Source organism: Podarcis bocagei, assembly GCF_964188305.1.
Source record: "Podarcis bocagei genome assembly, chromosome: 13".
Taxonomy (NCBI): domain Eukaryota; kingdom Metazoa; phylum Chordata; class Lepidosauria; order Squamata; family Lacertidae; genus Podarcis; species Podarcis bocagei.
The window spans coordinates 53772626-53914073 of record NC_138138.1 but is presented as its reverse complement, the minus strand read 5'-3'; the positions used below and the strand labels follow the sequence as shown (position 1 = coordinate 53914073).

Here is a 141448-nt window from a genome sequence, read left to right as displayed (position 1 = left end):
AGGAAGAAATTCCGACGAAAGAAGAATGGCAGACGAAATTAATGGACTATGCAGAATTGGACAAAATAACTGGAAGGATTTGAAACCTGCGAGACCAGAGATTCACAGAATATTGGAAGAAGTATATGAATTATTTGAAGAGCAACTGTAATCAACAAATTACGCTGGTATGACTACAAGAAGTTTTGTAAGGAGAAATATACGAAGTGCTACAAAGTAGAAAAAGATAGAGATACTGGTTATGAGTTTGAAATGTAATAGGGAAGATAAGGAATGCATACTGGGAGATTAGATTGGGATATTTTCAGACAGGATTGATGGAAGTCAAAAAAACTGCATAAGATGTAAAAGTATGTATAATTACTGTTGAGAATGATATGTTTAAAAAGTAATTAAAAACTTATATAAAAGTGTTCAATGTGCGGCGCGAGGCAGTCAGGAGGACTTGCCCAGATCCTGCCTGCCGACGTGCCTAGGCAAGGAATCTGAACCCAGGCATCCGAGGCCGGAATTTGGGTCTCTGAACCACGCCAGCAGTCTTGCCAAAAAGCCTAAAGGTTCCCGGTGTTTGTTTTCACAAAGGCCTTTGGAGCTGAGCAATGGCTTTGGGTGCCTGGAGCGGTGCTGCATTTAGTACCCAGGGTGACCCACATTTAGCCAGCGCTTCCTTCCTTCCCGGGGAATCTGGGTCGAGAGTTTTTTGCAAAACTGGCTCCCTCCCTCCTCTCCCTTAAGGAGAAATCAGGAAGCCCTGCGGGGACTGGAGTTCCCTGGGGGTGGGGAGAGGAGTCAGGATTGGAACCCAGAGCTCTCCAAGGCCACCTCCTCAACTCTAACCCTTCAGTTCCCACACCCTTGTAAGGTTGAGCTTTGATGATGTTAACGGAGAAATCTGAGGGCTCCCTTGGACGAGAAACAAGGACCCCAGCCAGGAATACCAGAGCAAAACAGGAGCCATTAGGCTTTGTCTTTATGGAAGACTGTCGCGACAGGACTCCCACCTGCCACCAGGTGGAACAAGATGGAAGCCCCAAACAAAAGAGCCCCCAAACTTTTAATATCTGCTCACCCCCATGTTACACCCCCCCAAACTACATCACTGATACATCACGGTTACATCATGAAAGGGGAGGTCTGGTGGCAGGAATCGGAGCATCCTGGACCCTGCCCCATGGTTCCCCTTGCCCTCCACCAAACACCCATCAAGTGTAACAAAAAAGATATTTACATTTCCCTGTTTCCAAGCCAAGTTAATCCCACCCTTTTCTCTTCATCTGGGTTTGTTCTTTCTGGAATGGCTTCCTGTCTGGCACTCAGGTATCAGGATGCCAGGGATTATCACTCAGGCAGAGGGGCTGCTGAGGAGCTGAGCTCACAGGTCTAAATGAATTTCTGAAGTTTTCCCTGTGAGCCAGTACAGAGATAAAATTTATCAGTGAATTCTTACATTTGGTATCATGCAGCAGAGGCCCTTTGAATAGGCAGGAAGAAACTGTGATGGGGTGTTTTGTGGGGACAAATCACAAAAGTCACAAAAGAGATTGTGCTGGTTTTGGTAGTGGGCTGCATGTGCATGATATCTGCTGGGGGGCAACCCCCCCAACCTATACATAAATTCCTGCAACAATGAGAAACATTTTGCAGAGTTGGAAGGGGCCCACAGAGTCATGTAGTCCAACCCCCTGCGATACAGGAATTTGTGAACCCCAGAGTCGGCCACGACTGGACCTAATGGTCAGGGGTCCCTTTACCTTTAAAGGTAAAGGTACCCCTGCCCGTACGGGCCAGTCTTGCCAGACTCTAGGGTTGTGCGCCCATCTCACATCTATTGGCCGGGGGCCAGCGCTGTCCGGAGACACTTCCGGGTCACGTGGCCAGCGTGACATCGCTGCTCTGGCGAACCAGAGCCGCACACGGAAACGCTGTTTACCTTCCCCCTAGTAAGCGGTCCCTATTTATCTACTTGCACCCGGGGGTGCTTTCGAACTGCTAGGTTGGCAGGCGCTGGGACCGAACGACGGGAGCGCACCCCGCCGCAGGGATTCGAACCGCCGACCTTTTGATCGGCAAGCCCTAGGCGCTGAGGCTTTTACCCACAGCGCCACCTGCGTCCCTCCCTTTACCTTTACAAACCCATAATAGTTCCCACCCCCCAGGCTATATGCTTTTGGATGAGGCAAAACTGTTCCCTCGCCTGATTCTTTAAAGTTGGGAAATACAGTTTTCATCAGTTCTGCCATAAAATGTTCGAAAGTCTTTTGTGTTGTTTATTTAAATTGCCAAATATTTATTTATAACATGACAAGCATAATAACAGATGCCAAGTGAGATGACGGTAGACAGTACAGTGGTACCTCAGGTTACATACGCTTCAGGTTACAGACTCCGCTAACCCAGAAATATTACCTCAGGTTAAGAACTTTGCTTCAGGATGAGAACAGAAATCGTGTAGCGGCAGCAGGAGGCCCCATTAGCTAAAGTGGTGCTTCAGGTTAAGAACAGTTTCAGGTTAAGAACGGATCTCCGGAACGAATTAAATACTTAATCTGAGGTACCACTGTAGAAGCAAACGGGTGGCCGTTTGACATGGTTGCTTTAGCTGATATTCCTTCTGATGCTACAATTCTGTGATCCTGTATCGAAACAAATTTCCAGACCAAAATCAAACAAAACAAATGAACCCCACAAGGTTCCGTTTAACACAAATGGGTTGACATTGGCCTGTCCCTTATTCTTGCGCTGTGTTATAAAAGAAACTCCATTTCTTGATAAAGACGCTATCTTCTGAAGGCAGCCCTGTTTAGGGAAGCTTTTAATGTTTGATGTATTACGGTATTTTAATACAGTGGTACCTCGGGTTACATACGCTTCAGGTTACAGACTCTGCTTACCCAGAAATATTACCTCAGGTTAAGAACTTTGCTTCAGGATGAGAACAGAAATTGTCTTCCCTTTGGCGCAGCAGCAGCAGGAGGCCCCATTAGCTAAAGCGGTGCTTCAGGTTAAGAACAGTTTCAGGTTAAGCACAGACCTCCGGAATGAATTAAGTTCTTAACCCGAGGTACCACTGTATTTTGTTGGAAGCCACCCAGAGTGGCTGGGATAGCCCAGCCAGATGGGCGGGGTATAAATAATAAATTATTATTATTATTATTATTATTATTATTATTATTATTATTATTATTATTATTATCATCATCATCATCATCATCATCATCATCATCTTGTTGTCAGCCCTCTCTGCTTCTCACCGTATATATAAGCATAGCTCTGCTACGAAGGAGTATCTGCGAAGACAACATATTTTGGGCCTCCATCCCTCCCGGTTTCTTCTCCCTAAGAGATCCCCATTTCTCCTTTCAGATCCTGCCTAGAAGCTTCTCTCCCTGCAGCCCCAAATCAGAGTAAACAAGTCCGGCCTCAATAAACGGGTGGCCGTTGCAAAGTTCAAGAGGGGGGTCTCGAAGGGAAGAAGGCTCCTTGGGTCAAAGTCTACAGGATCTGCTTGGAGACTGGGGAGCCGGGGTGGAGAGGTCAAGAAACCAGCTCTTGGCTAAAGGATAAACAGTTGGGGGAGAGAACAGATGGGTGCAAATTCTCTTAATAAGTCTTAAAAGGAGATGCCGGCCGCAGGAGTTCAAAGGTGACCTGGCCAGCTTAAGGGGGGTCAACGTCCAGCAACAGATTTTCCTGCCTAGTCCCCCCTCGATAAAGAGACGCAGGTGGCGCTGTGGGTTAAACCACAGAGCCTAGGGCTTGCCGATCAGAAGGTCAGCGGTTCGAATCCCTGTGACGGGGTGAGCTCCCGTTGCTCGGTCCCTGCTCCTGCCAACCTAGCAGTTCGAAAGCACGTCAAAGTGCAAGTAGATAAATAGGTACCGCTCCGGCGGGAAGGTAAACGGCGTTTTATCCACCCTCAATCTCCTAACATTCTTTTTTTTTAAAAAAGATGATCTTTATTGGTTTTTTATAATTACATACTATACAGTGGTACCTCGGATTAAGTACTTAATTCATTCTGGAGGTCTGTACTTAACCTGAAACTGTTCTTAACCTGAAGAACCACTTTAGCTAATGGGGCCTCTTGCTGCTGCCGTGCCGCCGGAGTACAATTTCTGTTCTCATCCTGAAGCAAAGTTCTTAACCTGAAGCACTATTTCTGGGTTAGTGGAGTCTGTAACTTGAACTGTATGTAACCCGAGGTACCACTGTACATTAAAAAGGTAAAGGGGCCCCTGACCATTAGGTCCAGTAGTGGACAACTCTGGGGTTGCGGCACTCATCTTGCTTTACTGGCTGAGGGAGCCGGCGTCCAGCTTCCGGGTCATGTGGCCAGCAGGACTAAGCCGCTTCTGGCGAACCAGAGCAGCGCACGGAAACGCTGTTTACCTTCCCGCCGGAGTGGTACCTATTTATCTACTTGCACTTTGACGGGCTTTCGAACTGCTAGGTGGACAGGAGCAGGGACCGAGCAACGGGAGCTCACCCCGTTGCGGGGATTCGAACCGCCGACCTTCTGATCGGCAAGTCCTAGGCTCTGTGATTTAACCCACAGCGCCTATTACGTTTTACATTTATTCTTTCTCTCAAGAGCTGACTTCCCTCCTTCCTTCTTCCAGCTTTTTTGTGTTGTCTTTAACTTTTCTCGTTGTCTTTATCTATTTTGTATATAGTTGTTGTTCTTCAGTTTTTGTCCATGAAATGTCTGTAAACAAATAAATCTTTCTATATATACAATTCTTGTTGTCTGTCTGTATTCATCTACAAATACTGTTCAACCTTGGTCATAATATACCGTATTTTTCGCTCTATATGACGCACCAGACCATAAGACGCACCTAGTTTTTGGCGGAGGAAAACAAGAAAAAAAATATTCTGAATCTCAGAAGCCAGAACAGCAAGAGGGATCGCTGCGCAGTGAAAGCAGCGATCCCTCTTGCTGTTCTGGCTTCTGGGATAGCTGTGCAGCCTGCATTCGCTCCATAAGACGCACACACATTTCCCCTTACTTTTTAGGAGGGAAAAGGTGAGTCTTATAGAGCAAAAAATACGGTAATTTTTAAATTCATTTTGATATTATTGTCCAGTAAATTTCTTTGTATTTTCCCGTTATGGGGTTTATTTCAGTTCTAGTGGTTTCCCTATTTCACATCACCTTCTCTATATATAACACAAATTTTCCCCATTCTTTTTGATATGTTTCATCACCCTGATGTCGAATTTTTGCTGTGAATTTGCCTATTTCTGCATACTCCTTAACCTTAAACTGCCACTCTTCTACATCTGGAGAGGGCGCCGGGTTGCCAAAGGACGGTTTTGTGGCTTGGGCCCGGCCCCTGAAATGAAAATCAGCCCAAAGGGCAGGAGAGGAGAGGGGTGTTGATAGATCAACACATTTCCCAGAAGGCTCCCCAGGAAAAACAAAGCAAAGCGCTGCCGCCACCTTGCAAGGTTCTTACGCAACAGGATGGAGCCTTGCCCAGACTTTTCGATTCATCTGAGGATTGCTGCCAGGCTGGTTTTGGGGCAGCCGACCTCTGAAATGCATCCGAAAGAGGAGTGGAGGAGAGAAAGATCGAGGCCTGGAGAAATCTCTCTCTTTTTCTCTGGTTCCATCTCCTTCCCTCGCTCTTCCGAGATTGAGGACAACACGGCTGTTGTTTCTGTGACTGAGCCTTGGCCCCTAGCAAGGGAACAGGGGGGGAAATCGACGGCCTCCTCTGAATCTGCATGGGTGCATGCATTGCAGGCCGAAACCCAACAGGTGGGGTGTTTCTGCGCCGCACCTGTTGCATTTCTGCCTGCAGGGACCTGCCCCAAGGAAATCAGGGGTTCCCTAGAGCTTGGTAGGAGGCTGCTGGGGCGAAACAGCCTCTTGCGGGCTCCCAGGTAACCATCTGCCTTCGCTAAGGATGACTGTTTGTCCCTGGAAGGGTGCCAGGCTGGGCTGGGCGCCAGGGCCAAATCTGCCCCCCTCCCCGGCCAAACGCTTGCATGCCCAGCATCTAAAGGCACAGATTGGCAGAGGCAGGATTATCTGCCACTGCAGGGTGTCGACATGCCCCCTGGTGACAGAAGCAGGAATGGCACCCTATAAATAGAGGATCGGTTGATGTCAGAGAGAAGCAGGAATTATTATTTATTATTATTTGTTTCCTTTCTCTACGGCTTTTTATTTTCAAGAAAAACCTCTAAGCGGCTTGCAGCATATTAAAGCATCAACAAAACAATCTGCAGAAGGTCAAATATAGAGTGCGCACGGTCAAAGCAACGTAATTAACATAAATAATTAAAATATTGTCTTAAAAGATTTCAAAATGAAACATTACAAAGGAGGTCAACTACAGAATGTGTATTTAACACAAACAAAGTTAACCAAAAAAACCCTTAACCATCTAAAAAAACAACCACCATTGCTACGTGAAGTCAAATATAAAATGCACATTTAAAGCAGCATAATTAACCGGAGGAATAAAATGGCAAATGGCAATGTCAGATATTTGCAAATATAGCCTGACAGTCGCTGGGTATTTCCTGTTCCATCCTCAACGCCGTTTCATTTCGCAGCTTGAAATTTAGCAAGGGAGATTTCATGTCTTTGGTGGGCAGCATGCAATGGCATTCGGAACCTAGCTTTTCACAGTTGACATGCAATGGCATGCAGTCTCCGGCTTTTCTTGGTGTGAAATTTCAATTGATGCATGAAAAGCTGGCGTCTGGTGAGTTCTTATAACCGGACCTGGCCGAAATCTGCATACTCAAGAGTTGCCAGCAGGTCTTAAAGAGCTCAAGTGTTTCAGATTCAAAAAGTCAACGTTGCTTTTGAGATTGGAAGGGAGAAATGGGGAAATCTGGGTGCTTTTGAATTTCAGCAGTGGTTACCTAAGAATACCAGCCTTTCCTCACTGGAACTGCTGCTGTGCTTCTAAACAGTCTGCCGATCAAGGCACAGGAGCTGATTGAGATGGGAAAAACTGGCAACCCTATAAGCAGCTGGGATTATTTTCCCCACCAAGATCTGCGGAAGAGTCTCAAGGATTCATGGTTCCTGCTCTAAGCCACTGTTCTCTAAAGGATAGATTTGCCCCCGCAAACTCAGGGGAGACAATGTAGGTAAAATCCCCTGCTCTGTTTGACCGCCCAGGATGCAGACTTTTGAGTCACACAGAACTCAATTTCTGCCTGATGAAGAGTCCTGTGGAACTCAAAAGCTTGCCTCTCTCACAAAAACTCAGGCCGGTGGTTTTTAAAAATGCATTTTTTCCTGGCCTTTGTATTTTGAGCTAAGTACTTGCAGCCCAGTGTAATCCGGACCGAGGGAAACTTGCAACAGCTCCTCAAAAACATCGGAACTTTTCGGACAGTGTGAGCTGTTCGACGGACCCCCTCGGAAGATCGGGGGCTCTCCTTGGCTGCAGATTTTTCAACGGCAATCGGACGGCCTTCTGTTGGGGAATTCTTCAACTAATCCAGAATGCAGCAGCTAGACTGGGGACTGGGAGCGGCCGCCGAGACCACATAACACCAGTCTTGAGAGACCTACATTGGCTCCCAGTACATTTCTGAGCCCAATTCAAAGTGTTGGTGCTGACCTTGAAAGCCCTAAATGACCTCAAAGGCCCAGTAGACCTGAAGAAGCGTTTCCACCCCCATCGTTCTACCCGGACACTGAAGTCTGGCGCCGAGGGCCTTCTGGCGGTTCCCTCCCTGCGAGAAGTGAGGTTGCAGGGAACCAGGTAGAGGGCTTTCTCGGTGGTGGCACCCTCCCTGTGGAACGCCCTCCCTTGAGATGTCAAAGAGAAAAACAACTACCAGACTTTTAGAAGACATCTGAAGGCAGCCCTATTTAGGGAAGCTTTTAATGTTTAATAGGTAATTGTATTTTAATACAGTGGTTACGTACTTAATTCGTTCTGGAGGTCCGTTCTTGACCTGAAAATGTTCTTAACCTGAAGCACCACTTTAGCTAATGGGGCCTCCTGCTGCCGCTGCACGATTTCTGTTCTCATCCTGAAGCAAAGTTCTTAACCCGAGGTCCTATTTCTGGGTTAGCGGAGTCTGTAACCTGAAGCGTCTGTAACCTGAAGCGTCTGTAACCCGAGGCACCACTGTATTCTGTTGGAAGCCGCCCAGAGTGGCTGAGGAAACCCAGCCAGATGGGCGTGGTATAAATAATAAATTATTATTATTATTAGTTCAGCCGCGGTCCCTGCCTTGCAAGGGGGTTGGACTAGATGATCGCCCGGGGTCTCTTCCAACTTGGAAAGTGGGGGGTGGGGGGGCAAGGCCTATGGAGAAGTCCCAAATCCAGGCCTGTACCCTGGGCTGTGGGAACATTTCAGAGCTGCCCGCTGAGCAACAAATGCCCTCTGACTCTTTGACAAAGCAAGGTGGATTTGCTTAATGCCCCTTGACAGGTTGGTGATGTTTTCATGCTCGCGCGCCCCCCCCAAACCACGCTCCTTCCCAGCCTTGCCTTGGCACAGCGGCTGGCGGGGTGGGGTGGGGAGTTAATCCTGTCCCTGGAGGATTGCAAAGGCCCCCACCCTCCCAAGTCCGACTGCTGGGATGCAGGCTGACACTTGGGACCTGGCGCCTGTCAAAGCGTGAGACGCCCCGGGGTGGGGGTTTGGGGGGCGACGCAGGGCTCCCCATCCGAGGCCGCTTTCTCTCCCTGTGACGCCGGACAGGTAAGCAATTTGGGGGACACCCCCCCACCCAGTTCTTCTCTGGAGGGACCCTCACCTGTGCATTTGGGTCACGGATAGGGGCAGATTATTTTGCCAAAGGCAGGGTCACTGGGACTCTGGGGGGCCACTGGGGAGAATTGGGATTTGGGGGGGCATAGCTGTCAACGTTTCCCTTTTTTTTTTAGGGAAATTCCCTTATTCCAAATAAGAAAAGGGAAAAGTTGACAGCTAGGGGGGGGGGAGGATTACGGTAGGTTAAGTCAGGAAGAATTATTGGGCATGTGGGCAGTGGCGTAGCGTGGGTTGTCAGCACCCGGGGCAAGGCAAGTAATTTGCGCCCCCTAACCCATGGATTTGCGCCCCCTAACCCTAACCCCCAGATGTTGCACCCTTTGCGGCTGGCCCCCCTGCACCCCCCACGCCACGCCACTGCATGTGGGTCAGGTGAGATGTTGGGTTGGGAGGGATACCCAGATATTTTCAATGGGGCGGGGGGCTTGGGGAATTGGGGAAGGGTGTGTTGTTGGCACAATCAAGCAAAACCTTTTCCTTTCTTTTTTTGAATTTGCATTTTATTTATTTGTTAACCTTCTTACATTACATTGGTAAACGTCATATTACATTACAGGACTTACTGTAATATGATTTCCAACACGTATACAAAAATTATATACCTAGAAAGAAAATGAAACAGAAAAGAAAGAAAGATCAAAGAGGAAAAACAAAAACAAATTCCCCCCCCCCCAAAAAAAATAATATACATACCAACACACTAGACTTCCTGTCTTTCCCATTGTATATTCCTTTTTTACAAATGAATGTACACTTATTATTGTATATTTCTTCACATATTATCTAATACATTCCTATATCAATATGTGCTCTTAGTCTTATTTCTCAGCTCAGTCTCACGCCAATGTCAATCAAATGCTAGCATATGCTTTGCTATGCGGGCAAAATCCAGCAAAATTAAGGGATGGCAGCTGGTAAAAGGCTCCAGACTTCTGAGGAGTGCGAGCGAATGTCTAGGGCAGCCTTTGCCAACCCGGCACCCTCCAGACCTCTGGCACTACAACTCCCAGCATACCTTGTGAGTCCTTGGACAGAAACCTTGCGTGTCTATATGTCTGGGTTTATATATGCCACATTTTAGCGATGTCGCAAGCCGCTCAGAGTTATTTTATTGTCTTCATTATATATATATATATATAAAAAATAAGAATTCTACGCCGCCGTTCATAAAAGGAAAGCAGAGGGGGTTTGCGGCCGTTATGCGTAAAACTGTACAACGAAAACCAGACGGATAGATGGGTAGATAAAAGTTGAAATCAGAAATCAGCTCACTCGGGTGGAAAGATGCAGTCTTCATTGCCTGGCCGAACAGAAAAGTTTCCCCCAGGCGTTTAAAAGGCGCTTGCTAGATCTTAGTTTGGTGGCATATTCCACAAGGCTGTTCTGCTGGAGCTACAAGGTCGGTTTCTCTTTTGGTGTCAAACGAACCTCGCTAACTCGGAGAATATTTGTGCAAAATGGTGTGTGCAATGAGGCTGGACTGGCAGGTTGGCTGGCAGCTGCGGGGCCTTAATAATAATAATAATAATAATAATAATAATAATAATAATAATGGTAATAGTAATAATAAATTGATTTGCCCTGAGGTCCCAGAGCAGGCCGTGGCAAGTTAAAACACCGCTTTTAAAAACAGTTTGAATTGCAATAGCAAAAACAGGGTGAGTCTTTGAAATATGCCCTTCTTCTTTGGAAGGGACCCCCCGAGGTCATCCAGCCCAACCCCCACCATTGCAAAAACCTTACTCTTCCTCTTCCTGTGTTCTTGGTGGGGAGAGAAGCCGGGGTGAGATCCTGGGTCCATCTAGACTTCTTGGGCACCCGCTGACAGAAGTGGGGCAGAGTAGGGGGGGAGAGAGAGGTTTGCTGGGAATGGGGGAGAAGGAGGAGGGTGGGTTGCCAGCAAGGCTAAACGAGGAAGGAGGGAACCGGCAGCCATTCGGAACAAACGCTTTTCTTCTTCTTAAATTTGCATGCATTTAAATGCATGCATGTGTGCTGATCATGTGCCGCTACTGGCACCACTTTTGGGGCCCAAAACATGTGCCCAACCCACTACCAGTTCCCCACTGGTTTAGCTGTCAAAACAGAGTGAGGTGAGGGTTCGCTGCCTGGCACAACACCTATTTCCTAGGCAGTGTGGTGCAGTGGTTACGATGCTGCAGTAAGACCTGGGAGAGACAGGGGTTCCAAAAGCCTTGGGGATAGTTGCTGCCTCTCTTAGCCTGGCCCGCCTCGCAAGGTTGCTGTTGTGGAGGAGAACCATGTATGCCACTGTCAGCTCCTAAAAGGTGGGCTTTTTTAAAAAAAAATAATTCAATTTATTAATTTTCTAATAACAAAAATCGCTGAAAAATTGATCGCCGAAAAATTGATGCTTTTGAATTATGGTGTTGGAGGAGACTCTTGAGAGTCCCATGGACTGCAAGAAGATCAAACCTCTCCATTCGGAAGGAAATCAGCCCTGAGTGCTCACTGGATGGACAGATCCTGAAGCTGAGACTCCAAGACTTTGGCCAACTCATGAGAAGAGAAGACTCCCTGAAAAAGACCCTGATGTTGAGAAAGATGGAGGGCACAAGGAGAAGGGGACGACAGAGGACGAGATGGTGGGACAGTGTTCTTGAAGCTGCCAGCATGAGTCTGACCAAACTGTGGGAGGCAGTGGAAGACAGGTGTGCCTGGCGTGCTCTGGTCCAGGGGGTCACGAAGAGGCAGACACAACTAAACAACAACAACAACAACATCGCAAACAAAAATGCAAACCATAATCCTTAATTCCACTGTATAAACAAATCACCATACCCTGGGATTTCAAAAAACCCTTGTTTTCCCTCCACTCCCCCTCTTGCTTCCATTGTTTTGTGTTTATTCATGCACCTTGTATTCTTAACAATCCGATTTTAAAACCTTATTCATCTTCTTACAAGTGACTTTTAAAAGTTCTGCTAATGTAAAAATCTATATGCAAAGCTTGAAAAGCATGCATTGAACATTTCCCTTAAAAAAAAAAAGAATATCGGAAAAAAGAGGAGAGTGCAAAATATGGTCTGAAGCTCAACATCAAAAAAACGAAGATCATGGCCACTGGTCCCATCACCTCCTGGCAAATAGAAGGGGAAGAAATGGAGGCAGTGAGAGATTTTACTTTCTTGGGCTCCATGATCACTGCAGATGGTGACAGCAGTCACGAAATCAAAAGACGCCTGCTTCGTGGGAGAAGAGCAATGACAAACCTAGACAGCATCTTAAAAAGCAGAGACATCACTTTGCCGACAAAGATCCGTATAGTTAAAGGTATGGTTTTCCCAGCAGTGATGTATGGAAGTGAGAGCTGGACCATAAAGAAGGCTGATCACTGAAGAATGGATACTTTTGAACTATGGTGCTGGAGGAGACTCTTGAGAGTCCCATGGACTGCAAGAAGATCAAACCTCTCCATTCTGAAGGAAATCAGCCCTGAGTGCTCACTGGAAGGACAGATCCTGAAGCTGAGGCTCCAATACTTTACCCACCTCATGAGAAGAGAAGACTCCCTGGAAAAGACCCTGATGCTGGGAAAGATGGAGGGCACAAGGAGAAGGGGACAACGGAGGACGAGATGGTGGGACAGTGGTCTCGAAGCTAACATGAGTTTGACCAAACTGCGGGAGGCAGTGGAAGACAGGAGAGCCTGGCGTGCTCTGGTCCAGGGGGTCACGAAGAGTCAGACACGGCTAAACAACAACAAATAAATGCAATAGAATCACGGGACTGTAGATTTGGAAGGGACCCTTGTGATCATCTAGTCCAACCCCCCTGCAAAGCAGGAATCTTTTGCCCAAGGTGGGGTTCGAACCCTTGATCACAATAAATAAATGAAAAATTATTTTGACTAGGCCAGGGAAGGAGAACTCTGATGGTGTGTGCGCCTGACGGCAGCCGGATCTGCATTTTCTCTCACTCTCTGCCACCTTTTCTCGAACCCAGAACGTGCTGCCTGCCCAGCAGGCAACTGCCTCACTTGTTGCCCTCTTCTGATGCACCTTTAGTCCTCCAGGGCAGCGAGAGCTGGGTAGCGCGGCCTTTTCCAGGGCAGCCCCTTTTTTGCCCACTAAGAGGGAGAGCAGAGGCATGGCAGACGAAATTAATGGACTATGCAGAATTAGATAAGATGACAGGAAGGATCCGAAACCCGAGGGACCAGAGATTCTCAGAGGACTGGAATAAATATTTGAACTATTTGAAAAGCAATTGTAATAAACAAATCACGCTAGTAGGATTGCAAGAAGTTTTGTAAGGAGGACTATGCAAAATATTGCAGAGATGATTGTGAAGAGAATGGTTAGTTGAGGATAATTAAAAGTAACAAGGAAATGTAGATTAAGTGATAAAGACTGAAAAATCTTCTGATGTGGTTGATGGAAGTTCAAAACACTGTATAAGATAAGAAATTACCATATTTTTTGCTCCATAAGAGGCACCTAGTTTTTAGAGGAGGAAACAAGAAAAAATATTCTGAACGAAACAATGGATGTATGATTTTTGTGGTTCATGCTGTGGCCCCAGACATGATATGTGACTTGCTGGTGAGTTTGGGGTAGCCCAATGCAGAAATCCTGAGAATCCATGTGGATCCGTGCTTTGTAACCACGTTTTTGCGGCCCCATTCACTCCATAAGACACACAGACATTTCCCCTTACTTTTTAGAAGGAAAGAAGTGTGTCTTATGGAGCGAAAAATACGGTATGTTCTATGATTGCTGGGAATGATATGTGTGTAGAGAGAGAGAGAGAGAGCGCAGAAGAGACTGAGGATGGGATGCAAAGCCGGGAGGGAGTTTCCCAGAAGCCTTTGCAGTGGTACTTGGGCCACAGAGAGATGCAGGAGACGGTCTCTGTGGGACGCAGGCCGGCGACTCGAGCCGAGCATCTCCCAGAACCCTTTGCAAGACCAACTCAGTAGGAGACCTCGCCCAGGGAGGCAATCCCATAACTGGGGGGGGTCCCTTCAACATCCCCCGGAGAAGGCGTGAGCCAGGCTTACGCCTCAAAAGCGGCTTACAGGGTGGGGATTATCAAACGTTTCGCTGGCTGTAAGATAATGGTTTTGGACAGCTCCTTCCCAACCTCCAACTCAGGTGCAGAAGGCTTGAAGCAGTTGGGGGTGGCCTTGATCTCCCCTTCCCCAGATCCATGGGGCACCAAGATCGGCACGTGAGGGTCTCCCGCAGTTGCCCCCCCCCCCCAAGAGAGAGAGAGAGAGAGAGACTTTAAATCTTTGAATAGCTTTGGAAATGGATATAGGCTGTAGGGTTAGAAGTAGAAGATAGTGTACTTTAAAATAGTATTATTTGTAAGGGATAAAATGTGAAGTTCTTTTTAAAAAAAGATGGTTAGAAACTATGATATATGTAAACACTTAACAATGTTTAGAAAAATAAGGATAGGACAAGAATTTGTTTATATTGTTTGGGGTTTTTTTGTATGTGTTCTTTCTTTGTGTTATAAAATGAATAAAAAAATTTGAAGGGGGGGCAGCAAACCGGAGACCATCTCAGCCAGCACTCGGAAGGGGAAACAGGGAAGAAGCAAAGCCTATAAAAACACACATTTCATAGAATTGTAGAGTTGAGGGTCTTCTTCTTTTGTTATAAATTTTTATTAGTTTTTTAACATACCATTTCCTTTTTTAAAAAATATTTTTTATTAATTTTCAGCAAAAGAAAAATAGACAAACATTTCCACTTTACAAATTTTCTCCTTTTTTGGACTTCCATCAGCCATTCTGACAATCATCCGAATTAAACTTTTTAGTTACACATTTCCTACATTTCGTATTGCCTTTTGACAAACCTGTCCACACCTGTTTTCCTTTCTTACAATATTTCTTTAGATTTTTACAGAGCTTCTTTAAATGCCGCAAACTTTATTTCATTATCACTTAAACCTCCCCAATATTTTCCCCAGTCCTCGATAAACTTTTGATCTCGTTGGTATCTGATCTTCCCTGTCATTTTATCAAGTTCTGCATAGTCCATCAGCTTCATTCTCCACTCCTCCAAAGTAGGTACTTGTTCCTGTTTCCATCTCTGGGCCAATAATATTCTTGCCGCTGTTATTGCATACTGGAAAAGTTTACAGTCCTTTCTGTTTATTTCATTTCCTAGGAAATTAACATACCATTTCCAACAGTAATTAAACATACTTTTACATCTTATGCAATTTTTCGACTTCCATCAATCCTCTCTGAAAATTTTCCAATCTAATCTCTTAGTATACATTTCTTACTTTTAAATCTCACAACCAATGTCTCTATTCTTTATCTACTTTGTAACATTTCATATATTTCTCCTTGCAAAACTTCTTGCAGTCCTACTAGCGTAGTTTGTTGGTTACAATTGCTCTTCAAATAATTCATATACTTCTTCCAATCTTCTGTGAATCTCTGGTCCCGCAGGTTTCGAATCCTTCCTGTCATTTTGTTCAATTCTGCCTAGTCATTAATTTCGTCTGCCGTTCTTCTTTCGTCGGAATTTCTTCTTGCTTCCATTTCTGGGCTAACAATACTCTTGCCGCTGTTGTTGCATATAAAAACAATTTAACGTCTTGCCTGTTAATATCCTGACCTATAATACCAAGTAAAGATGCTTCTGGTGTTTGTTTTTTTAAAAAATGTATATTTCAACATCTTTTCCATCTCGTTATACATCGTTTCCCAGAAGTTCTTTACTTTCTTACATTTCCACCACAGATGATAAAATGTTCCTTCTTTTTCTTTACATTTCCAACAATTATGATTTGTCTTATACATTTTAGCTAATTTCACTGGTGTAATATACCACCCCAAAGGATTTCTAGTCCAACCCCTTGCAGTGCAGAAATCACAGTCCTGGCCGAGAGCCAAGGAAGGGGATTTCCCCCACCTTCCGACCAGAAAGTCTGTTCCACTGTTGAACGGCTCTTATGGCCCGAAACGTCTTCCTGATGTTTAGTCCGAATCTCCTCCCTTGTAACATGAGGTCACGGGTTCGAGTCCTACCCTCCAGAGCAGGAGAAAACTAGCCGCCTCCATCTTCTACTTGACGGCCCTTCAGGTATTGGAAGATGGCTACTTACTGTATTTTTCGCTCCATAAGACACACTTTTTCCCTCCTAAAAAGTAAGGGGAAATGTCTGTGCGTCTTATGGAGTGTGGTCCCTGGAGCTGAATTGCCCAGGGGCGAAAAGCAGATCATGCTCTCTTTTTTTTAGAAAGAGGGATGGGGGTGTTGAAAGGAAGCAGCTGATCAGCAAGCGATCGGGAAGGGAGATAAGGGACGCTAGAGATAAAGGAGGCTGCCTGGGAGGGAGGAGGTAAAAGGCCATGGATCCTCAGGATTTTTGCATTGGGTCACCCCAAATTCACCATCAGATCACACAGCATGTCCATGGCTACAGCCTGCACCAAAAAACCCACGCACCCACTGTTTCGTGGGGCCGCAGTGGCGCAAAAACGTGGTTACAAAGCACGGATCCACATGGATCCTCAGGATTTTTGCATTGGGCTACCCCAAACTCACCAGCAAATCACATATCATGTCTGTGGCCACAGTACGAACCACAAAAATCATGCACCCACTGTTTCGTTCAGAATATATTTTTTTCTTGTTTTCCTCCTCTAAAAACTAGGTGCGTCTTATGGTCAGGTGCGTCTTATGGAGCGAAAAATGCGGTATATCCCACCTTGAGAGGTCACCGTCCTCAAGCTCTCCATTATTCCATTAACAAAGGGTTGTTATTCTCACAACAACCCTTTGAGGTCGGCTCTCTGTGAGCTCCCTGGGGCTGAGTGGGGATCTGAACCCAGCGCTCTCCCTTCAAAACAGACAGGGTTTCTTGCTTTTCCGCAGGGAGCTTTTGGGACACAGGGGTTTGCAGTTTTACATGCTTTCGCATGGTAACGCCATCTAAAACAGCAACTGGATCTATATTCGCATATTTGCAGTTTTTCAAAAAAGAGAGTTGCGTTGATACCTATCAGCGTACGAAGGCTTCCCAATTTGCCCGATTCTTTCATATTAAGAACACAAGAACAGCCTGCAGGATCTGGCCAGTAACCCACCTAGTCCAGCATCCTGTTCTCACATTGGCCAGACCGCAGGCAGTGTGGTGTAGTGGTTAGAGCAGTCGTTCAGAGGGCCGTACCAGGGTGCGTGTGGAGGTAGAGATAGCAGCTACCAATAGCCCTCTCCTCTGTGAATTTGCCCAGTTCTCTTCTGCAGCCATTTAGGTCGATGGCCATCTGTGTCTCTTGTGGAAAGGAGTTCCATAGTTGCGCTCCGTGAATAAATTCTTTAATCTGACCTGAATTGCCCAACATGCCTTTTTCGGCGGTGCTGTGCGCATGATGTCGCCCCAATGCCATCCCAGTCCTATGTTACTCGCCCACCCAATGAGCATCCTGCCATTATAATCCACTTTCATTTATTTTTTTATTTTTTATTATTTTCAGTGCAAAATTGCAACAAAAATTGCAAACATTGAATCCAAAATAAAAAAGAGAGAAAAGAGAACAAACAAAAAACAAAAACACACATCCACAAATAAAACCATATCATCATTCTAATCTAATCCTTACATACATATATACATATTGACTTACTTCCTTTGCTCTAAGACTTCAAAATTTTTACTCTTTCTAAGTTGTTGTGTCTAATGTAGATTAGTAAAGGTAAAGGGACCCCTGACCATTAGGTCCAGTTGTGGCCGACTCTGGGGTTGCAGAGCTCATCTCGCTTTACTGGCTGAGGGAGCCGGAGTACAGCTTCCAGGTCATGTGGCCAGCAGGACTAAGCCGCTTCTGGCGAACCAGAGCAGCGCACGGAAACGCCGTTTACCTTCCCGCCGGAGCGGTACCTATTTATCTACTTGCACTTTGACGTGCTTTTGAACTGCTAGGTTGGCAGGAGCAGGGACCGAGCAATGGGAGCTCACCCCGCTGTGGGGATTCGAACTGCCGACCTTCTGATCGGCAAGTCCTAGGCTCTGTGGTTTAACCCACAGCGCTACCTGCGTCCCACTCTCATTCGTTACATACCGACATGCTTACTCCAGAACAATGTTTTTTTCATATACTCTTTAGCAAATCCCCATTCTTTTAATAATTTTTGGTCCTATTGTCCCCTTACGAATGCTGTGAGTCTCGCCAGATTTATATATTCACTTTCTGTGGGGAATGGGCTTCTCAAGCCATCGCCGCCCACATGCGACCGCAGAGCGCATTTTCTCAGGCCCCAGACGCATTTAACCTGCAACATCTCCTTGTCTCTTTCAAAAAAACAATAATCTGTGCATTCAGAGACGCCGGTTTAAGCACGAGGTAAGGTTTTAGCTCACCAAAGCATTAGAGGATGAATCTAGAACAGTTTAGGGAGATGTCCTTTAGTGGATCCTAGAACCCTGACCGCCAAAGAATGGATGCTTTTGAATTCTGGTGCTGGAGGAGACTCTTGAGAGTCCCATGGACTGCAAGAAGATCAGACCTCTCCATTCTGAAGGAAATCAGCCCTGAGTGCTCACTGGAAGGACAGATCCTGAAGCTGAGGCTCCAAGACTTTGGCCACCTCCTGAGAAGAGAAGACTCCCTGGAAAAGACCCTGATGTTGGGAAAGATGGAGGGCACAAGGAGAAGGGGAGGACGGAGGACGAGATGGTTGGACAGTGTTCTCGAAGCTACCAGCATGAGTTTGACCAAACTGCGGGAGGCACTGGAAGACAGGAGTGCCTGGCGCGCTCTGGTCCAGGGGGTCACGAAGAGTCAGACACAGCTAAACGACTAAACAACAACAAGAAGAAGAACCCCGACAGCTTTTGCTCCCTGCTCTTCCTGCAACGCTTCGGGATATAGGGGTAGAGAACCCATACAGGGGGCCGATCACCTCTGGCCCGCAAAAGTAGCCTTGCCTTTTGAAAGAACCCAGCAGTCTACATTCCAGGCTAGATTCCCACTCGCCTCCTCTTGGTCAAAACACTTTTGTGCTTGGAGAAAGTCACTCCAAACCTTCCTGTCCAGCAATACTTTGCTGGAAGTTTCAGGCTGGGTAAAAGGAAGAAGAGCAGAGTTAACCTATGGAACTCCCTCCCACTGGATGGCACAAGGATGGCCGCCAAATTGGATGGCTTTCAAAGAGGATCAGGCAAATTCCTGGAGGAGGAGAGGGCTATGGGTGGCTCCCAGCCAAGGTGGCAATGTTCTCCCATCACAATCGGAGGCAGGATTGCTTCTGAATACCAGTTGCTGGAAAACACGAAGAGAAGGGGGTGATCGTGCGTTCAAATCCTGCTTCCATGCATCGCATAATGGACATCTATTTATTTACTTTTAATATACATTTTTATTAGTTTTTACATATATTTTCCAAACATCTCATCTTATACGACATTTTGGCTGTTTTAGCCTGAGGCGTCCCATCAGCCACGTCTAATGATTTTCAAACCTCATCTCTTAATCTTACGTTTGTTATCCTAACTATTACTTTTAATAACCCATAGCTTAGAATCCACTCTCATAAATCTTTACTGCAATATTTCAGATCGTTCTCCTTACAAAATTTCTTGTAGTCCTACGAGCGTAGCCGGTTGGTCACCATTGTCTTTCAGACAACTTGTATATTTACTCCAATCTTTCAATAATTTCTGGTCCCTCTGGTTTCGAATTCTCCCTGTCATCTTATCCAATTCCGCATGGCCGCTGTGGGAACAGGATCCTGGGATAAACGGGCTTGATCCAGTAGGTGGTTCTTATGTCCTTATGACACAGTGCATACACATTTTGACACTACACAAAGTAGTACATTGCTACGAAGTTTCTATTGCAAGCGCTGACCTTAGGCACCCAGTTTGGCCACTGAGACGTGATATTTGGCCATCCTGCAGGATTTCACAGGTGCTCTGACAATGAACTATGCTATGAAGCTGCATTTTAAATTGCATTTTAACCTGTATTTTAAATTGGTTTCCCCCCCCCTCTCTTTTTCCCCTATTATGTTTTCACTGTGATTTTATTGGTGTTATCCGCCCTGAGCCTGGCTCTGGCAGGGGAGAGCGGGGTATAAATAGAATGTATTATTATTATTATTATTATTATTATTATTATTATTATTCACCTTCCTTTATTCGTTCGGCATTCGAGGGAGAAGGTTAAACAAACACTCTCGTTCCCCCGGTGTCGCCGCTTTAAACCTTCTTTTAAATTTTAATTATTATTAATAAATCAGAAGATCTGGTCCCGGATCTCTAAGCAGGCTTCAGACTTCGAGGAATGGGCCAAAGACGTGAAATAATCTTCCCTGGTCTTGTGCCAGGAGGAGTTAGTCCTGTTAATAGGGGGGGGGGGGGTGGAATAGAAGCAGGCTATTCTTAACCAGCCCAGGTTGTCTATTTGCATTAGAGGCTGTTTTTAGCATAGGCTAATTCTAGCTGCACATCAAAAGGAGTGCCTCTCGTCCCAGATCCCTGCAATGCTCAAAGTCCTGCGCCGAGTTGATTGCACAGCCTCCCCCCACCCAACTCAGAGCCCTCCAGATGTTCAGCCGGCCAGAGACGATGGGCATTGCCGTCCCAAACATCTGGAGAGTACCAGGTTTGCAAAAGCAAGTGTCTAAAATCACCCCATCACTCACATCACGGTTTTCGGGACCCATTTTTAAAATTTGTTCCTAGAAGGCATGTTGGGCTCATCCAACCTGGGAAGGGAGCCCATTTAAGAGAAGGAAAACTCTGATTTACATACAGTGGTACCTGGGGTTAAGGACTTAATTCGTTCTGGAGGTCCGTTCTTAACCTGAAACTGTTCTTAACCTGAAGCACCACTTTAGCTAATGGGGCCTCCCGCTGCTGCCGCCAGAGCACGATTTCTGTTCTCATCCTGAAGCAAAGTTCTTAACTCGAGGTACTATTTCTGGGTTAGTGGAGTCTGTAACCTGAAGCGTCTGTAACCCGAGGTACCACTGTATAAGCTAAACAAGCGGGAGTTCAGGGCCACACTCTCTTGGGGGGTGGCAAGAAATTTAAAGGGGGGAAAACTGGATGTACATTTCCAAAATAAAAAATTAAAAATAAATAAAACAAAACCTACATACAGCAACAGTGTGTTGTGTGTTGTGTAGGCTCCTATGATGTAAGTCACGGGCCTCGCCTGCTAGCCTGCTCCCTAAAATATCACTGGTTTGCTCCTTTCTATATATAGGGTGCCTACATTCTGCATAGACTGGTTGCAGGGCAACATGGGCAAATGGCTTGAGATACCTATTAGATCAGGGGTCAGCAATCTTTTTAAGCAGGGGGCCAGTCCACTGTCCCTCAGACCATGTCGGGGGCTGAACTATATTTTTTTGGGGGGAATGAACAAATTCCTATTCCCCACAAATAACCCAGAGATGCATTTTAAATAAAAGTACACATTCTGCTCATGTAAAAACATGCTGATTCCTGGACCGTCCACAGGCCGGATTTAGAAGGCAATTGGGCCGGATCCGGCCCCCAGGCCTTAGGTTGCCTACCCCTGTATAGTCATACCTCGGGTTAAATATGCTTCGGGATGAATATTTTCGGGTTGTGGTCTGCGGCAACCCGGAAGTAACAGAGCGCTCGCGCATGCGCAGACACTCAAAATGACGTCATGCACATGCACAGAAATGGCGAATCGCGAGCCACGCGCCCGCAGACTCACAGGCGCGGGTTGCAGCTTTGATTCCTGACCACCTCACCCTCATTTTAATTCTTTTCATAGTAAAAGCAGTGTTGTTTTGCGGGAAGAAATAAAACAGAAGTTTCCAGGGGGGGAACGAAGGGTGGTGAGGAAGCTACTAACTAAAGGTACAGAAGGGATGAATTGGCTCAGTAGCAATTTGCCTGCCCACAGTCTACAGCACGGGTGTCAAACACAATGCCCGCGGGCCGAATCCGGCCCGCCAGACCTCGCCATGTGGCCCGTGTAGCTGCCGCCAGCCTTCACCTTTTATTCTCGCTTTTTTTTTTTTACACAAGAAAGCCGCCTCTTCAGCGCATGCGCGGCAGCTTACAAGCCAGAGAACGTCTGCCCTCTAGCGGCGCCGGCCATTCTACACAGGAAACCTCCACTTTACGTGCATTCAGGAAACCTCCACTTGTTTTTATATTGAGCGCATGCCATCCTGTGATGTGACAGATACAACCGGCCCTTTGAGGGTGACCAAACTGCTGATGCGGCCCCCGATGAATTTGAGTTAGACACCCCTGGTCTACAGGGTGCCACTGGAATCAGGTCTGGGAAAAGGCAGGAAAAGAAGGTAGTAAATTCTAGAATGCAACATGCTGGCAACAATATCAACTAGATTCGCTGGTGGGGAGTGGATGAAGGATATTTGTTCCAGATTAAATGGCTGCAGTGGCGTAGCGTGGGGGGTGCAGGGGGGGCCGGCTGCACCGGGCGCAACATGGGGGGGCACTCGCACTTGCAGCTCTCTGCCCCCTGCTAAAATCCACTGGTTAGGGGGCGCAAATTACTTGCCTTGCCCCGGGGGCTGACAACCCACGCTACGCCACTGAATGGCTGATGTGGAAGCAACCATTCTTGGGTGGAAAAGAGTCTCCGATTGATGGTTTGCCTCAAATGTGGCCCCCCAATCCTCTCTGTCAGGCCCTTGGGACTTTTCCCAGGCCACCCTCCCTCTCTGCTCCTTGAATGTTTCTGCCTGGCTGGAATGTGTCCTTGATATCTCTGATCTTGCTTATTACTTGCAAGGATGGGGGACAGAGTAGGCCATGGGAGCTAAGATGCATTGCTCCGCCCACACCCACCACTGGCCCCGCCCACCACTGGCATGCGGCCCTCAGAAGCTTGCGCAGAAGGCAAGTTGGAAGGGACCCCGAGGGTCATCTCGCTGAACCCCCCGCAATGAAGGAATCTTTTGCCCAACCTGGGGCTCGAACCCACAACCCGGGAGTCTCGTCCTCCGCTAACTGAGCTCCAACAAGATTTACTCCCAAGTAAACGGGTGCAGCTGTTGCATGGGCAGAATGACATAGGATTCCCCACCCACCCCAGCTGGATAGCTGCCCACTTGCTTTTGCCAACCCGGCACCCGATTCGGACTACAACTCCCATCAACCAATGGTTGCAGATGATGGGAGTTGTAGTCCAGAGACAACTGGGGACCCAAGGCTGAAGCGCACTGGCTCAGAGCAGCCTTCGCCAACCCGGCCCCCTCCGGATGTTTCGGACTACAACTCCCATCATCCTGAATGAAAGGTTTGATCTAAGCCAGGCACCCCCAAACTTGGCCCTCCAGATGTTTTTGAGACTACAATTCCCATCGTCCCTGACCACTGGTCCTGTTAGCTAAGGATGATGGGAGTTGTAGTCCCAAAACATCTGGAGGACCAAGTTTGGGGATGCCTGATTTAGGCGACTTCCTGAAATTCCCACACCTGTGGGGCTGAGATGCCAGGACAAAGACTTAATTAATCCCACCACTGCCCTGGGGAAATAGGTTCTTTGGAGAATGGCTGTTAACCCAAAGGTTGGTGGTTCGGGCCCACCCCGGGGGTGGCTGGGGGCAAGGTTCTTGCGTAGCGAGGGGCTGGGCCCGATGGCCTCTGGGGGTCCCTTCCACCTCTACGATTCTATAAAAGCACAGAAAGCAGGGAGATCAAACTGGGGCTGATATGGGGAGCCAAGGACAGGGTGTGGATTGTGGATTTTGACTTTTTTGTTTTTGTTTCTGAGGATCAAAACAGTCAGGGTGGGTGTGGGGAGGCAGCTGCCTTGTGGAGTTGAGATGGCACCTGTCTGTCTTGAGGGACAATGGAGTGGGCCTCCAGGGGTAAAGCAATGGAGTGTGCTTCCAATTTCGTTGTTCTGTATGGGACAATGACAATAAAGATTATCGTATCGTAAAGGCCACTCCTGTGACTCTTAAGCTGTGCAAGCGACCCGGAGGGTCATCTAATCCAACCCCCACGAAGCAGGAATCACAGTTGAAGAACTCTGGACAGATGGCCCTCAAACCTCTGTTTAAAAACCTCCAGGCGAGGAGAGTCCACAACTGCCCAAGGGAGACCGTTCCTGCGATAACATGATGCCTTGTTATGTTGTGATGTGATGTGTTGTCCTTCCTTCCTTCCGAACTCCCAGTAGGCAGTGTGGTATAGTGGTTAGAGCAGGGGGTCAGCAAACTTTTTCAGCAGAGGGCCAGTCCACTGTCCCTCAGACCTTGTGGGGGGCTGGACTATAATGGGGGGGTGAACGAATTCCTATGCCCCACAAATAACCCAGAGATGCATTTTCAATAAAAGGACACATTCTACTCATGTAAAAACACGCTGATTCCCGGATTGAGGGCCGGGATTGAGAAGGTGGGCCGGATTGAGAAGGTGATTGGGCCGGATCCGGCCCCCGCGGGACGACGGAGGACGAGATGGTGGGACAGTGTTCTTGAAGCTACCAGCATGAGTTTGACCAAACTGCGGGAGGCAGTGGAAGACAGGAGTGCCTGGCGTGCTCTGGTCCAGGGGGCCACGAAGAGTCGGACATGACTAAATGACCAAACAAAAACAACAACAATATATACATACTATAAACATCTATAATTCCTTCATAAATTTTTGTATTATTCTTTAGACATACATTCCTTATTATATTACAGCATTATATCTTGCGGTCTAACCAAATGTTCACAATAAACGTTATAAGTTTTATTTCAGTCCTGTGAGTGTCTTTATTTATGTGCAGTTTTCTCGTAAGTATTCCATAAATTTGGACCATTCTTGTTGGAATTTCTTATCGTCCTGCCATCGGATTCTTCCAAGTTAGCCTATTTCTGCATACTCCAATACTTTCTGTTGCCATTCTTCAATTGTCGGAATATCCTGTAGTTTCCATCTCCGATCTTCTTTTTTAATGTACGGGGCAGCTTTTGACGAGTCCCCCAATATTCATTCCCCCAATATTAAATCCAGTTCTTTGCATTCTTGCTCCTGCAAAAAAAAAAAGTTTGAAAAATCCTCCTGTAAATCCATCAGCATTTTATTATTGCTATTCTCATTATTAGTTGGTCGATTCAATACATCAGTCCCTTTTTCCATTGCGACTCAAAGCGACGTGCAACATTTTAGGCAAAAAGCAAACCCGTGCATATGTGAAAACCGGAGTTTTTAAAAATCTGAATGGCGATTCTATTTTTTAAAAATAGAATTTCTCCTAATTTGCAGTTTTCCGATCTTCCTTTTTAATGTGCGAGGCAGCTTTTGACAAGTTGCGGGACGGGTGGAAGTTCAACCGGTGCAGCTCCCTCCCCGGAACGCATGCGCGCAGTGGGGATGCCGGTGTCGCTTGGCCGGCATCTTTGAGAAGCCCGGAAGCGTAAGAAAATATGCCAATCTTCTAAATCCTGGAGCAGCTTGTTCTCCTCCTTTAACCCCCCCTCTCCTTAAGATATTCCTGGCAGCTTTATACCCTCACCTGTTTTGCCCTCACCCGCCCACTAATCTTCTTTTGAGTCGAGGAGCTGTCCAGTTTTCGGTCCTCTCGGGCTCTCATTTCCCCAATATTATTTGATTTGTTTTTTATCTTATATTTTGGAAATGTACATCCAGGGGGTTTTTTATTTAATTTTTTTTTGAGGCCCCCAAGAGAGTGGGGCCCTACGCTATAGCTTGTTTAGCTTATACCTAAATCCGACACTGCTGCTATGGGACAAGAAGGGTTTCTGAGGTGAACTAAAGAGCTGATACACATGGCTTCCGACTTGTGTTGGTTCCCGGCTGTGAGAGCATTGTGAGCTTGGTGCAGGGTGCATTTAACAACATGCACCCCATATGGGCGTGTTACACAAATTTTAAGGACACACACACTCCACAAAAAACTAACCCTTCGAAAAATAGGGAATATTCCCTGGGAGGGGAATAGACACTACATTCAGAGAACAATCCCAAAGCCATCTTGACTCTCTTAAAGGACCCCAGATATTTTCTCTGCAGTAGAAGGAAGTCAAATATTCAATGTAAATATCCAGTTATTCCTCCCTCTGCTAAACGACATTTTTCCCGGTCTTCAATCTGGGACTCTCCGGTTCATTCCTTACTTTCAATGCAAGAGGTCCAGAAGAAGATTCTCCAATTGTTGTTGTATATAAGAATCAAGCTATGGTTTTCCCAGTAGTGATGTATGGAAGTGAGAGCTGGACCATCAAGAAGGCTGATCACCGAAGCATGGATGCTTTTGAATTCTGGTGCTGGAGGAGACTCTGGAGAGTCCCATGGACTGCAAGAAGATCAAACCACTCCATCCTGAAGGAAATCAGCCCTGAGTGCTCACTGGAAGGACAGATCCTGAAGCTGAGGCTCCAAGACTTTGGCCACCTCATGAGAAGAGAAGACTCCCTGGAAAAGACCCTGGTGTTGGGAAAGATGGAGGCACAAGGAGAACGGGACGACAGAGGACAAGATGGTTGGACGGTGTTCTCAAAGCGATCAGCATGAGTTTGACCAAACTGCGGGAGGCAGTGGAGGACAGGAGTGCCTGGCGTGCTCTGGTCCATGGAGTCACGAAGAGTCGGACACGACTAAACAACTAAACAACAAATCAGAATTAACAGTAGTTCTCATCCAGCCCAATACCACAACATTACCTCCAATACTAGGAAACATCCCATCCTTTTCTTTATTTCCTCCAAAATTTCTTCACGGCGTTTATGTATTGGGTCATATAATAGATATTATATAATCCTTAATTGCTGCCCAGGTCATGCAGTGGCTGAGCATTCTCAAGTGCCTTGACAGACAGGAGAGAAGCCACTCTCATTTTTTTGTTGGAGACCTTCTTATGTGATGTATGTATGAGAGAACCGAGGTTTGACTGTAATTGCCCAAAGAAAAGCTTCTGGTATTTGTTTGTTTTTTACAAAAGTTATTTTGAACATCCTTTTCTTTCTTTTTTATGCTTGATTGGTTTTGAAAACTGTACAGCAGAAATGATCAATAAAAGTTGTTATCAAAATAAAAACAAACATTCATTCATTCCTTGGTTGATACTTGTTTTGTATATCATTCTGAAATTCAATTTAACGTAACCCCCGATCTTCTCATTGTGTTCCGAGTCAAATTCCTTAAATATGCACTTAACTTTATTTTCGCCCTGCTTAAAGATTTTTCAAGTTGTACACACAGAAGCTCAGTCGAGACCTGCCAACGGATTGATATTTCGACAATGTTCTTTTACGTGGACTCTGTATATATCCCACTCTCTGGCAAATTTCCCCTCTGTGACACCTCGTAGCCTTGCTGATAGTCTTGCTAATTCTACATATTCTCTTAGTTTGTTTTGCCAGTCTGCTTTGGATGAGATGGTTTCTCCCTTCCAACCTTTTGCAATTAAAATTCTGGCTGCTACTGTAACGTACATGAAGATTTTCCTAAACTCTTTTTGGATTTCATTACCCATAATTCCTAGCAGGAAGGCTTTGGGTTTTTTAGGGAAGGAACATGGGAACATTTTATTGAATTCGTTGTAAATCATTTCCCAAAATGATCTATAATCTTTTTACAGTTCCACCACATGTGGATCCATGTACCTCCACCCTCTGAAGGCTGTTCAACATCCTTTTCACTTCATTATATATAATTCCCCAGTAATTACCAGTTTGTGTACAAGAGATCCGCGGGTGATGCTGTGGCAATGGCTTTACATGCTGTCCTGACTCATTTGGAGAAGGAAGGGAACTATGAGAGACTGTTATTTGTAGACTTTAGTTCTGCATTTAATACTATTCTTCCGCATAGATTGGTGCCCAAATTATTAGACCTGGGACTTCCACCGTGTTTGTGGATATTAGATTTTCTATCAAACCGTTCCCTAAGGGTCAGGTTGGGTTCCCACGTCTCTGCGGATCTCATCATGAATACGGGGACGCCACAGGGCTGCGTGTTGAGCCCGCTATTATATACGCTCTATACAGCTGACTGTGCCCCCAAATACCCCAGTAATAAGATCATTAAGTTTGCAGATAATACAAGGGTGGTTGGTTTAATCATGGCTGGAGAGGGGGAGGCGGCCTATAGGAAGAAGTTAAACAGCTGGGGGAGTGGTGCAGGAAAACAACTTACTCCTTAACTTAAAGAAAACAAAAGAGATTATTGTGGACTTTAGGAAATGTAAATTGAATATTCAGCCACTTATTACTGAGGGGAAGTGCGTGGAACAGGTCTCGGTGTTTCGATTTCTGGGAATGGAGTTGAGAGATGACCTAACCTGTGGAGAAAACAGCAAAGACCCGATGAAGAGAGCACAGCAGAGGTTATTTTTTCTGAGAATCCTCCGGAAAAACAATCTCTCAAAGGACCTGTTGATGGCATTTACCATTGTACTGTGGAGAGTGTATTAACTTATGGTCTGTATGTGTGGTTTGGGACTTGCACGGTCAGGGAAAAAACAACGCTGTCCAGGTTTGTAAAGACTGCGGAGAGAATAACTGGGTGCACTCTTCCCACCTTGGATCAAATCTACGCTTCCAGGTGCCATAAGAAAGCTGTAGAGACAGCGCAGGATAGTGCGCACCCCGGAAATGATCTCTTTCAGTTTCTGCCTTCTGGAAGAAGGTACAGGGTTATAAAGACTCGGACTAGCCGCCTGAGAAACAGTTTCTATCCAACAGTTTCTATCTTCTCTTCTCATGAGGTGGCCAAAGTCTTGGAGCCTCAGCTTCAGGATCTGTCCTTCCAGTGAGCACTCAGGGTTTCTACCCAAATGCAATTCTGGCTTTAAACGCAGTATAAAGTAAAGGTAAAGGGACCCCTGACCATTAGGTCCAGTCGTGGCCGACTCTGGGGTTGCAGCGCTCATCTCGCTTTACTGGCCGAGGGAGCCGGTGTTCAGCTTCTGGATCATGTGGCCAGAAGGACTAAGCCGCTTCTGGCAAACCAGAGCAGCGCATGGAAACGCTGTTTACCTTCCCGCCAGAGTGGTACCTATTTATCTACTTACACTTTGACGTGCTTTCGAACTGCTAGGTTGGCAGGAGCAAGGACCGATCAAGGGGAGCACACCCCGTTGCGGGGATTCAAACCACCGACCTTCTGATCGGAAAAGTCCTAGGCTCTGTGGTTTAACCCACAGCGCCACCCGTGTCCCTTTTAAACACAGTGCAGTGGTACCTCGGGTTAAGTACTTAATTTGTTCTGGAGGTCCATTCTTAACCTGAAACTGTTCTTAACCTGAAGCACCACTTTAGCTAATGGGGCCTCCTGCTGCCGCCGCGCTGCCAGAGCATGATTTCTGTTCTTATCCTGAAGCAAAGTTCTTAACCTGAAGCATTATTTCTGGGTTAGCGGAGTCTGTAACCTGAAGTGTCTGTAACCTGAAGCGTCTTTAACCCGAGGTACCACCGTATAAGGAGTCTCTATAGGAGTATATTGTATTTTAAAATGGGGTTTCAGAGCTTTTAGGGGGTTTTGAATGCATTATGCAGAGTTTTCAATTCCATTTTTCTGCATGGGACAATGACAATAAATATATCGTATCGTAAAAATTGGAGGGTCTGGAATTCACCCGCTCTGCTTGCCTTGCTAGGTGACGCGACGCCGCCATGGATATCGGAGGCCTGGAGACGGTGGTGGCCAATTCGGCCTACGTGTCGGCTCGGGGCGACGGCGGCCCGTCCTCGGGGCGCGACAAGAAGATGCGAGCCAAGCTGAAGTTGCCGCACATCACACAATGCGAGCATCTCAAAGACACCTTGGACCTGGACTTCAAATTCATCTGCCTGAGGCAGCCCATCGGGAAGAGGATCTTCCAGCAGTTCCTGGACGACACGCCGCAGTTCATGGCGGCTGCGGGACTGTGGGAGAGCATTGAGGAGTACAACACATCTGAGGAAGCCATGAGGGGCTCCACCGCCCAGGTGACCATCAACAAGTACTTCGACTCGGCCTCGAAGGAGTTCTGCTCCTTCCTGGAGGAGAAGGCCATCATGCGGGTCAAGGAGGACAGCAAGCACAGCCACGGAGACCTCTTCAAAGAGTCCGAGAAGCAGCTGCTCAAACACCTGGAGGAGAAGGCCTTCGCCCCCTACAAGGAGAGCCTCTTCTTCTACCGCTTCCTCCAGTTCAAGTGGCTGGAGGCCCAGAGCGTGACGGACGAGTGGTTCATGGACTTCCGAGTGCTGGGCAAAGGGGGGTTCGGGGAGGTGTGCGCCTGCCAGATGAAGGCCACCGGCAAAATGTACGCCAACAAGCGCCTCAACAAGAAGAGGCTAAAGAAGCGCAAGGGATACGAGGTGAGGAGGGATCCGGGGTGGAAGATGTTCTTGGTGGCCTTAGAGAGTAAATAAGAGATGTTCCTGGTGGCCTAATAGAGTAAACAAGAGATGTTCCTGGTGGCCTTAAATTAGAGATGTTCCTGGTGGCCTTAGAGTAAATAAGAAATGTTTCTGGTGGCCTTAGAGTAAATTAGAGATGTTCCTGGTGACCTTAGAGTAAATTAGAGATGTTCCTGGTGACCTCAGAGTAAATAAGAGATGTTCCTGGTGGCCTAATAGAGTAAACAAGAGATGTTCCTGGTGGCCTTAGAGTAAATTAGAGATGTTCCTGGTGGCCTTAGAGTAAATAAGAGATGTTCCTGGTGGCCTTAGAGTAAATAAGAGATGTTTCTGGTGGCCTTAGAGTAAATAAGAGATGTTCCTGGTGGCCTTAGAGTAAATAAGAGATGTTTCTGGTGGCCTTAAAGTAAATTAGAGATGTTCCTGGTGGCCTTAGAGTAAATTAGAGATGTTCCTGGTGGCCTTAGAGTAAATTAGAGATGTTCCTGGTGACCTTAGAGTAAGTTAGAGATGTTCCTGGTGACCTTAGAGTAAATTAGATATATTCCTGGAGGCCTTAGAGTAAGTTAGAGATGTTCCTGGTGGCCTTAGAGTAAATTAGAGATGTTCCTGGTGGCCTTAGAGTAAGTTAGAGATGTTCCTGGTGACCTTAGAGTAAATTAGATATGTTCCTGGTGGCCTTAGAGTAAATTAGAGATGTTCCTGGTGACCTTAGAGTAAGTTAGAGATGTTCCTGGTGGCCTTAGAGTAAATTAGAGATGTTCCTGGTGGCCTTAGAGTAAATAAGAGATGTTCCTGGTGACCTTAGAGTAAATGTTGAAGTTGGCCACTGTGAGAACAGGATGCTGGAAAAGGTGGGCCACTGGCCGCATCCAGGAGAGCTCTTCTTAGGTCCTTCATGGTGTTCAAGTCATAGAATCATAGAACGACATAGCTGGAAGGGACCCCCAGGGGCCATCTACCCCAACCCTCTGCAACGCAAGAATCTCAGCTAAAGCACCTCTGACAGATGCCCCCCCCAACCTCTGCTTAAGAACCTCCAATGGGTGGGAGTCTACCACCTCCCAAGGGAGACCGATCCACCGTCCAACGGCTCTTGCTGTCTTCCTGATATTTAGCCGGAATCTCCTTTCTTGTAACGTGAAGCCACGGGTTCGAGTCCTACCCTCCGGAGCAGGAGAAAACGAGCTTGTTCCCTCTTTCACGTGACACCCCTTGAGATATTTAGAGATGGCTGTCATCTCTCTCCTCTTTCTATTCCCAAGCTAAACACCTTGGGGGGTTTTCAGAATGGCCATCTGTCATAGATGCTTTAGCTGAGATTCCTGCTTTGCAGGGGGTTGGACTAGATGATCGCTGGGGTTCCCTTTGAACTGAAGTTCTACGATTCTATGGTTTCCAGCCTCGCCTGGTAGGGCTGGGGCAATATCCTGCCTGAAACCCAGTACCCCAGTAGCTTTGGAAGCAGTCTATGGACTAAATAATAATAATAATAATAATAATAATAATAATAATAATAATAATAATAATAACAACAACAACAACAACAACAACAACAACAACAACAACAACAATAACAATAAATTTTATTTATACCCCACCCAGGGCGGCTAACACCAGTAAAATTACAGAAAAATAATAAGGGGGGAACCAATTTAAAATACAGGTTAAAATGCAATTTAAAATGCAGCCTCATTTTAAAAGTAGCCCATAGATCAAAACTGTAAGAGGAGGGAAACAAAGGACTGGTGGAACAGCTCTGAACAGGGCCCTGGTCTCTTGGGACAGAGCGTTCCACCAAGTCGGGGCCAGTACTGAAAAGGCCCTGGCCCTAGTTGAGACCAATCTAACCGCCTTGCGACCTGGCACCTCCAAGGTGTTGTCATTTGTGGACCTCTCTGCGGGGCAGACCAGGAGAGGCGGTCCCGTAGGTACGTGGGTCCTAGGCCGCATGACTCTCAGGGGTCCCTTCAGCAACACGAAAGAACTTTCTTCCGCCACCAGAACGCCCTCTGCAAACTTAGCCAGGTTGCACAAATTTCCACAGGCATTCTAGTGTCTGCAAAGTGTCTTCGAAAATGGGGTCTGCGGTACAGTGGCTGTGGGGGATCATGGCGCCCTCAGCTATTTTATTTACTGCATGTATATCTCACATTTTTTCCTCAAGGTGAAATGGGCATGGCTCTTCTGGCCTCTTCATTTTATCCCCACAACACCCCTGTGAGGTAGGCCAGGTCGAGAGAGGCAGGGACTGGCTGCAAGGTTTCACCTGGTGAGCTTCATAGCTGACTGGGGGATTCAGATTTTGGTCTGAAGTACTAACCACTACATCGGGACGCGGGTGGTGCTGTGGGTTAAACCACAGAGCCTAGGACTTGCCAATCGGAAGGTTGGCGGTTCGAATCCCCGCAATGATGGGGTGAGCTCCCGTTGCTCGGTCCCTGCTCCTGCCAACCTAGCAGTTCGGAATTGCCCGGGGGGGGGGGAGCAGATCATGTTTGTTTGTTTTTTTGCAAGAAGGAAGTGGGTGTTGAAACAAAACTGCTGATTGCAAGCGATCAGAAGCAAGATAAGGGACGCTATCAATAAAGGAGGCTGCCTGGGAGGGGGGAGGTAAAGACAGCAAACTTGCAAGGAGAGGAGACAGGAAGAGTAAAGTAAGAAGGAGAGAAATTGGAAGAAAAGGAGGGGCAAAAAACTGCTCCAGCTAAGGAAAAGACACTAAGGCAAACAAGAGGGAAGGGAGTGTTGAAAGGAAACAGCTGATTAGTGGGATTGGGAGAGAGATAAGGGGTGCTAGAGATAAAGGAGGCTGCCTGGGAGGGGGGAGGTAAAAGCCCATGGATCATCAGGATTTTTACATTGGGTCACCCCAAATTCACCATCAGATCACATAGCATGTACATGGCTGCAGCCTGCACCAAAAGAATCACACACCCACTGTTGCATGAGGCCGCAATGGTGCAGAAACGTGGTTACAAAGAACGGATCCACATGGATCCTCAGGATTTTTGCATTGTTGTTGTTGTTTAGTCGTGTCCGACTCTTCGTGGCCCCCTGGACCAGAGCACGCCAGGCACTCCTGTCTTCCACTGCCTCCTGCAGTTTGGTCAAACTCATGCTGGTAGCTTTGAGAACACTTTCCCACCATCTCGTCCTCCGTCATCCCCTTCTCCTTGCGCCCTCCATCTTTCCCAACATCAGGGTCTTTTCCAGGGAGTCATCTCTTCTCATGAGGTGGCCAAAGTCTTGGAGCCTTGGCTTCAGGATCTGTCCTTCCAGGGAGCGCTCAGGGCTGATTTCCTTCAGAATGGAGAGGTTGGATCTTCTTGCAGTCCATGGGACTCTCAAGAGTCTCCTCCAGCACCAGAATTCATAATTTTTGCATTGGGCTACCCCAGACTCACTGTCAAATCACATGTCTGTGGCCTCAGCATGAACCACAAAAATCATACATCCACTGTTTCTTTCAGAATATTTTTTTTCTTGTTTTCCTCCTATAAAAACTAGGTGTGTCTTATGGTCAGGTGCATCTTATGGAGCGAAAAATATGGTAAATCCTTTTCCTGCAGGCAGGAAGAGGGTACAAAATTCACAGCTGGATATCTGGTCCTTGGTGCCCATTTTGACTCATTTCTTGAACCACCAAGAAGCAAAGAAAGCAATGGGGTCTTTCCTTAAGGCCCTTGAAGCTGATTGGCTCCCAGGCATCCAGCCTTCTGATTGGCTGAGAGCCCTATATATACATCCTGGGTCAGGCCCAAAGGTGGCCATTCTGGTTGTGGGGAGGAATCAGCAAGGTGGGGTTTGGGGCTGGCTGGCTGGCACCCTTGAACCCAGGGCGGTCGAGGGGTTGCAAAACAACAACGCCATATTTATATGGGTACTTACTCAGAAGATGTATTAAAAAAAAAAAAACTGTACCCAAAGGAATCATTAGGAAAATAAGAAATATTTAGGGTGGGGCTGCCAAATGTTGTCCTTGCTCAGGGCACCGTATTACCAAAGTCCACCCCGGCTTGCAAGAATAAAATAAATAACATTATTGGTGAAAACAGTTAAAACCAACCATTTAAACATTTTTTTAAAAAATTAACACCAGCAATAACAGCCCTGAGACCACCAGGTATAGGGCAGTATATAAATTCATCCAATCAATCAATAATAAATTAAAAACATGTTTGTTTTTGATATTCTCCTTCACCTTCCACTGCTCAACCACAGACCTCAATTCAAGAAGGTTCTGGAAAGATGCAGGAATGAGAGAAGAGGCGAGGAATTAATGGACCAGAAACGTGTGTGATGTTGCGTGTGATATCATTCCAATCAAATGTCCTTTATTAGGCATAGCAAACCACACATTATCAAACAGACACAAATTGTGCAAAATACGAGCTCAGCGTAACAAGGTTTGTCCCAGTCAGATCTTTAACTCCAGAGGAAATCAATTTGCGTAAATAATACAATATAACACTACCCCATCACCGATCAGCTAAGAACCACTAAATCTCTTTATAATGGCCCAGTCTTTCTACGTGGACAGCACTCAAAAATTCAGCCACTATTAAAGTAATTTGATCGTTCCTGTCCGAAAACAGATCCTGAAGCATTGGTAGCATAGAATTCAGCCTATTGAGTTGTAAGGCTTCTAATACAGTGGTGCCCCGCAAGACGAATGCCTCGCAAGACGGAAAACTCGCTAGACGAAAGAGTTTTCCGTTTTGGAGGTGCTTCGCAAAACGAATTTCCTATGGGCTTGCTTCGCAAGACGACAATGTCTTGCGAGTTCCTGCTGGGTTTATTTCCCTCCCCCCCCCTTTTTCTAAGCCGCTAAGCCGCTTATCAGCTGATCCGATCAGCAGATAAGCCGCTAAAAGCCTCTAAAAGCCGCTAATAGCGTTAATCCTTCAATGGGCTTGCTTCGCAAGACGAAAAAACCGCTAGACGAAGAGAATCACAGAACGGATTCTTTTCGTCTTGCGAGGCACCACTGTAATTGCCTTCGGGCATAAATGCCAAAATCACAAGAAAAGAAAATATGCTCGTGTGATATCATTATTCCTCCCAAGAACTCGGAGCCAAGAGTGTTCTTCCTCTGATTTTATCCTAATACCAACCCTTCGAGGTAGACCAGGCTGAGAGGCAGTACGTGAAGACAGCAGATCCCATTGACTAGATCAGGCCTGATCCCTGTCTGTTCCAGCATCTTGTCCTCACCGAGGCCCCCCAGACCCCCCAGTGAGAAGCCTGCAAGCGGGTCTCGAGTTCAGGAGTCGCTCTCCCTTACTGTGAATCCCTGGAATAATAATAATAATAATAATAATAATAATAATAATAATAATAATAATAATAATAATAATAATAATTTTATTATTTATACCCCGCCCATCTGGCTGGGCCTCCCCAGCCACTCTGGGCAGATTCCAAAAAAATATTAACATACTATAATACATCAAACTTTAAAAGCTTACCTAAACAGGGCTGCCTTCAGATGTCTTCTAAAAGTCTGGTAGTTGCTTATTTCCTTGACATCTGGTGGGAGGGCGCTCCACAAGGAGGGTGTGCCACCACCGAGAAGACCCTCTGCCTGGTTCCCTGTAACTTGGCTTCTCGCAGTGAGGGAACCCCAGAAGGCCCTCGGAGCTGGACCTCAGTGTCCAGGCAGAACGATGGGAGTGGAGACGCTCCTTCAGGTATACTGGGCCTTTGAGGCCGTTTAGGGCTTTCAAGGTCAGCACCAACACTTTGAATTGTGTTTGGAAACGTCCTGGGAGCCAATGTAGGTCTTTCAAGACTGGTGTTATGTGGTCTCGGCGGCCGCTCCCAGTCCCCAGTCTGGCTGCCGCATTCTGGATTAGTTGTAGTTTCCGCGTCACCTTCAAAGGTAGCCCCACATAGAGCGCATGGCAGTAGTTCAAGCGGGAGATAACCAGAGCATGCACCACTCTGGCGAGGCAGTCTGCAGGCAGATAGGGTCTCATCCTGCGTACCAGATGGAGCTGGTAAACAGCTGCCCTGGACACAGAACTGACCTGCGCCTCCATGGACAGCTGTGAGTCCAGAATGGCTCCCAGGCTGCGCACCTGGTCCTTCAGGGGCACAGTTGCCCCATTCAGGACCAGGGAGTCCCCCACACCTGCCCGCCCCCTGTCCCCCAGAAACAGTACTTCTGTCTTGTCAGGATTCAATCTCAATCTGTCAGCTGCCATCCATCCTCCAACCGCCATTCAGAGGCATAGACTGCCTCCAAGGCTACTGGGGTACTGGGTTTCAGGCAGGATGTTGCCCCAGCCCTACCAGGCGAGGCTGGAAACCATAGAATTGTAGAACTTCAGTTCAAAGGGAACCCCAGCGATCATCTAGTCTAACCCCCCGTCAATGCAGGAATCTCAGCTAAAGCAGCCAGGGCAGATGGCCGTCAAACCTCCTTCTCCGAGGAAGGAGAAGGAATCAAACTGTTCCGCTGCAGAGCTGCAGCCCCAAAATGCATAATTGTTTTTGTCACATCGTGCAGCCAATTGTGAAAAAGTGCGAGAGCAGTTTTTGGCTAGGAGGTGCCATTACGGCACAGGCAGTGCCAGATTTAGGTTTGACAAGGCCCTAGGCTCCTGAAGGTAATGGGGCCCTTTATATGTCCAGCTGTCCTTTGTCAACAACAAATTGACACTTTTTCGTGTTGAATATATAATCATATATATACACGGGTGCCGCTGTGGGTTAAACTACAGAGCCTAAGACTTGCCGATCAGAAGGTTGGCGGTTCGAATCCCCGTGACGGGGTGAGCTCCCGTTGCTCGGTCCCTGCTCTTGCCAACCTAGCAGTTCGAAAGCACGTCAAAGTTCAAGTAGATAAATAGGTACCACTCTGGCAGGAAGGTAAACGGCGTTTCCGTGCGCTGCTCTGGTTCGCCAGAAGCGGCTTAGTCATGCTGGCCACATGACCCGGAAGCTGAACACCGGCTCCCTCGGCCAATAAAGCGAGATGAGCGCCGCAACCCCAGAGTCGGCCACGACTGGACCTAATGGTCAGGGGTCCCTTTACCTTTACCTATATAATCATATCAATCTTTATTACAGTCCAGAGACCCAACAAATTGTTACAAAGCAATACACAATTCATACAGCCCACCTTGCAGGTCAAACAAGCATTTTGTTCAGAATATAGGGATCATTGCTTCTTGCAACCACCGATAAAAACTTCGCCACTGCTAATGTTCTAGCGTTTGTCCGGTCTTCCAATAGGAACCTGACATAGTGAGCCTCTGATTTTCCCGGGAAAGGTACCAGCAAGGGTAATATCAGTTCAGCCCTGGCTGAGCCACGTGCGCGGCCGGCTCACGACAACCGTGTCTCCCTCTCTCAGGCGAACCGGCCTGCTTCCCATCCCGGGATTATTTTCAGATGAAGCAAATTAGCCACCTTAATCCCCACCGGGGCCAATTATTCCCCCGTAAAGAAGCTTGCCGTTTAGCCGCTTGCTGGCCGCGATGGCGGATCTGGCGAAAGAGGTGTCAGAGAACATCAGCGTCAGTGGTTTCGCGGCGGGGAGGGTGGTGTGTGAGATAGGAACCGTGGAACTGTCGAATCGGAAGGGGCCACGAGGGTCCCCTTTTGCCCAGTGCGAAACTCGAACCCGTGACCCTTGCTCCGCAAAGCGGTGCCCATAGACACCCATAGATCTGATGGCAGTTCACAACCAAAAAAAATTGGCAGCATTGCAGCAGGAGAAATGGGTGCTCTAACGGGAAAGAGGAACCAGCCACCCCAGAATAGATCCTGGGTTGTGAATGATTGACAGGTGACCATCTGCAAAGTGGCACCGGACCGTCTTCCTAACCCGCAGTTCACCCAAGTGTGCAGCCCCAGCAGAAAACTTTCCAGGGTTATTTTCATGCAAAAAAAGGCTTCCTTTTCGCAAATGAATTAACAAATTATGCAAATTGTAAACACAGGTAATACGTTTAAAGCACTCTTTGAATGTTTAAGCAGCGTTCAGTGCCGCATGCACTGAGTCCCCCCCCCCCAAATCCTAGGAATTGTAGTTCTCGCCCTCCCACAACACAGCTACTCTAGTTGTGGGTGTCAAAGTGCATTGGAACTAGTTGAACAGCACCAAAGTGCATTGAAGAGGATTGCTGGGGTGCTGCCTCTAACTGTCAGCAGGTGGCGCTGTTTCATTACCTTCCCCTGCTCTGAAGAACGTTCTGCTTTAAGGAATGGCAAGCTTGGTGGCAACTTTAGGGGTGGCAGGAGGAGTGAGTGCCTTTGCCTAAATATGTCATATTTGGCTTGATTTGCATTCAGCGAAGAGGCTGGGAAAAAGAATGGCTGCTGTCTCCAACCAGGTGACTTCCAGGTGATCTGACTGCAGCTCTTATCAGCTCTGGCCAGCTTCCCTGGCTATGTGTAGTCCCTAATTCTGTGGACACAGTTCCAAATTCAGCATTCTCAACTTGCTTGCTTAAACAAAAGCAAGTTTCTAGACCTTAAGGTGCTTCAGCCAGCCCCCACCTCCCTCTCCTTAATTCACCTGCTGTGCTGGTCCCGGGGGTAAGGTACCGTGAGTGTAGCAGAGTCCACACGAAGCGGGGCGAGGTCCGATGCAGAGAGACGGGCGGGGAACAGGAACGCTGGAACAGAAGGCTGAGCAGGTAACAGGAACACCGGATGGTCGGGAACAGGAGGCCGAGCAGGGAACAGGAGTACTGGATAGTCAGGAACAGGAAGCCGAGCAGGGAACAGGAGTACCGGTTAGTCAGGAACAGGAGGCCGAGCAAGGATCAGGATCACAGGAAAGTCCGAAGCCAACAACGACGTTGCTCCCGCAACCTGGGGCCGGGATGAGTGGGCTTTTATCCTCTTCCAAGGTCAGGGGCGGTCCCGACCCCCAGGAGCCCCGCCTACTCTGGCCTTAAGGCGAGCACTCCTCCTGGGGGCAACTAGTTCCCTTCGCCTCTCTGCCCTAAGCCTCTGCAGATCAGGAGAGGCCGAAGGGTTACTGGGCCCTGGAGGAGGCTCACCTGTGGCCACTGAGTCATCAGGCCCCTCTGGGGCCAGGAGGACTTCACCTGGGGCCAGCTCCTGCTGCACTGCCACAGGTGCAGGCTCCTCAGCCTCTAGGCCTTGCCCCAGTTCAGCCGGCCCTGGATGCGGGGACTCCTGTGCAGGCTGGGATTCCTCTGTTTCATCCTCCGAATCGGAATCCCAGGCCATCACACCATCCCCCCTCCCAGGCCCCCCCCCTCAACCGAGGGTCCGGACCCAGCTTGCCGGGGTACGTCGCATGGAACTCTCGGAGGCAGGCAGGTGCGTGGACGTTGGCCGCTGGTTCCCAGGAACGGTCCTCCGGTCCGTACCCTTTCCAGTCAATGAGATACTGTAGCTTTCCCCTGCGGTATCGGGAGTCCAGGATGCGTTCCACCTCGTACTCAGGCTCTCCCCGAACCAACACTGGCTGCGGTTGGGGACGGTTCGGGTGGAACTCGTCGGGTGGGGCCACAGGACTCAAAAGGGACCTGTGGAAGACCGGGTGAACCTTCAGGGTTGCGGGTAACCGGAGACGGAATGCCACAGGAGAGACTTGGTCCACGATAGGGAACGGGCCGGTGAAGCGGGCGTCCAACTTCCGCGAAGGTCGAGAGGGGTGGGGATGGCGAGTGGAGAGCCAAACCAGGTCACCGACGCGAAGTTCCGGCCCCACCTGGCGGTGGCGGTCGGCCTGGGCTTTGTACACTTCCTTGGCCTGGTGCAGTTGCTCCACCAAAAGCTGTTGCTGGGACTGGAGCTCTTGAAGCCACTCCGTCACTGCCGGGACCGCGGATGCCGGCAGCACCTCTGGAAACAGCCGTGGATGATAACCATAGCTGGCCTGGAACGGGGTCTGCTGGGTGGACGCATTCACCGCGTTGTTATAGGCGAACTCCGCCAATGCCAGGTGGTCGACCCAGTCATCCTGCTGGTAGCTGCAGTAACACCGGAGGTACTGCTCTAGCACCGCGTTCGCCCGTTCCGTCTGGCCATCGGTCTGTGGGTGGTAGGCTGACGAGAGGCAGACCTCTGTCCCGAGGGTCTGGTGTAATGCTCGCCAGAACCGGGATGTGAACTGAACGCCCCGGTCGGACACCACGCGCTCAGGTAGTCCATGCAGGCGGAAGACATGCTGAAGGTACAGCTGCGCAGTTTCCTTGGCTGTGGGTACAGATGGACAGGGAGCGCAGTGTACCATCTTGGTGAAATGGTCGGAGAAAACCAGAAGGCAGGTACAGCCACGAGACGAGGGTAATTCCACTACAAAGTCCAACGAAACCGTGTGCCAAGGGCGCGGTGGAACTGGCAATGGCTGAAGTAGGCCGGGGGGTCGCCCGGTAGGACCCTTGGCGCGACGGCAGACATCACAACCAGCAACGTAGCGAGCCACGTCAGCCTTCAGGCGGGGCCACCAAAACTCCCGACTGACCAAATGGGTGGTCCGATACCGTCCAAAGTGCCCCGCTGCTGGGGCATCATGGGCCATCCGGAGAACCTCCAGCCGTAGTGGCCCTGGCGGGACGTACAGACGACCGTGGTGCAGCAGCAGGCCCTGATGCAGGACCAGCCCCGGATATTGTGTACTGGACCCTTCAGCCAGCTCCCGGAGACGATCCTGGGCCCAAGCGTCGACCCGCTGCTGTTCCCGCACCCGAACCTGCAGTGGCTGCGCCTCCTGGGTGGCCAGGAATGCAGCCGGAGGTAGAATCGTGGTGGGTTCTGCTTGCTGTACCGTGTCTGCGTTGTCTTCAGGTTTCCGGGACAGAGCATCCGCCTTCTGATTCTGAGAGCTAGGGATGTAGCGGATCCGAAACTGGAACCGGGAAAAGAACAACGCCCACCGGATCTGTCTTTGGTTCAGCTTGCGGGTGGTCTGGAGGTACTCCAGGTTCCGGTGGTCGGTTCTCACCTCCACCGGATGTCGTGCCCCCTCAAGATGGTGGCGCCAGACCTCAAAGGCTACCTTGATGGCCAGTAGTTCCCGCTCCCACACAGTATAGTTACGCTCCGCTGGGAGGAGCTGGCGGGAATAGAAGGTGCACGGTAAAAGTGGCGCTTCCGGTCCATGCTGCTGAGACAAGACGGCACCGAGAGCCGTACTGGAGGCGTCAGTCTCTACCACAAAGGGTCGAGAAGGATCCGGATGTTGCAAGATTGGCGCTCTCTGGAAACAGGCCTTCAACCCTTGAAACGCCTCCTCCGCCTCCTTGTCCCAGGAAAACGGCGTCTTGGGGCGCAGTAGTCGGGTCAACGGGGTGGTGCGGTGAGCATAGTCCGCAATGAAGGTTCGGTAATAGTTGGCGAACCCCAGGAAACGCTGTAGGTCCTTGCGGTTCCGAGGTGCCGCCCATTCTCGAACCGCTGCCACCTTCCCAGGATCCATCTGCACCCCACCTGGTGAGAGTCGGTGACCCAGGAAGTCCACTGACCACTGATGAAACTCGCACTTGCTGAGCTTTGCATACAGACGATGCTCGCGCAAGCGCTGCAGCACGGTCCGGACATGGCCTTCGTGGCACGCCAGGTCACGGGAGTAAACCAGAATGTCATCCAAGTACACCACCACGTACTTGTCTAGCAAGTCCTGGAACACGTGGTTGATGTACCGTTGGAACACAGCAGGCGCGTTGCACAAACCAAAGGGCATAACCAGGTATTCGAACTGTCCGTACCGGGTCCCAAATGCGGTCTTCCACTCATCCCCGGCGCGGATCCGAATCAAATTGTAGGCACCCTGGAGGTCTAGCTTGGTGAACACCTGCGCCCCTTGCACCCGCTCCAGTAACTCCGAAATAAGGGGCAAAGGGTACCGGTCCGGGATGGTGATTTTGTTCAGGGCCCGGTAATCATGGCAAAGGCGGAGCTCCCCACATTTCTTTTTAACAAAGAGCACTGGCGCAGCAGTGGGCGAGGTAGAAGGCCTAATGAACCCACGCTCCAGGTTCTTGCGCAAGAAGTCCTGTAAAGCCTCGCGCTCTGGCTCGGTTAACGAGTATAAGCGACTCACCGGTAGAGGCGCTCCGGGCTGGAGGTCTATGCCACAGTCAAAGGACCGATGCGGCGGCAGCTGGTCTGCCCCCCGTTCCTCAAACACGTCGTGATAGTCCCGGTATTCAGCGGGGAGCGTTGCAGCAACCTCCTCAGTGGGCGCAGCTGCTAGCATCTCAGTCTCAGCAGGAGAACTGGGGTCTGGGAAGTGTACAGTCCGTTTGACCCAGTCAATCCGCACATTGTGAGCCTCCAGCCAGTCCATCCCAAGCACCAGGGGGAACCGGGGCATGGAGGCAATATCCAGAGTTCGCATCTCACAGTGCTGCTGGAGGCACAGGACCAGGGGCTGGGTCTCCTGAGTGACGGCACCCGAACGCAGGGGCCGTCCGTCGATTGCCTCCACCTGCACCGGTTCTGGCTTGTTCCGCAGTGGCACCCGATGCTGGGCAGCAAAAGCAGCGTCCATATAAGAGCGGGTTGCGCCCAAATCCACCAGCGCATGGGTAAGAATCCATGGCCCTCCTAGAGGGTATAGATGTACCGGAACCATAAGGTGTTGTAATTCAATTGGTGCGGCCCCATTCTGTGCTGTTTGGGACCCCAGGTAGCCAGGCCCCTCAGCTACTGGGGTTTGGTGGTTTCCCTGCGGCTGGCGTTTCTCAGGACAGGACCTTGCATAGTGTCCGCTTCCGCCACAATAGAGACAAAGATTCCCCTCCCGACGCCGCGACTTCTCTGCGGGGGAGAGGCGTGGCCGCACTGCCCCAAGCTGCATAGGTTCCTCCAATGACTTAGCTGGGCACGTGGGGCTGCTGGTCGACACTGGGGCCAAGAACTGGAGGTGCCGGCGGTCCCGAGCCTGACGTCGGTCCTCTAGCCGACCGTCAATCTGTAGACTCCATTGGATAAGGGTGTCTAGCGTGGTGGGGCGTTCCATCGTGGCCAGCTGGTCCAGTATCTCATCTGAAAGCCCCTCGAGATACTGGTCCCGGAGAGCCGAGTCGTTCCAGGTCAAGTCCTGTGCCAGCAGCCGGAATTCTGTGGTGTATGCGGCCACCGTGGACTTGCCCTGTCTCAACCGCCGAATCGCCCGGTTGGCTTGACTCCCTTTCTGGGGGTTGCCGAACGCGGCCTCCAAACGATTGCAAAACCCCGTATAGTCTGCCAGCAAGGGGGAGTCTTGCCTGAGTAGCGGCAACGCCCACTTGGCCGCCTGGTCCTTTAACAAACTAATCAAAAAGTGCACCTTGGTGCGGTCGTCAGGAAAGTTCCGGGCTCGCCCCTGAATATATAGCTTGGCCTGGGCCAGGAACATAGGAAAGCTGGCCGGGGCTCCATCAAATTTCTCAGGCAAAGCCACTGGGTACTTGCCAGGAGTCGGGGCGTCGGCCCCAGGAGCCGGTAGGGCTTCTAAGCATTGCTGAAGTGCCACGACCGCGTCACTGAGCTGCTGCACGGTGTGAGTTAAGGCCTGGTTCTCCTGGGCCAAAGTCACCAGTGCAGCCGCCTGGTCCTCCATGGCCTCTGGCTCTTCCCGAACGCACCCCTATGAAGGGGGAGTGCGGGTGTGGCGGGAGCAAACTGTGCTGGTCCCGGGGGTAAGGTACCGTGAGTGTAGCAGAGTCCACACGAAGCGGGGCGAGGTCCGATGCAGAGAGACGGGCGGGGAACAGGAACGCTGGAACAGAAGGCTGAGCAGGTAACAGGAACACCGGATGGTCGGGAACAGGAGGCCGAGCAGGGAACAGGAGTACTGGATAGTCAGGAACAGGAAGCCGAGCAGGGAACAGGAGTACCGGTTAGTCAGGAACAGGAGGCCGAGCAAGGATCAGGATCACAGGAAAGTCCGAAGCCAACAACGACGTTGCTCCCGCAACCTGGGGCCGGGATGAGTGGGCTTTTATCCTCTTCTAAGGTCAGGGGCGGTCCCGACCCCCAGGAGCCCCGCCTACTCTGGCCTTAAGGCGAGCACTCCTCCTGGGGGCAACTAGTTCCCTTCGCCTCTCTGCCCTAAGCCTCTGCAGATCAGGAGAGGCCGAAGGGTTACTGGGCCCTGGAGGAGGCTCACCTGTGGCCACTGAGTCATCAGGCCCCTCTGGGGCCAGGAGGACTTCACCTGGGGCCAGCTCCTGCTGCACTGCCACAGGTGCAGGCTCCTCAGCCTCTAGGCCTTGCCCCAGTTCAGCCGGCCCTGGAGGTGGGGACTCCTGTGCAGGCTGGGATTCCTCTGTTTCATCCTCCGAATCGGAATCCCAGGCCATCACACCTGCCCAGTTGTTTCAACTCCCTCTTCCTTCGTCTCAGGGTTGCCCTTGTAGAATTTAGCAAAGCTGGGGGCAAAACTAGAACGAGTTGGCTCTGCTCTGGCGCCACCTACTGTTGGCCTCCCTTGTCTTCTGCCAATAGACCACTATTCAAATGGGGTCCATGTTGAATTCCCAGCATTTGGCGGTTTCAGATGACTCTGGTCTCGCCGCCCTGTGAGTGGCAGAAGCAGATTAAAATTATGGAAGTTTTCTTGATCTACGTAATTCAGACGGGCCACAGTACCCCCCCCTTCCAGCTGTGGAAGAATAATTAATCGTTGTTGTTTAGTCGTTTAGTCGTGTCCGCCTCTTCGTGACCCCCTGGACCAGAGCACGCCAGGCCCTCCTGTCTTCCACTGCCTCCCGCAGTTTGGCCAAATTCATGTTAGTCGCTTCGAGAACACTGTCCCACCATCTCGTCCTCCGTCGTCCCCTTCTCCTTGTGCCCTCCATCTTTCCCAACATCTTTCCAGGGAGTCTTCTCTTCTCATGAGGTGGCCAAAGTCTTGGAGCCTCAGCTTCAGGATCTGTCCTTCCAGTGAGCACTCAGGGCTGATTTCCTTCAGAATGGATACGTTTGATCTTCTTGCAGTCCATGGGACTCTCAAGAGTCTCCTCCAGCACCACAATTCAAAAGCATCCATTCTTCGGCGATCAGCCTTCTTTATGGTCCAGCTCTCACTTCCATACATCACTACTGGGAAAACCATAGCTTAAATTATACGAACCTTTGTTGGCAAGGTGATGTCTCTACTTTTTAAGATGCTGTCTTGGTTTGTCATTGCTTTTCTCCCAAGAAGCAGGCGTCTTTTAATTTCATGACTGCTGTCACCATCTGCAGTGATCATGGAGCCCAAGAAAGTAAAATCTCTCACTGCCTCCATTTCTTCCCTTTCTATTTGCCAGGAGGTGATGGGACCAGTGGCCATTAATAATAATAATAATAATAATAATAATAATAATAATAATAATAATAATAATAATTTTATTATGTATACCCCTGCCCATGTATACCCCTTTGGTGACTGTCAAAGTCCATTGAAGCTAGTCTATTGGAACTAGTTGAACACCCCCCTTTGCCTCCTGATTCCGTGGGTCGCATGGGGCTGAGGCCCAGACTATTTGAAGGACAACAAACCCGCCTGGGCTCTGGGGTCCCTTGGAGAAGGCCTTCTCTCAGTCCTGCCACCCTCACAGTGCCTGCTTGTGTGGACGTACGACGGGGCCTTCTCAGTGGTGGCTCCTCCCAGACAACTTTGGAACTCCCTTCCGAGAGAAGCCAGACTGGCTTCCTCCTTGCTGTCCTTCTGCTGGCAAGAGAAGATGCTTTTATTCCCACAGGAACTGACTCTTCTTCTTTTTTTAAGAAAACGGCTTTTAAAAGTTCTGTGCTATTATCTGCATTTTAACAGATTTTTTAAAATAAAAAAATATCATTTTGATTCTACATTTTTAGCTTTCGGCATTGCACTTGCATTGTTTTTTGAATTCCCGTAAGCCGCCTTGAGCCCTGGTGTGGAGAAAGGGTGGGATCTAAATAAAGAAATCTATTTATTTTATTTTATAGATGTCTTTATTTATATCGCACCCTTTGTGGGAGGGTGGGGGGAGGAAGGGAAATGGGGGGTGGAAATAAGGATGTTATGTTTTTGGATAATATGTTTTGTTTTAATTTTGAATAATAAAAAAAGAAATTAATAATAATAATACAAAGACTTGAAGTCCGAGCCAAAACATGTGCCAACACCCTCAGTGACCTGTGCCCCCTGTTTCTCGCTCGTTTTCTTTTTTCCCCAAATGCTTTTTATTGAGATTTAAGAACACCAACACTGACCAACAAAAACATCAAGTCTTGTTACATATATCCTACTTTATGCTCCATAGAGCCGTTGACTTCCGTCCTTCCCTTCCGCCGGTTTTCTTATTCCAATCTATAATTCACAGTTTCATTGGTTAAAAATTACACCGTGACATAAGACTTAATTCAGTCCTGCCAACGTTTTCATATTTCTACAGTTCTCACTTATATAAACCATGAATTTACTCCATTCGTTTTGGTACTTCGTCTCCTCCTGATTGCGAATTCTGTGTGTCAATTTTGCCATTTCAGCGTATTCAACCAACTTTATCTGCCATTCCCTTACAGTCGGAATCTCCTGTGACTTCTACTTTTGGGCTCTCAAAACTCTAGCTGGTGTTGTTGCATACAAATATAATCTTTGGTCTGTCTTCTTAATATCTTCTCCCACCAAGCCTAGCTTTTTGGAAAAGTATATTTAAACGTCTTTTTCTCGCCCGTTTTCTTCCAGGGTGCAATAGTGGAGAAGAGGATTCTTGCCAAAGTCCACAGCCGATTCATCGTCACCCTGGCGTACGCCTTCCAAACCAAAAATGACCTCTGCCTCGTCATGACGCTGATGAACGGAGGAGACCTCAGGTGGGAGACCCTTTTGCGGGGCAAAAATGTCAGGGTCGGGCTCTCCAAAGCGGGCCGGGATGTTCTGCCTGTAGTGCGGCCAACACAGAGATACAACACAGACCTCGTCTGTCCCGACTGCCGGTCATTTTTACAGATTCTGCCACCGGAGATCTTAGATCAGGGGTCAGCAAACTTTTTCAGCAGGGGGCCGGTCCTCTGTCCCTCAGACCTTGTGGGGGGCCGGACTATATTTTGGGTGAAAAAAATGAATGAATTCCTATGCCCCACAGATAACCCAGAGATGCATTTTAAATAAAAGGACACATTCTACTCATGGAAAAACACGCTGATTCCCGGACCGTCCATGGCCCGGATTGAGAAGGCGATTGGGCCGGATCCGTCCCCCGGGCCTTAATTTGCCTACCCATGTCTTAGATCTTAGTGGGGTAGGATTGTGGGGGGGGGGTCACATTATTGTTATGAACAATAATAATAATAATTTATTATTTATACTCTGCCCATTTGGCTGGGTTTCCCCAGGCACTCTGGGTGACTTCCAACAAAATATTAAAAATACAATAAAACATCAAACATTAAAAACTTCCCTAAACAGGGCTGCCTTCAGATGCCTTCTAAAAGTCAGATAGTTGTTTATTTCCTTGACACCTGATAGGAGGGCGTTCCACAGGGCAGGTGCCACTACCGAGAAGGCCCTTTGCCTGGTTCCCTGTAAGTTCACTTCTCGCAGGGAGGGAACCGCCAGAAGGCCCTCGGAGTTGGATCTCAGTGTCCGGGCTGAACGATGGGGGTGGAGACGCTCCTTGAGGTATAGTGGGCCTTTGAGGCCGTTTAGGGCTTTCAAGGTCAGCACCAACACTTTGAATTGTGCTTGGAAACGTCCTGGGAGCCAACGTGGGTCTTTCAGGACTGGTGTTATGTGGTCTCGGGGGCCGCTCCCAGTCTGAAAACCAGCGCACCTCTTTCATTTCAGATAGTACACATGGCTCATTTACCAGAAGCAATGTATTTAGTGTTAACTCTGGAAGTCTGTACAGTGGTACCTTGGGTTGATAAACTGGAGGTCCGTTCTTAATCTGAAACTGTTCTTAACCTGAAGCACCACTTTAGCTGATGGGGCCTCTTGCTGCTGCCGGGGCGCAATTTCTGTTCTCATCCTGAAGCAAAGTTCTTAACCCAAGGTACTATTTCTGGGTTAGCAGAGTCTGTAACCTGAAGCGTCTGTAACCCGAGGTCCCACTGTATTCAGTTCTGACCAAAATATCCCGGTGGATATTTTGCTCTGTGGGCATTCCGCGTTTCGGAAACTTCCGACGGGATTCGATTTGGGGCTTTGCCTCCCTTCTCAGGTACCACGTCTATAACGTCGATGAGAAAAACCCCGGCTTTTCGGAATCCAGGGCGATCTTCTACACGGCTCAGATCATTTGCGGCCTCGAACACCTCCATCAAAACCGCATCATCTACCGTGACCTCAAGCCAGAGAACGTCCTTTTGGATGATGCAGGTAATGGAAGCAACACACTGAAAGATCCAGGACTGGTAAAAGCGAGGAATTTTCCATGTGTGGTTAAACTGCGGAACTCCCCGCCACAGGAGTGGCCTCCAACCCGATGGCTTCCAACATTCCCTAATAATAATAATAATAATAATAATAATAATAATTTATTATTTATACCCCACCCATCTGGCTGGGCTTCCCCAGCCACTCTGGGCGGCTTCCAAAAGAATATTAAAATACTACAATACATCAAACATTAAAAGCTTCCCGAAACAGGGCTACCTTCAGATGTCTTCTAAAAGCCTGGTAGTTGTTGTTCTCTTTGACATCTGGTGGGAGGGCGTTCCACAGGGAGGGCGCCACTACCGAGAAGGCCCTCTGCCTGGTTCCCTGTAACTTGGCTTCTCGCAGTGAGGGAACCGCCAGAAGGCCCTCGGAGCTGGACCTCAGTGTTCGGGTAGAACGATGGGGGTGGAGACGCTCCTTCAGGTATACTGGACCGAGGCAGTTTAGGGCTTTAAAGGTCAGCACCAACACTTTAAATTGTGCTCGGAAACGTACTGGGAGCCAACGTAGGTCTTTCAAGACCGGTGTTATGTGGTCTCCCAGTCCCCAGTCTGGCTGCCACATTCTGGATTAGTTGTAGTTTCCGGGTCACCTTCAAAGATAGCCCCACGTAGAGCGCATTGCAGTAGTCCAAGCGGGAGATAACTAGAGCATGCACCACTCTGGCGAGACAGTCCGCGGGCAGTCAGGGTCTCAGCCTACGTACCAGATGGAGCTGGTAAACAGCTGCCCTGGATACAGATTTGACCTGTGCGTCCATGGACAGCTGTGAGTCCAAAATGACTCCCAGGCTGCGCACCTGGTCCTTCAGGGGCACAGTTACCCCATTCAGGACCAGGGAATCCTCCACACCTGCCCGCCTCCTGTCCCCCAAAAACAGTACTTCTGTCTTGTCAGAATTCAACCTCAATCTGTTAGCCGCCATCCAACCATCCAAAATTAGTGTAACTTTTCATTTCCGTTTCCAAATGCCGCACCCAGCCTGTCAATCGGTTCCTTATGACGGCTTCTTCTTTCTCTCGCCCCCCCCCCCCCCCGATTCAGGACATGTGCGGCTGTCAGATTTGGGCCTGGCGGTGGAACTGGCAGAAGGGAAGGACAAGACCAAGGGCTATGCGGGCACGCCAGGTGGGCACACGATTATTCATGGTCCTCCTCTTCAGTTGCAGTTCCTGCGATTTAGCTGCGACTCCTGCTTCACAGCGGGTTGGACTAGATGACCGCTGGGGGGTCCCAGCTCCGCAGTTCTGTGATTCTGCAGTTCTTCCTCTCTCCTTTCCCTACAGGGTTTATGGCGCCGGAACTCCTTAAGGGAGAGGAATACGACTCGAGCGTGGATTACTTCACGCTGGGAGTAACCCTCTACGAGATGGTCGCCGCGAAAGGACCTTTCCGCAGCCGCGGGGAAAAAGTACGGCATTTATTTTATTTTATGTCATCACTCCTTTTCTTCCTAATGTCTCAACAAATGAAACTGATTTGTAAAAATGTTACATGGCAAAAATACGGGAGACATTACACATACTTCTGTAAAACAAGAAAATATTTAATAATAAATAAATCAAAATCAAATTTATACACTGTGGAAAACAGAAAATCAAAGCAATTAGGGTTGCCATATTTCAAGGAGTAAAAATCCGGACACTAAAGTTATTGAGCTTTTCTTGGGAAATGGCCCAAAAGTTGCTGAGCTCAAAAGTTAGAATTCGAGCAGAGAATGATACTCAAATACATGCTTCCTGGTTCTGTTGGCAAAAACCCGGACATTTTGCCGATTTCCCAAAAATTCCCCCGGATGCTAATTTCGACATTTGAATCCCGGACAAGTCCAGGAAATTCTGGACATATAGCAACCCATTTACACAGAGGATACAACAATAGCAAGACTGGTAGACGATAATTTAAGTCTTTTGAAAAGTTGAACTAACGCTAAAAACAGATCTTATTTTATCGATCGCTTATTATACCTTGTTCTCCTCCGAGGAGTTGGAGAGAAAAAGTTTGGGTGCTTAGATTATTGATATTAGTCAATAGCATCTTTGCCCCCCCCAAAAAAGGTTTATTTTTCTTAATGTTGTAATGTATATAAAACAGAGCTAACAATCGTAACAACAGATGGAAAACAAAACTATAAAAACAAGCACGAAGAACGGGTTCAGTCGCACGTGGGTTGAAATAGCAAAGTCCAAGTAAAGATTATCAGCTTATTATTCTAGTTATCAAGTCTAGTTCCAGATTCCCCAGGCTTGTATTGAAAATGATCCTCTTGTATATGTGATAAGGGAATGCCAAACCATCTTTAAATTGTCTGCAGCCGTTGTCGAAATCTCAAAACGTACATAATTTCCCCCCATTATTGCTCTATTCCAGAGTGAGGGGCACCAAATGCCCGTTGTAATATTTTGGTCTGTTTTCTGTTGAGTCTCAATTACTATTTGAGCTGCCGAGATCATATATGCATGATCAATTCTTTTGACAACATACCTACGTCGGTGTCATCAAAAATATTCGGCAGCATCGATTTTGGACGACAAACAATAGCTCCTTCTAGTAACGTTTAGCGTCAAAGCTAAATTCCAGAAATCTTGCACCAACTTGCATTCCCACCATAAATGAGAAGCGGTGCCAAGTTTATTGCAAAGCTCGGTTAGTAGAGATCGAGACTCTTAATCTCACGGTCCTGGGTTCGAATCCCACATGGGGCAAAAGATTCTTGGGGGTTGGACCAGATGACTCGCAGGGTCCTTTCCAATTCTATGATTCTATGAATTACTAGGTAATAAAGAAGAAAAGATTTTGGACGTGTACAAAGAGTGTGATAATCATTGGGACCTTAACAGTGCTTTTTTTCCTATATATAAGAAATGTTTAGGGGTACTCTCATTTTCCTACTCATATTGAATTAGGGACACAGGTGGCGCTGTGGGTCAAACCACAGAGCCTCTTGGGCTTGGCGATCGGAAGGTCGGCGGTTCGAATCCCCGTGACAGGGTGAGCTCCCGTTGCTCAGTCCCTGCTCCTGCCAACCTAGCAGTTCGAAAGCACACCAGTGCAAGCAGATCAATAGGTACCGCTCTGGCGGAAAGGTAAACGGCATTTCCGTGCGCTCTGGTTTCCGTCACAGTGTCCCGTTGCACCAGAAGCGGTTTAGTCAAATAAACTGGAAAGCTGTCCGTGGAGAAACGCTGGCTCCCTCGGCCTGAAAGCAAGATGAGCACCGCAACCCCATAGTTGCCTTTGACTGGACTTAACCATCCAGGGGTCCTTTACCGTTACCATATTGAAATACTGCCCCTCAATATTAAGAAAGTTGACCAAATATTATTAATGTATGCTACGACTGCTGCCAGAATTTTGATAGCCCAAAATTGGAAAACACAGGAATTACTAACCAGATGAAGATGGTCGAATATGGGGAATTAACAAAACTGACTCACAGGATCCGCAATCAGGAGGAAACAAAATTCCGAAAAGAGTGGAGTAAATTTATGGACTATATAGGTGAGAACTGTAGAAATTTGAAGACATTAGGTAAAGGTAAAGGGACCCCTGACCATTAGGTCCAGTCATGGCCGACTCTGGGGTTGCGGCGCTCATCTCGCTTTACTGGCCGAGGGAGCCGACATACAGCTTCCAGGTCATGTGGCCAGCATGACTAAGCCGCTTCTGGCGAACCAGAGCAGCGCACAGAAACGCCGTTTGCCTTCCCACCAGAGTGGTACCTATTTATCTACTTGCACTTGATGTGCTTTCGAACTGCTAGGTGGGCAGGAGCAGGGACCGAGCAACGGGAGCTCACCCCGTCGTGGGGATTTGAACCGCCGACCTTCTGATCAGCAAGTCCTAGGCTCTGTGGTTTAACCCACAGCGCCACCCACGTTGAAGACGTTAGCAGGGCTGAAATAAATCTTATGTCATGGTCTAGATATCACTAAGTAACTCAGAGATCGAAATAAGAAAACCTGCGGGAGGGAGGGAAGTCAATGCTCTGTAGAGAGTAAAGAAAGATAGATGTAAAAGGATATGAAATATTAGTGTATTTTGTTTGTGCATATAAAATGAAAACTTAATAAAAAGCCTATTTTTAAAAAAAGAAACACTGCCCCTCAATGAGGCCAAACTTAGATTCACAAAATGTTTAGGGGTATGCGTACGCCCAGAGAAAAAAGCACTGGACCTTAATATTCCCAAGGGGTACTGTCAGAGCTGCTTCCAGATCCTAGCTCACAGAGGATCACGCTAGCCAGCGTTCACTTTATAAAAGTCTTTATTGAGTTACAGTTTCCATTCTCAAGCTGCCGCGTGCAGCTCTACGTCTTATGGGTTAGACCGACGAAGCTCCGTCTGAGTCTCCGCCCCCTGAGCACCAGCTTAATACCCTAGCCTTACTCCACCTTTTCCGCCTGACCGTTCTTCTCTGGGTCCCTCTGCCCCCCGCAGTCTCTTCCTTCCTGGACTCTTCTGACGCGGACCCCCCGGACCCTTCTGTCTCCTTGCGTCGGGCTTTAGGACCTGGCTCCCTTTCCGGGCTGCTTACTGCGCCACCTTCCTGTGCATTTGAACTTGGCGCGCGCGCCCAACCTTCCACTTTCCGCTTAACCGTTTCTTCGCTCCCCGATGGAGGTGTGGCCACTCCTGACTCCTGCCCTCCCTCCTGCTGCGAGCTGCCAGAGCTCGATACCTGGCGCCCTTCCTCTCCACTGCGCTCTGTTGGTGACGCTGGCCCCGATTTCCAACTGCTCCCCTCTGAGCCCTCTCTGGACCCTTCTTCCTGGGGTGTCCCCCTAGGCTCCCCCCTTGCTCTGGCCACTGGCGCTCCTTTCTGTGAATCTTCTGATTCACTGGAAAGACTCGGAGATGTCGGGTCGTCGTCATCGCTCATCTTTTCTTCGGCCTCCTCCCCCTCGCTCTCTGTTTCCTCCCTTGCCCTCGCCTCTGCTCCTGAACCCCTGACAGGTACGAATATTATGGTACTTATTATTAACAAAAAACGAGACCACGTGTTTGTTTTATATGCCGCATAAAGATTTTCTGCCTTTCTGCATGCGATGGGGAGGCAGAAAAAGCGTTTTAGAACAAGTCCCAGCACCTTTCTCCTTCCTGCCACAGGTAGAGAACAAGGAAGTGACGCGTCGCATCCTGCACGATCCCGTCACCTACCCGGATAAGTTCAGCGCCGAGTGCAAGGCCTGCTGCGAGGGGCTGATGATGAAAGACCCGGCCGCTCGCCTGGGGTTCAAGGACAACGAATGCGCGGAGCTGAAGAAGCACCCTGTTTTCCAGAAGATAAACTGGGGCCGCCTCGAGGCAGGTAAGGAACTCCAGGCCAGGAGGGCAAAATGGGGATAAGCGGATTCACCCAACTTCTGAGCCATTACGCTAGCCCAGGGCTGATGGGAGCTATGGTCCAAAATGTCTCAGAGGGCACAAGGTTTAAAACTTCCAGAAGTTAAAAGTCAGTAGGCTTAGATTAGAACTCGCACCAGCTTTCTAAGTGTTGTAAACAAAATCTGCCCTTATCATAGCTGTCAACTTACAGATTTGAAAATAAGGGACCAGCTGCCTCAGAAATAAGGGATCAGCAGCTTGTTTAGCTTATACGTAAATCCGGCACTGCCTGAGTCAGGGGTCAGCCTTTTTCGAGACCCCCAGCCATACCCCTGCTCACGGAAAGACTACTAAACGGTTTCCGCCTGGGGGGCAGCCCTGGCACGAGGGCCAGGAGAAAAGGGACTCCTTTCTCTCCTGTTGTAAACAAAATCTGTTCTTTTCCCCTTATGGGGTATCCAAGAGCCCATATAGAGTCCTTACATAGGTTCCCTATTGGTAGGAGAGAATAACAGAGGCCAAACAGAGAATATGGAGAAGCAAAGCAGCTCGTAAGCCTGATCATTGATCTGTTGCAACAGGGTGCTCCCCTCACCCGCAGGAGAGAGGAGGGACCCAGAAAAATGGTGTGCAAGGCCTTATAAACACTTTTGAAATCGCCACCCTGTAGATGAAGCCCAGGGACGCGGGTGGCGCTGTGGGTTAAACCACAGAGCCTAGGACTTGCTGATCAGAAGGTCGGCGGTTCGAATCCCTGCAATGATGGGGTGAGCTCCCGTTGCTCGGTCCCTGCTCCTGTCCACCTAGCAGTTCGAAAGCACGTCAAAGTGCAAGTAGATAAATAGGTACTGCTCTGGCAGGAAGGTAAATGCCGTTTCCGTGCGCTGCTCTGGTTCGCCAGAAGCGGCTTAGTCCTGCTGGCCACATGACCTGGAAGTTGTACGCCGGCACCCTCGGCCAATAAAGCGAGATGAGCACCGCAACCCTAGAGTCGGACACGACTGGACCTAATGGTCAGGGGTCCCTTTACCTTTACCTAGATCAAGACCACCCTCCAAATACATCATACCTACATCACAGAAAAGGTGGTCTAAAACAGAAATTTGAATGTTGTTTTTCCTGTTTGCCAGGTTACCTGATTGCGTTTCCTGATAGTCTGTCACCCATTAAAATGCTGATTACTCAATTCCTGAGACAATAGGAAGGCTCCCTGACCCACCCACCCCTCCCTCCTTGCAGGGAAAACATTTGGTCAGTTTGGGAATCAAAAATGGTTCCAGGTCGGTCTTCCTGTGCTGATCTATGTACGTGCTTGGTTCATAGCTGTCAACCGTCCCTTATTTGGCGGGACAGTCCCTTATCCCAGCGCTGTGTCCCGCTGCTGTCCCTTATTGATGATGTTAATTTCCCAGGTTTCAAAGGAAGCAGCTCCTCTCCCTCCCTCCCTGCCGGCCAGGGAGGAGGGAGGCTCCAGCTGTGTTGCTTGGCTGCGTTGCTCACCCAATAAGGAGTCTGAGAACAACTGGGGGGTGGAGCTTGCATGCCTTGTGCCAATCAAATCGGCCGCGTTGCCTGGGGACTCGCCTTTGCTCAGCGCTTCCCAGCGGAGAGGTGACGGTGGTTTACCTTGCTGCATCCCCTTTGCCGGGTTGCTGCGCTGTGGGAACCACCGCTTGAGGCTTCCTTTGGCTGCTGGTTGACTAAAATCCCTTATTTTGGCTGCTGATCCCTTATTTTCAAGGCTGCTGGTCCCTTATTTTCAAATCTGTAAGTTGACAGCTATGGCTTGGTTGGTACACTTCTGAACATTACCATATATCTAAGCCCTCCAAATTCCTATCGCACTCCCTTCCCCCTTCCGCTTCAGGACTGGTGGAGCCCCCCTTCGTGCCAGACCCCAAGGTGGTCTATGCCAAAGACATTGGCGACGTGGGCGCTTTCTCCACGGTGAAGGGCGTCGTGCTTGACGAGACGGACAAAGCCTTCTACGACGACTTCTCCACGGGCAACATCCCCATCCCCTGGCAGGAGGAGATGGTCGAGACGGGTGTCTTCGGAGAGCTCAACGTCTCTTGGGCCAAGGGCACCACCCCCAGGGATCTGGACCGCAACGCACCTCCAACAAGCAACTCCACCAAGTCGGGGACCTGCCTGCTGCTCTGAAGAGAGGCGGGGAGGTGTGTCTCCGGACACCAGGACTCCGGCCGCTGCGGCGGCCATTGCCGGACTCGCAACAGGGACCAGCTTCCGGCTGGCGGGCGATGCCCACTAGGCTGTGCTGCCCTTCCAGAACTGGGTGGTGGTGGAAAGAAGCTGGGCACTGTAAGCCACCGAGGCCCTTGCTTTCTCTACCAGAGACAGGACTCTGCTTCACTATGTGGCAGGGGCAATGGGGAACTCGAACTGGGTTCTGGCCGGCCTGCTCTGACCACTAGGCTCTGCAACCCTCCTAGCGCACCTGGGAGGCGCTCCCTAATTTTAATTAAATTTTCAGTCTGCAAGGAGGTTCACACACACACACACACACACACACACACACACCACACACTGGAGACTCCTGGCTTTTGATAGGAAGCGACAGCTATTGGTTAGACGGACAAGGGAGGGGGGCAAGCAACAGGAGCTCACCCCGTCGCGGGGATTCGAACTGCCGACCTTCTGAGCGGCAAGTCCTAGGCTCTGTGGTTTAGACCACAGCACCACCCGCGTCCTGAGAGAGAGAATAGAGGCATCCTATTTTTAAGGCACCCTCCATTTTCCTGTTGTTGGAAGATTCCAAGAAAGTCCTTCCCGCAGCTTGAAGTTGAACCGTGGAACTCCCTGCCACCAACTCGGATGGATTTAAAAGAGGATTTAACAAATTTACGGAGGAGAGAGCTATCACCGGCTACAAGCTAGGAGGTCTCTATGGTCTGCCTCCACGGTCAGAGCCAGCAATGCTTTTGAATCCCAGTTGCTGGAAACCACAGGAGGCGAGAGGGATGTTGCGTTTGAATCCCGCTTGTGGGTTTCCCATAATAGTCACTGTGAGAGCAATTTAAGGACCTGCATTAGAAATAACTGCGTGTTGTTGTTTTTTAAAAAAGCACCAGTTAATTGGGAACACTCTTGTTTTTTAAAAAACAGCCCAGTTAATTGGGAACACTCTTGCAACAGATTTATCATTCCTGTTACGTACATGGGACGCGGGTGGCGCTGTGGGTTAAACCACAGAGCCTAGGACTTGCTGATCAGAAGGTCGGCGGTTCGAATCCCCGCAATGGGGTGAGCTCCCCTTGCTTGGTCCCTGCTCCTGCCAACCTAGCAGTTCGAAAGCACGTCAAAGTGCAAGTAGATAAAGAGGTACCGCTCCAGCGGGAAGGTAAACGGCGTTTCCGTGCGCTGCTCTGGTTCGCCAGAAGCGGCTTAGTCCTGCTGGCCACATGACCCGGAAGCTGGACGCCGGCTCCCTCGGCCAGTAAAGCGAGATGAGCGCCACAACCCCAGAGTCGGTCACGACTGGACCTAATGGTCAGGGGTCCCTTTACCTTTACTTTTATTACGTACATGGGTTGCTCAGTTAAATGCTGCAGTCCTAGGAAAGATACAGAGTTTGAATCAAAAGGGGCTGCAGCCGCAATCGCACATCTGGGTCCCAACGACAACAATCTTGCGGGGTTGTCCGCCACCAACAGCCAGAGCTGGTCCACACAGCATATTCTCTTCACCCGTTGCTCAGGTTTTCAAAGGGATCCCTTCCTTGCAATCTCCCATTCTGTCACTAAGAATCACACACACACAGAGACTTCCTATTGCACATTGACTTCTGTTGTAAACAAAAGCTGCCCTTCTTCCCTTATGGGGGACATGAGAGCCTGTATAGAGTCCTTTGCAGGTTCTCCATCGGTCGGAGAAAATAACAGAGGCGAGGCAGAGAATATTGAAAAGCAAAGCAGCTCGTAAGCCTGATCTTTATTCAAGCTGTTGCAACAAAGCAAGCTTCAGAATCCATGAAACAGCAAATGCGTGAAGGTGTATATATATGCTTTGGTTTAGCAGGAATGAACCCTTATGGAGCTAAATTGACTAATTTGGACAAGTGCCCTTTTTAGAATGGTTTTTCACAGATGGGTTTGAAAAGTTGAGAACCACGGGGCTATATAAATTCTAACTGGACTCAGTTTGAATTGGGCAAGTGTATCCAGACTGCAGCTAGTTTTTTGGTCCCTTCGTGGTCGCCATCTGTTGTAAACAAAATCTGCCGTTCTTCCCTTATGGGGTATCCAAGAGCCCGTATAGAGTCCTTTGTTCTGGGTCGCCCTCAGGGAGGACCTTGTTGCAACAGCTTTAATAAAGATCAGGCTTACCAGCCACTTTGCTTCTCAATATTCATAGAATCCTAGAGTTGGAAGAGACCACAAGGGCCATCGAGTCCAACCCCCTGCCAAGCAGGAAACACCATCAGAGCACTCCTGACATATGGTTGTCAAGCCTCTGCTTAAAGACCTCCAAAGTAGGAGACTCCACCACACTCCTTGGCAGCAAATTCCACTGTCAAACAGCTCTTACTGTCAGGAAGTTCTTCCTAATGTTTAGGTGGAATCTTCTTTCTTGTAGTTTGGATCCATTGCTCCGTGTCCGCTTCTCTGGAGCAGCAGAAAACAACCTTTCTCCCTCCTCTATGTGACATCCTTTTATATATTTGAACATGGCTATCATATCACCCCTTAACCTCCTCTTCTCCAGGCTAAACATGCCCAGCTCCCTTAGCCGTTCCTCATAAGGCATCGTTTCCAGGCCTTCGACCATTTTGGTTGCCCTCCTCTGGACACGTTCCAGTTGGTCAGTGTCCTTCTTGAACTGTGGTGCCCAGAACTGGACACAGTACTCCAGGTGAGGTCTGACCAGAGCAGAATACAGTGGCACTATTACTTCCCTTGATCTAGATGCTATACTCCTATTGATGCAGCCCAGAATTGCATTGGCTTTTTTAGCTGCTGCGTCACACTGTTGGCTCATGTCAAGTTTGTCTCTGGTTGGCCTGTTATTTTCTCCTACCGATAGGGAACCCACGTAAGGATTCTATACGGGCTCTTGGGTACCCCATAAGGGAAGAAGGGCAGATTTTGTTTACAACATTACCACACACAGCCAACTCCAATTCAGGCATGCCACAAAAGTGAGCATCGCACGCCCTTTACATTTATGGCCTGCCTTCATTCTTAGAACTTATAACCTGCTCTCTCTTTTTGGGCCAACGGGTGCTAAAGCACTGCATTCTGACTGGCGGATGTGGTCCAAATTATTATTATTATTATTATTATTATTATTATTATTATTATTATTATTAGGTGAAAGCCCCACTCCAGGGTTTACTTCTGAGCAAACAGACAACCTGATTGCGCTGCCTAGCTCAGGCACCCCCAGATTCGGCCCTCCAGCTGTTCTGGGACTACAATTCCCATCATCCCTGACCACTGGTCCTGTTAGCTAGGGATGATGGGAGTTGTAGTCCCAAAACAGATGGAGGGCCGAGTTTGGGGGTGCCTGGCCTAGCCGCAACCCTACACGTCCCATTGAGAACAGCGGGGCTTACTCCTGAGTAAATAGGGGGGGAGATGATCTCTGGCGGCCCTTTACTTCCTTTTTTATAAAGTCACTTACCACAAGGTGTTTGGCTCTCTTGGGTAAGCTAAGTTCAGGAGAATTTTTGACTTGCCAGGGGCAAGTTCCCACACCCAGAAGGGACTGGGGGGAGATTCAGTTCAGTTTGTATTAAAAGCAGACCCTAGCTACTCCAAAAACGCTATGCAAACAGAAACACATCCATCCTTTGAAGTTTGTATTTCTCTTTTTGAGTTTCCAATGCAGCTGTCTCCGGCCAAGAAATGTGTACAGGAGAAATAATGCGTACGTACTGTACTAAGCTAAAGTGTGCATATAAATGCATATACATAAATGTGTGTGTATATATATATGTGTGTGTGTATATATATATCTATATATATAAAACATATCCCCCAAAATTGCACTAAATTAGGGAAAATCGCTTTGCAAAAATGTCTATATCAAGCAAAACAGCATTAAAAAAAATGCGTACATGAAAATAAATTTGCGCCAAGATGCTGATGAACTTTCACAAGGATTTCTTTTCTGTTTAAAAATGGCAGACTGCCGTAAAAATGAGAAGCACCACGCTTAGGACTGGAAAAACAGCAACATGAAAGTAAAGGAAGCTTGAGACTGCCAGATTCAATCGCCGCCCTGTCCCTACACACAACACACACGCAAAACCTCGCACAACCGCCCGCAATCACAACCGAAATCTGGTCAGGCCGTTCCCAGGCACTCAGCAGTCGCACAACCACGCCTCGGACTGAGGCCTCGTCTGCACTGCGCATTTAAAGCAGAATCATGCCGTTTTAAACAGTGTGCCGTCGTCCCCCAAAGGATCCTGGGAGATGTAGTTTGTTAAGGGTGCTGAGAGTCCTTAGGAGACAGGGAATTATGTTCACATGTGTAAATATGTACAATTTTTTGGCAATGGGTGTTTAAGGAGATAACAGAAATCACTGGGTTAAAAGTGACAGAAAGTCCAGAGGTTGCCTTATTATCAATTTACGATGGGGCGGACAGTTCGCAGGCTACGAAGGACTTGCTCACAAATTTATTGACAGCTGCACGAATCATGATAGCTAGGAAGCGGAAGGGCCAAGGGGAATATAAAATGGAAGAATGCTATAAAGAGGTGTGGGGTATAGCTATTTATGATAAATTAACATCTGCCCTCAAGGTGAGACAGGGAATACGCAGGAGAAATGATTTTGAGGCGATACGGAAGGTCTTAATAGAATTTGTCAAAACAGAAAGGGGTCAAACCATCGCTAGAGGTGTCAAAATTTTGGGAGGTTGGATGGTTACAACGGAATGGCCTCGGTGGCGTGGGGTGCACATTTTTATCCTTATTTATTTGTGATGATTACTTTGTCAAAATAAAATTTTTAAAAAGGGGGGGGGGGAAGAGGAGAGTCTTCTGTTTATGGAGGAACCATTCGCAGAGTAGTTGAACCACCGGCTATGGGAATTGTAAGTCGCTGAAGGGTACAGGGTCTCCTTGGAATCACAGAGCCGTAGAGTCGGAAGGGACCCCCGGAGGTCATCCAAACCAACCCCCTGCAATGCGGGATTCCCAGCTAAAGCGCCCATGACAGACGGCCTTACAACCCTCATGGAGGAGAGAGCTGTCAGAGGTTCCTTGCCGCAATGGCTATGCACTGCCCCCACAGCTGGGATAGCGACTCTCGCACTCGGATCCCGCTCACCATGAAAACAGGAAGCTGGGCCGGACAGGTCGCACCAGCATCCTGTCTCTCCTGTTTTCGGCGCCCGTGGTGAACTACATTTCCCAGGATCCCTTGGGGGAGAAGCTGTGAATGTTGAGAGCGACCTGGTTGTGCGTTAAATGTGCAAAGGGGGGATTAGTGAGCTGGGGGGGGCAGGAGATGGGTGTGTGTGTGTGCTTTTGCTCGGGAGAAGGATGGCGGCTTCTCGGGAAAAGATGCGCCGCCGTATTCCCTAATCCTCTTGGTCCGCCTTGGCCTGCCCTACGTCGGCTCCGGGGCAGCTGTGGGGCCAGATAGTGTTGCTCCTAGATTGCACTTCGTCAAAGTCCAGCTCGTGTCCTTGAACCCGGATCCCACGCAGGCAGCCCCGGAAGAAACTCCTCTCCTGGGCCGCCGGGAATTTTTCCTGTCCTGCAACGGAATAGAAATGGAATGGAATGGAATGGGTGGGTATCACAATGGAGGAAAGATGACTTATATGCACTTATAGGCAATGGCCTAAAAAGGCAAAGGGTAAAGGGACCCCTGACCATTAGGTCCAGTCGTGACTGACTCTGGGGTTGTGGCGCTCATCTCACTTTATTGGCCGAGGGAGCCGGCGTTTGTCCGCAGACAGTTTATCCGGGTCACGTGGCCAGCATGACTAAGCCGCTTCTGGCGAACCAGAGCAGCACACAGAAACACTCTTTACCTTCCCGCCGGAGCGGTACCTATTTATCTACTTGCACTGGTGTGCTTTCGAACTGCTAGGTGGCCAGGAGCTGGGATCAAGCAACGGGAGCTCAGCCCATCAAGGGGATTCGAACCGCCTACCTTCTGATTGGCACATCTTAGGCTCTGTGGTTTAGCCCACAGTGCCACCCGCCTAGACAGCATCTTAAAAAGCAGAGACATCATCTTGCCAATAAAGGTCCGTATAGTTAAAGCTCTGGTTTTCCCAGTAGTGATGTATGGAAGTGAGAGCTGGACCATAAAGAAGGCTGATCGCCCAAGAATGGATGCTTTTGAATTCTGGTGCTGGAGGAGACTCTTGAGAGTCCCATGGACTGCAAGAAGATCCAACCTCTCCATTCTGAAGGAAATCAGCCCTGAGTGCTCACTGGAAGGACAGATCCTGAAGCTGAGGCTCCAAGACTTTGGCCACCTCATGAGAAGAGAAGACTCCCTGGAAAAGACCCTGATGTTGGGAAAGATGGAGGGCACAAGGAGAAGGGGACGACGGAGGAAGAGATGGTGGGACAGTGTTCTCGAAGCTACCAGCATGAGTTTGACCAAACTGCGGGAGGCAGTGGAAGACAGGAGGGCCTGGCGTGCTCTGGTCCAGGGGGTCACGAAGAGGCGGACACGACTAAACGACTCAACAACAACAACAACAACAAAACCTCTCTAGGAGGATGGTAAGGGGTGCAGTCTGGGGGAAGGTTCAGAGGGCCAGGTGGAGAGGTCTGGGGGCCACATCCTGGAGCTGAGATTCCCCACCCTTTGCAGGGGGGGGGGCACACACAATTCTTATGGGGACACGTACCAGGCAGCCCCCCGACGACGAAATCCCCCTTTTTCCCCAGCCAGATGTGCTTCAGGCTTTCGAAATCCAGTTTCAGGGTGGGCTTCGAGGTCTCCGCGTCGCCCAGTCGGAGCGTGGCGTGGGACGGGGTGATGCTCAGGAGTAGGGGGGCGTCCAGGCAGCCCCCCAGGGGGAAGGGCACCTGAAGGACCGTCTTGTTGCCCAGGTGAGCCGTCAGATCCTGGAGCACGAAATGGGGGGAGAGAGAAGGGCAGGAGGTTAGGAACCTGGCCAGCCAAGAGAGATCTGTGGAACTCACAGACACATGACAGGCAGGAAAAAAGGAGGCTGCTGGCGAAATCTGATGTTTCCCCAAAGGTGGGTGTTGGCTGGTGCCATGACCAGAGATGATGATGATGATAATAATAATAATAATAATAATAATAATAATAATAATGTGGTACCTCGGGTTAAGTACTTAATTTGTTCCGGAGGTCCGTTCTTAACCTGAAACTGTTCTTAACCTGAAGCACCACTTTAGCTAATGGGGCCTCCTGCTGCTGCCACACCGCCGGAGCACGATTTCTGTTCTCATCCTGAAGCAAAGTTCTTAACCTGAAGCACTATTTCTGGGTTAGCAGAGTCTGTAACCTGAAGCGTATGTAACCTGAGGTACCACTGTAATAATGATTTATTATTCATACCCCACCCATCTGGCTGAGTTTTTCCAGCCACTCTGGGCAGCTTCCAACAAAATATTAAAATACAATAGTCCTTGAGATATTAAAAGCTTCCCTTAACAGGGCTGCCTTGTCTCCTAAAAGTCTGGTACATCTGGTGGGAGGGCGTTCCTGTGACATCTGGTGGGAGGGCGTTCCACAGGGCGGGCGCCACCACCGAGAAGGCCCTCTGCCTGGTTCCCTGTAACTTGGCTTCTCGCAGGGAGGGAACCGCCAGAAGGCCCTCGGAGCTGGACCTTAGTGTCTGGCTGAGCGATGGGGGTGGAGACGCTCCTTCAGGTATACCAAATTCCCCTCCAACCCACGTTTGCAGGGTAGACTCTCCCGTCCATCTTTGGCGAGATGCTTGGTGGGGTCAGACCAGAGCGATTGGTCGACAGACAGCCTGAGGTCTCCCATCCATTTTGGACTACAACTCCCATCAGTCCGAGCCAGCACACCTGTGTTGCAAGGGCTGATGGGAGAATGGCCACGCTGGCCAGGGACCAGAGCGGTTTAATCACCCATCCCTCTTCCCAGGGAACTCTGGGAAATGTAGCTCTAACAACTCCCAGCACCCTCAAGAAACTACAACTCCCAGAATTCTTTGGGGGGGAAGAAGGAAGCCATGACAGTTCACCCTGCATCAAAACTCTTTGTTGAACATGCGGTTCACATGCGCCCAATGTTTTTTGCATTGTGTACACCCCTGCTTCCATTATTTCAGGTTCTCTGGGGTCCTCGTGGTGCTGTTTTGGGGGCCACACCTCTTCCGTCCCCACCTTCCCCGGGGGGTCTACGTGTTGCAGCCCTCACCGTGCGACGCAGGCTCAAGCGCAGGGGGAAAGCGGAGGTAGCCAGCAGGGGCGCTGACTGCGGTGCGGCCCCGATCCACATTTCCACAGTCAGGGACCAGCTCCGGTTGGCAGAGATGACTCCGGTAGGGAGGCCTGGAGGGTGAGGGTTGCGGGGGGAGAGAGAAAGAGGGGGTAAATAAGTTTATTGAGAGTTACACAGTCCTCATTGTATCATAATTGAGAGGAGAGAGAATGTCTGGATCAACACAGAATTTTGGGGGAAGAAAAAAATATGGGCAAATAATTATTGCACGCAGGACGAAGGGATGTAGATCTTCACTGCTGGGTGAATAAATTACGGAATAGGTTAATACAAGTGGAAGTCACAAACATCGCAGCTGTTGAACAAGGGACTATGATGAAGACTGGAATACAACTGGAATACGTAAGATTTTGGAAGCAGAAAAAGAGAGAAAAGAATTGCTGAACTTGTAATCCAGAAAGTGGGAGGTCATCCAAATTACATGATTGGATATTTGATTAATTGCTATTTAATTTGGCATTATATAATAATAATACATATTCACTGGATTATAATAATAATACACATTCACTGGAAGGACAGATCGTGAAGATGAGGCTCCAATACTTTGGCCACCTCATGAGAAGAGAAGACTCCCTGATGCTGGGAAAGGTGGAGGGCACAAGGAGAAGGGGAGGACGGAGGACGAGATGGTTGGACAATGTTCTCGAAGCTACCAGCATGAGTTTGACCAAACTGCGGGAGGCAGTGGAAGACAGGAGTGCCTGGCGTGCTCTGGTCCAGGGGGTCACGAAGAGGCGGACACGACTAAATGACTAAATGACTAAACAACAACAATAATAATGTACAGTACTAAGGCACTGGTTAAAAAACAATTATTAATGCATGGTCATGGAAGTGGAGCTGACCCCCATTGATTTTCTTTAGGTTTTAGAAGGTAATGAAGTTTAAAATAGCGGATTCATGTTTCTCCTAAAGTTGAACTTAGATTCTTTTATTGAGTAGCCAGCTATCACCAAGCTCAATTGGCCTTTTGCCTCTATTTTTGGGTCTTCCCACCCTTTTGCTACAGGGACGGGTGTGCCCTAGTTTTGTTGTTGTTGTTGTTTAGTCGTTTAGTCATGTCCGCCTCTTTGTGACCCCCTGGACCAGAGCACGCCAGGCCCTCCTGTCTTCCACTGCCTCCCACAGTTTCGTCAAACTCACGTTTGTAGCTTTGAGAACACTGTCCCACCATCTCGTCCTCTGTGTCCCCTTCTCCTTGTGCCCTCCATCTTCCCCAACATCAGGGTCTTTTCCAGGGAGTCTTGTCTTCTCAGGAGGTGGCCAAAGTCTTGGAGCCTCAGCTTCAGGATCTGTCCTTCCAGGGAGCACTCAGGGCTGATTTCCTTCAGAATGGCGAGGTTGGATCTTCTTGCAGTCCATGGGACTCTCCAGAGTCTCCTCCAGCACCAGAATTCAAAAGCATCCATTCTTCGGTGATCAGCCTTCTTTATGGTCCAGCTCTCACTTCCATACATCACTACAGTGGTACCTTGGGTTAAATACGCTTCAGGTTACAGACGCTTCAGGTTACACACTCCGCTAACCCAGAAATATTACCTCAGGTTAAGAACTTTGCTTCAGGATAAGAACAGAAATCGTACTTCGGCGGCGCAGCAGCAGCAGGAGGCCCCATTAGCTAAAGTGGTGCTTCAGGTTAAGAAAAGTTTCAGGTTAAGAACGGACCTCCGGAATGAATTAAGTACTTAACCCGAGGTACCACTGTACTGGGAAAACCATGGCTTTAACTATACGGACATTTGTTGGCAAGGTGATGTCTCTGTGCTCTAGTTTACAGCTGCCTAAAAATAGCTCGTTTGGTTTCGGGAAAACAGGCTAAAGGTTCTCTTTGTCTGAAAGTATTTTGCCAGACCATGAACCTTATGAGGTTCTAGTAAAATAATTGCATAGCTCTGTCAGTGAAGAAGTTCTTCTATGATGGGGGAAGCTGCATACATCCACAATCTCAGATATGCAGATGACACCACCTTGATGGCAGAAAGTGAGGAGGAATTAAAGAACCTTTTATTGAGGGTGAAAGAGGAGAGCGCAAAATATGGTCTGAAGCTCAACATCAAAAAAACGAAGATCATGGCCACTGGTCCCATCACCTCCTGGCAAACTGAAGGGGCAGAAATGGAGGCAGTGAGAGATTTTACTTTCTTGGGCTCCCTGATCACTGCAGATGGTGAGAGCAGTCATGAAATTAAAAGACGCCTGCTCCTTGGGAGAAAAGCAATGACAAACCAAGACAGCATCTTCAAAAGCAGAGACATCACCTTGCCAACAAAGGTCCATATAGTTAAAGCTCTGGTTTTCCCAGTAGTGATGTATGGAAGTGAGAGCTGGACCATAAAGAAGGCTGATTGCTGAAGAATGGATGCTTTTGAATTCTGGTGCTGGAGGAGACTCTTGAGAGTCCCATGGACTGCAAGAAGATCAAACCTCTCCATTCTGAAGGAAATCAGCCCTGAGCGCTCACTCGAAGGACAGATCCTGAAGCTGAGAGTCCAATACTTTGGCCACCTCAGGAGAAGAGAAGACTCCCTGGAAAAGACCCTGATGTTGGGAAAGATGGAGGGCACAAGGAGAAGGGGACGACGGAGGACGAGATGGTTGGACAGTGTTCTTGAAGCTACCAGCATTAGTCTGACCAAACTGTGGGAGGCAGTGGAAGACAGGAGGGCCTGGCGTGCTCTGGTCCAGGGGGTCACGAAGAGTCGGACACGACTAAACGACTAAACAACAACAAAGTTGTGCTGGGTGTACCACTAAGGTTCAAAAGTCTAATTGCCCATAATTCAGCCACCGGGCCGCAGCATCCCTCACTCACAGTAGCTTCCGCGAGGGAAGCCCCACAGCGAGGGCACTGCGGCAGCCTGGCCTTAAGGCAACGGGTGTCAGGACTGCATCGCAATGGAAGGTCTGTGGCTTTTGCTATTCAGCTCAAGGGAACAGAGATCTAGGCTTGGGTGGTGGAATTGGGGGAGCAAGACATTTGCTGGGTCCTGCCCGGCTGGTACCTGAGAGAGCGAAGGTGGCCAGTCCGTTCCCCGGGAAGAAACTCCCCCTGCGGATGGTGGGGAAGCAGACCTTGTTGTCTTTGTCCTCCAGGGACGTCCCTTCCAGCCACTCGGTGCTCTTGTTCAGCCAATTCCATCGCCTCATGCAGCCGTCCATGGCCGGGTTGAGCTGGAAGGCAAAGGGAGCGAAGAGGGTGAAGGGCAGGGAGAGGAAAACCAAAATTCGACAGGGACAAATGCAAGGTTCTGCACTTAGGGGTGGAGATATAGGGTGTGGGCCCCCCAACTCGACCATAGCTGTCAACTTACAGATTTGAAAATAAGGGACCAGCAGCCTCGAAAATAAGGGAACAGCAGCTAAAATACGGGATCAACAATTACTTTGATAAAATACATATTTTGTTGCGTGCAAATGGCTTTAGATACCTATTAGGTCCCTAAATTACCATATAGCATATATTCAACACAAAAAAAGCAACAATTTGTTGTTGACAAAGGACAGCTGGACATAGAAAGGGCCCCATTACCTTCAGTAGCTTATTTAAGGGACATCAACAATAAGGGACAGCAGCGGGACATGGCACTGGGATAAGGGACTGTCCCGCCAAATAAGGGACGCTTGACAGCTATGAACTCGACAGCAGTGTGTGTGGTGATCTAGGGGTCCGAGGGGAGCGTGAGACAGTGGTGTGGTGCCACGTGCAGCGGTTCTCAACCTGTGGCTCCCCAGATGTTGTTGGACTACAACTCCCATCATCCCTAGCTAGCCAGAGCTCAGGGATGATGGGAGTTGTAGTCCAACAACATCTGGGGACCCACAGGTTTAGAACAGCTGTGCTACAGCGTAAAGAGCTATTCTAGGCTGCATCAACAGAAGCTTTGTGTCCAGGTCATGGCTAGGCAAGCTAAGGCCCTGGGGACTACAATTCCCATCCTCCCTGTCCACTGGTCCTGCTAGCGAGGGATCATGGGAGTTGTAGGCCAAAAACATCTGGAGGGCCGAGGTTGAGGAAGGCTACTGTAACCCATGGGAAGGCAAACTTAGGCCCGGGGACTGGATCCAGCCCAATCGCCTTCTTAATCCGGCCCACGGACGGTCTGGGAATCAATGTGTTTTTACATGAGTAGAATGTGTCCTTTTATTTAAAAGGCATCTCTGGGTTATTTGTGGGGCATAGGAATATGTTCATTTATTTATGTTTTCAAAATATAGTCCAGCCCCCACAAGGTCTGAGGGACAGTGGACCGGCCCCCTGCTGAAAAAGTTTGCTGACTCCTGACTCCAAGTCAAGGGAAGTCATAATATTCTTCTACTCTGCCTTGGTCAGACCCCACCTGGAATCCTGCGTCCAGTTCTGGGAGCCACAATTTAAGAAGGATGTTGACAAGCTGGAAGATGTGCAGAGAAGGTTGACCAAGATGACCAGGGGTCTGGAAACCATGCCTGATGAGGAACGGTCGAAGGAGGCTGGGTATGTTTTGATTGGAGAGAGGAGATATGAGAGCCATCTTCCAGGATCCAGTATCACACGGAAGATGGAGCAAGCTTGCTTTCTCCTGCTCTGGAGGGTAAGACTCGAACCCGTGGCTTCAAGTTTCAAGAAAGGAGATTCCGACTAAATATTAGGAAGAACTTTCTGACAGCAAGAGCTGTTCGACAGGGGAACGGACTCCCTTGGAAAGTGGTGGACTCTCCTTCTTTGAAGGTTTTTAAGCAGAAGTTGGATGGCCATCTGTCATGGATGCTTTCGTTGAGATTCCTTCATTGCAGGGGTTTGGACTAGAGGACCGTGGAGCACGTTGCGAGTTGCAATTCATTTCAAAATAAGCCCCCCCTCCTCTGAGTGTGGGTTTTCTAGACTGATTTGCGCTCCTAGTTTCCTGCACCGTATTTTTCGCTCCATAAGACGCACCTGACCATAAGATGCACCTAGTTTTTAGAGGAGGAAAACAAGAAAAAAAAATATTCTGAACAAAACAGTGGATGTATGATTTTTGTGGTTCATGCCACAGACATGTGATCTGATGGTGAATTTGGGGTGACCCAATGCAAAAATCCTGAGGATCCATGGCCTTTTACCTCCCCCCTCCCAGGCAGCCTCCTTTATCTCTAGAGTCCCTTATCTCTCTCCTGATCCCACCGATCAGCTGTTTCCTTTCAACACCCCCTTCCCTCTTGTTTGCCTTAGCGTCATTTCCTTAACTGGAGCAGTTTTTTGCTCCTCCTTTTCTTCTAATTTCTCTCCTTATTGCTTTAGTCTTCCTGTTTCCCCCCTTTGCAAGTTTGCTGTCTTTACCTCCCCCTCCCAGGCAGCCTCCTTTATCTCTAGCATCCCTTATCTCTCTCCCCGATCGGCAAACGATCAGCGGCTTTGTTTCAACACCCCCTTCCCTCTTTCAAAAAATGAGCTGCTTTTTGCCCCTGGGCAATTCGGCTCCAGGGACCACTCATTCGCTCCATAAGATGCACAGACATTTCCCCTTTTTAGGAAGAAAAAAGTGCGTCATATGGAGCAAAAAATACAGTAATCTATTTCCCCCCACACACACACTTATTTGTGGGCCTGTTGTGATAGGCCATGGGTCAGCAACCTTTTTCAGCCATGGGCCGGTCCACTGTCCCTCAGACCTTGTGGGGGGCCGGACTATATTTTGAAAAAATAATAATGAACGAATTCCTATGCCCCACAAATAACCCAGAGATGCACTTTAAATAAAAGGACACATTCTACTCATGGAAAAACACGCTGATTCACGGACCGTCCGCGGGCCGGACTGAGAAGGCGATTGGGCCGGATCCGGCCCCCGGGCCTTAGGTTGCCTACCCCTGTGATAGACAGCTGTCTCTCGCACCCAGCTAAATTGCCGGAGGAAATTGTGTTTTGGTTTGCACCGCAGAGATTAAGGGATGTTATTGCCGTTCAGATTTCTTCGCCTGAGGGTGCAGCTAATTCTGTTTCTGTGGAGGCAGCTGGGGCGACAGAAATTCAAACCTGACTTCTGCTGCTTCGATGGTACGTGAGAAGAATTGTTATGACGCTTTAGTACAATTACAATGCTTAACCTTACAACTGCTGCTAAGATTGTGAAAGCTAAAATTTGGGGAGTAGTGGGGAGCGCATATTTCCTGCTATATCTGAATGGATGGAGAAAATGTTGTCCATTTGATTAAGCTGACTTACGACGAAAGAATACATATAAACCAGTCTTGCAGGATTATGAATCATCTAGGCCAGGGGTCAGCAACCTTTTTCAGCAGGGGGCCGGTCCACCGTCCCTCAGACCTTGTGGGGGCCGGACTATATTTTGGGGAAAAAATAATGAACGAATTCCTATGCCCCACAAATAACCCAGAGATGCATTTTAACTAAAAGCACGCATTCTACTCATGTAAAAACATGCTGATTCCCGGACCGTCCACGGGCTGAATTGAGAAGGTGATTGGGCCGGATCCGGCCCCCGGGCCTTAGTTTGCCTACCCCTGATCTAGCCCAACTCCAGGAATCTTTTGCCCGACGTAGATCTCGAACCCACAACTCCAAAATGTTCCACTGGCTGAGCTATGGAAAAAGGGGTATTTTTTGTACTGTTTTGGAAGAGCAAGTTCAACGATAACGTCCAACCTTGCGCTGAAACCGTATTTCTCCATGCGATTTGTCTTGGGTTTATTTTGTTTAATAAAATAAATAAACATTAAACTGACAGGAATGGTGGGTTCTTGCACGCTGTCCTGGGATCTGTTTGGACGAAGAACGGTATAGGATTCTTAGAAACCCTCCATCCATTGAACAGGGGCTCTATCCATGTGAAGGACCAGGTGCGCAGCCTGGGAGTCATTCTGGACTCACCGCTGTCCATGGAGGCGCAGGTCAATTCTGTGTCCAGGGCAGCTGTCTGCCAGCTCCATCTGGCACGCAGGATGAGACCCTCCAGGCCCGCAAGCTGTCTCGCCAGAGTGGCGCATGCTCTGGTTATCTCCCGCTTGGACTACTGCAATGCGCTCTGCATGGGGCTACCTTTGAAGGTGACCCAGAAACTACAACTAATCCAGAATGCGGCAGCTAGACTGGTGACTGGGAGCAGCCGCCAAGACCACATAACACCGGTCCAGAAAGACCTACACTGGCTCCCAGTACGTTTCCGCAGTGGCGTAGCGTGGGGGGTGCGGGGGGGGCCGGCCGCACCGGGCGCAACATCTGGGGGGGGGGTGCGCTCGCACTCGCACCTCTAGTGGAAGAGACTCGAGTGCTAAAATCCACGGGTTAGGGGGCGCAAATTACTTGCCTTGCCCCGGGTGCTGACAACCCACGCTACGCCACTGCGTTTCCGAGCACAATTCAAAGTGTTGGTGCTGACCTTGAAAGCCCTAAATGGCCTCAAAGGCCCAGTAGACCTGAAGGAGCGTCTCCACCCCCATCGTTTTACTCGGACACTGAGGTCCAGCTCCGAGGGCCTTCTGGCGGTTCCCTCACTGCAAGAGGCCAAGTTACAGGGAACCAGGCAGAGGGCCTTCTCGGTGGTGGCACCCGCCCTGTGGAACGCCCTCCCACCGGATGTCAAAGAGAACAACAACTACCAAACTTTTAGAAGACATCTAAAGGCAGCCCCATTTAGGGAAGCTTTTAATGTTTGAAATATTACTGTATTTTAATTTTTTGTTGGAAGCCACCCAAAGTGGTTGGGGAAGCCCAGCCAGATGGGCGGGGTATAAATAATAATAATAATAAATTATTATTATTATTATTATTATTATTATTATTATTATTATTGGTGACCTGGTGTTCTTTCTAACCTCCACCACCAGAGGGAGCCAAGCTCACCAGCTGGGGGGGCAGGGGGCAGCCCCCCAATATTTTCAAGAGCAATTCCAGAGCGATGCTTGGCACTGCGAGAGGACCAGTCTCCAGATACTGCAGCCCCAACAAACCGTTCCGCTCTTGCTGCCGGAGACAGGGGGTCCTGATGCAGAAACAGTGCCCTCTAGCGCCACCTACTGTTGGCTCCTCCTGCCATACCTGTGCCAAGGAGCTCCAGCCCCCACCTGCAGCCCCTTCTAGCGTACAAGGAGGGGGACAGGCTCTCTTACTGGGTGAAGGAGCTCTTCTGTGGGGATCAGCAAGCCCCCGACGCCAATGCGCAGGGCGAAGACAGGGGCCTCCACGATGGCTTCGGAGACGTGGTTGAGGGTCAGCTGGTCAACGCCGTCCACTGCCAGCAGGACGGTGTGCCCCTCGTTCTTCGCCATGATCTGTCGGGCAGAGCGGAGAGGCATTAGGAACAGGAAAGGCTCAAAATGCCCCCTTCCTTGTCTCTCTACTCTGGCAGGAACAAGGGCGACCATTCAGCGGTTGATATCATATAGGCGCATCGCTCTGCAAGCTCAGGAAGAGTGCTGGGGTTTTCTGTTTTCCTCCTCCCTCCACACTCCTTTCCCTCTCGTGTCGTGTCTTCCACACGGGAGGCTTAATACGACAAACAGGTCGCTGAGCTACAGCAAACGGGTTGTTGTTTTTTAACGTAGCAGGTTCCCCCCAGAAAAAGGGAGGTCTGAATTAAAGCACGGATGTACTGGAATGTCAGTTGTGACATGCAGACATTACGCAAAATTCACACATGGGCGTGAAAGGCAAAGATCCCACCTCAAAAACAGACAAAAAAAGTGAAAGCAGCTTGAGATTGTAAGATTGAGAGCAGGAAGTGCTTTGCCACTGACATTTGTAGACATCCCTTTCCCCCTGAAGAGAGGAACAAAAGCGCTCTGATTTTAATATGAACAATGCCCTTCAATGCACTTTAGTGTTGCTCAATTAACACAGAGGCTTTTTGATCAGAAGCAAATAGCCAAGGGGCTGTTTATTGGGGTGTTTGCAAAGGGCTAGGCTACCTTATTCAGAGCCGGATCATTGTCTACACACTGACTGAAGATTTCTGGGGTTTCAGCCGAGACCTCTCCCAGCCCTACTTGCAGTTGTCAAGAACTGAACCCGGCACCCAGATGCTCTCGCACGGAGCTCCAGCCCTCCCCCTTCTTTTAGATCAGAGGTTCCCCAAATGGGTGGCACCTAAACCACCGAGCCTCTTGGGCTTGCTGATCAGAAGGTCGGCGGTTCGAATCCCCGCGACGGGGTGAGCTCCCGTTGCTCGGTCCCTGCTCCTGCCAACCTAGCAGTTCAAAAGCACGCCAAAAATGTAAGTACAGTGGTACCTCTGGTTGCAGACAGGATCCGTTCCAGAGCCCCGTTTGCAACACGAACAGAACGCAACCTGCTTTTGTGGGAGCGCGGGTTGTGATTCGCCGCTTCTGCGCATGCGCGTGATGCCATTTAGAGTATCTGCGCATGTGCAAGCGATGTAACCCGGAAGTAACCCTTTCTGGTACAGTGGTACCTCGGGTTACATACGCTTAAGGTTACAGACTCCGCTAACCCAGAAATAGTGCTTCAGGTTAAGAACTTTGCTTCAGGATGAGAACAGAAATCGTGCTCTGACAGCGTGGCGGCAGCAGGAGGCCCCATTAGCTAAAATGGTGCTTCAGGTTAAGAACAGTTTCAGGTTAAGAACGGACCTGCGGAACGAATTAAGTCTTAACCCGAGGTACCACTGTACTTCCAGGTCGCTTCGGGACTCAACCTGAAAACATTTAACATGAAGCAAATGTAACAAGAGGTATGACTGTAGATAAATAGGTACCGCTCCGGCGGGAAGGTAAACGGCATTTCCGTGCGCTGCTCTGGTTCGCCAGAAGCGGCTTAGTCCTGCTGGCCACATGACCCGGAAGCTGTACGCCGGCTCCCTCGGACAGTAAAGCGAGATGAACGCCGCAACTCCAGAGTCGGCCACGACTGGACCTAATGGTCAGGGGTCCCTTTACCTTTACTAACCACTACACCTTAGATATTGACACACAAAGGCCCTCATATTCCTCCTGTTTAACAGCGCTCAATCAACCAATCATTTTATATGCATGCCGCATTTCCAGAGTTAAAGGTAAAGGGACCCCTGACCGTTAGGTCCAGTCACAGATGACTTTGGGGTTGCAGCGCTCATCTCGCTCTACAGGCCGAGGGAGACAGCGTTTGTCCACAGACAGCTTTTTCAGGTCATGTGGCCAGCATGACTAAGCCGCTTCTGGCGAACCAGAGCAGCGCACGGAAACGCCGTTTACCTTCCCGCCGGAGTGGTACCTATTTATCTACTTGCACTTTGACGTGCTTTCGAACTGATAGGTTGGCAGGAGCTGGGACCGAGCAACGGGAGCTCAGTCCTTTACCATCAGGGGTCCTTTACCTTCACCTGAACAAATGTGGGGTTGGTTTATGAAGCCAAGGGGTTAGGAGCTTCTAATAGTTTGGGGAGTGGTGGTTTAGGTCCTCCCTGGCACCTCCTAGTCCGAGACCACATATGGGTCCTGCCCCAATATTTTGGGGCATTTCAGGGGGGTCTGTGTGTGTAGAGTGAGTTGCGTCTTCATCTACCTAAACTTTGCATCTGTCACAGGAACACACACAAACACACACCCCGTACCCGGTGCCACTGGCCGTCGTCGAGGCGCCGCCCCCCGGAAACGGTGACGTTCGTCAAGGTGTTGTGGATCTGGATTTCGGGTTTGCCGTTGCGCAGAGCCAGGAGGAACCAGTTGACTCCGGGGCTCATGTCCCCGTAGAAGATCACGCCTTCCGGGTCGAAGGTGCGGAAGTCGAAATAGGAGGTGGCGCTGGGGAGACGGAATCAGAAGCTGCTGAGATCAGCCGGGCCCCACTTAATCCCAGAATGGTAAAGTTGGACGGGACCTCTGAGGGTCATCTAGTCCAGTGTTTCCCAAACGTTTTTGGGCAACGGCACACCTGTTTACCGGAAAAAAATCTCGCGGCACACCACCAGTAAAGCCCCGCCCCGTGACGTCAGCGCGCAGCGTCACGCCAGGAGGGACGCACAAAAGTGAAAGTTTTTTCCCTTCCCCTTGCCGGGGTGGGAGGAGGCAGCAGAGCGAGGGACTGAGGGACGGCGGCAGCTGAGGCGGCGGCGGCTGTTGTGCTGGTGGCGGCGATAGCGGGCGGAGGAGGAGCCGTCGCCGGGAGTTGCTGCTGCTGCTGTTGCTGCTGCTGCCCGGACATGCCGGCCTCCTCCTCCTCCGCTGTCTCGCAAGCAACCCACCCTCCCCCCGCTTCCCCAGACCGTCTCCCCCCCCCCACCGCCGTGTCCCCTACCTGTGCTGCAGCCCCACTAGCCCCAGCGTGATCACATGGGGCACGTCCAGCTCCGTGGGCCACAGGCCGGAGGCGATGCACCCGAACACGCCGCACTCCTCCCGAATCCCCAGCTCCTCGAATTCCATGGTGCCCGAGCGAACACGTGTTGTTGTCAGCGCAGCTGCTTCTGTTATTGCCGCTGCTGCCTCCTGCCGCCGCCGCCGCCTGGGTTTGAGGGGGGGGGCGGAGGAGGAGGAGGAGAAGGAGGCGGCGGCCTCAGAGGCGCGAGTTCCTCTCCGCGCCCACCCCTTGCGCCCGCCTCATTTACATGCATACATTACCAAGGGGCGAAATTCCTCGCCTCGGGGCTGCTCCGCGTGGTGGAGTTGGTTTCCCCACCCCAGAGGAGCAGAGCAAGAGAGGTCGCCTTCGGGGCGGGGGGGGGCTACTTTGTATCTGCCTTTGGACACAAGTTAGCTCCCGCTCGCTCTTTCTCTCTCCCCACAAGTTAACTTTGTTTCCCTCTCTCTTTCTCTCCGCGCGCGCGCGCTTCTGAGAGCGAGTTTTGCCCAGTGGCTCCGAGAGTGTAAACGGCTGGCTGAAGTGCTGAGGAGACCGCGAAGGGCGGAGGGAGCTGGGCTTTGCGCGCGACGGAAGGGGTTATTCCCCCCCCCCTTATGGAAACGGGGTTTGAGGGAATAAGGGGTAGGGAGGAGACTTCGGTTTTTGCGCGACTGAGCAGGGGAAGGGGGCGTCGGCGGGCGCTCGCCTCAGATTGGAGAAACGCTACCAAAGGGTTGTGAGCGGGGGGTGTGTGTGTGTTAAAAACATCCCTCCCTCCGTGGGTGGAGGAAAGGGGGCTGGGAGGCAGGATGTGGCCCCGGCGGAGAGCTTTAGGTGGCCCAACCCCTTCCCTTTCCCAATGAGGTGGAAGCATTGGCGGGTTTCTGCAACCGCGCCCCGCCCCCTTCCGCCGTCCGTGCCCCCCCTCCCTTCGTACGCAGCCCCAAAAGTGCCTCCGGACTCCGAACGCGCTTCTTTTTCGGGTCGCTTCCCTCTCGCGCGCTGCTCACTTGGTTTTGTTCTCTCCTAGGCGCCCGACTCGCCCGCCTCCCTCCCACGGCACACCAGCCGGTGTCTCACGGCACACTAGTGTGCCGCGGAACACCGGTTGGGAAACACTGATCTAGTCCAACCCCCGCAATGAAGGTAGCTTTTCAAGGTTTAATGATTTATTGTGTTTTTATATGTGTTGGAAGCTGCCCAGAGTGGCTGCGGCAACCCGGTCAGATGGGTGAGGCACAAATATTATTATTATTATTATTATTATTATTATTATTATTATTATCCCAAACCAAATAATAATAATAATAATAATAATAATAATAATAATAATAATAATAATAATAATAATAATGGTTCAGGAGTTATCTCAACTCTAAAATTGCCCTTCTTGGTTGTTGTTTTATTTTTTAAGAAGGGTTGTTCCCAGGCAGGCAGAAATCCAACAGGTTTTTTCCTTCTTTTAATAATTTCAGTGAGCAGTGGGGTTTTGACAAGAAATTTTCCGCCCCGGGTACCCCCTGACCTTGCTACGCCACTGCCCCAATGACTCTCAGGACCTTGCGGCATGACTCAGGCACTTACCTTGTCACCGTGCGCGGATCGATGACCAATGTGGCTGTCGGGGAGGGGTCTCCCCATCTCTGCCCAACGTTCAAAGCACCTGCCTCTCCAGAGACGGACTGGAAGCACTGGCCGTACTGGGGGAGAAAAGATATAATGGCCATTTACCATCATTGGCCACTAGGTGGCAGCACCGACCCGGAAAAGAAATAGGGAACGGGTGAATTACCAGAACTGACCGGTAGGTGGTGATGCTGCTGCTGCTGCAAATAAAGAATATTTCACAGTTCATTACACCTAAACGCCACAAGGTGGCGCTGTTGCCCCGTTAAAATTTAATACATATTTTTCCCCCTGCGCAAACTGCTTTAGAAAGCCAATTGTAATTAATTAATAGCAGGGCTCGTTTTCGGTGCAGCTCCGAGCGACTGTCAATTCGGCGTTTCTTTCTTGCGCTGGCGTCTCGTGGGAATGAAACCTGGATTAATTCCGCTGGGGAAGAAAAATAACTCTTGGAAGCAGAATTATGTCCTATTTGCCTTAAATAAATAAATAAGGACCTGCAATAGACGCCTTATTTACCCACCCACCCATAAGGGGGAATCTACGCTTTTAAATTGTGCAATAGGCACAATTTCAACCTATAAAGCCTTGGTCAGTAGGAAGTGGAGGTGGCGGGTTTCACCTGTTGAATTTCTGCCTGCAGCCCAGCTGTGAAAGGCCCTGGGACCCTATAAACAGAGGCCACTAGATGTAAGTCAGTCAAAGCCCCTTCCTGCTGTGCGGATGAGCAGTTATACTGTATTAGCTGTAAGGCTATTATTATTATTATTATTATTATTATTATTATTATTATTATTAAAGATTTAAAGGTAAAGGGACCCCTGACCACCAGGTCCAGTCGTGGCCGACTCTGGGGTTGCAGCGCTCATCTCGCTTTACTGGCCGAGGGAGCCGGCGTACAGCTTCCGGGTCATGTGGCCAGCATGACTAAGCCACTTCTGGCGAACCAGAGCAGCGCACGGAAACGCCGTTTACCTTCCCACTGGAGTGGTACCTATTGATCTACTTGCACTGGTGTGCTTTCGAACTGCTAGGTGGGCAGGAGCAGGGTCTGAGCAACGGGAGCTCACCCTGTCGCGGGGATTTGAACTGCCGACCTTCTGATCAGCAAGTCCTAGGCTCTGTGGTTTAACTCACAGCGCCACCCGCAATTTATTACTTTACAAAAATACATGCATTGCATTTTCTACAGATCAGTTTCACTTGTTGCAAGACATTAGTGTTGCATGCAGTATTGGGTTGGGAAGAGAAGAGAGGGAAATAGGGGGAGGGACACAAGACCCAAACTACTCTTCTTCTTCTTCTTCTTCAAAATTTCTCAGGAATTAGGGATTAAAATGTCGGCACCCACCAAGGAGGCCTGAACCAACTCAGGCCACTTCCTGGGACCTCTGCTTCAGCCCTGATTTCCTCTTCTTTTTATTATTGATCATTATTATCATTATCTTTAAAATTAAATTGGGGGGGGGATTAGTGTCCGTCCCCTCTGCCCTTTCACCATTACCATCACTGTTTTTTAGTATTTCACCTTATTGCCTTTGCGATTGCTGTTTTTCTTTTCTTTTTCCCTTTTTTTGTTGTTTGCAAAGACACACACACACACACACACACACACAATGAAACAGATTATTAACAATATATTTTTCCTTCCCCTCATTCTCCCAAAGGGTTTTTTATATATACCCTTTTATTTTTATTATTATATATAGGTAAGTGGGTAAGGTACTACTTCAACATTTTTAGTTCTTTTCTTTTCTTTCTTTCTTTTTCTTTCCCACCCCCTTTCTTTCTTTCTTTCGTTCTTTCCTTCCTTCTTTCCTTCCTTCCTCTCTTTTTCCTTCTCTCCCCCCCCCCCACACAAAGCTGTAAGGCAATTATTATTTCAAAAAATAAACACAGTGTGTTTGGGGGCGGGTATTGTTTTTGTTAGTTACGACGGCATGTATTTTTGTCTTTTTATATTGTAAACTGCCCAGTGATCTTCAGACAGAGCAGCATAGCTGTGAAAGGGGCTAGGAGCCCCTGTCAGAAAAAAAATATGGCAGGGACCAAGTAATTCAGTTCTTTACTTTCAAAATATTAGGTGACCTGTGGGAAAAAACCCTTCCCAAACTCTAAAAACTCATCCTGCAGCAGTAAAAAGTGGAAGGAAGTAATTTCCCATCACCCACTGCTTCTCCATTTCAGGGAGGAAACTACAAACCCCATGATGCTTTGCGAAGACAGCCTACAGGGAAAACTTCACCTGTTGAGCTCCTGCCTGCGGCGCAGTTGCAAAAAGGCCCCAGGGATTCTGTGAAGGCAGAGCCATCATTTCACGAAGGATATTTATTTCCCATGCCTCTCTTCTTTAAAGAGAACTTAATCCCCCCCATCCTACGAGCCAGACATTGTTTTCCCTGGCGCTGCTGTAGACACTCTGGACATGCTCAGAGGGATCTCCAGCCCAAAATGTCCCCGAGGCTGAACCCAAAGCATCAGCGGGAGATGTGGGGCTGACGCAGCCCACCCGGAGCCCAGTCTCCTGTCTGGGAAGGAGGAGGAGTCCTCCACTCCCATCAGAAGAATCCTGTGGCAGGGAGTTCCGCAGTTTAACTGCGCAAAAGAGGACTTCCTTTGGCCTGGCCTGACTCTTCCAACGCTCACCTTCATCGTACATCCACAAGTTCTAGTGGGAGGGAGGAAATTCTCCAGGCCAGGCTTACTTTTATAAACGTTGCGGCATCCTGTGACGTAGGTGGATTTTTCCCTGGTTCCGGCGTTGCTGCAAGCCCTCTGGATGTGCTCAGAGGGCTCTCCTGTGCGAAACGCCCTGAGGCCAAATCCAGGCACGGCTGGGACCCAGGCGTGCCCCCCGAAATCTTCCCATCACCCCTCTCCCAGACGCTTGCTCCCTGCTACCCGGCAAATCTCCCAAACTCACCTTGGGAACGTGGATACCCAATATGTCCTGCAGCCCCTCCCCGGCCGCCCGAGGGGGTCCTGAGACCACCAGGAGGACCAGCCAAGGCCAGATGGGGTTCATTTCTCCGGAGGGCGTCAAGATTCAACAGAGTCTGGCAGAGACTGCAGCTGCGAGCCGGGATATGTGGTGGGCAAATAGCGATAATTCTGCACTGTCAGGAAAGGTTGTTGACATAAACTCGTCGGGTCAAGGCTTGCATGGACGCAGCAGAAATTCATGGGGGCAGGGAGACGGGATTTGGGGGCCCGGAGCCTGAGCCCGGCTCTCTGGAGTTCCACAGCATATCCAGGTGTGCTCCTGCATCTTCCATCCTGGTTCCCAAAAATTGCCACCTGGACCCATCTTCTCCGTTCGCCAGCCTCTCCGGACCACGACGTTTCTTTCCCTTTGTTCTAAATTGTTTTATTTGAACAGACGATAGGAGAGGTAAGCCTTGTACAAGCTTCGAAGCGAAGAGGGAAGGGAGCTTTGGCCAAACCAGAAACAAGGCCTCTCTCTCTCTCTCTCCTCTTGCAAGCCAAAGAGCTGCTTTGCAAAGATGCGCTTTGCAAGAAGCTCGTTTGGAGAGACGTCGGTGGCGCGATAAAGCGCCGCAAGGCCCACAACTGCAGTCTTATAATGGCAAGCGGCTGCATCGCAACAAAAGCAAAAGATGCTCCATTTAAGGCAAACCTCACCCCATGCCCCATATGGGACGCGGGTGGCGCTGTGGGTCAAACCACAGAGCCTAGGATTTGCCGATCAGAAGGTCGGCGGTTCGAATCCCCGCGACGGGGTGAGCTCCCGTTGCTCAGTCCTGCTTCTTCCAACCTAGCAGTTCGAAAGCACGTCTAAGTGCAAGTAGATAAATAGGTACCACTCCAGCGGGAAGGTAAATGACGTTTCCGTGCGCTGCTCTGGTTCGCCAGAAGCGGCTTAGTCATGCTGGCCACACGACCCAGAAGCTGTACGCCGGCTCCCTCAGCCAGTAAAGCGGGATGAGCGCCATAACCCCAGAGTCGGCCATGACTGGACCTAATGGTCAGGGGTCCCTTTACCCTTTACCTTTTACACCCCGTGCATCTAGTCCAACCCCTTAAACGCAGGAATCTTTTGCCTGGCGTAAAACTTGAACCCAAGACCTTGAGACTAAGATTCTCACGCTCTACCAACTGAGTTATCATCCTCTTGCATATTGCGAGGGCAGGAGTCACAGATCCCTCTTGTCTCCCATACGGTTTGGGGGTGAGTGCGAGACTCCAAGATCCCCCATTCAGGGGGAAATGGAGGGTACCCCCATTAGGATTAGGTAAAGGGTAAAGGGACCCCTGACCATTAGGTCCAGTCCTGACCAACTCTGGGGTTGCGGCGCTCATCTTGCTTTACTGGCCGAGGGAGCCGGTGTACAGCTTCCGGGTCATGTGGCCAGCAGGACTAAGCCGCTTCTGGCGAACCAGAGCAGCGCACGGAAACGCCATTTACCTTCCTGCCGGAGTGGTACCTATTTATCTACTTGCACTTTGATGTGCTTTCGAACTGCTAGGTGGGCAGGAGCAGGACTGAGCAACGGGAGCTCACCCCATCGCGGGGATTTGAACCGCCGACCTTCTGATCGGCAAGTCCTAGTCTCTGTGGTTTAACTCACAGCGCCACCCCACGGATAAATCTGCGCTCAGGGCAGGAGAGCCATATATAAGGTGGGGGACACCTGGCTTGCCAGTTAATATATGTGAAAAGGATCTAGGCCATGCGTATGCAAACTAGGGGCCGGATCCAGCCCAATCACCTTCTCAGTCCGGCCTGCGGATGGTCCAGGAATCAGCGTGTTTTTACATGAGTAGAATGTGTCCTTTTATCTAAAATGCATCTTTGGGTGATTTGTGGGGCACAGGAATTTGTTTGTTTGTTTTTTCCAAAATATAGTCCGGCCCCCCACAAGGTCTGAGAGACAGTGGACTGGCCCCCTGCTGAAAAAGTTTGCTGAGCCCTGATCTAGGGGCCTGAGTGGACCACAAGCTCAACGTGAGCCAACAGTGTGATGCAGCGGCAGAAAAAGCCAACGCTATTCTAGGTTGCATCAACAGAAATTTAGTGTTGAACTCAAGGGAGGTAACAGGACCACTTCGTTCCGCCTGGGTCAGACCACATCGGGAATACTGTGTCCCATTCTGCACACAATTTAAGGATGTTGACAAGCTGGAAGGTGTGCTGAGGAGGGGAAGAAGATGGTCAAGGGTCCATCAAGCCTGGTGAGGAACGGTTGAAGGAGCAGGGTGAGTTTAGCCTGGAAAGGAGAAGATCTGACAGCCACCTTCAAATATCTGAAGCACTGTCCCATGGAAGAGGGAGCAAGCTTGTTTTCTCCCGCTCTGGAGGGTAGGACTCGAACTCGTGGCTTCAAGTTACAAGGAAGGAGACGCCGACAAAACATTCGGAAGAACTTTCTGACAGTAAGAGCTGTTTGACAGTGAGACTGTGATGGGGTTATGGATCCTCTGCCATCGCTTGAGGCCTCAATGGCCTGGAGGGCCTTCCATCAGCTTCGGCTGGTAGCCCAGCTGAACCCTATCTGGACAGGAATAGCCTAACTACTGTTGTCTATGCTCTGGCAACCTCTAGGCTCCATTAAAGGTAAAGGTAAAAGGTAAAGGGACCCCTGACCATTAGGTCCAGTCGTGTCTGACTCTGGGGTTGTGGCGCTCATCTCGCTTTATTGGGCAAGGGAGCTGGCGTACAGCTTCTGGGTCATGTGGCCAGCAGGACTAAGCCGCTTCTAGCGAACCAGAGCAGCGCACGGAAACGCCGTTTACCTTCCCACCAGAGTGGTACCTATTTATCTACTTGCACTTCATGCTTTCGATTTGCTAGGTGGGCAGGAGCAGGGACCGAGCAACAGGAGCTCACCCCATCGCGGGGATTCGAACCGCCGCCCTTCTGATCGGCAAGTCCTAGGCTCTGTGGTTTAACCCACAGTGGCTGCCTCGGAAGACAGTTCAGAAACTTCAGAATTCAGCGGCCAGGTTGCTCACCGGAGTAAGCCAGTTTGAGCATATTGCACCGATCCTGGTCTGACTGCACTGGGCAGTTTCCGGGCCCAGTTCAAAGTGCTGGTTTTGACCTATAAAGCCTTTGTAAGGCAGGCGTAGGCAACCTAAAGCCTGGGGGCCGGATGAGGCCCAATTGCCTTCTCAATCCGGCCCGCGGTCTGGGAACCAGCTTGTTTTTACACGAGTAGAATGTGTGCTTTTATTTAAAATGTATCTCTGGGTTATTTGTGGGGCATAGGAATTCGTTCATTCCCCCCCCACAAAAAAAATATAGTCCGGCCCACCACATGGTCTGAGGGACGGTGGACCGTCCCATGGCTGAAAAAGGTTGCTGACCCCTGCCTTAAACAGCTCAGGACTGCAATGCCTCATAGAATCCTAGAGTTGGAAGAGACCACAAGGGCCATCGAGTCCAACCCCCTGCCAAGCAGGAAACACCATCAGAGCACTCCTGACATATGGTTGTCAAGCCTCTGCTTAAAGACCTCCAAAGCAGGAGACTCCACCACACTCCTTGGCAGCAAATCCCACTGTCAAACAGCTCTTACTGTCAGGAAGTTCTTCCTAATGTTTAGGTGGAATCTTCTTTCTTGTAGTTGGGATCCATTGCTCCGTGTCCGCTTCTCTGGAGCAGCAGAAAACAACCTTTCTCCCTCCTCTATGTGACATCCTTTGATATATTTGAACATGGCTATCATATCACCCCTTAACCTCCTCTTCCCCAGGCTAAACATGCCCAGCTCCCTTAGCCGTTCCTCATAAGGCATCGTTTCCAGGCCTTGGACCATTTTGGTTGCCCTCCTCTGGACACGTTCCAGTTTGTCAGTGTCCTTCTTGAACTGTGGTGCCCAGAACTGGACACAGTACTCCAGGTGTGGTCTGACCAGAGCAGAATACAGTGGCACTATTACTTCCCTTGATCTAGATGCTATACTCCTATTGATGCAGCCCAGAATTGCATTGGCTTTTTTAGCTGCCGCGTCACACTGTTGGCTCATGTCAAGTTTGTGGTCAGCCAAGACTCCTAGATCCTTTTCACATGTACTGCTCTCAAGCCAGGTGTCACCCATCTTGTATTTGTGCCTCTCATTTTTTTTGCCCAAGTGCAATACTTTACATTTCTCCCTGTTAAAATTCATCTTGTTTTTGCCCACTTCTCTAATCTGTCAAGGTCGTTTTTGCCTCAAGGACCACCTTTTTCCATATGAAGCGACCCAGACCCCGAGATCATCTTCTGAGGCCCTTCGTGTGCCTCCTCCGTGAGAGGCCTGGAAGGTGGAAACACAAGAACGGGGCCTTTTCTGTGGTGGCTCCCCGTCTGTGGAATGCCCTCCCCAGGGAAGTTTGCCTGGTGCCTTCATTATACATTATGCGCCAGGCAAAAACATTCATCATCAACCAGCCCATTGGTCAATTAAACCACCGATGGCCTTTAAAACTGTTTGGGGGCGGCAGCTGCTGTTTTGTTTTGTTATGATGTTTTTCCTTTGTTTGTTTTGGTGCTTTCAAACTGCCCTGTCCTCCTCAGATGAAGGGTGGTATAGAAAAAATCTCTCTTATGTAATGATGAGGCGTGTGGACCATTCAGGAATTTCTCCAGGATCGGGGTTAGGGATTAGACAAGGCGTAGATCCATCAACCGATTAGCTGTGTGAAGGCGCCAACATTATTCTGGTTGGCAGAGGGCAAATAACAAGTTTGGCAGAAGTTGGGACAATCGGCTATAATCATAGAAATGTAGAGATGGAAGAAGTCATCCAGTCCAGTCTGATGCAGGAACCGCAGCTAGAGGATCTCTGGCACAGGTGTGCAGTCCTGCACTCTGTACATGCCCAGAGGCATCTTGATTCTCATTCAGAATCCTTCCAAAAGTGGTCAGATGTTGCTTTCGCCACACTTTCCCCCTAATTTTTTTTGGATTCCCCTAGGGCCATATAAAAGGATGTCACATAGAGGAGGGAGAAAGGTTGTTTTCTGCTGCTCCAGAGAAGCGGACACGGAGCAATGGATCCAAACTACAAGAAAGAAGATTCCACCTAAACATTAGGAAGAACTTCCCGACAGTAAGAGCTGTTTGACAGTGGAATTTGCTGCCAAGGAGTGTTGTGGAGTCTCCTACTTTGGAGGTCTTTAAGCAGAGGCTTGACAACCATATGCCAGGAGTGCTCTGATGGTGTTTCCTGCTTGGCAGGGGGTTGGACTCGATGGCCCTTGTGGTCTCTTCCAACTCTAGGATTCTATGATTCTAGGGCTAAAGTACACAGAGGGACAGAGTCTTGCCCTTTATGGCCAGGCTGTGCCACCCCCCACCCCCAAACTCTAGGGAGATATATTTGACAGAGGGGCCGGTGTGGGGGGTCACCTCTGGGCCAGCAACCCCACGCCTTCCTTGCTTTCTCAGCAAGGTGAATCGGTCATCATCCGCAGAGGTAAAAGGCTATGTTTGTCTACTTGCCGGTTGCAACAGCGGCGAAGGATTAAGTGTCAGTGGGGCAAAGATCTAGGGCAGGATTGGTCCTCCGGCAAGCCAGGAACCAATCTTAAAACCAGGGGCTGGAGGGAGCAGATTTATGGCACAAAAGGAGGGTGGTTTTCCCCCCACCCCACAGAGGCCCCAAAATCTTATTTATTTTTCTGGGCAGAGACAGGTTGGTGGCGGAGTGGGGGGAACTTGCTGAAGTCCACCCACCCCACAGCTGGTCCCCCCCCCACAAGGCCAAACAAACACCCCCAAGGTGGGTCAGTCTGAAATCCAGAAAAGATATTAGCTGCTTAACAGGATTGCTATTTCCCAAAAGGTTGAAATCCCAGCAGGAAAAAAGCAACAGCGCAGGCTTTCATCTTTCCAGCCTCTCTCCTCTGAATTACAGAATCGAAGGTTTTGGAGAAGGGACCCCCGAGGGCCAGGGGGTTGGTCTGGATGACCCTCAGAGGTCCCTAGGGGCCAAATCTACAATTCGGATTCTATATACTCTTCTCAAACAGGCCAAGAACAACTCTGAAAAATAAGGCCCCCTTCCCCCCCAAAAAAATCCTGCTATTTTTAGCAGCACACCCTGGCAGCAAACACCCCCCCCAGGCCACAGGAGGCGATGTGACTGTGGCAGTGTGGGTTAGTGGTTAGAGCAGGCTTCTTCGACCTCGGCCCTCCAGATGTTTGGAGACTACAATTCCCAGCATCCCTGACCCCTGGTCCTGCTAGCTAGGGATCATGGGAGTTGTAGGCCGAAAACATCTGGAGGGCCGAGGCGGAGGAAGCCTGGGTTAGTGCGTCAGGTTACACGGAACTGGGAGAGCAGGGTTCGAATCCTGTCTTCCGTGGAGCCAGTCACTGCCTGCTTTGCAAGGTTGTTGTGGTGGGGATCAAGGAACCATGTACGCCCCAGCTTGAACTCTTTGGAGATAGAAAAAGGTGGAATATTTACCGTACATAGTTAGCCGTAACCACCAATTGGGAGGTAACAAAAGACTAAATGTGACCCCCGTTTTCACAAAGCTGGAATACGTGGTGGGCGCTCGCCGCTGCTGCTTTCTTAACAGTTTCTCGTGGAGCGTATAATTGTCTTTTTATTTTGAAGAAGTTATTTGAGTTACACACACAGATGCAGAGAGATAAATACAGTTTTTTTTTTTTTTTTTTGTCTAACGGACTCTTCACACTTGGAACACTTGGAACAGAGACCGGGAAAAAGCGGCAAAAAAAATATTATTATTCATCCTCGTCATTTAACATTTTTGTACGGATCCGGCCACCCCGCCACCCGCCCGCGTACTGTATTTATTTGTTGTTGTTTTTAAACCCTTGGTATCGTTCCCCCGCCCCTTTCAAAACGGTTTCAGCAAATCTTCTAAAGTGCCATAAAACTACCTAGAGGTGCTTCTAGAAAGTAACAAAAAAATAAAAACCAAAGAGAGAGACAAGTTTACATTCAGTAGCAAACGGTCAACAATCACCGAGAGGCCCCCCCAGTGGCGAAAAAGTGCAAAAGATCAGAGAGACGGACAGCTATGTACACGTCAGTGACCGCCCTTCTGCCCCCCACCAAGACCGCCCCACGTGCCCTCCCCACCCTGGTGGTCCGGAGTGCAACCCCCCAAAAAAATAACTTTGGTGCTCTCTCTATCTCCCCATTCTCAACCCTGACCGGCCTCTTTCAACGCATCTGCTGCGAGGCGCACAGGGGTCCTCGCTGGCGACACTGGATCGTGGCCGGAATCGCGCCCCACTGCCAAACCGTGGGGCAAATCCCTGGCGCAGCCTCTTCCTGCTTAGCCGCCCGGCTTGACCTTTCAACCTTTGCAGGCCGAAAAAACGACCCCAGGCCTGCTGACCGGTTGCCATCCTAGGGATGGGTCAGAGCGGCGGGGTGGGGGGGGCTGTATCCCCACAGCCCCATAGCGTAAGGGGGGGGGGTTACACAGGGGGTCTGGAGGGCCGGGTGCCAGCTCAAAGGGCCTGCCCTTTCAAGGAATCGACTCCAGGTCTCCAGAATAATGCGCCTTTTATGATGCTGGAGGAATTTGTGAGCGTGATGTGGGGTGGTGTTGTGGGGGGAGAGGAAGAGTCAGGAAGTCACCCCCCCAAAAAAAAACCACGCACCCCCTCGCCCCAAGCAGTGCCTTCTTATCGGTGGCGCAGCAGCGGAGAAGGAATGTGCATTTTTTGCTGCATTGCAGGTGCGCCGCAGTAGGGATGTTGCGGCCAGGTGGAATGCATGGGGAGGCACCGCTAAAGTGCTGGAGGCGACGAAGGGGTGGGTGGGTTAGAGGAGGCTCTGCGTTGCAATGGGGAGGGGGGAGAGAGAAGGAGGCGTTATCGGCCCTGCTTGGACAAAAACTGGGGTGTTTTTTTTGGGGGGGGGGAGAAGAGAATTCTGCAAGGCCGTGTTTCTGCTCTGCTGCAGAGAGAAGACTGTGGTTTCCTTTTGCAGACCTCGGTTTGCTGCAAACAGAAATTGGGGGGGGGGCAGCTGTGCTGCAATGCGTGGGGAGGGGGGGGAGGCGAGAGAGGCGGCTCGCAGCATATTCCCTGCACTGGAGCAATTGGTGAAATTTTGCACGCCGCAATTCTCTCTCTCTGTCCTGACCCCCCTTTAACTCTCCAAACAGGAGGTCTAGAGGCGCCCCCAGCCCCCGCCCCCCTGCAAGCCAGTCTTTCTTTGGAAGCCCTTCTGATCCTTGCGCCCCCCCCCCTTGTTCAAGCGCCAGTCTCCGAACAGGCCTGGCAAGGCCCACAGAAGATAGAGATGCCTTGGTTCCACGGGGGGGGGGGGGAGAGAGACGGGAAAATTCAACAGGAGGCCTTTGGGAGCAATGGAGGAGGCGTTTTGCATCCCTTAAAATATTAAGGGAAGTCTAGAGAGGTTTTTTTTTAACGCTTAAAGCTGAGAATTGAGGCTGGTGGAGGCAGGGTGGGTTAAGGTTACACCCCCCCCCCAAAAAAAGACCTCCCTTGGCCAGAACTTTCTAGTTTCCGGAAGGAGGTTGCGGAGGCAAAAATACGCAGCGAAGGCTGCAAGTTTCAGGGGTGGGGGCAAAGTTGAAGCTCATTTTAGCAGTAAGAGGGTGGTCAGGAGTGATTTCGATTCCAGAAAGGAATTGCATGTCCCTTTCTTTGCAGAAAACTCCACTCCTGGGTTGACGGTCTCCATTTCTGCTAGCTTATCGAAAGCGCAGAATTGTCGGAGGTACCCAAAGGTCATCCATACCAACCCCATGCAACGCAGGAATCTCAGTTATCTTATATTTTGGAGGAGGGCGGAAGCTGTTTTGCTCCTATTGTTCAATAGGAACCTTTGGAAGTCCGAAAGCTCATCGCACCCACAAATCTAGTAGCAGGACCCTGCTATCGTCTGGAGTTCTGCATTAAATGAGCCTTTTCCCCAACCTAGGGCTTTTCAGATATTTTGAATCGCAAAAACCTGGAGGGCCCATTTTGCGAAAGGTGCGCCAAAACATCTGGCATGCATAATTCTCCTTTCCTCCTCCCGTTGTCCTAAGCCTTTAGGCAAAACTCTGCCCCTCCCTTTAAAAATCTTCAATATCGAAAACCTCCACACATTGTCTCTTCAAAATCCTTCTGCTTGCTTTTTAAAGTTCATGCAGTTTTCCCTAGAAGGGTGAGTTTTTTTCCGCCACCCCCTACTAATTAGGGGTTACTGTGTTTTTGTTTTTAAAGGAAAAAAACAAAATCCCCACTGTTTTGGTCCTTTCGTAAGCCAAAAAATATCCACAAATTTAAATGTTTTTTCATCTTGCAAGTAGTCAGAACGCATTACCCCCAGGCTTAGAAAACACCTAAGGCTTTTTAAAATAATGGGGCGATTGCCATTCCTAACCCCACCCTGCCCATATTCTCTAATCTAAAATAATAATAATAATAAACCCACTCCACCCAAAATATGCAGAGTGGCCTTCTGGAAAGCAGCACTCAGTTCTCCCTAAATCCTAAAAAATATTCCATTACTTATTTATTTGGGTTTGTAGCAAGAGAAGGGAAGAGGGAGGGGTAAGGAAGAACAGTATTTTGATCGCCTTCCTGGAGAGGAAGGGAACATTTCCATATCTTAAAACCATTTTGAAGACTTGCCCAGCCGCCTTATGGACAGGGCTGGCTAAAAATAAGGGAGTTTTTTTTCCCCTGATGCAAATGTAAACCTAAGTGGTCCAGAATGCTCATTGGCATGACAAATGCCTGTGCCCCTTTCAATCCCCAGGAGGCTGAAAGCTCGCTTAAGCCGCAGCTGGAAAAATGCTTTCTTGCATTAGGTAGGACTAGTTTGTTTGTTTATTTATTGAGAAAGAGAGAGAAGGAGCGCAAGCACAAAGAGGGCTTTTGGGTTTTTAATTCCTGGACTGTGAAATGTAACCCAACTGCCCTATTGCTGAGTTTAGGTGGTGTGTGTGTTTGTGTGTGTGTTTTTTTGGGGGAGGTAAATCCCAGTATGGAGGAAGTGGGAGGGAATGTGTGTTACTGGGAGGGCGGGGTTATGTTCTGTGCTGTTGTTTTTTGCAAAGGCGGCAGAAGTGGGATGAGCTTGGCGGAAATTAAAATCACAGTACACAGTGGAATCCGGTCTGGTTGCCCACCCCACTCCGGCTGAAAGGGCACCCCCCCTCCAAGAGAGAGAGAGAGGGGGAGAGAGAGAGAGAGAGAGAGAGAGAGAGAGAGAGAGAGAGAGAGAGAGGGGCATGCTACCAGGGTGGCAGCAAACTTGGCAGCCCCCACTCCTGCAAAGTGTGTCCAGATGCGATGCAAAGCTGCTGTTGCTCTTTTGTGGCTGTTGCAAAAACCCTGGAAGACCAGAACCGTCCTCTCCCCTCCTCACCATCTCAACAGGACACCCTGCCCTCCTCCTCCCCCCACCCCACCCCTTCCTCCTCCTCCTCCTCCTCCTCCATCCAGCCGAAAGGAAAATGTGATTCATCCCCTTCAAGCTACAAAACAAAAAAACGAACAGGGAGAAATAACGCAGCTGCCAAAAGCAGAGGCTAGAGATCCGAGGCGCTGGGCCGGAGGAGGGGGGGGCAGAGGGCACACACACCCCAAAAAAGGGGGGAGGGGGGAGACAGTTTTGTGGAATGAGACCTTTTTCCCCTTGGCAGGGGGGGGGGGGAAATGGTGATTTGGGGAAGGAAGAGACCTGGAAGGCAAGAGATAAAAGGGGCATCGGCTGGTGGGAGGAGCCGAAAAAGAGCTCCGCCCCCAAAGCAGAGGCTCCTCCTCCCAGCCGTCCCTTCCCAGGCAGGGGTAACAGGGAGAGCCAAGAAGGGGAGGGGGAGCAGGATTGGGGAGGGGGGAGACGACGGCGAAGATTTGCTTGTGCAAGTTCACTCTGAAAATATATATACGGAGCAAGAAGACATTCATATGGGGTGTGGTTGGGAGAAGGGGGGAAGAGGGGTTACCCTGTACCTATTTTCGCTGCTACGTCTTTTTTGTCTGTTAAAAAAAAAAGTCTTATCTACGATGTGCCCACTCGACAAACCACGGGGATGTGAAGTTGTGGGTCAGGGGGTTGCGCTATGCATCCCCTCAACGCCACTCAATGCTCACCTCTGAGTTCCATAGCTCTGTCTCTCTCTCTGCCGCAGCGCTGCCACTGCAATCTGCCCCCACCCCTCCGCCCCGAACATCCCTTCTCGGGGAGGAGGGAGCCGCCTTCCACAACCCCAGAGCACCCCAAACCCTCCACTGGCTGGGCGGGAGCTGTTGTCCAAAGCCACGAGAGGGCGCCATCTTGGGAGAGGTGGAAGCGGTGGCGCCCCTCGCCCCCGGCTGACCCCCTCCGCCCCAACCTCCCTTGGTCCTCCCCCTCAGAGAAGGCTCCCTTTCTTCAGCCTCTCCGGGGTGGGCAGCTCCCCTCTGCCCTCGTGCGCCGCGCCAGCCCCCATCGCCATGGCCACGCTGGAGGCCGCAGCGGCAGAGCCGTCGTGGACCTCGCCGCGGCACGGGTTCACCGAGTAGCTGAAGACGCCGGGCAGGAATGGCAGCGGCTGCCCCTTCTCGTCCGGGACGACCATGTTCAGAGCCACCGGGAGGGTGAAGTTGTAGGGGTAGGCCGCCAGCAGTTGGTGGCCGTACATCAGAGGGTAGGGGTCCGGGTAGAAGCAGACCTTGCCGCCGTCCGCGCCGTCGCCGCCGCCCGCCTTGCCCACGCCGCTGAACTGGATGGCGCTGGGGTAGGCGAGGAACGAGGGCGGCTTGTCCTCCAGGTCCTTCCGGGTCCGACAGCTGCCCGGCACCAGCAAGGGCAGCGGGTACTCCTGGACAGGGTATCGCTCCTCCTCCAGCTCGGGCGCCAAGGCCTCTTTCAGAGCAAGACCCGTGTGCGAGATGACGGGGTCCTGCAGGGAGTGCGGTAACCTTGGCGGGAGTTCGGCGAGGCTGGTGGCCGCCTCCAGAACGGGCGGGTGGGCACTGACCTCCTCTGGAAACGGAGACTTGTTCCCCTCTGCCAGGGGCACGGCCTCCTCTTCTGGCACCGGGGTGCGGCGTCCGTAAGGCTGCATGTCCACTGCGACAGGCCCCTCCTCCTCCTCGGGGACCTCTTGCGGGCACAAGGGCGCTTCGCCGCTGGAGGACGACACCTGCATCTCCTGCATGGTCTCCTCTTTGACGACGGGCGCCGGCACGACAGCCACGGGAGGAGCCTCTGCCGCCTTCTTGGAGTAGGCGATGACAGTGGTGAGGGCCGGCAAGGGCGGCGGCTCGGGCAGCTCACCCTCATGGCGCTTCATGTGGCGGCTGAGAGCCGCGGCCGTCTTGCACACCTTGGTGCAGCGGGTGCAGGTGAACTTGACCAGGGGCTTGCGGCCGACGCGGTGGGCCTGTGAGGGCACCAGGGGCGGGTTGTCCTTGGTGAGGCGCCCGTGCACTCGCTCGTGCTTCCTCAGTTTCTTGAGCGCGGAGAACAGCTTGCCACAGGCGCCGCACTCGTGCTTCCACTCGGAGCCGCGCCCGGCTTTGGGAGGCTGGCTTGGCCCCTCTATTTCGGAGGCGGCCCCGCGGCCAGCGGCCACTTCCGCCGGCACCGAGCCGCTGGTCCCCACATCCTCCTCCTCCTCTTCTTCTTCCTCCTCTTCTTCCTCCCCAGCCTTCTCCGTCCTTTTCATCCAGCGCAGAGAGCGGAGCTTGCGGTGCCACCGGGACTTTTTCATCTTGGGCAGCGTGTTGGCGCCGGAGCCAGCCTTCCGCTTGGGCTTGTAGCTGTAGTAGGGCCGCCACAGCTGGTCTTCGGCGTCGCCCCTGTCGCTCTCCTCCTCGCCGCTCTCGTTGGCGTACCCCCTGCCGGCGTGCTTGCCGTGGGGGACTTCTGGCGCTGCCTCCTTCCCACTGCTCTGCTCCCTCCCAAAATCAAAGCGCTTGCCCCCGACGCGGCCGCCCTTGTCCAGCATGAGGTCCGTCTCGGAGATCCGCCGCTTGACGATGGCTTCCTCGCCGATGCGCACCGTGATCTGGCAGAGCGGCGCGGCGCGGCTTTCAGAGGCGGCCCCGACGTACGCCGGCTTTGCCATGTACGTCATAGTCCGCCCGGACCGCGGCCCCCTGGCCCTGGGCTCGCCCCCGCTCTCTTCCATAGCCCGCTCGTCTGCCTTCTGCGACTGGATGTACTCCTTTAGCACTTGCTTCTTGATAGGCCTGGCCACGGCGGAAGATGGAACCTGTGTCGGCGGCAGAGGCCCTGCCTCCGAAGACTTGCTATTGTAGGTGATCACCGAGGGCGTCTGCGACAACACTGACGTGCTGTGGACGATGACCGAGGAGGCGGGCCGCCCGTAGGCGATGACGGAGGCGGCCTCTGCGCTCAGGGGCCCCGGCCTCTTGTCCGAAGGAGCGTTCTCGCCCGCGGCTGGGAGCGCGGGGATCTCCGGGCCCGCCGCAGTTTCCTGCGGCCGCGGAAAGCGTTCCGGCTCGGGCATCTCCAGGGAGCCGCCGTTGGCAGTGAAGACGGAAGCAATGTCGCCGTTGCCCAGCGAGGAGACCAGGTTGCCGTCCAAGGAGTCCCCGTCGCCCAGCGCCATGGGGATGGGCTGAGCCGGGAGCAGGAGATTGTCGGGCCCCAGGCCTTGGCTGTAGGTCTTGTAGGGCCTCTTTTGGGAGCGCATGGGCAGGAGGCGGTAGAGTTTGAGGGCGTTCAGCTTGGGCTTGTAGCCTCCGTTGGGCGTCTTCTCGGAAGAGATCAGGCCGGGGTTGATCCCGTGGAAGGCTTTCTGGTGGGTCTTCAGGTTGTAGTAGGTGACGAAGGTCTCCCAGCAGAAGATGCACTGGTAGCGGCGCTCGCCCGTATGCCACACCTCGTGTTTGGTGCGGTACTCGGCCAGAGCGAAGACTTTGTCGCAGTAGCGGCAGGGGTACTTCCTCCGCCACGAGTGGACGTTGGAGTGGCGCTTGAGACTCGAGAGCGTCATGTACGAGCGCTCGCAGACGGTGCAGAAGTAGATGATGTGCCCGTCGACCACTTTGACAAAGTGGTCTTGGTCCGAGATGTAGTCCATGCGCTGCAGCCCGCGGTGGCGGAACAGCACGCTCTTCTTGGAAGACGGCGGCGGAGGCGGCTTGGGAGGCAGCCCGGGACTGGGCAGCGCCTCACACGCGGGGACGCCCTCCTCGGCTTTCTCCATCTCCTTGCACAAGACCTCGTGCGTCTGCAGCCGCTTAATGTGGATGAAGCTCTTGCCGCAGTGCCGGCAGGAGAGAGAACGGCGCGTCCGGTGCAGTTTCATGTGCAGGCTGAGCGCCGATGACGTGGTGAAGGAGCGGCCGCAGCTCCCACAGCAGAAGGAGCTGGCGGCTGGGTAGGAAGCTCCGGACGGGGGCGAGTGAGAGGAGGCCGGCCCTTGGTGGTCCGCCTCGCCGTTGGCGGCCGAGGGGTTTCCGGGGGGATCGTCGTGGTCCCAGCTGACGCCTCCCTTCAGCACGTAAGCTAGGTCTGGCTGGGGTGGCGGCCCGGCGGCGACCGAGCTGAGGTTGTACAGGATCTTGGCGGTCTCTGTTTCGGGGTCGGGCTGGCCGTCGCTGGCCGGGCTTGAGGCTTTGGCCAAATCGTGGAAGCTGAGGGGGCTGGAAGGCTCGGCCGAGCGGGAAGGGCAGGTGAGGTCAATCGGTGAGCTGCACGGCCTGGAAGAGGCCCCGCCCGAGTCGTCCATCTTGGTGCCCGCCAAGGGGTCGTCCAGGTCCTCGAGGCGGGAGATGCCGAGGCGGCGGCCGACGGCCCCGATCTCCTTGGCAGCGGCCGGGCTGGGCACGGAGAGCCGGGAGTTGTAGATGAAGTTGAGGACGTCGGAGAAGACTTCGGCTTGGACGTCGGGGAGCTCCAGGATCTGGCTGGGCTGCTGGCAGCTGGACTCCTCCGACAGCACCTCCTTGAAGTAGGGGCTGGAAGCCGCGAGGACGTTCTTGTGGGCCTTGAACTTGGTGTCTTCAGCAATGATGGTGATGTCGCAGAACTGGCCGCGGAGGCGCTGCTCGTTCAACTGGACCAGGAGGGAGCTGGAGTGGCCAATGTCCGTGAGCTCCATTGCTGCAGCCATTCAGCTGCCTCAGACCTGCAAGAAAGAGAGAACATAGGAGGTAGTAATGCCTGAGGTTTTCAACAAAGAGGGGAAACATGCAGGCTTAGTTGCTGCTGCTGCTATTGTTATATAATAAAATAATAATAATAATAATAATAATAATAATAATAATAATAATAATATATTATTTATACTCCATTCTGAAGGAAATCAGCCCTGAGTGCTCACTGGAAGGACAGATCCTGAAGCTGAGGCTCCAAGACTTTGGCCACCTCATGAGAAGAGAAGACTCCCTGGAAAAGACCCTGATGTTGGGAAAGATGGAGGGCCCAAGGAGAAGGGGACGACGGAGGACGAGATGGTGGGACAGTGTTCTTGAAGGGACCAGCATGAGTTTGACCGAACTGCGGGAGGCAGTGGAAGACAGGAGGGCCTGGCGTGCTCTGGTCCAGGGGGTCACAAAGAGGCGGGCACGACTAAACGACTAAACAACAACAATATATTTATTCCCCAGCCACTCTGAGCGGCTCCCAATCGAGTGTTAAAAACAATACAGCATTAAATTTTAAAAACTTCCCTAAACAGGGCTGCCTTCAGATGTCTTTTAAAGAGAAGACAGCTGCTTATTTCCTTCACATCTGAAGGGAGGGCGTTCCACAGGGCGGGCGCCACCACCAAGAAGGCCCTCTGTCTGATACCCTTTCACCTTGATTCTCTCAGGAAGAGAACCGCCAGAAGACCCTCGGCGCTGGATCTCAGTGTCCGGGCTGGACAATGGGGGTGGAGACGCTCCTTCAGGCTACTGGGCCTTTGAGGCCGTTTAGGGCTTTCAAGGTCAGCACCAACACTTTGAATTGTGCTCGGAAACGTACTGGGAGCCAATGTAGGTCTTTCAAGACTGGTGTTATATAGTCTCGGCGGCTGCTCCCAGTCCCCAGTCTGGCTGCCGCATTCTGGATTACTTGCAGTTTCCGGGTCACCTTCAAAGGTATAGAGCACGTTGCAGTAGTCCAAGCGGGAGATAACTAGAGCATGCACCACTCTGGCGAGACAGTCCGCGGTCAGGGAGGGTCTTATCCTGCGTACCAGATGGGAGCTGGTAGAGAGCTGTTATCATTGTTATAATAATTCGATTTAGAGACTGCTTCTTTGAAACATGTGTTTATGAATGTCCGGCACTTATGAATTGGGGTGGGGGTGGGGATTTAAAGTTGTCATATGATAGGCCAGTCAGATCAGTTAGTTGGCATGTGGTGCTGGTAACACCAAGGTTCGATTCCCATATGGACCACCTGTCTATCATTCCTGCACTGCCGGGGGTTGGACTAGATGACCCCAGGACCCCTTCCAACTCTATGATGATTCTATGACTATGTATAATTACGATTACAGAGGTACCTCGGGTTACAGACGCTTCAGGTTACAGACGCCTCAGGTTACAGACTCCGCTAACCCAGAAATAGTGCTTCAGGTTAAGAACTTTGCTGCAGGATGAGAACAGAAATCGTGCTCCGGCGGCGCAGTAGCAGCAGGAGGCCCCATTAGCTAAAGTGGTGCTTCAGGTTAAGAACAGTTTCAGGTTAAGAATGGACCTGCGGAACGAATTAAGTTCTTAACCCAAGGTACCACTGTATTCTGTGTTTTTATATGTGTTGGAAGCCACCCTGAGCGGCTGGTGCAACCCAGCCAAATGGGTTGGGCATAAGTAATAAAATTATTATTAATTTATTATCCTGAAAAACATACCAGTTATAGGGGGCTCTGACAACTGCTCCACGTAGTCAAAAGACTGGTATTGATTCATTGGAAAGATGCTACTATTGCCCCCCTTTGATCTATGCATAGACAACAGGACAACACCTCATTGAAGGGATTGCTTTCTGACGCAGATTGTGTCTGGATAATGATACAGTAGAAGAAGAAGAAGAAGAAGAAGAAGAGGAGGAGGAGGAGGAGGAGTTTGTATTTGATATCCCGCTTTATCACTACCTAAAGGAGTCTCAAAGCAGCTAACATTCTCCTTTCCCTTCCTCCACCACGACAAACACTCTGTGAGGTGAGTGGGGCTGAGAGACTTCAGAGAAGTGTGACTGGCCCAAGGTCACCCAGCAGCTGCATGTGGAGGAGCGGAGACGCGAACCCGGTCCCCCAGATTACGAGACTACCGCTCTTAACCACTACACCACACTGGCACAGCACAAATGCACAAATGTGGAGGCAGACCATAGAAGCATGGAATCGTAGAATTGGAAGGGACCCTGAAGATCATCTCATCCAACGGCCTGCAAAGCAGGAATTTGCAGCGGCCCCATACAGGGATCAAACCTGCCACTTTTGGCGCGATGAGCACCATGCTCTAACCAACAGAGCCATCAATAATAATAATAATTTATTTATACCCCGCCCATCTGCCTGGGTTTCCCCAGCCACTCTGGGCAGCTCACAGCACACATCAAAACAAACTAAAAACATCAAACACTAAAACTTCCCGATACAGTGGTACCTCGGGTTACATACGCTTCAGGTTACAGACTCCGCTAACCCAGAAATTGTACCTCGGGTTAAGAACTTTGCTTCAGGATGAGAACAGAAATCGTGCTCTGGCGGCGCGGCAGCAGCGGCAGGCCCCATTAGCTAAAGTGGTGCTTCAGGTTAAGAACAGTTTCAGGTTAAGAACGGACCTCCGGAACAAATTAAGTACTTAACCCGAGGTACCACTGTACAGACTTCCAGAGTTAACACTAAATACATTGCTTCTGGTAAATGAGCCATGGCTAGAGGGCCGTGAAAATTTGTGTCCCTTTCAGATGTCTACTAAAAGTCAGATAGTTGCTTATTTCCTTGACATCTGCTGGGAGGGCGGGTTCCACAGGGCGGGTGCCACCACCGAGAAGGCCCTCTGCCTGGTTCCCTGAAACCTCACTTCTCGCAGGGAGGGAACCGCCAAAAGGCCCTCGGAGCTGGACTTCAGTGTCTGGGCTGAACGATGGGGGTGGAGACGCTCCTTCAGGTCTACTGGGCCTTTGAGGCCATTTAGGGCTTTCAAGGTCAGCACTAACACTTTGAATTGTGCTTGGAAATGTCCAGGCTCTTACACATGGCCATGGTGCCTAGTAGCCGTGACCCCTGACCTCTCGAAAAGAGGGGTGTCACAGCTGGGGGAGAGGTCTCAGGAGGGGGTCTCTGGGGGTCTGCCTGACGGCTAGGAACGCCAGCCAGAGTGGCTGGGGAAACTCAGCCAGATGGGCAGGGTATAAATAATAATTACAATAAGTATTATTACATTTAAATCCCACCTCTTCCTCCCCGGGGTTCAAGGTGGCAGGCATAGTTCCTGCTCCTTCCCCGTTATCAGCTCCACAACAACCCTGCGAGGCTGGTCAGGCCGAGAGCGAGCGAGCGAGGCCCCCCGGCGAGTGGGGATTCGAACCCACGCGTAGGAAGGGCTGGGAGAAGGCAGCCAGGAGAACCACAGGGCTCTGCTTCCCGTCAGTCCCGAAAAGTCGCTTGGCTGCCGTTGACATGAGTCACACCGAGGGAAGCAGCGGGGTGATGCTGGCATGGGCAGGCTGAAGGCCATCAGGGGAAGAGAGAGCGGCCTGTTTGAGCGGAGAAGCTCCAGCCCACCCCTCCTCCCCACAGGGCCCCCCCGGTCGCCCACCCCCTCCCCACTCCACCCATTGGGGAGCCATTTTGCTCCAGGAGCTCGTTCCTCCAGCTGGCAAGCCTAAAATGGCTGAAGGAAACAATTTCCCGGTGCCAGCTCGGATTAAGCAGCTGATGTGTTGGCCCGGCCCGCTCTCCGGAGCTCAGCGCGGAAGCCGCTCCAAGAGGCTTGCCTCGTTGCCCCCAGACGCTCAGGCGCCTCCTTTGGCCCGGCCGGCCCCCTCGTGTCAAGGGCTGGCCCCCGAAGGCACGCTCTGGCCTCTCCCCGCTGCAGAGACGTGGGAGAAAATCTTGTGTGTGAGAGAGAGAGAGAGAGACAGAACAATAGGGATGCCCACAATGTTTTCTTTTCTTCCAAGCCCGTCTTTCGCAAACTTCCCTCCTCCCTCGACCTGGGTGGGACCGTCCCGACGACGCAATTTCAGGCCATGGGGGTGTGTGTGTGCGTGCGAATGGGCTTGCGCCTGCATGCACGGTGAGTGTGCATGCGTGAGTGCGTATAACACGGCAGCAACAATTCCTTGAGGGTCTCTCTTTCTCTCGCGCACACGCATATATATAAACTCCCTTCCCGGCTGCGACAGGAGTACCCAAACGGAAAGGGAGTTTCTATGGAAACCAGCCTGGATGACGAAGAGAACGGTTGGGGAGGGAGGGAGAAGGAAGATGCAGCGCTCTATGGCACACAGCAAGAATTTGAGGAGGGGGAGACGTGTGTGGGCCCGGGCTGAATGTGGGTAAACGCAGAGAGGGGGCATGCGGGAAGGTCAAGACACCCGATGGCGTTCCGACAGGTCCAGCACCCAGGATCTCTCTCTGGCCAGGAGACCCTGGACACCCCACCTGGGGGGTCATCCAGACGTCCTTAGGCAGCCCCCTTCATCCCCATCTCTTGAGCCTGAAATGGGTCTTTAGGCTGACTCTAAGCACGCTTTCTAGGGACGCGGGTGGCGCTGTAGGTTAAACCACAGAGCCTAGGACTTGCTGATTAGAAGGTCAGCGGTTTGAATCCCTGCAACAGGGTGAGCTCCCGTTGCTCGGTCCCTGCTCCTGCCAACCTAGCAGTTCGAAAGCACGTCAAAGTGCAAGTAGATAAATAGGTACCACTCCGGCAGGAAGGTAAACAGCATTTCCGTGCTCTGGTTCGCCAGAAGCGGCTTAGTCATGCTGGCCACATGACCCGGAAGCTGTATGCCAGCTCCCTTGGCCAATAAAGCAAGATGAGCGCCGCAACCCCAGAGTCATCCGCAACTGGACCTAATGGTCAAGGGTCCCTTTACCTTTAACCATGCTTTCTATCTGGCACCGGGGCCAAAATAGCTGTCACAGATCTATCCTGCTGTCTCCTAGTGTCCAAGCATAGACCCCGGGGGATCCCAGAGTTATCTTGGGGAGACCTGACCCCCCCCCTTTAGACTGACAGCACAGGCGGGTCGCAGCCCGATCCAAGGTGGGTCGCAACAGGAGCACCTGGCAAATACAGTGGTACCTCGGGTTACAGACGCTTCAGGTTACAGACTCCGCTAACCCAGAAATAGGACCTCGGGTTAAGAACTTTACCTCAGGATGAGAACAGAAATCGTGCTCCGGCGGCGTGGTGGCAGCGGGAGGCCCCATTCGCTAAAGTGGAGCTTCAGGTTAAGAACAGTTTCAGGTTAAGAATGGACCTCCAGAACAAATTAAGTACTTAACCTGAGGTACCACTGTATATGTGGGCGAAAGCTTAAGAAGCAGGTCCCTAAATGGTGACAAAATTGCATCCTGGGTCTTAAAATTATTATTATTTTGGGAGGTTTTTAAGGTTTGATATTTTATCATGTTCTTTATATGCGCTTGAAGCCACCCCAGATGGGCAAGAAATATTATTATTATTAATAATAATAATGTTGAAGAGACCTAGGGTGAGAGTAACACAGAACCACTTTGCCCCCGTGAGCCCTGCCCCACAGGAGCTGAGAGGCTTTGCCTTCAGGGCTGAAATACACTCTGCACATGCCCGTTGGAACATGCCATTATACTGCCAGAGCCTGAGACCTGAAGCTCCGAGAACACCTGTAAATACATCAGAGAGAGAGAAAGGTAGAGGAGAATAAAGTCCATATATTCAATAGGGTTGGGTAGGGTCCCCGTACCATAAAGGAGGCTGATCGCTGAAGAATGGATGCTTTTGAATTCTGGTGCTGGAGGAGACTCTTGAGAGTCCCATGGACTGCGAGAAGATCCAACCTCTCCATTCTGAAGGAAATCAGCCCTGAGTGCTCACTGGAAGGACACAGCCTGAAGCTGAGGCTCCCAGACTTTGGCCACCTCATGAGAAGAGAAGACTCCCTGGAAAAGACCCTGATGTTGGGAAAGATGGAGGGCACAAGGAGAAGGGGACGGCGGAGGACGAGATGGTTGGATAATGTTCTCGAAGCTGCCAGCATGAGTCTGACCATGCTGCAGGAGGCAGTGGAAGACAGGAGTGCCTGGCGTGCTCTGGTCCAGGGGGTCACAAAGAGTCGGACACAACTAAACGACTAAACAACAACAACAAGGGTCCCCGTAACCATCCTATCCGGAGGGCGACCCTTCCACGGACACTGCATTTTCTCTCTGCCCCGAATGTGGAAATGAACGCGTGCCCCCCCCCCCAAATGGAACGGTCGCGGGAAGGGAAGCAAAAAACTTTATTTGCCTCGCCCGCCACTTCCGTCCGCCTGCAGTCCAGGGTGCTGCAACCGAAACAGGGCTCTGCGACGGTGGGGAGAGGGAAAGGCTGGCGGATCGTAAACAAGAAGCGAGGCAGGATGGATTTCTGCGGGTCTGAGTCACGAAGGCTGAGGTCAGCAGATTGCAGGGAACGGCACGGCAGCCTGGAAGAGGCTGGAGGGGGGGTGGAAAGAGGAGGACTGCAATGTTGGATCTGTGAACTGGAGAGAGAGAACGAAAAAGGCCAGGATAGAAAAAAAGACCCTCACCTGGACCAGCCTGCTGCTGCAACCTTTGCCCACCAGATATTTTGGGACTGCAACTCTCGTCCACTCTGCTGGCTGGGAGTTGCAGTCCGAAACCCGCGATGAGCACCAAGTTGGCAAATCTGCCTTTCCGACTTGCGTGCGGGTTTCTAAAAACCTACCAAAGTCACTGTGCTCAGTGGAAGGAGAAAGACCTCTGTCCCGAGGCTGGAAAATCCATAGGTTTCTACATTTTGCCACAGGCTCCGAGGGATTTTGAGACCTGCCACCAAGTCTCTGCTCCAATTTTAATCTCCTAAAATGTTGGGTTCTTGAGCCTGGTTTGAAATTCCCCCTTTGTGACCTTCAGCCACTGGGGGAATCTCTATCTCTGCCAAGCCTGCCGTGCAGGAGAAGTTGCAAGGATGAAACAGGAAAAATCTGTATATTTATTCCAAGTGTCTTGGTGGAGGCAGCCTCACCCTATAGAAATTTCAGACGTGCGGAGGCTTGTGGAAATGGGAAATGCAATTAACACATGCTCAGAGGCCCACTTCCCAAGCCACCCTGCAGCCTTCGGAGGTGGTAAATTCAAGAGGCTTTCGGACAAGTTCCCGCTGCTGCCGTCTCAAAATTCATTCCCCCTCCCTCCACTCTCTGCCTCAGTTTTCCCCATTAAAAAAACAAAACAAAAGTAATTGTAATGAACAGATTACCCTAGTAGGACTGCAGGAAGTTTTGTAAGGAGGACTATTTGAAATATTGCAAGAAAGACTAGGAGGAGAGTTATTAAGGTAAAGGGACTTCTGACCATTAGGTCCAGTCGTGACAGACTCTGGGGTTGCGGCGCTCATCTTGCTTTACTGGCCGAGGGAGCCGGCGTACAGCTTCTGGGTCATGTGGCCAGCATGACTAAGCCGCTTCTGGCGAACCAGAGCAGCGCACGGAAACGCCGTTTACCTTCCCAACGGAGCGGTACCTATTTATCTACTTGCACTGGTGTGCTTTCAAACTGCTAGGTTGGCAGGAGCAGGGATCGAGCAACGGGAGCTCACCCCGTCGCGGGGATTCGAAACGCCGACCTTATGATCGGCAAGTCCTAGGCTCTGTGGTTTGACCCACAGCGCCACCCGCGTCCCGGGTGGAGAGTTATTAGTCAATGATAATTAAGAGTAACAGAGAAATTAAGAAATGCAGAATAAGTGATAAAGAATGAAAAATCATCAGAGGAGTTGATGGAATTCTAAAACATTGTATGAGATAAGAAATTATGTTATATGATTGTTGGAAATGATATGTTTAAAAAACCAATAAAAATGTATATATATAAAAAAATAAAAACCAAACAAAAAACCCCGAATGTAGCAGTCACCCTCCCAAACGTAACAAGGTCTCGTTCTTTTTTAAAAAAGGAAAAGCCAAGCTCTTTGTACAATTGGGAAGGGCTGAGATGGCTATCACCACCCTGCAGCCAACAGCACGACAACCAAAACAGATCAATAGAAACGGCCGCCAAACGGCCTTATGTCTCATCAAGATAGGAAGGCCGAGACTGGAGTCAGAGCCTGTGGACACCTCACTCCAGGTCCCACACGAAACATTTAATTTGTATAGGTTCCTCTCGTTAAAGTCCATTTCTGTTTTTAATTTAGCTCCGGGAGGAAAGGGATCTATGCAACTCTAACAGATCGGCCTTGTATGCTGATGAGGCTGAACAAATACCATATTTTTCGCTCTATAAGACGCACCAGACCACAAGACGCACCTAGTTTTTGGAGGAGGAAAACAAGAAAAAAAATATTCTGAATCTCAGAAGCCAGAACAGCAAGAGGGATCGCTGCGCAGTGAAAGCAACGATCCCTCTTGCTGTTCTGGCTTCTGGGATAACTGCGCAGCCTGCATTCGCTCCATAAGAAGCACACACATTTCCCCTTACTTTTTAGGAGGGAAAAAGTGAGTCTTATAGAGCAAAAAATACGGTAAATATTAAGAGGCTGCAAACTTGGGGTGGGGACCCTCCAGGGCAGAGAAACCAAAAAACCTGTGGTTTAGTGGGTCAGCGCATCTGGCTGTTAACCAGAAGGTTGGTGGTTCGAGCCCACCCAGGGATGACTGTGGGCAGAATTCCAGCATTGCGTGGGGTTGGACTAGATGACCCGCAGGGTGCCTTCCAATTCCAGAATTCTAATTTGTATTTTAATCTTGTTTTTAAGTTGTATTTTAATCCATTGTTTTTATATCTGGTGTTAGCCGCCCTGAGCCCGGTCTTGGCTGGGGAGGGCGGGGTATAATTATTATTATTATTATTATTATTATTATTATTATTATTATTATTATTAATTATTATTATTATTATCATCATCATCATCTGCAGAGCCAGTTCTCTGGCCTAGACCACCCAGCCAAGGGTAAGGCTGTTTTGCAAGGCAACTTTCAGACCGGGCGGACTTGGAAACCAACCCATGGGTTAAAAAATGGCGAGCCAAACGGAACGTTCTAGAAGGAGGCAACGAGCCAAAGCGAAGGCTCTAGAAAGAGGCAACCCATGGTGGTTGCCATGGGGACCAGAGCTAGAAGCAGGGGCTGGCCTAGATCCAGGCACTGTTGCCGCGGAGACACAGATGGGGTGGTGACTGGCCTAGATACAGCCGCTGTCGCTATGGCGTTTCCATGGAGGCGTTTCCATGGAGACCCACGGCAGGCCTTCTTCCCCACACCTGGGGGTTAGGACTACGATTCCCAGAAGCCCCGGCCAGCACCTCTTTCCCTCTGACAGCACCCCAAGGAGACCCAGTAGAAAGGAAGGGTGATGGACGTCAGCCTTACCTACACGAGTAGACCACATCTACTGGGTGTCTGTGTCCCTGTTGCTCAAGATGCTGTCTCCAAATCCGCCTGAACAGGACCGTCTGGGTGGGAGGGAGAGAAAGAGACGATGTGTTAGCCCAAATTTAAACTGTTTGTTATCCCTGTGCCCAACACACCTTAAATTCTGCCGCTAGAAAAGGAATCTTCCATTAAAACCTATGCAGCTTTTCGTTTCAGTTTTGGATTTTTCTAAAAAGAGGGCAGAAATGGTCAAACGGCGGGCAGAGTTGAGGCTCTGTTGAATTTGGGGTCAGAAACAGGATCACAGCTGTCAACGCTTCCCTTTTTTTTAAGGGAAATTCCCTCATTCCAAATAGGATTCCTCGCAAGAAAAGGGGAAAGTTGACAGCTATGAACAGGATCCCAGCCTCAAGAGGGGATAGAATAGGCCAGGGGTCGGCAACCAAAGGCCCATGGGCCAAAAGCGGCCCGCGGAGGTCATTTGACCGGCCTCTGAGCCGCCCCCAAACTGAGCTGACCGCTCACGCGCTGCGCTAAACCAATGCAGCGCGGTACGGGGACTCACTTCCGCGGTGCCGGAAATTGCGTCTGCGCACGTGCCGGAAATCGCGCGCTCACAAGCACACGTGATCCAGCTCACGGACAGATCTCCGCGGGACCAATCCGGCCCAGGCAAGAGAAACCTTGCTGACCCCTGGAGTCCAGTGGTACCTCGGGATGCGAATGGGATCCGTTCTGGAGCCCCGTTCGCATCCTGAAGCGAACACAACCCGCGTCTGCGCAGGTCGCATCTCGCTGCTTTCGTGCATGCGCGAGACATCATTTTGACCATCTGCGCATGTGCACACAGCGAAACCCAGAAGTAACGTGCTCCGTTACTTCCGGGTCGCCGCGGAGCGCAACCCGAAAATACTTAATTTGAAGCACATTTATTCCGAGGTATGACTGTAGTCACTTCCTGGCACCCTCCATAAAACACACCCACCCCTTAATCTACCTGCAATTCTGATTCTATAATAATAGTAACAACATTTTATTTATATCCCACCCTCCCCAGCCGAAGCCATGGTCTATTAGGCGCAGGAATGAATTCAAATACCCCCCCCCCATTCATCAGAACTAGAAACTTGCTTTATTTTTTCAAGAAAACCGAGTGTGTGACTGACTATCCTTCCTAGGAAGAAAAAGCTTACGATGGTCTGAAATTCTCAGATCCCCCTCCGTCAAATATGACAGTTAGCAGTATCAACCAGGACTTATCTTTTTAACGTGCCGTTCCTGTTACTTCTGACTGAAGAGAGAAATAAGATCGAAAACAATACCCACTGCATTTAAAAATATTTTAAAGGCTCGTATTTTTCCACAGCGTCACTCTTTTTTAAAAACCACAACAACCAGCCCTTGCTTTCATCATCTTTCCCTGAATGCTTGCCCACCATTTCGGCAGAAAAGTTGTATCCGTTCCTCATAACGCACATCATGGAAAATTTGCCCCTATTCGCACAATTAAAAGGACTTTGTGATTAACACCTTCCAGCCCAAACTTACAGGTTTCAGTACATTTAGATTACTAAAAAAAAAGAGTCACGTATAGATGTCTAATTAAATGGTAGATACTGGGAGCGAACAGCGAGAGAGACTGGAAGCCTCAATTGCTCTTACGTTCCGCCTCCTGAAAAATCCAGAAACCTTAAAATAAAATAAAGGATGTCACCAGCTTGCCGAGTTGCTATTTCTGTTCCCCTTTGAGCACAGATTTGCGGACTTTTTTTTTTTAAGGTTGTGCGGCTCAGAGCAGGGGGAAATTCGGTCCTCCCTTTCCCCATCTTTCTGGCTGCCTCTTCTGCGCAGCATTCACAGAGGAGGGGGCACCAGTTTCCCACTAGCTTTGGGCCACAAACGACTGCCTGCCCCTCTAAAACGAAGCCCTGGATTCGAATCCAGAACCCTCAGAAGGCCTTGCTGCGACTCCAGCAGGCCTGGGTTCAATTCTGCTTCTAAGAACAAGATGCAAAATTTCGCTGTGTGATCTCAAGCCCTGGCTCCCTTCCCACCGGACTCCGCTTTCAGAAAACCCCAAAGTCAAGGGATATCCTAGGTGCTGCCTAGCCCACAGATTTCCCCTCCCGGAATCGAAGCCCCCACCATGTTTCCCCGCGAGCGGTGGGGAGAGCTGAGCCTCCGAGCTTGCGCAGCCAAAGGAACCCGATCCTCTGCCATTTCCGGAGAGCCTGTGATCTCAGCAGCGCCGACTGCCTTGCGTTAACATCCTCCTCCCCAGCTTAGCACTAGAAGAATGCAGAAAGGCAGGCCGGCAGAGAGGGCGGAAGAGGAGAAAGAAATTAAAAGCCCTTCCTGGCTGCCAGAGAGGCCACAGCCTCCAAAAGTCACTGCCTGACGGGTCCAGGCAGCGTAACCTTTGCTGCGCAACAGGCCGGGGCACGGGGATCGCTGCGATCAGGCCTGCGTGTGTCAGGATCTGCAGTCGGGTGTTACAGATGGGCGTAACCAAAGACGGGGACGCGATCCGCCACACCGACACCGTCGGGCCGAAAGGGGCTTCAGGTGTCTTGGGTGTCAGCTGCAAAAGGGGGGGCTGCGCGGTTGCGCATTCCTCTGCAAAACGGCGGGTGTTATGTGTCCATAGGGAGAAAGCCAGACGCAGTTTCGGTATGTGGGTCAGGCCGAGAGGCCGAGAAGCGTCACCCAGTTGGATTCGGCCTGCGCGGGGAGCCCTCAGGAGCGGGGTTTCTACGCCTGGCACGCAGCGGGCATGATGCGATTCCAGAACGGGCAATGTGGTCGGGAGAATGAGATGACGACGGCCGGGATGGAGTGTGTCCGGCACAGGCAGATATCTCGGAGGGTGCGCTTCTGGAGACTGGAGGAAAAGGGGGGTGACAGGGTTGCATCCTGCGTCGATTTTGCAGGAAATCTGGAATATAACAGCGCTATGGTTTTCCCAGTAGTGACGTATGGAAGCGAGAGCTGGACCATCAAGAAGGCTGATCGCCGAAGAATGGATGCTTTTGAATTCTGGTGCTGGAGGAGACTCTTGAGAGTCCCATGGACTGCAAGGAGATCAAACCTCTCCATTCTGAAGGAGATCAGTCCTGAGTGCTCACTGGAAGGACAGATCCTGAAGCTGAGGCTCCAAGATTTTGGCCACCTCATGAGAAGAGAAGACTCCCTGGAAAAGACCCTGATGTTGGGAAAGATGGAGGGCACAAGGTGAAGGGGATGACAGAGGACAAGATGGTGGGACAGTGTTCTCGAAGCGACTAACATGAGTTTGACCAAACTGCGGGAGACAGTGGAAGACAGGAGTGCCTGGTGTGCTCTGGTCCAGGAGGTCACGAAGAGGCGGACATGGCTAAACGACTCAACAACAACAACAATGTGCGTCATCGGAGCCACACGAAAAGAAGGCCGTCGGGGGGGTTTCTGCGCATCTTACAGCCACAGTCTGATGGGAGAGGTCTTAGACCTGAGTTCATTGCAGCGCAGAGGGCAAGGGTTCAGAAAAAGTGGTAGGGCACGTGCTATGTGGTGCAGTCGGGTACAATTCTGGCGAAGCGACGAGTCAAATCGGGGTGTGTGTGTGAAAAAACAAGTATGCATCTGCATGCATCAGAGGGGAAATCGCAAGGGATGCAAGTCCGCTGTAGTTAAGGTGGAAGGGGGGTGTTGATGGACAGCCGCCTGTGCGTCAGGCAGAGTCCAGCCGATGCTGTTCTGGAGCTAATAAATAACTCTGACGGATTATTTTTCCCTTTCAACCAAAGACAAGAAAATCGCTTCCAAAGCCAAAGGAAGTAGCCGAGCGCTCGCAAATCATTAACCGAAAAACAACACCAGGCGTCGCCATAGAAACACCAAACACTTCGGCTCTTTTTCCTCGGCAAAGGAAGTCGCTTATGACCCTGACAGAGGCTTGGAGTCCTCCTGGGCAAAAGCCAACAGCTCTGAGAGGGGCAGGAGAGGTCCTGCTGCATAGCTGTAAGATCTCGAACTCAGGTCCTGGAAAAAGGGATGAAAGGCTCCTGAGGATATTGACACAACTGCTTATTTGGGGGAAATAAAAGCAAATGTCAGCGCAGACTCATGACAACCGTAGCCAATGGGTACGTCAGAGAGCAAAGGCACGGAAGCGATTCTGAGCCATGATTGGCCAAGTCGTCCATGACGTCATGCCAGTTCCTTCGTCTCCTCCAACGCAACATGCCACCACGGCCCCCGTTTTTTACAGGGACTAAAGAAAAACTGCCTAAGAAAACACACTCAACGTTCTACGGATACACACAGTGTTAAAAATAAAAACCGCAGCAATAGGCCTGTTTGCACATTTCCACAGGCAAACCCCACAGCGAACCCAGTGCAAAGAATGTGCTAAAAAATGAAAAACAACCCAGGGATTGCAAGATCTCTCTGCCACAAAAAGCCTTCCGAGCGCCCGCAGATGATGCTGTCGCGTACTGGAATGTCTTAAGGTGCTTGCAGGACCCAAAATCTTCACCCAGCGGCAATGCGCGAGCACAGCACATAAGGATGCAGAAACATACATTCCATCATTGGGTGTGGGAATAAAGGGAAGGAGAGTGACCCAGAAACGCTCTGAAAGATGTTTGGGGCTGAGCTACAACCTGCTGCCTTGTGCAATCAGATGGTAGTGGGGAGGGCATGGGCCTTGAAATAGCAAGGACCACACCTCCCTCAAGCAAAATCATCGCCTCCCAGTACCTCCAGACCAGGTTAAAGATAAAGGTAAAGGGACTGTTAGGTCCAGTCGTGGCCGACTCTGGGGTTCCTCTGCCATCGCTTGAGGCCTCAATGGCCTGGAGGGCCTTCCATCCCTATATGGACAGGAATAGCTTAACTACTGTTGTCTATGCTCTGGCAACCTCTAGGCTCCATTAAAGGTAAAGGTAAAGGTAAAGGTAAAGGGACCCCTGACCATTAGGTCCAGTCGTGGCCGACTCTGGGGTTGTGGCGCTCAAATCGCTTTATTGGCCGAGGGAGCCGGCGTACAGCTTCCGGGTCATGTGGCCAGCATGACTAAGCCGCTTCTGGCGAACCAGAACAGCGCACGGAAACGCCGTTTACCTTCCCACCAGAGTGGTACCTATTTATCTACTTGCACTTTGAGGTGCTTTCGAACTGCTAGGTTGGCAGGAGCAGGGACCGAGCAACGGGAGCTCACCCCATTGCGGGGATTCGAACCGCCGACCTTCTGATCGGCAAGTCCTAGGCTCTATGGTTTAGACCACAGTGCCACCTGCGTCCCTAAGGGGTGTGTAAAGTAAAGGTAAAGGGACACCTGACCATTGGGTCCAGTCGTGGCCGACTCTGGGGTTGCGGCGCTCATCTTGCTTTATTGGCCAAGGGAGCCGGCGTCCAGTTTCCAGGTCATGTGGCCAGCATGACTTAGCCGCGTCTGGCGAACCAGAACAGCGCACGGAAGCGCCGTTTACCTTCCCGCCAGAGCGGTACCTATTTATCTACTTGCACTTTGATGTGCTTTCGAACTGCTATGTTGGCAGGAGCAGGGAACGTACAACGGGAGCTCACCCCATCACAGGACTTCGAACCGCTGACCTTCTGATCAGCAAGCCCTAGGCTCTGTGGTTTAGACCACAGCACCACCTGCGTCCCTAAGGGGTGTGTAAAGTAAAGGTAAAGGGACACCTGACCATTGGGTCCAGTCGTGGCAGACTCTGGGGTTGTGGCGCTCATCTCGGTTTATTGGCCGAGGGAGCCGGCGTACAGTTTCCGGGTCATGTGGCCAGCATGACTAAGCCACTTCTGGCGAACCAGAGCAGCGCACGGAAACGCCGTTTACCTTCCCGCCGGAGCGGTACCTATTGAGCTGCTAGGTTGGCAGGAGCAGGGACCGAGCAACGGGAGCTCACCCAGTTGCGGGGATTCGAACCGCCGACCTTCTGACCGGCAAGTCCTAGACCCACACCACCAGACCAGGTTACACACACCTCTGGCCAAAATACACAACTCAATAATGCACTGAATTGCCCCTCTGAACAACTGAATATGCACAATTAACAACTATATCTATAAGTAACAAAACATGTTGTTTTGTAAACAGAGGTTGTTTTTAAAGTCAAAAAACGACTTGTTTCGTTCTGTATTTTTGGGTGGCAGCCAATGCTTCTTCGAATACGCCTGCTGAAATTAAGGGACAATGCTAACTTGGGTTTAGTAATTTATATGGGGCTACTCAGAGTAGGACGACCCGTCGTCTTTCTCCTCTTGTACTTTGAGAGCCACTAAAGCGGTGCGACAATATTTAAAGGTAAACACACAAACAGAAGCTCCAAAGCAATGTTGTTGTTGTTTTTCATTTCATTTCTATACCCCTGTACAGTTTAACGAAACGTACTCAAAGCGGTTTGCAGCACGTTAAACATCAAATAAAACCATCTGGAATAAAGCAACTGCAAGCATCAAGGAAAATATTCCAGATCTTTTCTAAGTGGCGTTTTGCTTTCCCCATATTCATTTACCTACTTAATTTATAGAGCTTCCCCATAGCAGAAGGACTCTAGGAAGGCAGTGGGGTGTAGTGGTTAGAGCAGGGGGTCAGAACACAATTTTTCAGCATGGGGCTGGTCCACTGTCCCTCAGACCTTGTGGGGGGCCGGACTATATTTTGAAAAAATAAATAAAAATGAACGAATTCCTCTGCCCCACAAATAACCCAGAGATGCACTTTAAATAAAAGCACACATTCTACTCATGTAAAAACTCCAGGCAGGCCTCACAAATAACCCAGAGATGCATTTTAAATAAAAGGGCACATTCTACTAATGTAAAATCACGCTGATTCACGGACTGTCCGCCGGCTGGATTGAGAAGGCGATTGGGCCTTAGTTTGCCTTCCCATGGGTTAGACTGCAGGCTTCCTCAACCTCGGCCCTCCAGATGTTTTTGGACTACAACTCCCACGAACCCTAGCTAGCAGGACCAGTGGTCAGGGATGATGGGAATTGTAGTCCCAAAACATCTGGAGGGCAGAGATTGAGGAAGCCTGGGTGAGAGTGTCGGACTGGGACCTGGGAGGGTTCAAATCCCCACTCAGTCATGAAGCTCCCTGGGGGACCTGGGACTCAGTCGCAGCCTCTTCGCCTACCTTTCAGGGTCGTTGTGGGGATTAACGTAGCGGGGGGGGGAGCAGTAAATGAGCTCTTCTGCTCACCTGTTTAAGAAAGCTGGAGGGGCCAGCCAGAGGGGGAGGTCCGCCGCCAACTTAGCGCCTAGAGATCTCCACGGGGCTGCAATTGGACCCACACCAGTCACAGAACACGCCCAGCTGATCACGAACACTGGTTGTGGGGCACTGTCTCCCACAGTCTCCCCAAAACCTCCGCCCTGCGGGAAAGCCTGCAAGCAGATTCGCCATTCTGAACCCCAAACCTGTGTTACTTTTATTGCTGTTAACCGCTCTGAGCCCAGCTTCGGCTGGGGCGGGATATGAAGAAATTATTATTATTATTATTATTATTATTATTATTATTATTAAACCCTCCCAACTCTCTCCTCGGAAAAAAAACACACGGATGACAGGAAGGGTGTGTGTGTGAAACCCAACCCTTTAAAATAACTTTTTAAGAGTAACCAGGATGTGAGTGTGGAAGAGCGGCACACCCCTGGCGGGGAACGATCTTGCATTGCGGGGGGCTGGACTGGATGACCCCACCAGACCCCAAATTCCATCCCTGCAGCGATTCTGGGAATAGGCGCTCCGATTCAGAGGCACGTAGATCCAGGAGCACGGAGGAACAGTTTGGAAGCGCCTTATATACATCAAATCCTCTTAACACCCATCTTTAAAGTTGTGTTCCATGTCCTAGAGTCAGGCCATGGCTAGGCAACCTAACGCCCGGGGGCCGGATGAGGCCCAATCGCCTTCTCAATCTGGCCCACGGACGGTCGGGGAATCAGCGTGTTTTTACAAGAGTAGACTGTGTCCTTTTATTTAAAATGTATCTCTGGGTTATTTGTGGGGCATAGGAATTCGTTCATTCCCCCCCCCCCAATATAGTCCGGCCCCCCACAAGGACTGAGGGACAGTGGACCGGCCCCCTGCTGAAAAAGGTTACTGACCCCTGGGCTAGATGATTCATAATCCTGCGAAACTGGACCTGCCTGGCATTTTGACATGAGTAGAACGTGTCCTTTTATTAAAAATGCATCTCTGGGTTATTTGTGGGGCATAGGAATGTGTTCATTTCCTCCCCCAAAAAATATAGTCCGGCCCCCCACAAGGTCCGAGGGACAGTGGACTGGCCCCTGGCTGAAAAAGGTTGCTGACTCTTGTCCTAGGAGCCCGTCATGCAAGGTTTCGGTTTTGAGCGAAGGCCTGGAAGACACACACCCCCCCCCCCCGGCTGGGATGCTTTGCCTGGAAGAATGACCTTTTCGGGGAGAGAGGCAGAGCGTGTTTCTGCTAGCTAGCAAACAAGCAAGGAAGGGGGAGGCCGGCCGGCCTCACACAGCAGCGAGGCAGCATGAAACCGACAGCCGAGGAGAAAAACAACAAGAAGCCATCCCTAACAATGGAGATCAGAAGGAGGCTGGAAGCCCTCCAGGGAAAACACAGCCCAACCCTGCCACAGTGTCCCCTGGAAATGCCCTCCGCCAGGGCTGGCACCAGGACAAGGTGGCTGCTGGCCGGCCACGCAGGGGCCCCTCCGTGTAAAATGGAAACCGCGGGCAAATCTTGCGGGACCCGGTCTATTCTCCCTACAAAATATTCACACACACACTGGTAACATTCCCTGGTTTCCTATTCTGGGCTTAGGCCTTGTTTTGCTCCAAAATACTGGCGTTAAAACAGATACAGTGGTGCCCCGCAAGACGAATGCCTCGCAAGACGGAAAACTCGCTAGACGAAAGAGTTTTCCGTTTTGGAGGTGCTTCGCAAAACGAATTTCCTACGGGCTTGCTTCGCAAGACGACAATGTATTGCGAATTCCTGCTGGTTTTTTCCCTTCCCCCCCCTTTTTCTAAGCCGCTTATCAGCTGATCCGATCAGCAGATAAGCCGCTAAAAGCCGCTAATAGCGCTAATCCGTCAATGGGCTTGCTTCGCAAGACGAAAAAACCGCTAGACGATGAGAATCACAGAACGGATTATTTTCGTCTTGCGAGGCACCACTGCAGGATGTGGAAATGAGAGAGCAATGTGGCCCTCCAATTCCTCCTATGTGGCCCACGAAACGCTCCCAGGCCACACCTCCTTTCTCCAGGCCACGCCCCTCGCTAGGCCAGCTTGCTTGGCACCCATTCTTTATACCCCGCCCATCTGGCTGAGTTTCCCCAGCCACTCTGGGCGGCTTCCAATCAAGTGTTAAAAACACTTTGAGGTTGAATCCTGACAAGACAGAAGTACAGTTTTGGGGGGACAGGGGGCGGGCGAGTGGGGGGGACTCCCTGGTCCTGAATGGGGCAACTGTGCCCCCGAAGGACCAGGTGCGCAGCCTGGGAGCCATTCTGGACTCACAGCTGTCCATGGAGGCACAGGTCAGTTCTGTGTCCAGGGCAGCTGTTTACCAGCTCCATCTGGTACGCAGGATGAGACCCTATCTGCCTGCAGACTGCCTCGCCAGAGTGGTGCATGCTCTGGTTATCTCCCGCTTGGACTACTGCAATGCACTCTACGTGGGGCTACCTTTGAAGGTGACCCGGAAACTACAACTAATCCAGAATGCGGCAGCTAGACTGGGGACTGGGAGCAGCCGCCGAAACCATATAACACCAGTCTTGAAAGACCTACATTGGCTCCCAGTACGTTTCCGAGCACAATTCAAAGTGTTGGTGCTGACCTTGAAAGCCCTAAATGGCCTCAAAGGCCCAGTAGACCTGAAGGAGCATCTCCACCCCCATCATCCAGCCCGGACACTGAGGTCCAGCTCCGAGGGCCTTCTGGCAGTTCCCTCACCGCGAGAAGCCAAGTTACAGGGAACCAGGCAGAGGGCCATCTCGGTGGTGGCTCCCGCCCTGTGGAACGCCCTCCCTTCAGATGTGAAGGAAATAAGCAGCTATCCTATTTTTAAAAGACATCTGAAGGCAGCCCTGTTTAGGGAAGTTTTTAATATTTAATGCTGTATTGTTTTTAACACTTGATTGGGAGCCGCCCAGAGTGGCTGGGGAAACTCAGCCAGATGGGCGGGGTATAAATAAATTATTATTATTATTATTATTATTATTATTATTATTATTATTATTATTATTATTATTATTATTATTATCCTTTCCCCAGTGTAGCGGCTAAGTGACTGACTGAGCTACGATCCACAGGTCCTGGGTTCAAATCTTGCCTCTTCCATGAATTCAGAGGGGGCGTTAGGCCAACCCTTCTCTCTCAGCCCTCAGTCCTCCCACCTGCAAAATGGGGGCGGGCGGGGAAGAGCGAGAATAGTGATTTACCTCACATGCGCATCCGTCTGGTTCAGCAACATTTTCGTGCGAATTATAGCACGGTTCTTTATTTTTAAAGCATACCTTTTCCCTGTTTTAAAAGGATTAGGGTTTTTTAATGTTAAAAGGTCCAAAACGCATTGAATCCGAAGGGCTGAAAAGGGGCTGCGTCATGTCTGTTTATTTTCTAGCTCAGTCGGTTCAGCACGAGACTCTTAATCTCAGGATTGTGGGTTCAAGCCTCACGCTGGGCCAAAATGGGCATTGCAGCGGGTTGGTCTAGATGACCCTCGGGGGGACCCTTCCAACTCTGGAAATCTGCGATTCATTGCCTCTAGATCTCACCTTTCCTTCAAAGAGCTCAAGCTGGCAGGGACAGCTCTTTGCCGTGACATCCTCGCCACGACCCTGAGAGACAGGCTGGCCTGAGAGCGAGGGAACGGGCCCAAGGTCACCCGGCCAGCTTCACGACCGAGCTGCCCAGCTTTAGCAAACCTTTCCTTGCCGCTTGGCCTGCGCCAGCCCTGCAGTCCTCTGGGGGGTGGGCCGCACTCGGGCCGGGAGCAGGGCTGCAGGGGCCACACGCTTCCCCCAGAAAAAATTCTCAACAACATGCATCTTAGAAACAGGTCCCTTCGACCGAAGGAAAGCAAGCCGCTGTTTTCTACCCTTTGCCGATAAGAAGCTAACCCGAAGTGCTTTTTTTTAAATGGGGGGGTGTAGATTTGCATGCAATCGTCCCCCGTCGCATCGCAGACCCTTCAAAAGCTCACAGAGAAACACAGAAGCTGGGGTCTCCACACCACTGCCTCGAGGGACGGGGCCATTTTCGCGCTGTGTTTCCTCTCCGCCCAACATGCTCAGATCACGGAGAAGCCCACACGGTATCTCAGGACCCCCAGGCGTTTCTCACAACGGCATTCGGGGCACCCGGAATCACACTGTGCATCGGCAGCAGGGGAGAAACGCACACCGTCGTTCGTAAGCATGTGCGCACCAAAGAGCTCTGCGCACCCAGAAAACAAAACAAGCCTCTGGGCTATGCGCTCAATTCGGACATCCGCTCACAGCCACGTTCTCCCATGCGCGCGCAGAGGGCTGCTCTTACGGGATCAAGAGGGAACACGCATCCTCATACGTGTCACCTCGTGCGCCCGTGCGTTTGACGGCCCCTCGCTCTCCACCTGCGTGGAGCCCCGGGTGCGAAAGAGGCGGCCAGGTCGTGAGAGGGGAAAGCGTTAAGTATGGGGCGCAGGCAGGGGCATCGAATTGGGGGCAGAGAAGAGCGTTAAGAGATTGCGGCAGGAGAGAGTGGGACGCAGGTGAGGACAATGCTTACAAACAGTGCGGTGCAGTGGTTAGAGCAGGCATCCCCAAACTCGGCCCTCCAGATGTTTTGAGACTACAATTTCCATCATCCTGACCACGGGTCCTGCTAGCTAGGGATCATGGGTGTTGTAGGCCAAAAACATCTGGAGGGCTCATGTTGAGGAAGTCTGGGTTATAGAGTGTCGGGCTAAGAGGCTTGGGTTCAAATCCTTTTCCCCCTGCCACCCATAGCCACGAAGCGACCTTGGGGCCAACCACCGCCTCTCAGAGCCTACCCTACCTTGCAGGGGTGAATAAACTGGGGATGTGAAGAACCACGCGTTTGAGCTCCTTGGAAGGCAAGGCGGGGTGGAAAAAAGGAATAAACAAGAGAAATAAACGTGTGAGAATGAGGGCAGGGGGGCGTGTCGAGAGGGTGTGTTCGGTAGCAGAGAGAAGATTTGAGAGGGGAAGAATTTTGTGTTTGTGTGCAAGCTTGCGTGCAAGATGTGGCTGTGTGTGTGTGCGTGTGTGGAAATGACATTGCAACGATGGCCTAAGGGATATGGGGTTATTAAAGCCAGTTTGAGAGGGGGAAAACCCCCAGCCTCAGGGTTTTGTAACAGCGCCGCTAAAAGGAATCTGGATGTGACCCTGATCTTCCCTCCCACTTTACTTCCCGCTGAAAGCTGAGATCGGCCACCAAAAATGTGAAGTATTTTCCCCAACCCCGGCTGAGGAGGGCATGACAGCATACGGAAGTGTGACGGCCCTGTGTTTTCGGCTGAGGAGGAACAAACGGCAGGCCGGCAGCCTTGCCCTAAGCCGGTTGCAAACAGCAGGGCCCTCACACAAGGCAGTGCGGTATAGCGGTTAGAGACAGCAGGGTTCAACGCTCTACTCAGTCACAAGGCTCGCTGCTGGGTGACCTTGGGACAGTTCCCGGCTCTCGGGCTAGCCTACCTCACAGGGCTGTTGTGAGGGAAAAAGGGAGGGGACGGCGTATGCCACCTTGGAGGAAAGATGGGATACAAATCAATTAATAACGTGACTGTAGGATGACGATGTTAGCTAGGTTTGGCGTGACACCCAGTGTGGATTTTCTGCCTCGGGCCTAGAAAAATGTCCTGTGTGGCTCGGAGGTTTCTGTTTAGGATTTGGCACGTATTTATGTCCCCGTCGCAGGAGTGGGATAGATTTAAGACACCGAGAGAAATTCGATATAGGGAGAAAGGGATATAGGGGAAACAGGTCTGAGGCACGTACAAGGAAGGCAGGCGAAGCGAGAGGGGATAACAGGAAACAGAAAGGGTCTGTAGTGAGCACAAGGCTCTGACAGGCGTGTGGTGAAGTTGTCGTGAGGAACGGCAGCGGATAGCGACACACACATCCAAGACACGCGAGATGTCTTTTGGAGGTAAATAAACAGGAGATTACGAAGGAAGGAGTCCATGCCGTTAACAGAAAATGGTTTTTTCCATCGAGTGGTAGGCTCGGAAGGGACCCCCCCCCCAGGGTCTTCCAGCCCAATCTCCTGCAGTGCAGGGATCGCAGGGATCTAAGGCAAGCTCTGCCAACCTGGTGCCCTGTTTGAGGGCAGCGATGGGGCTGGTGGGAGCCGTCGTCCAAAACATCCGGGAGGTACCAGACTGGCAGGTCTGAGAAACGGCACATGGGCATGTACGTGAGGCAGGGTGCTCAGCGCCTGAAAAGCAGGGGCCACGGCGGTGGGCGATCGGCAAACTCCTAAGGTGCGCCAAGCCTGCGCTGTTTTGGGCATGGGATGAGCACCACTGGGTCAGGAAAACAACCAGAGCTTCGGCCACGTTAACCCTCAGCGTTCCCTTGCGGAAGAGAGAACCAAGGAGAAGAAGACCAGGCGAAGAGATGAAGAGAGCAGGATCCCTTCTCCTAATGAGGTCACCCTCACAGCCTCTCCCCCCCTTCCCCGCTGCCCTTCATGTTGGGGTGGGGGGGTGCTGTTGGAAGCTGCCCATCCCCATCCCCAAACACAGATCCTCTTCAAAACTCGCCCTTTCCCAATATTTTTGTATTTTCTGCTGCCATGGAAAACATGCCAGCGGAGATCCCTTTTCTAACCCCAAATATCCAGGTCGCCCCGAACACTTCCAAAAAAGGATCCCCCGCTGAGATCCATCGCCTCTCTGTTAACCCATGAGAAGCACAGGAGTGCGTGAGCCTCGCGCGATCCCAGGACCCAGAGAGAATCGCCCCAAGCCGCCGGAGGCACCCGCCGCTGCTCGCCTCCCCAAGCGCGCAGCTCCGCGCGCTAGGATCCCAGATCCAGTGTATAGGATGGCTGCAGAAAAGCCGCGGAATCCTCATTCTCTCTCTATATATATATCAGGGTTGCTTCCAGAATTGAAATTAAGGAAGCCAGATCATCCACCACCACAGGCCCGACTTTTCGACCCAGGGGTCCCCAAAATATCCCGGATCGCCCAGGGCTCATTTCCGGAATAGGTGTTTGGGGAGGGAGTCTCTTCAAGGTCTCCCGTCCACTCCCCCCGCCCCCCTCCAAAAGAGAGAGATCGAAACATGCAATCCGTGGCGAGGATGCTAAATGCGCAGATTCCCCTCCTCTTTCGCTGCGCCCCTCCCCTCCCCAAAAAAATAACACCCAGCCAAGCAGGCTCTCCGCACCCCCCTTCCTAAATCCCCGGGCCGACCTCTTTCCGAGCGCCTGGAGACTTCTAGAACCACCGCCCTGGCAGGAGGGATAAACTTTCCCTTTCTTGGGTGGCTGGGTGTGTGTTTTTTTGGGGGGTGTCCCTCGGTTCTTTCCCGGGACTGGCGCGGACCCCCTCCCTCCCCTCCCCAGCTCCGGAGATCCGGATGCCCAATTACGCAGCTGGCTGGAGGGCGGCGCGCCCCGGCGGCGATCTTGGGCGCGCCTCGCGGGGAGAAAAGTGGCGTCGCCGCGCGCCCCGTTTGGACACCCCCTCCCCAAACACCGCGGGGCCCCGGGACGAGCCCCGACAGACCCTAACCCCACCCCGGCTGGCGATCCCGGGGACTAGGCCGCCTTGGAAAAGCGCGCTGGGCTGGGGCCCTCTCCAAGCGCCCGCGGGCAGCCTCGCCCTTGTTTTGCGCGCCCGGAGGGGAGCGCACGGGACCGGGGCGCCTCCGGTGGGAGGCTCCCCCCGTCGGGTCGGCGAGCCCCCTACCTGCGTGTCTGCTGCTGCTGCTGCTGCTGCAGCGGCGCGGCGAGGCAGCCCAAGATGGAGTCTTCTCGCCCCGCCATTCATGCTCGCAGCCTGCTTGGCACGGGACGCCGCTCCCCTCGCTCGCCGCCGCCGCTCCGCGCTCTCCTCTGGCTCCGGCGCTCCGCTCAACCCGCCGCCGCCGCCGCTGCCTCCCCCTCTGACATCATCGCAGAGGCTCAGCCGAATCGGAGCGGCTCAGGCTCGACGCCGCCACGGCAGCCGCACGCAACTTCGCCCTCGGTGCGGGCCAGCCCTCCGGCCCCCGGGACGCCCCCCAGGAGAAGCCAGCCAGCGAGAGCGCACGTCGGGAGCGCTTGCCTACATCCCGGGGCTGGGGAGGTTGCGGTGCGGGGTGGGAGAAGAGAAGACACGCGCTTTCCAATCACGCGTAACGCGGGTTTTCTCCTCTCCCCGCGTTGGTACCTGCAAAGGGAGGCGCCTCTGATCATGTGCAGAGCGCCTGTAAGCGCAACGCGCTCCGGGGATAGCAGCGGAATAAAGGGGAGAGCGGGGCGGGAGATGCTGTGAAACGGGGCTTGCTCGGAAGTAGGTAGGGTTTCTGGAAGGGGTCACCGAACATGTGCAGAGTGCTTTTTCGCCTCCCGCCTTGCGCGTAACCACAACGCATAAACCTCTCCCGGGGATGCCAGCAAAAGAAGAGGGAGAGGGGGCAAATATACTGTGAATTGGGCCTTACTCGCAAGCAAGTAGGGCTTTCTGGGAGGTGCCACTGAGCATGTACAGAGTTCCTTTCCGCCTTCACGCGTCAGGACGACGCAAACTCTCGTCTGGCGTATGCGGATACAAAGGAAAAGAAACGGGGGTGAGTGTAAAATTGGGCTTTCTCGGAAGTAAGTCGGATTTGTGGAAGGTGCCACCCCTTCTCTAGGGCAGCCCTCTGCAAATAGGGCCCCTTGGGGCTGTATCCAAGGCCAGTTCTACTCAGATGGGCACACTGAAATCAATAGGGGCAATGGGTCTGCCCCAAGGAAAACTCAGCCAGCTGCACAACCTTCAATGGGGCTTCTTCCCAGGTATAAAACTGCAGCCTCACAGTGCAAATGTCTAACAAGGGAAATTCAGAGGTCAAAGTCTATTATTATTATTAATTGCATTTATATATCCCACATTTTTTCATGCAAGAAGCCCAAGGTGTTGGCCAAGTTTCTCCCCTCCTCATTTAATAACCCCACAACAACAGTAGGTTGGACAGACTGAGAGACACGGATGTCACGACCCACAAGTGATTTGAACCCTGGATCTCCTATGTCCTGGTCCGACACCCTAACCAACTATACCACAATGATCTACCCTCAAGCATGGATTTATTCTTATCCTTGTTTTATTCTTATCCCAGCTGTACATGAGCTGTGATTGAGCGGGCGAGACCAAGCGTGGGTCAGAAAGGCAGTTTCTGCATGTGGTGCAGAGGGAAGTGAGGGTCAAGGGAGCCCACCTCAGAAGGAAAACTCCGATCCTCCACCTCCTCTGCCTTGCGGGATATCTTCAGAAGAAAAGTCTCAGGACTAAGCCCCAAACAGATCTGGAGCGGAGTCCCTAAAATGGTTGGATGGGGCCTTGTAAGCCTCCTTCTGGCAACTCCTGCAGCCAAGCTGGTGTCAAACATCTTGCTCTGCTTTGGACCACATCGGGGGGGGGGGTCTTGTCGTCTGAGCAGCGCAGGACCCCCCCCCACACTGCCCAGGCTTGTGCCCCAGAGCTCATTTCAGTGCTGCTAACGCAGCGGTTTGGCCGCACCCCTGAAGGCACACTCCATTGTTTTCTGGAGACAGAAAGATGCCAGCAACAGAGGGGAGCAAAATAATAATAATAATAATAATAATAATTATTATTATTATTATTATTATTATTATTATTTATACTCCGCCCTCCCCAGCCAAGACCGGGCTCAGGGCGGCTAACAGCAGGTATAAAAACAATTGATTCATTGACAATTTCAATTAACAATTGAAAAGGCGCTCTGCATATGTTTTAAGGCACTCTAGTCCTCATTTGGAAGGGACACAGATGGCACTGTGGGTTAAGCCACAGAGCCTAGGGCTTGCCGATCGGAAGGTCGGCGGTTCGAATCCCCGTGACGGGGTGAGCTCCTGTTGCTCGGTCCCTGCTCCTGCCAACCTAGCAGTTCGAAAGCACATCAAAGTGCAAGTAGATAAATAGGACCACTCCGGCGGGAAGGTAAACGGCGTTTCCATGCGCTGCTCTGGTTCGCCAGAAGCGGCTTAGTCATGCTGGCCACATGACCCAGAAGCTGTACACCGGCTCCCTCGGCCAGTAAAGCGAGATGAGCGCCGCAACCCCAGAGTCGGCCGCGACTGGACCTAATGGTCAGGGGTCCCTTTACCTTTACCTAGTCCTCATTTGAATATTCCAGGCCTTAGTAGCACAGATTCCAGAGGCCTACAGACTGGAGCAAATTAACTCAGGGCTGTTAACTGCTCCGATCTCAGGTGGTTTCTTGCTAGAGAGCCTCTCCAACAGCTTCCCCTAGTGCTCTGCAGATGTTTCGGCCCACCCCTCCGGCAAGCGCAGCCTTGTATTCCAAAAACACCTGGAGGGCATTGGGTTGCAGAGCCCTGGAGGGGAGGAAAAAGCCATTCCCTCATCCATCATCCCATATAACTTCCTTTGGGGTAGACCTATTCATTCCTTGCAGGTGTCTAGCAAGTGTCATCCAGCCTGGGGGAAGAGACCCTGAGGGCGTGACGTCATAGTGGCACAGGCAGGCAGGATGACATCACAATTTCTGCCAGGCGAGGGAGCCAGGCTAGGCGATTGAGGCGGCGTTGTGTTTGTACGGTGGCTGTGAAGGTAGGTGGGGGCTGGGAGAGTTGGGGAGGGCTCCTTCTCCTTCCTCCTCCTCCATCCCCTGCTCCCCAAGTCAGGGGGAAAAAGAGGACTTCAGAAATGGTGACTCTCTCCCCCCGCCCCCCCACTTTGTGGCACCCAGAGTACTAGATTCACACCCTTCTAGAACCCAGGCGTAGAACCCAGACGCCCTGACGACAGATACCGCAGGAAGGGAGGTAGGGTCAGATCAGTGTGGGAGAGAAAGGGGGTGGCTTATGGTCACACCCCACCACTCCTGACCCAAGGAAACATGGAGGAAGAGTTCCGATTCTTTGGTTTACCTGCGTTGAATATAGAAATCCCCGGGTTCAGACTAGGACGGCACGTCAAGGTAGGGCTGGGGGTGAAATCCGTCTGAAATCAGGGACAACACTGAGCTGGACGGACCATTGTGGTTCAATTTGGGCAGCTTTCTGCGTGAGAAAATCCCTGCCCCGTGCAAGATCACAAGATGCCCTTGGCTCACTGCTCCCCAAACCCACCCACCCCAGGAATATTAGGCAGGTGGTAGAGCTCCAGAAAGGAAAGGTAGACTTCAAAGAGAACCACAGGGTATGTGGTGTAATGGTTAGAGTGTCGGACTGCGGCTTGGGAGACCAGGGTTCGAAACATAGCTGTCAAGTGTCCCTTATTTGGCGGGATAGTCCCTTATCCCAGCGCCATGTCCCACTGCTGTCCCTTATTGATGAGGCTTCATTTGGCTGCTGGCTGGGCTTTCTGCCTTTGGCTCAGAGGGGCTCAGAAGTTGAACATACCTGTGCCTGGAAAATCCCTTATTTTGGCTGCTGATCCCTTATTTCCGAGGCTGCTGGTCCCTTATTTTCAAATCTGTAAGTTGACAGCTATGGTTTGAACCCTTCTTGGCTGTGAAGCTCAGTGGGTGACCGCGGGGCCTGCCTCCCGTCTCTCAGTCTAACGTACGTCACAATGTGGCACGGGGTTCGGCTAAATGACCCGTGGGTCCCCTTCCAACTCTACAATTCTATGAATCTGAAGTTGCTGTTGTGATAAAATGGGGATGAGAATGATGCGCCCCACCTTGAGATAAGGTGCTATGTAAATGGAATGAATAAAGAAAACTCGTATTAAGAACAAAAACAGATTATAAGGGGAAACTAGGAAGAAGGCAGGATGCGGGTGGCGCTGTGGGTTAAACCACAGAGCCTAGGGCTTGCCGATCAGAAGGTCAGCAGTTCGAATCCCCGCAATGGGGTGAGCTCCCGTTGCTCGGTCCCTGCTCCTGCCAACCTAGCAGTTCGAAAGCACACCAGTGCAAGTAGATAAATAGGTACCACTCCGGCAGGAAGGTAAATGGCGTTTCCATGCGCTGCTCTGGTTTGCCAGAAGCGGCTTAGTCATGCTGGCTACAGGACCCAGAAGCTGGACGCCGGCTCCCTCGGCCAGTAAAGTGAGATGAGTGCCGCAACCCCAGAGTCGGCCACGACTGGACCTAATGGTCAGGGGTCCCTTTACCTTTAGGAAGAGGGCAGATAGCAGACAATTGGGGGGGGGTCATTGATGGAAAGCAAATGAGAAAGCTGGTCCAATGGTCCAGTCCTAGCCCTGGCACAGCATTGGGGAACTGGCTGCAGAATCCACCACCTATGCCAAAAACCCAGCAGGGTACAGTTAAACTGTGGAACTCCATGCCACAGTAGGCAGTGATGGCCACTCATCAGAAGAGGAATGGGCAAGTTCCTGGAGGAGTAAGGCTATTTTTGGGAGCTACTAGCAACAGTGCCTATGCCCTGTCTCCACAACTGAAGGCAGCTGTGCTTCTGAATGCCAGTTGCTGGAAAACGCAGGAGGGCAGAGGACTCTTGAGTTCAAATCCTGATTGCGGGTTTCCCACAGCATAGCCACTGTGGGAACAGGATGCTGGACTGAATGGATCATTGGCTTGACACAGAACGGTCCTCTCAACTCTCCTTAAAGGTAAAGGGACTCCTGACCATTAGGTCCAGTTGTGACCGACTCTGGGGTTGTGGCGCTCATCTTGCTTTACTGGCCGAGGGAGCCGGCGTACAGCTTCCGGGTCATGTGCCCAGCATGACTAAGCCGCTTCTGGCAAACCAGAGCAGCGCACGGAAACGCCGTTTACCTTCCCGCCGGAGTGGTACCTATTTATCTACTTGCACTTTGATGTGCTTTGGAACTGCTAGGTTGGCAGGAGCAGGGACCGAGCAACGGGAGCTCACCCAGCTCTCCTTACTACTACATAAAAAGTTTTAATTTCATATTCGGTTCGTCCAGTGGCATAGCGTGGGTTGCCTGGGCCCGAGGCAAGGCAAGGATCCACAGCACTGCCTGCCAATAGGCTGCAAGAAAGGGGCAATAGCTCTGTGACCTACACAAATGGCAGCCGCAGCACCTGTGAGCATTGGGCACAGTGGAGAACAGGAAGAGGGAATGTTCGGGAGTGGGTATCTATCAAAAGCTCGTGCAGATTACGCCTTCACACCTGTTGTTGCCCATATCCACTCCTCATTCTGCCTGCACAAACACTGGGAGATTTTCTGTGTGAGGGGGAGGGCATGCTATTTTTTTAGTTATTATTACTATTTTCTCTTTTTTCCTTTGGAAATTTTGTGCCCCTAAGATCTTTGCACCCAGGGAAACCATCCCCATGGCTACGCCACTGCTTGGTTAACTAAGACTCCATTTCTGAGACTCACTGCCCATCTGAGTAGACAAGCAGGAAGGTTTGGATATTCATCAGACTACAAGTTGGGGAATCTGGCTTAAAACCCTAAACTGATGCTTGGGAAATAAGTTATCACTTAAAACAGCCCCAGTCTCTCCTTAAAGGGACCCCTGGCCATTACAGTGGTGCCCCGCAAGACGAATGCCTCGCAAGACGAGAAACTCGTTAGACGAAAGGGTTTTTCGGTTTTGCGTTGCTTCGCTAGACGAATTTCCCTATGGGCTTGCTTCGCAAGACAAAAACGTCTTGCACTTTTTTCTTAAAGCCGCTTGAAGAGGCACAGTTGCGACGGACCGTGCTTCGCAAGACGAAAAACATCGCAAGACGAAAAGACTCACGGAACGAATTATTTTCGTCTTGCGAGGCACCACTGTACATCCAGTCGTGGCCGACTCTGGGGTTGCGGCGCTCATCTTGCTTTATTGGCCGAGGGAGCCGGCGTCCAGCTTCCGGGTCATGTGGCCAGAATGACTAAGCCACTTCTGGCGAACCAGAGCAGCGCACGGAAACACCGTTTGCCTTCCCGCCAGAGCAGTACCTATTTATCTACTTCCACTTTGAAGTGCTTTCGAACTGCTAGGTTGGCAGGAGCAGGGACCGAGCAATGGGAGCTCACCACGTCGTGGAGATTCGAACTGCCAACCTTCTGATCGGCAAGTCCTAGGCTCTGTGGTTTAACCCACAGCGCCACCGTGTCCCTTTAGTCTCTCCTTGCTTGCAACTTATTTCCGGCTTCACAACACTCCCCCGAGGCGGGCTTGTTTCGAAACCAGGCAGGTGTATAAAAGCTGGCGTTAGAGGTATGCCACTCGGACAGAGATGCCTGGCCTCACTTGCAACCTCCCTTTGTTTTCCCCGCCCTCTCCTGCAGGTACCCGCTGGCTCCCAGCAATCCCTTGGCACTCCTGCCCATGGCGCCTCCCCTGGGGCCCCCCGACCGAGCGGCCTGGACCGTGGCCGACCTGCTGCGGTTCTCTCCCCCGCCCTGCTCCCCGCCGCCCCCGCCACGACGCCCGCTTTGGAACCGCTACCGCCTGTCGGAAAGCATGAAGGGCCTGCTGGTGGCGCTCCTGGGGGGCGGCGTCCCGGCCGGCTTCGTGGCGCCGTTCACCCGAATGGCCAACGAGGCCTCCGGCATCCCTTCGCTGGAGATCCTCCTCTTCCGCTGCATCCTGCACCTCCTCTTTGCGTGCTACCTGCGTTGCCAGAAGGCTCCTTGCTTCGGGCCGCGGGAGGCCCGCCAGCGGACGATCCTGCACGCCTCCATCAACGTCATCTCAATCGGCTGCGCCTACAGCTCCTTCATGGTGGTGCCCAGCGGGAACGCCGCCACCGTCCGCAAGGGCTCGTCGACCATCTGCTCCGTCCTGCTGGCGCTGTGCATCGAGAACGGCAGCTTGACGGGCTACGACTGGTTCGGCTTGGTGGGCAGCACCCTGGGCCTGATCATCATGGTGGTGCCCGACCTCCTGGACCTCGACAAGAGCACGCAGCTGTACGACACCTTCGGCTATGCCCTGGCCTGCCTCGGAGGGATGGCGCTGGCGCTGGGGCTGGTCATCTTCCGGGCCCTGGACTTCCCGGCCAAGCTGGTGACGGTGGCCTTCCTCTTCGGCGTGGTGGGAAGCCTGGTCTGCTCGCCGGCCATGTTCCTCCTCCAGCAACCCGTCATGCCCCTGGACCCCCTGACCTGGACTTGCGTGGCGGCCATCAGCTTTCTGGCGTTGGTCTCCTTCCTGTGCGCCAGCTACGCCGTCACCAAGGCGCACCCGGCCCTGGTGTGCGCCGTTCTGCACTCCGAGGTGGTGGTGACGCTGGCGGTCCAGTACTACGTCCTGCGCGAAGCCGTCACGCCCTTTGACATCATGGGGGCGGGGGTCATTCTTGGAAGCATAGTCATCATCACGGCCCAGAATATCAGCTGTGACGCGGCCGAAGAGGACGAGGACGCCAGCGTCCAACTGAAGGACAGCACATAGCCGCGGCGAGGCACAAGGTTCGAGCAGACTCCAGGAGGACGGACCGGAAGCAGGGACCTTCCAAAAAACCGGCCAGCGAGGGCGTCGCAGCTTTAAAATCCGCCTGCCCGGCCCCAACGGACAAGATGGTGGTGAGGCTTTGGACGAGGTAGCCGTCCGTTGCCTTTTGGACCTCTGTGTGGAAAACGGCCCCAAAACCCAATTACCTTTTCTAAGGAAAGGCCAGCGGACTTGGCTGGGACAGCTATTGGGTTCGCCTGCTTCTCAGAAAGCGGGTTCACGGAAATGCCTAAGCCTGTGGGTTTTGGTTTGATTTTTTATTGAGTATTACGATTTTTTATCGTCACAATATCAATCACATCCAAAGGGGGGGGGGGAACACATTTCCCATGTTTCCCCCTCCCGTCACGACTTCCCTAAACTTCGTGGGGTTTTTTTACATATTAACTTCTCTTGCTTGCTTATAAGGTTTTTACAATAATAATTATTGTTCTCTTATCATTTTAGCATCATCATCATATTTTCCATATTTATTCTGTTAATTGTGTTTGGTCGAAACTTGCTAGTGAGTCCATTTCTTTAGATTGTTTCTGTAGGTGTGTCGCAAATGGTTCCCAGTCTATCTTGAAGTCTGTTGTCCTTGTCTCGAAGCCTTTTCGTTAGCTTTGCCATTTCAGGGTATTCCATCAGTTTTTCTTGCCATTCTTCTTTCGTAGGTACCGTATTTTTCACTCTATAAGACGCACCAGACCACAAGATGCACCTAATTTTTGGAGGAGGAAAACAAGAAAAAAATATTCTGAATCTCAGAAGCCAGAACAGCAAGAGGGATCGCTGCGCAGCGAAAGCAGCAATCTCTCTTGCTGTTCTGGCTCATGGGTAGCTGCGCAGCCTGCATTCGCTCCGTAAGACGCACACACATTTCCCCTTACTTTTTAGGAGGGAAAAAGTGAGTCTTATAGAGCAAAAAATACAGTATTTCTTAACCTGAAATGCCTAGTAAAAAAAAAGCTTCTGGCCTTTTAACAAAAGTTATCTTAAACATTCTTTTCATTCCATTGGAAATCATTTCCCCATAACTTTTAATTATTTTGCAATTCCACCACATATGGAAAAACGTGCCTTCTTTTTCTTTACACTTCCAACACTTATTAGAGCCTGTTCTAAATATTTTTGCCATTTTTACAGGTGTAATATACCATCTGTACATCGCTTTCATATAATTCGCTTTTAACAGTATACAGCCAGTACATTTTAAATTCACTTCCAATAATTTCTCCCAGTCTTCCATTAATATGATGTGCCCACTTAATCATTAACAACAACAACAACAACAACAAATTTTATTTATACCCCGCCCTCCCCAGCCAAGACCGGGCTCAGCGCGGCTAACAACCAATAATAAAAACAAGTTGACTGAAATACAACTTAAAAACAAGATTAAAATACATTAAAATGCAGCCTCATCACAGGAGAAAGGAAAAAAGAAAGAGGGGGAGGGAGTCAAATTGATTCTAAGCCAAAGGCCAGGTGGAACAACTCTGTCTTACAGGCCCTGTGGAAAGAAATCAGATCCTGCAGGGCCCTGGTCTCATGAGACAGAGCGTTCCACCACATTGGGGCCAGTGTTGAAAAGGCCCTGCTTCTGGTTGAGGCTAATCTGACTTCCTTAGGGCCCAGGACCTCTAGGGTGTTGCTATTTATGGACCATAAGGTCCTCCGTGGGGCATACCGGGAGAGGCGGTCCTGTAGGTACGAGGGTCCTAGGCCCTGAAGGGCTTTAAAGGTCAAAACCAGCACCTTAAATCTGACCCTGTACTCCACTGGTAGCCAGCGCAGCTGGAAAAGCACTGGATGAATATGCTCCCATGGCAGAGACCCCGTGAGGAGCCTCGCTGCAGCATTCTGCACCCGCTGGAGTTTCTGGGACAGCTTCAAGGGCAGCCCCGCGTAGAGCAAATTGCAGTAGCCAAGCCTGGAGGTGACCGTTACATTTAACCTCCTCATCTTGGAAACGCCTAACCCTCTGGAACCGGAGACCCAAGGGCTCAGCAGGTGTGTGTCATCTTTCCCCCTACCTCTGAGAGGGTGGAAAGGATGCTGGAGAGATAAACTCCTTCTCGACTCCCTGCAAAAGGCGTTGCTTTTGTGACGTTGCTTCAGGCCGTCAACACATCCTTTTGCAGCGCTGCTTTTATCGCATCCCCGAAAGTGGAAGAGGAGCTTTCTCGCCTTGTAGGCTGGCTGCAACACACACACAGGAAATGGGGGGGGGGGATTGGTGTTGCATATTCATCTGACACCCATTAGGCCTCTTAGAGGTGGAAAAAAGTCAGCTCAGCTGAGCAGAGGACACCATTGCTGTAAACAAAACCGCAGGAGAGGACAGCCTTCGGATTCTGGGACCGTTTCCTGATGGGTGCGAGGCAGAGGATGGGGAGAGGATGCAACGGTGGGGTGCGCTGAAGTGAGCACCCCCAAACTGCAGCACGCTTCCCCCGCCTGCAGGAACAGCACCCCAAAAATCAGCTTCAGGAGGGAAGTGGCCAGGGGCTGCCTCCAGCAATTTTTTGTTGGGGGAAAGGACCACGACACTGGAATCTTCCTGAATTCCATATGAAAACTAGACAGTGCCTGCACTTTGGAAGGCATAATAATAATCAGATCCTGCAGGGCCCTGGTCTCATGAGACAGAGCGTTCCACCAGGCCGGGGCCAGTGTTGAAAAGGCCCTGACTCTGGTTGAGGCTAATCTGACTTCCTTAGGGCCCAGGACATCTAGGGTGTTGCTTACAGAATTTCGGGACATTTGGACATCATACGCAAATTTGTATATCCCTTCTGGTTTGCGGGACGCTTCCATAAGTTTCTTTCCCAGCTATTCATAGAATCATAGAATCCTAGAGTTGGAAGAGACCACAAGGGCCATCGAGTCCAACCCCCTGCCAAGCAGGAAACACCATCAGAGCACTCCTGACATATGGTTGTCAAGCCTCTGCTTAAAGACCTCCAAAGTAGGAGACTCCACCACACTCCTTGGCAGCAAATTCCACTGTCAAACAGCTCTTACTGTCAGGAAGTTCTTCCTAATGTTTAGGTGGAATCTTCTTTCTTGTAGTTGGGATCCATTGCTCCTTGTCCGCTTCTCTGGAGCAGCAGAAAACAACCTTTCTCCCTCCTCTATGTGACATCCTTTTATATATTTGAACATGGCTATCATATCACCCCTTAACCTCCTCTTCTCCAGGCTAAACATGCCCAGCTCCCTTAGCCGTTCCTCATAAGGCATCGTTTCCAGGCCTTTGACCATTTTGGTTGCCCTCCTCTGGACACGTTCCAGTTTGTCAGTGTCCTTCTTGAATTGTGGTGCCCAGAACTGGACACAGTACTCCAGGTGAGGTCTGACCAGAGCAGAATACAGTGGCACTGTTACTTCCCTTGATCTAGATGCTATACTCCTATTGATGCAGCCCAGAATTGCATTGGCTTTTTTAGCTGCCGCGTCACACTGTTGGCTCATGTCAAGTTTGTGGTCAACCAAGACTCCTAGATCCTTTTCACATGTACTGCTCTCAAGCCAGGTGTCACCCATCTTGTATTTGTGCCTCTCATTTTTTTTTGCCCAAGTGCAATACTTTACATTTCTCCCTGTTAAAATTCATCTTGTTTGTTTTGGCCCAGTTTTCTAATCTGTCAAGGTCGTTTTGAAGTGTGATCCTGTCCTCTGGGGTGTTAGCCACCCCTCCCAGTTCGGTGTCATCTGCAAATTTGATCAGGATGCCCTGAGGTCTTTTGAGGTCTTTTAAGGCAAGGCAGGGAGGAGGCTTATTAATGACGAACCCCAAAATTTGGGACCCCCCAAATTTTACCCAAGTTTTGCAGTCGTTTTGCAGCGGCAACCCTGCGTTTTGCAGTGTGCCCTGCAAACTGAGCAATCGATACGTAAAAGCAGGGTTCGTAATTAACACCCCAAAATCCGACAGCGTCCGAGTCACTTCAAACCGGTGCCAAAGTTTGGCAATCGCGTTGCAACGTTTTGCGGTGAAAACCCCCTGCGCTTTGCTGCGCCTGGCCAGACTGAGTGTTCGTAGTTAATGAAGCCACGGGGAGAGGAAGTTGAGGGGGGGACCCCTGACCATTAGGTCCAGTCATGGCCGACTCTGGGGTTGTGGCGCTCATCTCGCTTTACTGGCCGAGGGAGCCGGTGTACAGCTTCTGGGTCATGTGGCCAGCAATACTAAGCCGCTTCTGGCGAACCAGAGCAGTGCACGGAAACGCCGTCTACCTTCCCGCCAAAGCGGTACCTATTTATCTACTTGCGCTTTGACGTGCTTTTGAACTGCTAGGTTGGCAGGAGCAGGGACCGAGCAATGGGAGCTCACCTCGTCGCGGGGATTCGAACCGCCGACCTCCTGATCAGCAAGTCCTAGGCTCTGTGGCTTAACTCACAGCGCCACCCGCGTCCCACTGAGTGTTCGTAGCTAATGAAGCCACGGGGAGAGGAAGTTGAAGAGCACCCAAATACTGCCAAGGAAGGTAACAGGGTGGAGTGGATTAAAGGAAGTTGCTGTTCTTCCTGGGTGCTCCTACAATGGCCCCCCTCTATCTGACACCCTGGGGTACCTATTCTGTGTGGCTCTACCACCCAAATGAGCCAAATGGTGGGGCAGAAATGACTCTGCAACCAACTTTAAAAGGTGGTGCTAAGCACACCCAGTGGATGGGCGCAACTAAGTTTTACTCAGAGTAATCCCATTGAAAATGATGGACATAACTTAGTCACACCCATCAATTTCAATGAGTCTGTTTTGAGTAAAACGTGAGCTGGATTCCACCCCATTTTCTGGGCTAAGTTCTCAAAAAGCGTTGCTCAAAGCACTGGGCCAGGTGCAAGGAAAGGAGAATGGGAGAGGAAATTGCAGGAAACGGGTGGAAATACCTTTGAGAGGCATGTGGCCACTGAAAGGGGAGAATGGAAAATAAAATAAAAAGGTCTCCTCTACTTAACAGTCTCCGCATCAGCAAATCCTGCCTGAAATGGGAAGGTTGTCCTGGAGAGAAAATGCCTGCACTGTGAACTATGGAACTCCTTGCCACAAGGAAAATGTTGTGGCAAAAGAACTTGGCATTTTCCAGAGGTGGGTTACTTATCAGCAGAAAGGCTGTGCCTGCAATTCCCAGCCGATTATGCCAAACTCTGCCTCCCATTTGGCGAACAGGTTCAGAAAAGGGCAGTCAAAATAATAATTATAATATTTATAATATTTTATTATTTATACCTCCCCCCCCAAATCTGGCTGAGTTTCCCCAGCCACTCTGGGCGGCTTCCAATCAAGTGTTAATACAGCATTACATATTAAAAACTTCCCTAAACAGGGCTGCCTTCAGATGTCTTTAAAGATAGGATAGCTGCTTATTTCCTTCACATCTGAAGGGAGGGCATTCCACAGGGCGGGCGCCACTACCGAGATGTGTGGAGAAAACGAATAGGCCTCTCGTGATATAAGAACCCCATGAATTTGTATGGTGGAAAATACAAGACAGGTGAAAGGAAGGACATCGTTAAACTGCGGAACTCCCTTCCACAAGATCGTAGCGACAGGCACCCATTTAGGCGGCTTCGAAGGCCGTGTGCCCCAGAATAACACCATTTTCTAGGCACCACACATGCTCCAGTCTTGATTGTGGGCATTTGGTGGGCATCTGGTCACTGAGAGAACACAGTGCAGGTCCCGCGTGGGGTCCCCTTGGCCTGATCCGTCTGCAAGCATCGTATACGTTATTGTGGCTGATGGGAGTTGCCATGCAAGTAGGAGTAAGACGCGGGTGGCGCTGTGGGTTAAACCACAGAGCCTAGGACTTGCCGATCAGAAGGTTGCGGTTCGAATCCCTGTGACGGGGTGAGCTCCCGTTGCTCGGTCCCTGCTCCTGCCAACCTAGCAGTTCGAAAGCACGTCAAAGTGCAAGTAGATAAACAGGTACCATTCTGGTGGGAAGGTAAACAGCGTTTCTGTGCGCTGCTCTGGTTTGCCAGAAGTGGCTTAGTCATTCTGGCCACATGACCCGGAAGCTGTACACCGGCTCCCTCAGCCAGTAAAGCGAGATGAGCGCCGCAACCCCAGAGTCGGCCACGACTGGACCTAACGGTCAGGGGTCCCTTTACCTTTACTTTAGTAGTAAGCAGAGGAAGGCTGGGGTGAGGTACATCTGATGCAAAGTGTGCACTCTAGCGTAAGAACACAGTTTGGACATGGCTTGCCCAGGTCTGGGTCCACTTAGCCCAACGGTCTATAAATTAATCTGGAACTCTGGTAGAGGCCACGTCACTAAACGGACTCTGCAGCACCCAGGTCACAAATTTCTCACCCCACTGCTGAACAAGGAAACAGCAGAAGTTCCCTTCGTAGGGTAGGACCCAAACCAACGGATTCAGATTACAGTGGTACCTTGGTTCTCGAACTTAAATCCGTTCCGGGAGTCTGTTCGACTTCCGAAACCGTTCGAAAACCAAGGCGCGGCTTCTGATTGGCTGCAGGAGCTTCCTGCACTCAATAATAATAATAATAATAATTTATTATTTATACCCCGCCCATCTGGCTGGGTTTCCCCAGCTACTCTGGGCAGCTTCCAACAAAACACTAAAATACAATACTCTATTAAACATTAAAAGCTTCCCTAAACAGAACTGCCTTCAGATGTCTTCTAAAAGTCTAGTAGTTGTTTTTCTCTTTGACATCTGGTGGGAGGGCGTTCCACAGGGCGGGTGCCACCACCGAGAAGGCCCTCTGCCTGGTTCCATGTGTCATGGCTTCTCGCAGCAAGGGAACCACCAGAAGGCCCTCGGAGCTGGACCTCAGTGTCCGGGCAGAACGATGGGGGTGGAGACGCTCCTTCAGGTATACTGGGCCTTTGAGGCCGTTTAGGACTTTCAAGGTCAGCACCAACGCTTTGAATTGTGCTCAGAAACGTCCTGGGAGCCAGTGTAGGTCCTTCAAGACTGGTGTTATGTGGTCTCGGCGGCCACTCCCAGTCACCAGTCTGGCTGCCGCATTCTGGATTAGTTGTAGTTTCCAGGTCACCTTCAAAGGTAGCCCCATGCAGAGTGCATTGCAGTAGTCCAAGCGGGAGATAACCAGAGCATGCACCACACTGGCGAGATAGTCTGTGGGCAGGTTGGGTCTCATCCTGCGTCCCAGATGGAGCTGGCAGACAGCTGCCCTGGACACAGAACTGACCTGCTCCTCCATGGACAGCTGTGAGTCCAAAATGACTCCCAGGCTGCGCACCTGGTCCTTCGGGGGCACTGTTACCCCATTCAAAGTACACTCAAGCGTAAGCCGCATTGGAAGTTCGGCTTCTGCAAAACGTTTACAAACTGGAACACTTCTGGGTGTGCAGCGTTCAGAGCCAAGTCATTCGAGTACCAAGGTACCACCGTACAAGAAGGGAGATTCCAACCAAACATTCGGAAGGACTTTTGGGCAGCAAGAGCGGTTTGGAGGTGGAGTCTACTTCGTTGGAAGTTTTTAAGCAGAGGTTGGGTGGCCCTCTGTCAGGGATTCTGTAGCTCCTGTTCCTGCACTGCGGGGCGTTTGGATGGATGACATTTGAGGGTCCCTCCCAACTTTGCAGCATTCTGAATTTGGCCGGCATCCCATCGGAGGGAGACATTCGCAATCGACTCCCCTGCTCTGCCACCCCAGATACTGCAGATCTGCCTTTACCTTGGGTGCCCTTAGGATGTTTTCAACAGCAGCTCCAAAGGCCTGCTCCCTGCCAAGGCTGAGGTGGGAGCCTGAAGCAGCCCGAGGGCACCAGGTTGGCAAAGCCTTGCGTATCCTCGCACCCTCCCTTTTCTGCCACTGTCCTGTTCTGCCAGCGAGGGGGGGGGACTGGCGATGCGAAACAAGCTCGCATCCCGATTCACCTAAATGTGACTTGGGGAGGTGTTTTTTTTTGGGGGGGTGATATTTGCAGTGTTTTGCCAGCTGCCTGTGTGCTTTTTCTGACAACCTGAAAAACAAAACAGGAAACTGTAAGGATGCGGGAAGGCGGAGAAAACAAACCTCTGCCGACGCGGCTGGCGAGTGAAAAAGGAACGACAGGCTGGCTCCAGAGAATAGGGAAGATTTCGCAGCAGCCCCAACCCATCGCACAACCCGGACAAGGCAAAGCGTCACCTGTGCCATGCAACGAGACCCACACAGGATCCTTTAAGGACGGCTCAGCCCCTTGGCTTCGCTCTGCAAATGTTAAGGCCGACTTTTAGCAGAGAGAGAGCCGAGGCAGCTCTGCTTTTGCACAGCAGAAGCTGCGTGCAAATGGATCCCCAGCCTTCTGCTCAGGCCTCGCCGCCATTCTGCCCTCTGGCGGCTCGCTGGCTGCAGCAGGACTTAGCAGGACGGGAAGGGCTCGCCTCCTCGCAGTGACCAAGCCAGGCAGAGGCCTGGAAGCTTGCAAGGCAGGACACACACACTCCTGCCTGCCTCGCCGAGCTCGCTGGCATTTTCCTGTCGGTGTCCTGCAAAAGAATCCGGATTCTGAGCAAGGGGGCGGAGAACGGGATGTGCAGGCCTGGTTTTATTCTCTCTCTCTCAAGGGCATTGCAAGGCTTTCGGCTACGTGCACAGCCCGTCTGCTACGTTTAGGTAGGACCCTCGTACCTACGGGACCGCCTCTCCTGGTCTTCCCCACGGAGGACCTTAAAGGTCCATAAATAGCAACACCCTAGAAGTCCCGGACCCTAAGGAAGTTAGATTAGCCTCAACCAGAGCCAGGGCCTTTTCAACACTGGCCCCGGCCTGGTGGAACGCTCTGTCTCATGAGACCAGGGCCCTGCGGGATCTGATTTCTTTCCGCAAGGCCTGTAAGACAGAGTTGTTCCGCCTGGCCTTTGGCTTGGAATCCACTTGATCCCCCTCCCCCTTTCCTTTTTCCTTCTGTGATGGAACTCCTATTTGGGGACTTCCCTGGCTTTCTTCTGGCCCACGTAGGACCAGTCTGGATAGTTGGCCTTGATGAAGATTTGATGTTTTCATCCCCAAAAATGTTTTGAGTTTCTACTGAAATGAGGCTGCATTTTAACGTTGTATTTTAATCTTGTTTTTAAGTTGTATTTTAATCAATTGTTTTTATACCTGGTGCTAGCCGCCCTGAGCCCGGTCTTGGCTGGGGAGGGCGGGGTATAAATAAAATTTATTATATTATTATTATTACTACTACTACATCTTCCCTTTACTGAGTGGTGCATACAGGTCTTCACCTCGTGGTTGCAGCCTCACGACAACCCTGTGAGGTGGGCTAGGCTGAGAGGGGCAGCAACCAGCCCCAAGATGCCTTATGAGGAACGGCTAAGGGAGCTGGGCATGTTTAGCCTGGAGAAGAGGAGGTCAAGGGGTGATATGATAGCCATGTTCAAATATATAAAAGGATGTCACACAGAGGAGGGAGAAAGGTTGTTTTCTGCTGCTCCAGAGAAGCGGACACGGAGCAATGGATCCAAAGTACAAGAAAGAAGATTCCACCTAAACATTAGGAAGAACTTCCTGACAGTAAGAGCTGTTTGACAGTGGAATTTGCTGCCAAGGAGTGTGGTGGAGTCTCCTACTTTGGAGGTCTTTAAGCAGAGGCTTGACAACCATATGTCAGGAGTGCTCTGATGGTGTTTCCTGCTTGGCAGGGGTTGGACTCGATGGCCCTTGTGGCCTCTTCCAACTCTAGGATTCTATAAGATCACATGGCATGAGCTTCACAGCCACATGGGGAGTCAAACCCCAGTCTCTCTGACAATGTGCTGGCCCCGTGGGTTAACCGTGAGGCGAGGTCTGAGTCCAGCCCGAGGTCGAGGGTGCAGTATGGAGGCAGAGGCTGGAGGGTTACTGGACTGAGGCTGCCTCACCTTCCCCTGACAGGGCTGGGAGAGGAGCACCTGCAGGCAATGGGTCCTCCATCACCTCCGGAGCCAGAGCAGATTCAGCTGATGCCTGCACCTGAGGATCCAGCACAGGTGAGGACCCTTCAGGCCCAAGCCCCAGCCCCGGCTGATTCTGGAGGTGGGGAATCCTGTGCAGACTTGGGATTCCTCAGAGTCAGCCTCCGAGTCCGAATCCCAGGCCATCACAGACAATCTATAACCACCAGGCCACCCCTGCCGCCCTCCTTGCTGCTCCTTCCATCCTTACCTTTCTAGCTTCCACTATCCACCTCTCTGTAATTCATCAGCCCTCAGCTCTCACCTGCAGCTCCTAGAAGCTGTGAGCGTGCGACAGCGGCCACACCACGGAAATGGCTTCCGCTGGCCGGCTAAACCAGTTGAGGGGAGCCGATGGGTTTCAAACCCTCGGGGAGTTAAGGACTTTCTCTGCATGCAAAGACAAGCTCCAGCGGATGGAGCAGAGGAGTGGGTCAGTTTCTGCACCTGCTGTAGAGGGAAATGAAGGGCAGATGGGGCTTGTCCACCTGGGAAGGTCACCCATGTCAGAGAAGAAAAACTCTTGACCCTAAACCTCCACTGCCTTGAGAGATATCTTTGGGAGAAGGCCTTCGAGAAGCAGTTGCGAAGGAACTCAAACGGGGAAGAGAGCCGTTGCGCCAAAGTGCTGTTTGCCTGCTTCCCATAGGCATCCAGTCAAGTGATAGAATTGTCAAGGGAAGGGACCCCTGGGGGTCATCCAGCCCAACCCCCTGCAATGCAGGAATCGCAGCCACTGGGAGAACAGTACTGCGTAGTAAATTGGCCTTTCGCCTGAGCAAGCGGCGTTCTGGCTCCCTGGGCTTTGAATGCCCAATCCGTATTAAAATGGCACCAATGTTAATGTCAATAAAATGAATCTTCTGTTGGAGACCACCACTCAAGACCCTGGAGAGCCACTGCCCACCAGGGGCGAGAGCTGCAGGGCTGGACGGAGAGTGTAATACTTCATGGGCAAGATGTGGTCTGGAGGCTGCCAGCAAGAAGCGGTTTGGACCTTAAAAGAGCAGCTTTGTCTCACTGGTCTAGGTAAGGCAGGCTGGTCATCTCAGAAGGAAACATTGCCTGCTTTTCCTTTCTAGCAACTGCAGGAAGTTACAGTGGGGCCTCGCAAGACGAACGCCTCGTGAGACGAAAAACTCGCAAGACGAAAGGTTTTTTCGTTTTCGAGTTGCTTCGCAAGACAAATTTCCCTATGGGCTTGCTTCGCAAAACGAAGCTTGCCCCCGCACCCCGGACCTCTTTTGAAGCAAGGGGCGGCGGGGAGAAGATCGCTTCTCCTCGTTGCCTGCCACGCAATCTCCGGGGACAGAGGGGAAGGCGCAGCGCCTTCCCCTCTCTCCCCGGGCCCCTTTTGAACCAAGGGGCGGCAAGGGGGAGAAGTGATCTTCTCCCCTCCGCCCCTTCCCTTGCTTTAAAACAGGTCCCCTCTGTCCCCGGACGGTCTCCATAGGAACGCATTGATTGATTTTCAATGCATTCCTATGGGAAACCGTGCTTTGCAAGACGAAAAACTCTCAAGAAGAAAAAACTTGCGGAACGAATTAATTTCGTCTTGGGAGGCACCACTGTACTTCCTGTTTCCACAGCACAAAATGCTAAATGGGTGAACGTGCAGATTCGCCTACTTGGTTGGCTCAGAGCCCTTTGCACCTTCTTTAAAGGAGGTCAGTATGTATTACCCCCATATTACAGACTGGGAGAAAAGGTCTGGGGCTTTTTAGTTTAGAGAGCCGGTGTGGCATAAGGGTTGGAGTACTGGACTAGGACAGGGATGTCCAACAGGTCGATTGTGATCTACTCGTAGATCCCCGGGAGGTTTCGGTAGATCGCGGTTGATTGCTGGGCCCCTAGGAGCTTGGAGAGCAGGGTTCGAATTCCCACTCGGCCATGAAGCTCACTAGGTGACCTTGGGCCAGCTACCCTCTCTTAGCTTAACTTACCTCACAGGGTTGCTGCGAGGGTGAAATGGGGAGCAAGAGAACCATGCGCTTGAGACTTGAGATCCTTGGAAGATAAAAAGTGGGATACGTTATACAGTGGACGCTCAGGTTGCAAACGTGATCTGTGCGGGATGCACATTCGCAACCCGTGTCTGCGCACGTGTGGGTTGTGATTCGGTGCTTCTGTGCATGTGCAAAGCGCAATTTAGCGCTTCTGCCGAAACCCGGAAGTAACTCGTTCCGGTACTTCTGGGTTTCGGCAGTCCGCAACCCACAAAAACGCAACTTGAAGCAGACGCAAATGAGATATGACTGTAAATGTGATACAGTGGTGCCTCGCAAGACGAAAAGAATCCGTTCTGTGATTCTCTTCGTCTAGCGGTTTTTTTGTCTTGCGAAGCATGCCTATTGACGGATTAGCAGCTTTTAGCGGCTATCGGATCAGCTGATAAGCGGCTTAGAAAAGGGGGGGAAACCGCAGGAACTCGCAATACATTTTCGTCTTGTGAAGCAAGCCCATAGGAGATTCGTTTTGCGAAGCACCTCCAAAACGGAAAACTCCTTCGTCTAGTGAGTTTTCCGTCTTGCGAGGCATTCCTCTTGCGGGGCACCACTGTAAAATAAAGAGGGCCAGCATATAAAATTAGCACGAGAACTCAGGGGATCACGAGGTAGAATGTTGGCAGATTCGGGACAGATCACTGAATTTTAGAGTTGGAAGGAACCCTGTTCTAACCGCTGCAATGCAGGAATCCCAAACAGATCATATAACGGAGGGCCATCAAACCTCTGCTTTAAAACCTCCAGAGAAATGTTCACCATCTCCTGAGGGAGACCGTTCCTCCGGCGAACCGCTCTTGCCGCCTGAAAGTTCTTCCTTGCTGTCGGCGTCTCCTTCCTTGTAGCTTTAATCCCTTGGCTCCGGTCCCACTCTCCAGAGCAGAAGAAAACAAGCTTGAAAGAAACTTATTCATACAGTGCAGAGTGAAACTATGGCTGGCTCTAAAAGGGGATGGGCAAAATCGTGGAGGACCAGGTTGTCCATGGCTACTAGCCCATGTGATCTATGGTTTTACTTTCGGGGCTGGAGGGGGAAATGGCCTCTGAACGCCGGCTGCTGGGAACCACAAGTGGGGAGAGAGCTGTTGTGCTCAGAGTCCTGCTTTCGGGGGGGATCTGCTTCACATGGGGGTTACCTGGTTGCCCGCCGTGACAACAGGATGGGCTACTTGACCTGATGCAGCTGCAGAGCTCTTATGTCCAAGTGGCTTGCCTAAGGCTGTCTATAGCAACAGAGGAGTGCTCCGCTCACCCTCCTGACCGCTACCTGAGGCTAGCTTCTATGAGCGCAGCAGCTGTTGGGGTGAGAGGTGTTCCCCCCACTTCCACTCAGAGCCCCCTGACCCACGCTGAAGAGGGCGGCCCGACAAAGGCCCTCTTCCATCTCTGGTCGCTTGAGAGTCAACACAGACCTTACCATCTCTGGTCGCTTGAGAGTCAACACAGACCTTAACACAATGCACCGCAAATCGTGTGCGGTTTTTCCAGTTTTAAGAGACAATTCCTGGCAGGTTGCACAGTGCAAACAGCCTGGCTTTCGGCAGCTGAGCTGGCCACAAGTGCTGATATTTCTAAATTCCTAAGCAGTGACTCAGCAGCTCAGACCTGAAAAACAACACAACACAGAATCTGATGGCTTCCAGTTGCCCTCCATTTCCCCGTCCTCTGGAACTAAACTTACGGCAAGAGCCTCATGCAGTACTGTTTTCCTGCGTGAGGACTAGAAACCTCAAAGGCCTCTTAACAACGGGCAGCACACTGAGGGTGTGATCCAGGAAGCTGACACTCTCTGCAGCAAAAACACACTCGCAAGCAAAAACACCACAAGAGACTTAAGTCAGGTTGTTGTTGTTTTTTTCCTTTTTAAAGGCAATTTATTCACAATATTTGATTATAAAAACAGACTCCGACACGGGCGGGGCAACTGCAAAGTGGGCTTTGCCACCGCGGGGCCCCCAGAAGAAGGCTCTCGTGATCCAATCAGCTCATTAAAATGCAAATGTAATCAGAGGCACTTTAAGGCATCAGACTTCGGTGACAACCAGATGGCGTTCGTATTTATGAGCCCAAATCAGATTCGGCTCCTCAGGAGAATGGAAGAGTTTGCATGGAGAAGGCGGGGGGGGGGGAGAGTTTGCTCAAGGGAACAAAAAAGCATTCAGCCTTTGCGGAATCACCTGTAAGTCAGGAATGGGGAGAGAGCCCAAATGTTGTTGGATGACATCCCTGACTGTTGTGTTGGAATCTGCCTGTGCCTGCAGGTGCCACAGGTTAATCACTCTATCTTTAATTTAAAGGGCATGTAACAGGGCATGGGGACTGCCCCTTCACAGAGCTTACTTTTTAAGGCCATTGCTTCTTTTTCTAGGGGGGGGGGAGAACCTTGCTAGTCCAGCGAACTGGAATTCACCCTCCAGAGCTGAAGAGCCAATTTCATTTTTTACAGCACGTACAACCCCC

The 141448-nt window shown here is 50.9% G+C and overlaps 4 protein-coding genes and 1 long non-coding RNA gene across 10 annotated transcripts; 2 read left to right on the top strand and 3 right to left on the bottom strand.

The window, feature by feature from the left end:
- Positions 1-24350: 24350 nt before the first annotated feature.
- Positions 24351-25279, bottom strand: LOC308571639. The gene is made up of 2 exons (XR_014001560.1): positions 25222-25279; positions 24351-24737 (listed from the first exon to the last, which is right to left on the bottom strand). It is a non-coding gene; the product is annotated as an uncharacterized lncRNA (long non-coding RNA).
- A 2503-nt stretch (positions 25280-27782) lies between these two features.
- On the top strand, positions 27783-56334 carry GRK1 (G protein-coupled receptor kinase 1). The gene is made up of 8 exons (XM_081167929.1): positions 27783-28053; positions 29326-30031; positions 46707-46834; positions 48184-48341; positions 49446-49529; positions 49688-49812; positions 53511-53712; positions 55597-56334. The coding sequence occupies exons 2-8, from the start codon at positions 29342-29344 to the stop codon at positions 55890-55892; spliced, it is 1683 nt and encodes a 560-aa protein (XP_081024055.1). The 5' UTR covers positions 27783-28053; positions 29326-29341; the 3' UTR covers positions 55893-56334.
- A 3976-nt stretch (positions 56335-60310) lies between these two features.
- SHBG (sex hormone binding globulin) lies at positions 60311-80155 on the bottom strand. The gene is made up of 8 exons (XM_081167996.1): positions 79981-80155; positions 77016-77131; positions 74704-74893; positions 72266-72427; positions 67180-67348; positions 64091-64224; positions 62577-62796; positions 60311-61462 (listed from the first exon to the last, which is right to left on the bottom strand). Exons 1-8 carry the CDS (start codon positions 80080-80082, stop codon positions 61284-61286), a joined length of 1272 nt encoding a protein of 423 aa, XP_081024122.1. The 5' UTR covers positions 80083-80155; the 3' UTR covers positions 60311-61283.
- Positions 80156-86588: 6433 nt separating this feature from the next.
- ZBTB4 (zinc finger and BTB domain containing 4) lies at positions 86589-119564 on the bottom strand. Of its 2 annotated transcripts, none has more exons than XM_081167725.1 (3): positions 119424-119564; positions 104492-104574; positions 86589-95096 (listed from the first exon to the last, which is right to left on the bottom strand). In XM_081167725.1, exon 3 carries the CDS (start codon positions 95079-95081, stop codon positions 91365-91367), a length of 3717 nt encoding a protein of 1238 aa, XP_081023851.1. In that variant the 5' UTR covers positions 95082-95096; positions 104492-104574; positions 119424-119564; the 3' UTR covers positions 86589-91364. The 2 variants fall into 2 exon arrangements, with proteins under 2 accessions (XP_081023851.1, XP_081023852.1); XM_081167726.1 differs by lacking the exon at positions 119424-119564 and adding an exon at positions 106640-106821.
- SLC35G6 (solute carrier family 35 member G6) lies at positions 116077-127020 on the top strand (the record flags this gene model as incomplete). Of its 5 annotated transcripts, none has more annotated exons than XM_081167988.1 (2): positions 116077-117652; positions 125909-127020. In XM_081167988.1, the coding sequence occupies one exon, from the start codon at positions 125949-125951 to the stop codon at positions 127014-127016; it is 1068 nt and encodes a 355-aa protein (XP_081024114.1). In that variant the 3' UTR covers positions 127017-127020. The 5 variants fall into 5 exon arrangements, with proteins under 5 accessions (XP_081024114.1, XP_081024112.1, XP_081024111.1 ...); XM_081167986.1 differs by lacking the exon at positions 116077-117652 and adding an exon at positions 118016-118154; XM_081167985.1 differs by lacking the exon at positions 116077-117652 and adding an exon at positions 119503-119702.
- Positions 127021-141448: the final 14428 nt, after the last annotated feature.

Coding starts and splice junctions, on each gene's coding strand:
- ZBTB4 (XM_081167725.1), bottom strand. CDS start 95,081: ATGGCTGCAGCAATGGAGCTCACGGACATTGGCCACTCCAGCTCCCTC.
- GRK1 (XM_081167929.1), top strand. CDS start 29,342: ATGGATATCGGAGGCCTGGAGACGGTGGTGGCCAATTCGGCCTACGTG. Junction 46,835..48,183: donor ATGAACGGAGGAGACCTCAG/GTGGGAGACCCT, acceptor CTCCCTTCTCAG/GTACCACGTCTATAACGTCG. Junction 49,813..53,510: donor TCCGCAGCCGCGGGGAAAAA/GTACGGCATTTA, acceptor TTCCTGCCACAG/GTAGAGAACAAGGAAGTGAC.
- SHBG (XM_081167996.1), bottom strand. CDS start 80,082: ATGAACCCCATCTGGCCTTGGCTGGTCCTCCTGGTGGTCTCAGGACCC. Junction 67,349..72,265: donor CAGAAGAGCTCCTTCACCCA/GTAAGAGAGCCT, acceptor TTTGCCTTCCAG/CTCAACCCGGCCATGGACGG. Junction 64,225..67,179: donor GGCCACCTTCGCTCTCTCAG/GTACCAGCCGGG, acceptor CTCACCCTCCAG/GCCTCCCTACCGGAGTCATC.